Source organism: Leuciscus leuciscus (genome assembly GCF_965113295.1).
Source record: "Leuciscus leuciscus genome assembly, chromosome: 10".
In the NCBI taxonomy this organism is placed as follows: Eukaryota; Metazoa; Chordata; class Actinopteri; order Cypriniformes; family Leuciscidae; genus Leuciscus; species Leuciscus leuciscus.
In genome coordinates this window covers 33,622,802-33,766,980 of record NC_138734.1, presented here as the reverse complement: position 1 = coordinate 33,766,980, position 144,179 = coordinate 33,622,802, and the positions used below count along the sequence as shown (strand labels likewise).

General features: G+C 38.3%; 2 protein-coding genes and 1 long non-coding RNA gene across 5 annotated transcripts in view; 2 read left to right on the top strand and 1 right to left on the bottom strand.

Annotated features, from left to right (window-relative positions):
* Positions 1–24,922: 24,922 nt before the first annotated feature.
* On the top strand, positions 24,923–130,903 carry mgat4c (mgat4 family member C). Of its 3 annotated transcripts, XM_082181964.1 has the most exons (6): positions 24,923–25,256; positions 35,671–35,775; positions 71,988–72,077; positions 125,346–125,497; positions 127,087–127,234; positions 127,496–130,903. In XM_082181964.1, exons 4-6 carry the CDS (start codon positions 125,369–125,371, stop codon positions 128,650–128,652), a joined length of 1,434 nt encoding a protein of 477 aa, XP_082038090.1. In that variant the 5' UTR covers positions 24,923–25,256; positions 35,671–35,775; positions 71,988–72,077; positions 125,346–125,368; the 3' UTR covers positions 128,653–130,903. The 3 variants fall into 3 exon arrangements, with proteins under 3 accessions (XP_082038090.1, XP_082038091.1, XP_082038092.1); XM_082181965.1 differs by lacking the exon at positions 35,671–35,775; XM_082181966.1 differs by lacking the exons at positions 24,923–25,256; positions 35,671–35,775; positions 71,988–72,077 and adding an exon at positions 86,388–86,418.
* On the bottom strand, positions 100,889–108,396 carry eps8b (epidermal growth factor receptor pathway substrate 8b). Its single transcript, XM_082182816.1, has 7 exons — positions 108,318–108,396; positions 106,924–107,017; positions 104,246–104,380; positions 103,266–103,353; positions 102,852–103,029; positions 102,092–102,224; positions 100,889–101,990 (listed from the first exon to the last, which is right to left on the bottom strand). Exons 1-7 carry the CDS (start codon positions 108,326–108,328, stop codon positions 101,913–101,915), a joined length of 717 nt encoding a protein of 238 aa, XP_082038942.1. The 5' UTR covers positions 108,329–108,396; the 3' UTR covers positions 100,889–101,912.
* A 7,113-nt stretch (positions 130,904–138,016) lies between the features above and the next one.
* LOC309507683 overlaps positions 138,017–144,179 on the top strand; it is a 203,015-nt gene continuing 196,852 nt past the window's right edge. The window contains exon 1 of the long non-coding RNA XR_014209207.1: positions 138,017–138,827. This is a non-coding gene — a long non-coding RNA (uncharacterized lncRNA). The remainder of the gene's footprint in view (positions 138,828–144,179) is intronic.

Here is a 144,179-nt window from a genome sequence, read left to right as displayed (position 1 = left end):
ATGCAAAATCATTAAAAAACATCTATTTTTCCAAACTTTTGACTGATAGTGTATGAGATTTTAGTCATACAGCCCACCCTAACCACACATCAACTGCATCATGATATGCAGTTAAAAGTCTCTTACTGCTGTTTTAGCAAGGGGTACTCCCACTAATTGTGAAGTATTAGTTTCATGGCTGGGTGCCTGTGCCCCTTGGTGAGGCTGATCACTCCCACTCATAATGATGAGATGTTGAACACCCAGCAGTTGACCTGGAGCAATGCGTAATCTGGCGTGCTGTTGTTGTTCTCTTTGCTCTGAGCTTGAGGCAGTGGCACTGCGTCAGAAAACCAGCTTTCTCAGAATTTCAACACATCAACTTTCGTTGACATTGCTTTTGGCAACATAAAACACCCAGAACAAAAGCAATTTTTCCATTTGCTACCTTGCCATTCTTATTAGAATCTAATTTGCATTTTTCTTTTCTTTTTTGTGGAGTTGCACACATGCACTTTACTCAGTCACCTCTGAAGTATGCTATGCATGAGTGTAACATTCTGTAGCAGATTATTTTGATGGACAAGTCCCAATTTCCACAGTTCAGTTAGCAATGTCCACACCATCCATTCAAAAGTATCAATGACTCTGATCTGTTCATTTAGCAGTAATTTCTAGAGCTAATGGTCTTATACTACAGAACTTTATTTACACCTTTGGATGTTCAAAACTTTTTAAAATAAACTTCTATTTGTCTGTTATTAAAAGACAAAACAATGTTGTGCTTCATCTAATTAAGTGATAAAAAGCAGTTGCAAAGGTTTTACAAAATACACAAATTCATCTCTGCACAAATAAAATGAGCAACACTTTATGTTTTACCAAATTATATGCAATTTATCATTAATTTACTTAGTGTAATGTTTTTCTCAGTCTCGCGATTTTGGGGCATGTGAGTTAATGAACATAATGTATGATGGGATACACATCCTCAAATATGTGGTATTAGATAGTGTGGAAAAATTGGAAAATGTAATTTCATCTAGTGAGTTAAACTTGAGAACAAGAACAGTCTGATTCATGAATGAATCATTAGAGATGGTTTTGTGAACTAAATCAACAGATTCATTGAAAAGATAAAGCAAAAATTCATGGAGTCAGATGAATCAGACATTACATGAACATGAACATTAATGCACCAAGGAGAGCTAGTGTGGTTTTCAAAGAAAAAACATCTTAAATGTCATTGTGTTTCTCACTAAGCTATCTATCATATGGCTTCAGAACATATTGCACAAGAGTTGTATGGACCGCTTTGATGGTACTTTCATGGTGCTTTTATGTCCTCTTACAAGCCTGAAGGCTTCAGGCCCTGTTCATTGTGATTGTAAAACAAAAAGTATTTTTACAGTCAATGTGTTTTCTTTTGCATTCTGTAGTGGAAAGAAAGAAATACAGGTTTAGAAGTGCTACACACTTGAATCTTGAAAATTGTGATTCATAACATCAAAATATGACCGAATCAACCTAACTTCATTAGATGACACCAACAAAAGTCATTTGTATGTGCCACATCACGTGGAAAGAGCCCTCTGGGTAACAACAGCATGTTTTCACTTCATACAGAGCATGAAACCGGTTTGGTATAGATGCCTTATACTTTGATCACATTTTTATATATATATAAAAAAAACTTGTTTTGAATTAAGTCATTACTGGTAAGGTAAGTACATTATCAAGTACGGTTTTATCATTTAAGTATAGACACAATACAAGTTTCAGTATGTTCTGCACTGTAAAAAATTTCTAACCCTCCCAAATCAAAAATTTCAATTGACCGATAACATCTACATTTTTCAATTGGCCCAAGTGAAATTCTTGTTGCAATAGTCTGTTAACATTGGCTCAATGAGAAATAATACGTCAGACAAATTGAAAAATGTATAGATGTTAATTTTTTTTTACAGTGTGGCTGACTTTACTTTGTGTAGCTAATGTTAGCTCATTTACCACTAAGATACCAACAGGCATAAATTGGTAATGCAGGTTGCATTAGCTACCCTATGCCTGCAAATAATATTTTATTGAGACATGTCAAATTACATTTGCACTAATTACAGTAACTGTTCATTAATATGTGCAGGGAAACAGAAAGGCTACAACCTGACAGACTGCCAAGGTTTCTTTTAGCGAATGTTCATCTGATCTATCTATCATCTCATAATGTAATGCCAGCCAATAGTGCACCGTATTGAGTAGAGAATCATGTAGTGATTTGCATTCAACCATTTAACTACACACCAACATTCATCCTCCTTTAAATTGCTTTTCCTCATTATCACAGGAAGGAGAGAGATAATGTAAACACCTTGGCTCCTTTAATTAAATGCCAGTTTAATTAAGATGCTGATTCGCAGATAATACTTTTTGAGTCCAAATCAGAGTACAGGGCAAAGCAAATGAACCATCAGGAGGTCTAGACCTCGACACACTTCAAGTTAGGAAACATGGGCAGCATAACAATGATGAAACCTGTTCATTCTTATGTTTAACATGAGTAAAAGTAAGAATGCTTAGCTGTAGTAAATAATTATACAAAAAGTCTAATAGAGAACCATCACCTGTACAATGTTTTATTATAGGGCTCTCTGAAATACTTTATTCTGATATTTTTGTATAAGTGATGGATAAATTGTTTATTTAACCACTGTCCTCGGCAACCAATCTCTTTGAGTCTAATCTTGTGTTTGTGTATGTATTTGATCAAAATACAGTCAAAAACAGTCATATTGTGAAATATTATTACAATTTGATATAACCGTTTCCTATTTTAATATATTTGATGTAATGTAATTTATTCCTGAATTTTCAGCAACCATTACTCCAGTCTTCAATGTCACATTAAAATCCCTCTTTTTGTATAAGGTCTATAATGAATTGGAAATCATGTTCTGTTCCATTGAAGTCCTGACAAAATATTGCCTGTTTTATCTAATTGTGCTTGCATGGGTTGTTTATTATTTTTAAAGGCATGTGACCATGCCAAAGGAATAGTCTCCAGAAGAATTAAACAGCAGCCCAGATGATAAGTGCCCTTCTGGAAGTTATAACTCACCTACGACCCTTACCAAAGTTGATTTCGTATAGGACATAAAATGTCAAAGATAATGTTTTGGTTTAACCTCATTCCCCTACACATGCATGATACTTCATAAATCATTCTAATATGCTGATTTGGTGCAAGAAACATTTCTTATTATCATAGTTGGAAATGGTTGTGCTGCTTCACATTTTTATGGAAACCTTGACACAATGGGCCCTATCTTGCACCCAGCGCAATTGACTTTGTACACCGACGCATGTATCATTCATATTTTGCACCCGCGCAAAGCGGACTTTTCCCTCCACAGAAGCACGTCGGTTAACTAAGAAATACACTTGCGCTCCCGGGGGCGGTTCAGCGCAAAGAGGCGTGTTCCGGCGCAAACGTTCCTTCATGCTATTTTACAGGTTTAGAAAACAATTGCGCCACTAACCAGGAAAAAATAGTTTAAAGTCAGTGGCGCGTTGCGCATGTTATTCATATGCTATTTTAAGGGCGCATGCTTGGCCATAATCAATGTAGCGTGTGCACAACGCGCACTTTGATTCTCTCATCTACACAGAAGCAGCAGTTTTCATTTTTGCAAATCATACATTATTACGATAGATAGATAGATAGATAGATAGATAGATAGACAGACAGACAATTTATTATAAAAGCATACATCTAACTTACACATTTACCCAAATTATCATACGCCTGTTTAACCGAAGTTAATTTGGGTGGGTTTCTCCATCCCCAATGTCCCTGACGAGAACGTCGGTCTCCTCGGCTGTAAACCGCTCCTGGCGCGTGCCTGGCAAATCCGCCGTTATAATAGGAATCCGCTTTAGAACAAGCGCGCCTGCTCTTAAAGGGAATGTGAGATGTCGCTCTGATTGGTTTATTTCACGTTACGCCCAAACCACACCTATGAATAATGAAGCTACTTCAGACCAACCCCTTTTAGATTTGCGCCGGGCGCAAGAGTCATTTATCCCGCCGGGAAAATAGCAACAGCGCCGAGACCCGCCCACAAAGTTACTTGCGCTTTGCGCTTGACACTTGCGTTTCAGATCGTTAAAATAGGGCCCAATGTCTTTTTTCAGGATTATTTTTTTTTTTAAGATTTATTTTTGGTGATATTTGACTTTTTATTGTAATAGGACAGTATAGAGTGGACAGGACACGAGATCAGGAAAGGTCCACGAGCCGGGATTCGAGCTCGGGTCACCCGAAGCGCATAAGCGATATATGTTGGCGCGCTGCCCACGAGGCTATCGGCGCTGACTTTTTTCAGGATTCTTTGAGGAACAAAAAGTACATTTATTTGAAACAGAATTAATTTGTAAAGTATGTCTTTAAAGGGTTAGTCATCATTTATTCAACCTCCTGGCATTCCATAAGACTTTCGTTCATCTTTGAAACACAAATGAAGATATTTTAAATTAAATCTGGGAGATTTCTGTCCCTCCATTGACAGTCCATGCAACTACCGCTGTCGCTTTAAAATCTTTTTTTTATGGTCATGTTTAGGTATAAGTTTATAGCTTTATGCTCATCTTCTCATGCTATACTACTTCAACCACTTAGTATAAGGGGTGATTATTTATCTTACTCTTTTTGCACTGCACGTTCTCACTAATCACTGGTGTTTATAAAGCTGTTAGCAAGAGTTTCATTGCCTCTTTATGCGATATGTAGGGCCTTGGGTACAACACTTTTTGCACAGTAGTTAAACAAAGAACATTTTCCCTCTCTCTACAATGATTGCTGGTAATCGTAGTAATTGTAACTTCAATATGGAGTCAGATTATTAGTTAAAAATTAGTGAACTGCTTTTCATTCTTAAGTAACAGTTTGAAAGTGCAAGAAGTCATTAAAAGCCTGCCATTACAATTAGACAAGGTATGGTCTGATTCAAGAGAGCCATTACACTACTGGGCTTCCATGGCAACTTATCTCCTTTTCTCTATTATTGGCACACATATGGCTTCCACCTTCTTTGATTAGGCCTGGTGGTAGGGCGCAGTGCTGCTGATTCAGAGAAAAATCCACTAAATGATAGATGATGGGTGCAATGGTGCCAGTGCCGGAAGTCAGCACGTACAGAGACATGATTGGCCATGTCAGGGTTGGAACAGCTCCCCGCTGAGAGACGTGTTAACTGATGTGTCAGGTATTTGCGTCCTGTCTACGAGCTCACATTAGTTCAGCCCCGTCACCCCCAAGAGCCATCCTAAGTCCAAAAAGACAACCCCCTCTGCAGTGCTTTTATGACATTAGCGATTGTGCCAGCATGCTGTTGGGTCTTTGTGGGCTGCTGCTAGCATTTTGTGAGGAGACTTTAATAAAAATAAAGATGAAAACTGTGACAGAATGCCGCCAGGAGCAAACAAATAATAAGAGAGAATTTTTTTTTTTTTTTTGGGTGGTGGTGAAGTGTATGTTTACTGGAAGATTAGACTGTCCGCTGTGATCTTGTATATCTCCGTATCTCGCATCAGTGCTGGAATGCACTCTGAATTCAAACAGTTGTAGCATGCTAAAAAACACTGAGCTTTAAATACTATTATTATTACCAGAACATCTCTTTATGAATGAATGAGGCATTTATATAGCGCTTTCATATGTACTACTGTACACCCAAAGCGCTTTACAATCCTATCAGGGGATCTCTCCTCAACCACCACCAGTGGTTTTTTGGGACAGAAAGGGACAGAAATCTTTCAGATTTTATTAAAAATATCTTCAATTGAGTTCTAAAGACGAACTAAAGTCTTATAGGTTTGGAACGACATGAGGGCGAGTAATTGATGACATAATAAATTTTTTGGGGGGAACTAGCCCTTTAAATTTTGCATAACATTTTATTGAGAAAATATGTTAAGATGTTTCTGGGTATTGCCCATTGAATTTATTGGAAATGCCTTTGTTCTTTCAGTCAATTTACTTCTCAAGTGCAGTTTTCCATTGATGGAGACATACTGTTAAATGAATCTGGAGGAAATTGCCCTAAACCTTATCGCAATGCGAGGAGAGAGAAGTAATTACTGAGTGAAGCCAGAATAAAATTGCTATCTTACACCAAGCACTACCACAAACTCACATTCTTATTCACAAACAGACACAGTTTCTTGTCAATGTTCGTACTGCAGCTGCTGTGAAAGACTTACTTCCTGTGATTTTATGAAGACAACACTAAATGCTGCCATATGAGCAATTCTGCAGCTCTAGGCTCCCACTGGCTGGAATGTCCAGACTTGAGTAGGTCTGGGTATTAATATTCATTTTTCATTTAATTTCTATCTTCATTTGATCGATCCCCATAACGTTTCATAAAGTACAAGGCTGATCTTTTACTCTATGCTTTTTTTATTAGCTTCGTGAGAACATCTGTACAGCGATTTACTGCACTGCATATGTCACTGCGTTCTGTTGAATTAACTTAAGCAAATGCATAGTTTAGGTAATTTTTTTTTCATAATATACCATGTTGAAAGGTTCCCTATATTCCCTGACATAATTCAGAGCCATGATGAAAGAATACATATTTGTGAACGCAAGTTTGCAGTTTGCATTGAGTGTGATGGAATAAAACCCCCTCAAAACTATTTTACACCAAAAGCCAATAAACATGGCACTGAAAGTCAGCTTAAAACTTCAATTCAAAAGGTCACAGGGTTTGATTAAACACTCCACATCTTTGTTTGTTGACATTTAGGAAAGCCTCCTTAAAGGAAAAGCTTATGATCTGATCTGATTTGAGTTGATGCACTATGGTGACTGAAGATCTAACTAATTCATGGATTGCTTTTAGAAAGTTTTTTGGGGGTTTGAAGTTGAGCTGAAAACAGATATCTGCCTATAAAAGCCTATAATCTGATGTGAGTTGATGCACTATGGTGACTGAAGATCTAACTAATTCATGCATTGCTTTTAGAATTTGAACTGAAAACAGATATCTGTTACCACCACATCACGACCACACTGTTCAGTAGCAAATACGTTTTTTTGTTGTTGTTGTTGTTGTTGTTTATGGTGTTTTTTTCATCATATCACACAAGGTCAGTTGATCTGAGAGACTTGAACAGCAATGACATTAAAATTAACTCCAATGGCAAAGTAATATGCAAATCAGGCCTCAAAGATCAGAGGAAATTACAGTAGCCAATGACACAAATAGAACAGAAGCATACCAATGCCATTGTTTTGGACTGAAATCTATGCAAGTAGTGAACTAAGTAAAAAAATAAATAAGGTTTTATTCTTCAGGCAAAACCCCATGGCAAGAATTATTTAAAGCAGAGCTCATTAGAAAGCCAGCAAAGACGACAAGACAGCTGCAAGGACATCTACTAACACTGAATATTACTAACACTATTGCTGCTAACGCAGATTTTTCAACTACAGATGTCTTTTTTCCTCTCAGACAAACTCGAATCTGTTCACAGCACCTCCCTGTTCAGCAAATGTGTCTGCAGCAAACAAGCTAACTTGAGGTTTGGAGAAGATAAGTCTACCATCCTCAAGTAAAACGGCTCCCTTTACTTTGTAACCTCATCACAGCAGCGACAGAAAAAATTGCACACTGGGTGGGTAAGTGATCATCATGATTGCTCCTATAGAGTGTTTCACATGGCTGCCTACCATAGCTAATGCTTACTTGACCACCACAGGCGTAGCACAGTGCAATACCGCATTCATCATGTTGACATTTCATGCCAAGTTATGATATAAAATGCTAGACATGCTTAACCGCCATTGTTAAATTAAACAAATGGATTAATGTTGGAGCAGTGGTTCATTGTGTAGTGCATGTGCTCATGGGAACGCAGGTTTGAATCTGGACTGAATCAGGTCCTGTCCTCTCCTTATCTATGTCATGAAGGTAAAAATTCAGTGAATTAAACTGGATTGATTGCATATTTGGTAAGATGGTTGCGCACATTAATTTTTACATCTGAACATTAACACGTTAACATTTGTAAGATTTATTCCATCTGAACATTTTTTTGAGGTTAAAAAATGTACCTTTGTTATTGTATAGTGGTGATCTGTGAATTTTCTTGTTGGATATAAGTTTTATGTCTATTTGTTAATTTGTAGACTAATTCGTAATTCATAAAGATTTGTACAGGGTTATTTATTTGTTTGTTAGTTTGCTTATTTATTATGATATTGCTGGTGTTTTTATTATTTAATTGAATAATATTATAATTCGTGGAGTTATTATTTAAAGGTGCTGTATGTAATTTTTTCCACTGTACTAAAGCATTCAAATATTATAAGTTTGCAGATAGGCTATTTAGGAAACATGTTAAGTTTGCATACTTGTTTCTCCGAAAAAACAATGCTACAGCCAGTTATTCTACTCTGAAATCTGCATTCCGTGTCGGAATGTGTGTTTTTGTCTGGTCTGTGCGATATCGCACGTTGACAATTTACCCAATTTCAACACCCCAGGTTGCCAGTTGGCGGAAAACACAACGTATTACAGCCATGGAATCGAGCAACCAAACTGCGTTAGAGATCGCAGATTCTACCCGGCCTAAAAAGCCTCGGCATCCATCTAAAAATCTCTATGAACGGGAACATATTAAAACGCGATAAATAAACTCATAACCTTACATTGTGCAACTCTCCTCGCCTTCAATTGTCAATTGCGCTTGATCCTGTTTGCGTGTCCTCAACATGGCAACCTGCATGAGCGTTGAGTCTGAGGAGGAGGGGGCAGAGAACAAGTCTCTCCAATATTTTGAATTTGGACTGCAGTACCTATTTCAACCACTAGCTATCAATATTAAAGGACAAGTTTGGTATTTTACACTTAAAGCCCTGTTTTCAGATAGTTTCTGATGAAATAGAATGGTAAAGATTGAAATTTGGACACATGCTGCTGGCCCGAGAATTTTCGGTTTCTGTGGTAGCACCCCCCCCACCTCCACAATGGTTGCATAGGTGCACTGGAACAATCCTTCCTAAAACGCATTAAACTTTCGTTTACAAAGACGTGAAACTCACCGAGTGGTCAGGGGTGTTCACTGATATGCTCACACAAAAATCGCTGCAAAAGATGCTTTCCAACAGGTTTTATCGTAGTTTTTGTCCAACTCCATTGACTTGTATTGGATGTGCTGTGAGGTACGGTATTACTCCGCCGCCGGAAACGGAAATGGGGTTGTTTGTGGGCTGGAGTGTCTATTATTCAAGCTCTCAACGGAAGAATGTACGGGTGTGAGGCGTTTGGCATGTGTCCAAATTTCAATCTTAACCGTTCTATTTCATCAGAAACGATCTGAAAACATGGCTTTAAGTGTAAAATACCGAACTTGTCCTTTAAATACTGCACCTTTAATATTTCCATGATCTTGAAGTACATTTTAAACATTTATTTATCATTACTTATAAGCCAACTGAGTTGAATCATTCATTCTGAATTGCTATTGTTTCAATTACTTTCATGAAAAATATATGCTTAAATGTATTTCACAGAGTAGTGTAATTCATATGTGTTTCTTTGACTTGGATTCTGTCATTGGAATCAAATTAATTCAAACTAAATACTATATATTCTTTAAAGATTATATAACAGTTGGGAGAATGGATTTTTATTAACTTTTAAATAATATGTTGGATAGCCCTAAATCATTTTTAAATATGCAGTTTAGCAGTAAATGCGCACTCGAGGGGGGCACACTATACTCTTTAAAATGGGACCAATTTTATAGTCAATTGCAGTAATAATGTCAAATTATACCCCCTAATTTCTGTGAAAGAGAGAATATTATGTCAGTTTTCATGAAAAATAAAAACATTTGACACAAATATTCAATCAAGTTTTGAACATTATACACAGTCTTTGTGTGTGTCATGTCTCACAAAGCTCTTAAAGCTGTTCATAGCTGATAGAGGGATTTTAATTGCCTTCCGTGTGTTTAATTAGGTCTGTTTGTTTGGATTCAGCTTTGAGAAGACGAAACAAAAGATAGTGCTGGAATTCAGCAAAGAAATGGCATTTTTTCATATTGGGGGGTGGGGGTGGGGTGGTAGTGGATTTGGAATAACATGAAGGAAATTTCTATTAGACTTTCTGTCTATCGCTATCAACCTTTCAAGGGCAAAACTCCCATCGTCAGAGAGCATGGGGGCCGCCAGAGCTGCTGTGTTGTCTTGCTTCCTAACTCTGCATGGAAGAAAACAATAGAGTTCAAAGTCAGCTATCATCCTGGGTGAGTCCCATCCATCATGCAACAGCACACGTGACGTTCACTTTTCTCCATTTCCTCTTGACTGAGCCCTGTCTGTCTACTCTTTATATTAGATCAAGATCATGCTACAGATGTAGTTCTCAACTGGTTTTGCTTTAGGTCCTAGATTTTACATCAAGTGGCGATCCAACATAGTACCAACATTTATTTAGCATACAAAAGAACACAAAGTCTTATTTAAATCAAACACTGAATTTTATTTCCATGAACACATATAGGCCCAGTAAAATGCTAAATTACTACCGTTTTGGCTATTATTAATGCATAAACAACAGCAGTACTAGTGTGATTTTTATCAGTCTAGCACATAGAACAAACTCTGTATTAGCCATATTACCAAGTTACAAAATTAATTTGACATCAACAGTAAAAGATCTTGATATTTTCACTATGGACATTTATATGGTTACTTGCATTTTATTGTTTGCATTTAGCATTGTTTTCCCAACCCCTAGCAGTTGAGAATCAAAGTGCTATATAGCAGTCCAACACCTTCACAGGATTTATTTCCATTTAATGTCAGTTATACAGACTGAAATAGATGCATAAAGGATATACCCCCCAACACACACACACATATATATATATCTCAAAGGAGATTGTTTAAAAACATCCTATAACAAAGCACAACATAATCTTGAAAGAGACCTGAAAAATCAGCTTAATCATTTCCCATTCTGTTGGATACGACAGAAGGACATAAATGTGAATAACAGGAAAATCTACACAGTTTCCCATGTCTGTTTGTCTCCTCACTCTCCCTTTAGCAGGCCACATACACAGCAGGCAGAGGCAACACTGTCTCTTCTTTTTAACTTCAAAACACCTTACTTCAAAAAGAGAAAGCGGAAAAAAAAGAAGGCATTTCAGGTTATTTCTTTAAAGATGCTGATACGCATCTCTTTTCTGAGTCTCAGTGAGTCTGTCATGTGAAAAATAGAGAGAAGCAGGGGAAGTTTTGCTTTGATATCTGTAATATTCTTTGAAATTTGAGGAAGATAGCAAAAGAGCTTGAGATAGTGCATAATGTTATGTAAATAATGGCCAATCCTCAGAACAACCACACTATTGTGTACATTTAACTTCACCACAAGTGAGAAAAAACAAGAATGTGCTAAAAATTATTAAGGAATCAAAACAGCATGATTGTGAGTATGACATGGCTTATAGCAGACATTAATGTTGATTATACATTTTTTATACAATATTGCAGTCTGTGTTTGCTTCACCAAAGCAAAAAGTTCTTAACAAAAAAGCAGCAGATCCTTCATGCTTCATTGAGCAACACAGAATACTGTTTCATTCCTGAAAGAAATCAGTGTTTTTAAATGAATCAGTTGAATGAGTGAGGCAATGACTCATTCACTCATTTTGTGCTGTTTTTGACTGAAACAGTTGAATGACTCGTTTTATTCCTGAATTAAAGGGGTGGTTCGGGATTTTTGACATCGGACCTCATTTTTAAGTCAGCCTGGTTGTTATTCATCAGTGGAGACATTTTTTTTTCAAAATTATCCAGTCCTTATATTTGGATAGTTAGCCGATGATAGGCTAGCGTGAGTCAATGGTATATGTTAGCCAGCCATTAAAAACCGTTTTACCCACTCCACAGTGCACCAAACGCAAATCAATTATAACACTAGACTATCGATGCAAATGTCCGTTGAGAGAATAATGTTAGAAATCAAACTTACCTTTCATCTCAATGATCCCAAAGGAACTAGATTCTCAGCAGCTGCGGAATTTTACTTTGCTCCGGTTAGTAATGCGGCAAAAAGTAAACACAGAACAGAAGCGCACTACAGTCGTTACATCCAGCTAACGTTAGCTAGCATTCCTCGGCGATTTCAAAGTCGCGGCAGGTAAATACTCTTGCGTCATGTGTGTACCGGCTCACTCGGTTGCCTAGGTAATCAATATCACTCCGCTGCTGCTGTAGACAAGGCTTATGATTACAGGGAACAAATTATAACTAATGCAATGTGATGAAAAGGTAAGTTTGATTTCTAACATTTTTCTCTCAACGGACATATACATCGATAGTCTAGTGTTATAATTGATTTGCGTTTGGTGCACTGTGGAGGGTAAAACGGTTTTTAATGGCTGGCTAACATAGGCTATACCATTGACTCGCGCTAGCCTAGCATCGGCTAACTATCCAAATATAAGGACTGGATAATAAAAATAAAAAAATGTCTCCACTGATGAATAACAACCAGGCTGACTTAAAAATGAGGTCCGATGTCAAAAATCCCGAACCACCCCTTTAAGGAATCAGCGTTTTTGGATGAATCGGTTGAATGAGTGTTTCATTGACTCACTTGTTTTTGGATGAATCAATTCTTTTTAAATGAATCTGCCAAACAAATTACTCCCTCATAAAGTCATTTATGTAACTTGCAGAAAGAGAAAAATGTAACTGTAAAACTGTAGAAGTTCTCACCAAACACCGAATTATATAATATATTATATAGTATACTGACATCCTGTGTAAATTTAGAATGAGAAAAAATTAACCATAGAAAATAGTGGCGTGTGAGGAAAATTCAGCTGAATTCAGCACACCAATCAATTAGGCAGATAAAATTGCAAAGGGTTTATCCAAGAGAGTAGAAACTTAATGACAACAGAGATTTCTGGCAATTAAGACAATTAGTTCATTTGATTTACATTACTGCAGAGTGTGGATTACTGCAGAGCACAGATGGGCATGCTGAATTGGCTTGGGCAACATGGAGTTGAGTCAAGGAACTTTGACAAACAAATATCTGGCATGAAATCGTCCCTGTTGGCGGCAGAGATAAAGTGAGACAAAATAATTTTGATAGTTAGCTTGTTGTTCTAAGTGAGAATGTTATGTGAGTTCACTTCAAAATGAAAAAAAGCAGCAGTCTATCCCATTAGAGACAAATGTGCAAGCAGCAAGATAAGCGTTTGGCTTATTTGTTAGGCACTGTTGTCATTAAACCCTATTTACAGATGTTTCACCTTCATCGTTCTCACTATATATAATCTCCTAGAGCCTGAACTTCTCATTGCATACATCTCTGCAGATTTCCCCATATTGCATCCCTGTTTAATTAATGCTAGAGAATAAAACTCTAAGCACGCATACTTGGCACTTAGCACGCGTTTGAACTCGGGGTTGGGACTGATCTATATAATGACAAGCAAATGATGGTTCCAGGTCTCTCCACCACGATTCAATGCAAATGCATTCAGAGAGCATATCAACCTCAAAGGACAAGCGTAAACACTTTAAGAGCGTATCGATCTCCCTGTATCACTGGATTTAATAGGCTTTGTGTTTCTGACCAAATCCTGAAAATGTCTACCTTCATCTTCAAGCCCGCAGAGAACAGGGTTAGATAAACCCGAATCGATGTGACCTAGTACACTCAGATTTTTTTTAGACCTAAATAAGGATGATGATTCTGCAGAGTCTGTGGTGTACTACAGCAGAAGTGATCAGCAGTAAAAACTATAACCTCTTTAAAGCAGTTAAGTGCCTATAAATGTACTGCGGTTGTTCACAAGCTAAAACATCCAATAATGTTGTGTTACAACTCCCCCCAATAAAATCCAGCATGAGATCTGTGACATTTTTAGAGAAAACACACTGACAGACAATAACATCAGTGAGGTGTCTTGATTGCTGTATAACCGTGATTAGAAAACAAGATTTTCCTTGTAAAGTTAGTGAAAACACTATTTCTCACTCCCTAAAAAATGTTTTCACTGCATGACTAATTTAAAGCCTCACAGCTCCCCTTGACTGGGTGAAAATGAAGATCTGCATCACTTATAATAAACAACCCTACTTGTCAGAAAATTATGTGTAATTTCGCTTGTCTGTGTGTCACAATTTTCATGTTTTTAAAGTAATTATAGTGTACATTGTAACATGATACTTCCTCTATCCAGCTGTACCTCTGTGCAAAGCGATGGCTGTGAAGAATCAATACGAGCTGCATATCTCAAATAAAATTGCCCTCTAGTGGGATACGCTCACCACTGTAGGTTTTACGTTCTTAGAGATTTATAATGTATTCATTAGCTTTCTAAATATGCTGGGAAATCCTGCCCAGACAGGCGTATATACAAACACATACCCTTGGGAACATGAGCTCATTGGGTTTGTTGTCATGGAATGTTGCGGACTACAGAGCATCAATGACAATCTCCAAGATGAACTACATAGAGTGCTAAAACCTCTTGGATTCTACTATTATAGCACATATTCACACTTCTTTCAATGGTTTTCCTCTGGGATCAATTCTTTCTGGTTCCTTTACTCTGTCAAGGTTGTGGGTGATGTGTTGAAAGAGCTTTTCAACCTCTGCGTCTTGTTAATTTTAGTAACAGTTGTTATTTTCCTTTTGAGCTGCAGACATATCTGTACCTGAACTTTATAGCTGCACTGTCTCGTAGAACATTCTAGAGTATAAACTGAATCTTGTTCCATTTAACAACACATAAACTGTTAGCTGATCACAAATTAAAGTAGTGTCATCTTTCAGAGAGTGTACATGTTTTTAAGCTATATTAGAGGACAAAGGGACTAAACTGAATTAATTTCACAATGACATTGTATAGAGTGATTTGCCATAGAGAGATGCGCTTTTGAAGCCATGCATTATGTACAGATAATGTAAACATTTAACATGTTAACATGAGTTGTCATAATTATGATGTACATTTATGAATTATGAAGTTTTGTTTAGTTAATCTGTGACCAAGTGAACAATTAGGAGACACAAACACACTTATGTATGTATGTATATATATATATATATATACTGTAGTGTATATATAAATTACTGAAACTTTTTTTTTAAAGATATTAACTCTTCTATTCAGCAAGGATGCATTAAATTGATCAACAGTCAGGACTGTTGTTCCCTTTCAAGGGAACTCCCGTTGCGTCGAGAAATGACGCTATGGGAACGCTTTGCGTGATGACGTCTTGAAGCACATGTAAAATCAGTCCAATGGTGTGGCGGAACGTCAGAGGCGGGTGACGTCACGTACCAGGAAACTATAAAAGCCGGCCCAAAACAGAAAACGAAAGCTTTCTGAGTCTTCAGTTGCGCTCTGTGTTGAAATCTGTCCTTGTTATTTGGTGTTGTCTGTCTTTATATATATATATATTGATTCAGTTATGGCGAGCAAGCAGCAGTATCGAGTGTGTGTCCATCCCTGCCCGCGTTATTTAACGGGAGGTGACACACACACTCTTTGTGTTGTTTGTTTGGGAGAGGAGCATGCCCAGTCAGCACTCGAGGGTGGTGACTGTGAGCATTGCTGTGCGCTTCCATTGCGTACGCTCCGATCCCGTTTGGCTCGGTTCAGTCCCGACCACGTTCCCCAGGGCTCGGGTCCCGCCGCGGCTGAGGCTCGGCGGCGATCTCAGACCTGGGGTTCGCAAATGGATCTGTCAGTGGATGTTGAGACGGGCTCTGCCTTATCTCAGCATCAATCTGACAGATCCAGTGCCTCTCATCAGGGTGCGGAAGCACGCGCTGCGGTTTCTTCCCCCCTGATAGAGGCACCAATACTGCAATTGTCCAGCTCTGAGGAGTTGGATGTTGTGAGTGTTGAAGCTGAGTCTGAGGATTCGCCACCTCAGTCTCACGCGTTTGAGGAACTGCTCGATGTTATCACTAGAGCAGTTGACAGACTTTCCATTGAGTGGCCAGAGGATAGGCAGGACGTTCGCTCAAAAAGCAAGCTTGACGAACGCTTCCTGCCATCTCGTGCGCAGCCCCAGCGCAGGAGTCTTCCGTTTTTCCCCGATCTCCACACCGAGGTGTCGAGATCGTGGGAAAAACCAGTGTCATACAGAGTATTTTCACCACACACATCCCACTACTCTTCCATTTATAAATATAAAGAGCATGGTTATGGGGAGATGCCGAAGGTGGAAGAGACGCTTGCGAGCTATCTCTCTCCAGCAACGGCATCTTCCCTGAAGACTCCTACACTTCCATCTAAACCAGTTAAAACAACATCTTCCCTGGTTCATAAATCGTATGCAGCCGCTGGTCAAGCAGCAGCGTGTCTGCATACGATGTCTATTATGCAAGCCTATCAGGCTGAACTGCTGGGTGATTTAGAGGAGGGCGGGGGTATTGGTCCCGACACTGTGGCTGAACTACGCAGAGCCACAGATCTGTCTCTCAGGGCCACCAAGGAGACCGCCAGATCAATTGGGCGGTCTATGGCAGCCCTGGTGGCCACTGAGAGGCATCTGTGGCTCAATCTGAGCGACATTAAAGATAAAGAAAAAAATGTTCTCTTAGATGCTCCGGTCTCCACGGTTGGTTTATTTGGCGATGCAGTTAATAGTGCAGTAGCAAAATCACAAGAAGCTGCCAAACAAGCAGCTGCTCTCCAAAGACTTCTCCCCCGCCGTTCTTTCTATGAGGCTGCTGAGCGGGAGCAGCCTCACTCCTCTAAAAAGAGCGCTGAGCACCGTGCCACTCAGAAACAGAGCGTTTCCTCCCGTGCTCCCCCACAAAAACCTCGGGGACACGGAGGGCGCGCTCAAACCCAGCAGTCTTCGAGGGGTAGAACGGATCTGCGGACCGTTCTTACCGCCAAGAAGGCTGCTGGGAAAAAGTCCTGACGTCCGAGGACCCAGGACAAATGAGGGTAGTCCCCCCCGAAGCAGAGCGGTTAACACCTTATTTTACGGTGCCCGTCTCTCTTCGGTGCCCTCAGGGGACCGTTCTGCCAACCCTGCCACCTCTGGTGTTACAGGGCGCAGCGGTCTCCGGCGAGCACATATCTCAAGGTCCACCCGGAAACGTAGTGGCCTCGGGATGCCCGCCCCCTCCGAGGAGGGTGCTAGAGCAGTCTGTTCGGTCGTTCCCTGCCGGTTCGCCGTTACAGGGCGTCGAACCGACTACTCAACAGCAACAAAATGTCTCGAGAGGCTGGTACCTCTAGTAGAATCTTTGACAGCGTGGAAGCTACTGTCAAATGTTTCTCGTTGGGTCCTGCAGACCGTGGAAAAAGGGTATCAGATACAATTCAAGAAACGCCCACCTCGGTTTATGGGGGTCCTGCCCACAGTGGTGGGCCCCGAGCAGGTTCTGGTTATGGAACAGGAAGTGAACACTCTGTTAGAGAAAGGGGCCATAGAATATGTACCTCCCTCCAGCAGGGAAACCGGGTTTTACAGCCGGTACTTCATAGTTCCAAAAAAGGACGGGGGATTGCGTCCCATTTTAGATCTTCGAGTTCTGAACGAGTCAGTCATGCAGCTCAAGTTCAAAATGTTAACATTGAGGCAGATCGTTCCACAGATCAGGTCCGAGGACTGGTTTGTCACGATAGACCTCAAGGACGCATATTTCCATATATCCATCCGTCCGTGTCATTGGAAGTTCCTGAGGTTTGCTTTCGGGGGCAAAGCATACCAATATCGAGTTCTTCCATTCGGCCTAGCTTTATCACCCCGCACTTTCACCAAATGCATGGATGCAGCTCTGGCGCCACTGCGCCTCCAGGGTATTCGCATTATGAACTACATCGACGATTGGTTGATTTTAGCTCATTCGCATCAGATGGCGGTTCAACATCGAGATGTTGTTCTCGCCCACATGAAAGAGTTGGGGTTACGGCTGAACGCCAAGAAGAGTGTGCTTTCTCCACTACAGAGGACCACTTTTCTAGGCGTGGTTTGGGATTCTGTGTCGATGCAGGCGCGCCTGTCACCGCCACGGATAGATTCCATCCTTGCAGCTGTGAAAAGTGTAAAGCTAGGCCAGCTACTCACTGTCAAACAGTTCCAGAGACTGTTGGGTCTCATGGCAGCAGCTTCCAACGTGATACCTTTTGGACTGCTACACATGAGGCCCCTGCAGTGGTGGCTCAGGACCAGGGGGTTTTCCCCGAGGGGCAACCCATTTCGCACAATCAAGGTCACGCGGCGATGCCTACGTGCCTTGGTTATGTGGAAGAAGCCTTGGTTCCTGTCCCAGGGCCCAGTGTTGGGAGCTCCTTGTCGTCGCAAATTGCTAACGACGGATGCTTCCCTCACGGGCTGGGGAGCGATCCTGGAGGGTCGCTCGTCTCAAGGTCTGTGGGAAGACCATCATCGTTCCTGGCATATCAATCGCCTAGAGATGTTAGCTGTCTTCCGGGCTCTGAGGAGCTTTATCACAGATCTCAGGGGGCACCATGTGCTAGTACATACGGACAACACATCGGTAGTCGCCTATATCAACCACCAAGGGGGTTTGCGCTCGCGCCCGTTATCCAACTTGGCACGCCATATCCTCTTGTGGTCCCAGGGGAAGTTACTGTCACTCAGGGCAGCTTACATCCCCGGGGTCCAGAATATAGGAGCAGACACTCTGTCGAGGCAGGGGCCGAGGCCCGGGGAATGGAGGCTCCACCCCGAGGTGGTGGAGCTGATATGGAGGGAGTTTGGCCAAGCACAAGTGGATCTGTTTGCGTCTCGAGAGACGTCTCACTGTCCACTTTGGTTCTCCCTCACGCATCCAGCTCCTCTGGGACTGGATGCTATGGTACAGACGTGGCCGAGGCTACGTCTGTACGCCTTTCCCCCAGTTGCTCTGCTCCCGGGAGTTCTGGAAAGAGTTCGCAGGGACCGGGTCCATCTACTTCTTATAGCCCCGCGCTGGCCGGGCAGAGTATGGTTTCCCGATCTTGTGTCCCTCCTCGACGGGCATCCTCTGGAGTTACCCGTCAGGAGGGACCTTCTGTCCCAGGCAGAGGGCTCGATATTTCACCCTCGGCCAGAACTGTGGAACCTGTGGGCTTGGCCTCTGAGGGGGCCCAGCTCATAGAGTCAGGTCTCTCAACTGAGGTTGTTGAGACCATTCTACAGTCCAGAGCTCCCTCCACGAGGAAACTTTATGCCCTGAAGTGGAGAGTATTCACTTCTTGGTGTAGTGACCGTCGGTTGGACCCAGTCCACTGCCCAATTGGTACAGTGCTGGAGTTCCTGCAGGAACGGTTCACTGCAGGTCTGACCCCGTCCACTTTAAAGGTCTATGTGGCGGCCATAGGTGCTTACCACATTCCTTTGGGTGGAATGTCTGTGGGGAAAGACCCCTTGGTATCTCGTTTCCTTCGTGGCACTTGGAGGCTGAGGCCTGCAGTTCGCTCTAGGGTGCCACCTTGGGATTTGTCCTTTGTGCTACAAGGCTTATCCCAGGCCCCCTTTGAGCCCATTGAGGAGGTTCCTGAGAAGTTTCTTACTCTGAAAGCTCTTTTCCTTCTGGCTATTTCTTCTCTCAAGAGAATAGGGGATCTTCAAGCATTGTCGGTTGCTCCGTCATGCTTAGAGTTTGCTCCGGGTATGGTTAAAGCGTTCCTTCATCCGAGACCGGGTTATATCCCCAAGGTCCCCACTAATGTGGTCAGACCTGTTGTTCTGCAGGCCTTCTGTCCTCCTCCCTTTCAAAATGCTGACCAGGAGGCTAATAATTTGCTTTGCCCTGTGCGGGCGTTAGACGCATATGTCCACAGAGCTGCCCTGTGGCGTAAAAGTGATCAATTATTTGTGTGCTTTGGGTCCCCTAACAAAGGGGGCCCGGTGTCTAAGCAAAGGATGAGCAAGTGGGTGGTCGAGGCTATCTCACTTGCTTATGAGGCGGCTGGGCAGCCTTCTCCTTTGGCTGTCCGGTCGCACTCGACGAGGAGTATGGCGGCCTCTAAGGCCCTTATTTCAGGAGTTTCATTACAGGACGTCTGTGATGCGGCAGGCTGGTCCTCACCGCACACTTTCGTCAGGTTTTACTCTCTGGATCTAGACTCTGCTCCAGGGTCTCATGTTTTGTCTTCCTAGTGCTGCTCTACGGATTTCACACAGGACAGACATTTGTAGCTATGGAGGCGTTGGTATAGACGTTCCCATAGCGTCATTTCTCGACGCAACGGGAGTTCCCTTGAAAGGGAACGCCTCGGTTACGACTGTAACCTCGGTTCCCTGAAGAGGGAACGAGCGTTGCGTCGCCCTGCCATATCTCCTTCATGCCTGTCAGCTCGACTTCAGACTTTTACGAAGCTTTCGTTTTCTGTTTTGGGCCGGCTTTTATAGTTTCCTGGTACGTGACGTCACCCGCCTCTGACGTTCCGCCACACCATTGGACTGATTTTACATGTGCTTCAAGACGTCATCACGCAAAGCGTTCCCATAGCGTCATTTCTCGACGCAACGCTCGTTCCCTCTTCAGGGAACCGAGGTTACAGTCGTAACCGAGGCGTTTTGCACATTGTTTAAAAAAAATTGTCAGTTTCTACAATAATATTAATCAGTACAACAGTGTCTTGAGCATGGATCATGTGACACTAAAGATGCTGAAAATTCAGCTTTGCCATTTTAAAATATATTTAAATATTAAAGTTCATTTAAATTGTAATAATATTTCACAATATTAGTATTTTTTACTGTATTTTTGATCAAATAAATGCAGCCTTGATGAAACAGACTTACCAACCCCAACCGCTTGAATGGAAGTTTTCAATAGTTCCAGTCTTCAGTGTTTCTGTCGGTACGTGTACTTCAATCCAAAAACGAGATGTGTGATGCAGATAAACGTCAGATACTTAAAAGAAAAGAAAAGAATTACAAAACACACTATACAGTAACATTGATGACACTGAACCATGAACAGAAAGAACTGAGAGCTTAAATATACAGACAGAATGATCAACGGAACAAAAAACAGGAGCGTACCTCAATTAGAAACCATGGTAAGCAACTAATATATGAACAAGAACTGGGAAAATGATTCAAACTAAACTAAACTGAACATGACAATGAAACTATTAACAAAACAAGATATGAATGTGACAGTTACACTATATGGCATATAAACAGCGCTAGCTTTTTTTCATTATAGTATAAATTTCTCTGTTTTCTGTAAAGCAAGTTGGTCTTAAGGAACATTTCTAAAGCAGTTTTGCACGAGTCTGGTTGTTTGTTTTGACAGCAGCATGGTTATCAAAAGCCAAAGGGTTTGTCCTTTGCCTTCCATTCTCTCTGTAATTTGTAGGCATTGCACAAATAGGCCAATTATCTTCATACCCATGATTTCAGCACAACCTTTGACCCCAACCTTCCCAACACCCATTCCCCGCTGTGGGTGACACGCACAAGGGTACGAGGTGACAAGGGAGCAGTTCGACCTGCTAGCACTGCGGTTACAGTCATTAAAAATGTTGTCTTCATCAACATAGACTCATTTGGAGTGCATGGGGTTATTGAAGGATAAGAAATGCACAAGCAGATGATGGATGTGCTTTTCCAAATTAAATTTCAGACTTTCAAAAGTTTGAGTCCTTGGTTTACATAATTGGAAAGCAAATTGCAAATTCAGTAGAAAGGCAATGGAAAAGACAATATCCTGGCAATGGTTACAGATCATTAAATACTTAGATTAAAATCGCAAAACTGAACAAAACACACCTGTGTAAAAACAAAGAGGCCGTGATCAAAACATCCCTATAATAATAGCACATTGTTCTCAAGTAGATAAAGAAAATGTTCCAAAAATAAAACATGCAACAAACTTCTTTTCTTTTTAAAACCCCATTGGGATTAATATGAATTGGGTTTAAAGACTCATGGGACAAAGATACTTTGAACATGGTCTCGTGGGAGAATACATGCCATTTTTACTTCCCTGACTGTTCGTAAGCAAGTAGAGGTTCAAACATATTCTTTCCATAGCTTTCTGGGCGAATATAAACCAAATCAAGACAACATCAAATAAACAAACAGCAAAGTTTTGCTGAAAAACTCGTGGAAAGGGAACGGGGTATTGGAAAGTGGCTTTGAAGCTGATAAAAGATTGTCATATAAAGAATGTTTATTTTTATCAACTGATAATTTGTTGACTCAAATTATTTCCAACAAAGCATACTTGCATTCTTAAAATGACCAAAGTTGCCCTACATTCAGATTATTGAATTTGAACTTTCACTGTTATAGTACATTCTTTAGGTGTAGTATTTACTCTGGTGTTGTTAAATAAGCAACAATTTAGCAACAAGGTACAACTTGTATGTTTCCTAAAGTGCTTAGACTAACAGTTCTCTGGCATTGTTTTTTATTTTTATTATAAAATCTGACAGCTTCTCTACACCTGTGGCCTTATGGGGGAATGGGGATCAATGGGGGAATGGGAATCAAACCTCAACATATGCAAACAATTTTGAGTTTTTAGTCTCTTCATATTATGTCTATGATTTCAGAGCATGACAATGTTTATTATCCAGAAGATTATCAATCACTGAGAACGTACTATAATACATTATCACAATGAGGTCATTATGCAAATATATTGTCAATGTGCTGCAATATTTTAAAATGAGCTATCAGTTGACAAAACCCCAATCTGAAGCTTATTCTTGCCAAAAACTGCACACTTTGACAAGGAACGCATGTATGTTAGCCTACTATCATCTAAAAACAGCAAGAATTAGGTGCTTTGCATTTAAACAAGACTGAGAAAAATTCACGCAATCATAACCAGCAGGGTTGACTACTGCAACGGACTCCTTAGCGGCTTTCCCAAAAAGACAATTAGACGTCTGCAGTTCACAACATGCTCTGGTGACATTTTGCTCTGATCTCTGAAATCAACCACAAGTAGTGCAGTTCATCAACAGACATGTGACTGAGGACATTCATGTTCCATACAGGGCACACAAAATCCAAAACTTTAAAAAAAATGTTTTCAGACAAACATTTCAACACTTTCCAAAACATTAATCCGTTTTGGTTGCGCACTTGAAAATACTGCTTCATTTCACTATAATTAATAATAAAGGTCTACAGTTTTACTATAAAATCTTAAATTATTATGATACAAATTTGTGATGGTAATTCATAAATGTTTGTCAGGAAATTGTGTGCATTCACTGAGAGAAAAAAACTTTCTGTACTTCTCTACACTGGAGAAAAACTTGTGGATTTGCATATGTTTCCTTAAAATTTATTTAGAGAGAAGTATTATTTTTCTTATTTTTACCCAAAATAGAGTGTTGTTAGCAGCATTATTGTGTACACACATGTAGTATAATGTCTGTTTCATTTATAGGCTACTCGTAGCCAGAGGGCGCCCTCGCGCAGAAAGTCCACAAGTGAGATGCAAAGAATTCATAAAACGTATGACTTTCAGGAAATCCGCAACATATAAGAATAAAGTATATTGAATGCAATGCTAACATAGCCTTTATCACTGTATAGAATACTATAAATATACAATTTATGCCTCATTCTGTGAAATAAAGCCACGTCACAAAATGAAGTTATTATTTTAAACACTCGACTGATGTTGGAGTGAAAACGTCATTAAATGTTCTCTTTTGTTTCTCATGTAAGTTTGGAAAGATGTTGCGTGTTGCTTTTTCAAATGCACCACGATCTAAGAGACTCAAACTCAGTGCTTGTAGAGATGAAGCAGCATTTATTGCGAACTGATCACAGTTCTGCGCTTCACCATGAATCACCCAGCGCATTTCTACTTATTTCATTAAAACGTTAGCCTGGAAATCCAGACCTAAATCTAAAAGATTAATGGTCTGGCGTCGACTAATGAAAATCGGCAAGCTCGAAGGGCGGCACCAAGCATACATTTGAAAATCTCATTGCACGCAATTGGATAACACTACGACCAATCGCAACAAGTTATTGCTTAGCTACCAGCGGAGCTAACTGGTAGATTAGACTCTTACCGTATCCGGTCGGTAAAAAAGCAAAAACGCCCTTCTTGCAAAGGAAGAATTCGAGCGCATCTTCTGTTCCTCTTTTAGATAAAAAGTCTAAATCTTTCATTGTAGCGGCCAAAGCCGTTTCAAACAAATGGTGTTCATCCATAGCCATCTTGCAATGTTTACTAATGACTTTGACGCGCTGTCGTCATCTCGCTTCTGGCCCGCCTTTGATCAGATAACCCGATGTGATTGGTGCAGCTCAGATAGAGGGGCATATTTAATGAGCACCATTACTCGACACCAGAGTAACTGAGCAAATTCAACTTGTGCTCTCGCGAGAACTCTGGATTACCAGGGTATTAAAACATTGGAATTGCGCAATTTCTGTTAATCGTGCAGCCCTAGATTAACCTCACACGCTACTAATGTAGGCTAAATGTATTCATCGCACAGACCAATTTTTTTCGTACCAGCTAGCGAAATTGACACACACACACACACACACACACACACACACACACACACACACACACACACGCGCAGACTCACACACACACACACACACACACACACACACACACACACACACACACACACACACACACACACACATATATATTTCCTTAGTTTTCCTGTATTTATTCTTTTAAATGATTAAAACAAAAATCTTTTAACTTACATGTCTATTTGTTTTTAAATTCTACTCCTTATGTGTAAATCATTTTGAATTAACGCTGTAAATGTGCTCGCCTTTGCCTCACCTTTGAGTATGTAAGTATGCTGTCACTGGGTGAAACGACCTAACAGCCTGTTGTTTTCAGTATTTCGCTCACTTTATAGTAGGCTCATCACATTGAGTGACTGCTCAGGCTGCCTCGGGTCGCACCACGATCGAGCATCTCGGCGGCTGGGCTCACATCCTCAGTCGGCATGAGAGGAAGGACACGGCGGCTGCGGAGAACCCACTGCGCCGCGACAATTACAATTCGCACCAGATATCTACCGACGTAGTCAACAGCACCGTTTTTTTTTTTTTTTGACGTCAGACTATCTAGTGAGCTGCCTACCTAGACAGATTTTTTTGGGGCATCATACCGCTTTCGTGCGCGCTCCGGGCAGCATTCATTCACAGTCGCTGTCCACACACACATGTACAGTAGGCTATGTGTGAACGTGCCGAGAAGTTGAAGATGCCACTCTGAATCATCTGTGCACTTGGATCGACGGTAAGAATACGTATTTATTATGGGAGAATTCAAATACTGTTACCAACTTGATTTTGTTAAGGATAATATACGGACTCGCACCTACATGTAACCTCTTCCTATCAAAACAATTTACCACATTCTCCGTCGTTTTCACGAGTCTATTGTTGTGTTTCATGCCCAAAGCCTCAAAGTTGTCAGACGTCTTTTCCTCAGCACGCTGTTGACTTCTGGGATATTTTAAGAGAAATAAAAGGTGACTCAACTGGCATAAAGTAAGGACAGATATAACCTACATGTGTCATATTGCCCCTAAGGCATTGGAAGCTTGGTATGGCTAATATGTGAGATTTATTTAGAGAATGGGAACTTAATGGGACGTCGTGGCTCTGTATACCGTTTATTTGTATCTAATTGCACGTTTTAAATGCTGGAAAGTGTATTTTCTCTTTGTGGAAACTGAAGGTAGTGTCAGAGAAGTGCTTGCTATGTTTTAGAAGATTTCAGACAAACATCTGGCTGGGAATGATGTGAATGTGGTTTAACAGGGGCTTAACTTCCATGTTAGTTTAAGATTTTACTGAATATGATCAGAAGTTAAAATTACTGTAGTTTGGGTAGTTCGTTTGTCACACTGCAGGACCATTTAAAATAAACTATAGTGAAAGCAAAATATTGATGTTGAATAAAAATAAATTCATGGATATGTTTTACGTGAGCTAGGCTATCCAATAACAGTCTTAAACTTATAATAAACCCGGCTTTCACGGTAGCCTATCTGTAGGTAATGCCCTAACCTCAGATCAGTGTCTGTAATACTTTGAGCCTTTTGGACCAGTAGTTCCTCCCCTAGTGGGGTAAATATTTCATTGCAACAGATACAATCATACCGTGAAGGCTTACTAAATTTGATCAATTTCAAGATATCTCATGTGTCAGGTATTCTTTTTTAAAAGTACAGTCAATACTTTAAAATTCAATTATGCTACAAGATGTAAGGTAAGCATTTTGCATTTTGACCTTTATATCTAATCATAAAAGCTGAAATGATTATTAAGATATTATGATTTGTTTGTAAACATCAGCAGTGTGATAAATGATATCATTAAAGGAAAGGATGGGATTCGCAAGACATGTCTTCTGTGGACTCTCAATTCTGTCCTCAGTACTTTTGACCTGTGGGCAGTATTACCAATTCAGACATAAAGAAACACTCCATGCACTTTAGATTGGGAACCAGTGCCCATGTTTAATGCATATCTACCCTAGACTGTTGAATGTGGAGAAGTGGCTCAGAGAGAACATTTCTAATGAGAATAGTAGATGCAGTAAAGCCCTTTTGTGAGAGGAAAAGTCTCAGAGAGACTGAGATTAAATAAAAGAAGGGTTTATATAGGGAGTAAATCCCTCCCTGTATTTTATTTTAGACAGAAATATAGCTCACTTTTGTCAAAAAGGTCTATCAAAGCTTCAAAGCCTTTATTAATAGTATACAGTGATGTTGTGTACCAAATTTTATCTTTGTTTTTTTGTTTTTTTTTGATGATTTTGGCTGTGTAACTATAAGTTTTAATGTCCAATATGTGGCATGGAAGTGTGTGGCTGGAACTTGTAGGTTATTAATGCCACTGTTACATCCAAAGCCTTTTGAGGAAAAATACTCCATGTATATTTCAGATGCACTTCTGTGTTAAACTCGGGGCCTGTGCTGTACTTTTTGGATTTAAACCTTTAATCATAGCGAATCAGAACATTGAGCTACACACCGGTGCTCTAGCTCTTATATATGACGGATTTTCTTTTGCTAAGAGGGAAAGTTGTTTTCAGGAAAGTCTAAAAAACATACGTATATGATTACCTTATAGCAAAGTTCAACATTAATTGTACCGTTGGGACTCCTGAGGGAGTTTAATAAACTACTTTTCACGCAGTAAGTGGGACCCGCACCAGCACTTGGCATTAGTGTTTCTCGAAAGGCTTAAGCTGCAGCATCCCGCTTATCAACTCATGAGTGTCTTTTCATGAGTGAGTGAGCCAAGTCAGATATAAGGAGCGTGGGTCGGCATTATTCAACAGACAATTACACGCATTAAGAAAGCTAGAATCCCAACATCCAGCCATGATCCTGCTGAGGTAAATGGTAATTAGCTGTCCTATTTTAATCCACTTTAGATGTGCTCTGACATGAGGATGCCAGGCTTTGACTGTGGCAGAGGATTAAGGTGCCCGTGAATAAGTGTAGCAGGTGGAAAAGGTGTGTCAACGTTATCTCACCCTGCTCTCGCGAGTATCCACATTTTTAATCGCTGTTCTAGCGCTGACCTCTGATTGGCCGCTTCAGTGTTAAGAACGCTCACCTGGAGCAGCTGTTGTCCTGCGACTAAAGGTGCGGTCACACTGGGCTTCGAGCATGCAAATTTGGACCTGAATATCGCCAACATGAGATGTCACACTATAGGGCTTCTGTTTGAAATAAAAAATATATCACAAATAATTATATAATTATTAATGCTACTACTACTAATTATTATTCATAATTATAATTAATTATAATTATCAGCAACAGACTATTATGTCATGCTCTAGGGCTTCTGTTTGAAATAAATAATACATCAAATACTACTACTACTACTAATAATAATTATTATTATTCTAATATTATTATCCATTTATGACTACCACTGCTAACAATAATTCATATTATAAATTATTGGTAATTAAAAATGGAAAAATATAGCATCTGCTCCACTTTCCTGCAATAATTATCAGCAGGATATGAGGTCATGCTGTAGGACTTAAATAAATAATAAATCACAAAATATTATATAACTATCTCTCATAATTGTTATTATTATTATTATTATTAATTCTATCAGATTTGAGATTAATAATAAATTAATAATAATAGTAATCAAAATAAAAATACTAGTAATATTTTTATTATTAGTTTAATATTATTATTATTTATATGACTACTACTACTCCTACTACTAACAGTAATTCATTATTAACAATGGGAAAATACTGAATCTGCTCTACTTTGTCGCAACATTGCAAGCCATGAAGCTTTTTTTAAAAGTTATTTTTAGCCTTTTATTTCTTTATTAGATAGTATAGTGTATATGAGACAGGAAGCAATAGGGAGGAGAGAAAGGAGAACACGACAGGCAAAGGAACTCAAGCCGGGACTCAAACTCGGGTCAGCGCTGCCCACAAGGCTATTGCTCATCAAGTTATGAAGAATATATATAAACAAAAATCTTTGCATTGAGCCAGGAGGTCAGCTTGTGATGTTTGCATCCTGTCATGTAAAATCTTTTTTTTATTTTTATATAAAAATTCACATATCAGAATTCACCAAACACAGACGAGACTTACTTCCTCGCATGAGCTTTCGATTCCGTTCTCCAGCATTTGTGTGTAAATGAAAGTGAATGGAGCAAAAAGTCCAGTTTAACCGCAACTTTACTTTTACAGATCACAAATGCTGGTTATTACTCAACGAGGCCTTAATTAAACCTTGAACTGTTTTTCTGTTTAAGAGTGTGATTTAACAAGGTTAAAGGTGTTGCTTGGGTGCAACATGTTCAGTTGAACTGAAAGACTACTGATGTGATGCATGTGCAGGCGCTAATTGTGTCTGTCTTCCACTCTGTGAAAGGTGAAATTACTCTCAGGACAGGTGAATTTAATTTTCCTCGCATGGGGAGGACGAAGTAGGGTTTCGGCTCGGTGGTTTTGATGAATGCAGGCTGAGAGAGGGTGAGGAAGAGGCAGAGTCACTGTATAGTCATAAGAGGAGGAAAGTGGGAGGAATCTGGGCCATCTGTTAGACTTAGCAAGTGATATTTTGTGGGCAATGATGACGTTGCTGAACCACACAAACAGGCTTTGTTGTGAAACTTGAAGCCAAAGCCTGATTTGTTAGTGACAGAGGTGCTTTGACTTCACAATCTGTCTCTGCTTTTTAAGACAAAATCAGATTTAATCCAAGTAACCTGCTTTCTCTGTTTGATTTGCAAGCATAGTGATGATATTGCAATTCTGGCTAATAGGATTAATTATTTTTTTGTTTTAGCTGATAACTGACAGTTACAGCTTAGCCTTGTTGTGGTTGCACCATTAAACTTAGTTGAATTCCAATTGGTGATTAATCGTATTTGATCGTAGTTATTCTGTCTAATCACAATTATTTGAGATAATCCCAATTTAAAATGTAAGTTCTTAAAGAAATGGCATCAATTAGAGAGAAAATCATAATCGGCCAGGGAGTAAAGAATAAATAATATATATAAAAAAAATAAAAAAAAAACACTGTTAAAAACTATCATAGGTCTTTCTTCATAAGAAATTAAGAATGATGTGTTTAGTCAGACTGTGTTATATATTATATATTATATTATATTATATTATATTATATTATATTATATTATATTATATTATATTATATTATATTATATTATATTATAAATGTTATTAATTTTCATAGTATTGTTTATCATATGGGCCTATTTTATTATTATTATATTATAGGCCTATATAATTCCAAGTAAAAAAAAAATGTATTATAAGTGACATGAACAAAACAGAATTAAACCATGAATCACAATGATTTGTATGACAATTAATCGTTAGCACAAAATTCTTGGTCATGACAGTCCTACATACAGTATTTTATAATGTTATTTACTCTGGTTAACATTTAATGAGATAAAACTATGAATGAAGAACTGACTTCTGTGATGATGATACCAATCTAAACAGTGCACCTTTTTCATCTAAATTAAAAGTAAAAAATATGTCTGTTTTTCCAGTTTGTTTAATATTTATTTATTTATTGCCCCTGATTAATTTTAGATACAGCTCCTGAATATTTATTATTTACATATTTAACTGCATCAATATTTAAACAGACTTTGCAACAGTATTTTTGTTTGCGGATTTGAAGGCTGCTTATTGGATAACTAAATGTAAACATCATCTGCGACTATGTTACTATTCTTAGAGCTTATGACCTACAAACTAGGTCTTGCTGTAGGAACAAATGTTGCTGGCAAATTAGGTATAAGGTTAACTGCAAATTAGCTTGCTGCAACTGAGCCACTAATGTGAACTTTGTCGCAATTTAAGCAAGACTTTGACTAGCTGGTTCAACTCTTCCCTGGTTAGTTATGCTGTCCTTGAAAACAGGTAACTCTGGTTAGAGAGTTAACACCAGTGGATTTTAATGACAAGTTGGGTATTATACAAAATAATATTTGTAGCCTACTGTTGAGATAAGCACAGCAAATAAGTTTAAAGCATGTTAGCTGAAAGGCAACAGAGAGGATAGGTTAAATCATCCACAAATATCTGATTTCAGGCGATGAATTATGCAGCACTGTAGTTATGTTGTCTTAACCAGTGCAGTTCTTGAATTGGTTTGGTGTAGCCTGAAAAAAAGCTGTGCTTTGTGATGTTTTACAATGTTATTGTTTCTTGAGCATGGGTAATAATTAAGACCTTGATTATTTTGTTAATCATGATTATCTTGTTTTCAGAGTTGAATGCCAACACGAGGGGCAATTATTAAGTGATGATAATGTTTATTTTATTAGTGTAAGGGAATTAATCGTTTTGCACATTAAGGGATCTTGATTAGATCAAATTAGATCTGAGTTAGATTAGAAGTCAGATACTATTGGCTGTCCTAAAGTTAGACAATGGAGAATTGAGGTGGGTGGTAGAATTTTAACCTGATTTCACTGACACAAATCACGGTAATAAATTATAATATTTTATGGAAGGCTCAGTGCTACAGAATTGTGTTTTATTAAAAGTACACTATGTGACTTCTGCAGGTAATACCTGTAAATAAAACTGCATGCTTCTTGCGAAAGAACATTGTAGCCGGAGCTACTTCTCTCTGTTTTATTTTATTATGTTATTATATTATGTACGAGTCATGCAGGTACACGGGCTACTCCGCCCCGGTCTAAAATAGTCTGAATATAAACACTTATTATAGGCGTACCGTAGTGTTACAAAAACACTGTTTGGAAGATAGATTCATGATGTACTCGCTAATTTAGTCAATTTTGAACAAAAAAGTCACATGGTGTACCTTTAAACAATGGAACCAGTTTATTTTAGCACTTTATTTTACAGTCCTGTTCCCCATATACTTAACTGTAATAACTAGGTACTAACTCTGAACTAACCCCTAAACCTAACCTTAACCCATGTAGTTACCTTATATAACCCAGTACTTTAAGTACACTTTAAAGGAACACTCCACCGTTTTTTGAAATAGGGCTTATTCACCTTCTTTCCTACATTTAGATAGGTGGGCAAATGCATTTTTGTCTCAGTGCATGCATTGTTTTAGTTTGACAGGGTCGGCGCTAGCTTAGCTTAGCATAATGAATGGAATCCTTTGTTGCCAGCTAGCATGTCCTGAGTAAAAGTGATATAAAAAAAATAAAAAACCCACCTAATTACTTCTTGTGGCCTGCGTATTCACAACAAGTACAAATAGCGATGCAGATTAACACTAGATGATTTCCTATGCAGATATTGACTTGGGACTATATTAGGGGGAAGCACAGGTGAAGCACTGCTACTTGGGCGCAGAGATATCACGCCCAAGTAGCAGTGCTTCGCCTGTGCTTCCCCCTAATATAGTCCTTAATATATAAGTCAATATCTGCCTAGGAAATCGCCTAGTGTTAATCTGCATCACTATTTGTACTTGTTGTGAATACGCAGGCCACAAGAAGTAATTAGGTGGGTTTTTAAAATTTTTTTTAACCCTAACCCACTTTTACTCAGGACATGCTAGCTGGCAACAAAGGATTCCATTCATTGTGCTAAGCTAAGCTAGCGCCGACCCTGTCAAACTAAAACAATGCATGCACTGAGACAAAAATGCATTTGCCCACCTATCTAAATGTAGGAAAGAAAGTGAATAAGCCCTATTTCAAAAAACGGTGGAGTGTTCCTTTTAAGTACACATACGTAAAATAATGTAAAATAAAGGGCAACTGAGTTTATTTTTCAGTGGCTCTTTCATATGTGGTTTATAGTAAGTGCTTTAGAAGGAAAAAGACAGCCAGATGTTTTGGTCAAACGCTGTAGTGTCCTGCTTTAGGTGACTCATTGTATCTGACTCATCATGACTTATTTTCTGCTGCTCATGTGAGTGACAAGACATGACGTCCCTCTGTTATTGGCTCATTCGCTATAAGCATCATATCAAATCAACAGTCACTGGTTGGCTGGGTTTATACCTATATGCATGCAATTATTTGGTAGCATGGATATACTGTTGGCAATTTTTTTATTTAATAACTAGCGTATGGGTCAGGGGATAAATATGCAATTTTGGCAACACTTTACAATATGGTTACATTTGTTAACATTAGTTAACTAAATTGATTAACTAACAATGAGCAATGCATCTATAGCATTTATTATTCTTAGCTAATATACATTTCTTGATTTACCAATACATTTTTAAAATCAAAAGTTGTATTTGGCATTAGTTAATGCACTGTGTGAACTAACATGAACAAACAATAAACCATCGTTACATTACTAACATTAACTCAATTGTTTAATGACAAAAGCATTGTTTATATGGTCACATAATATGGCACAAAAGTGTCAATGAACTTGTAACTCTTAAAAATGTAAGTCTTAAAGATTTCTTCCGAGGTTCGGTATTATAGACCTCTTGTTTTCATCTCAAACATGTACAAAACGTACAATAATCCTCTCATTTTGTGTTAATCAGTATGTACAGTATGTTTATGTAGTTCCAGTTTCTAAATGATTTTGCTTTCATTACTGCCTGCATCATGTGAAAATCTTTTTATTTGAATGATCAGGAAAAATGCATTCTGACTACAAAAGGTAGCCCATTACAGAGCACATTAATTCCATGCATTACTCTCTCCAGCCTTCAGGGGTTTGGGGTATTGGCACTTGCATGAAAGGAAAAGGTGAGCATGCCCAGAGAGCTCTCTCATTTCCAACCCTCCTGCATCCCAGCATGTGTGCCTGTAGGTAACAGTCAGCAGAAGAGACACAACATATCCCCAAGATGTGCTTGCTTTTTCACTAAAAACTCCTCATCTTGTCAGTACTAAATCAGTAGCCAAATTATTTAAGCTAATGTAATGAAAAACGCTAGTATATCATTTGTCGCACAGAGACATTTCATTACTATTTTATTGCTACTTCATTACCTTCACAAAAACAAGTTAATGCATGTGGATCTGGAGCAGAGAGATGTTCCGAGCGATGGGGACAGTGGAGATTGTAATGTCTGGTAATAGGCAGCCTGTCAGCTTGGAGCCGTCTTCTCAACTGAAAGGAAGCACGCGGAAGTTCTCCATGAAATATGCATCAATCGAAGTGAAAGAAAGAACAAGGGCAAAACTGTGTCTTTGTTGTGGGGGGTGGGATATTGGAAACGGTTATTTAATGAAGAGCCAACTCTCTTGCAACAGCTGTTTAGATTCCAGCACCGTAGACAAGGCTTCGGAAATAAACGCATCATCATGGACAGATGAGAGGCAGGATATAAGTTACCTGAAATGGCGGAGATCCATGTGTCTCCATCAAGACAGATTTTTCTTTTTTTTTCTTTTTTTTTTCTAAAAGAATTTACATTTACAGAAAATAGAGCGTATACACACTACCATTCAAAAGTATGGGGTCAGTAAGATTTTAATAAATTTTTTTAAAGAAATGAATATACTTTTATTCAGGAGTGATGTGGTCAATTGATCAAAAGTGACAGTAAATACATTTAAAATGTTACAAAAGATTTCAGTTTCAAGTAAATGCAGTTCTTTTGAACTCCCTTTTCATCAAAAAATCCTGAAAAAAATTATCAAAAATATTAAGCAGTACAACATTGATACACAGAAGACTGCAGTAATATTGGATCTCTCTCTTTTCACTGATTATTTTTCACTTATTTTAGCATTTTATTTTACAGTCGAGTTCCCCATGTACTTATTATAGTAATTGCAATAACTATGTAATAACTAGTTACCAACCGTAACCCATGTAGTTACCTTATATTTTAGTTTATAATTTTAAATTAATATATATTGTATATCAACTAAATTTTAAGATACTACTATAAACTAAATGTTACTATTTGAACCATTTCTTTTGGATTTAGGACAGTGACAATATGAAAAGACTGTTCTTTAATTTTGGAAAAAACATGTTGTTTTTTATCATCACTTAATATGTTTCTCACTCAGTATTAATGGCTCTTTTATACATTGAATTATGAAGCTGCTTTCTTAATATCAACCGCAAAGCAACTTTTACTGTATCTGTTCCACCAAAAGAGATTTATTGATTAATTGATCGTTGTTTGCATGCCCAACTATCCTCTTCTTTTTATTTAGTTATGATTTGCATGGAAACAAAACATTCAGTGGATAAGTTACTTTGCACAAGTAAAACGGCTATCTACTTGATGTGGTTTAATGGTTCAAAGCTGTAATATTTCTTGTTCAAATTGGCCCTTCATCTCAAAAAGATTGCTGACCCCTATTCTAGACACTCATTTGTCAGTGCTTAAATGAATCCTGTGAATTATTGATACCAATTAGGCACATAGTGTTCAGAGTCTCATCGGGGTTAATTCTAAAATCCGCAGGGGCCAGATGAGCACTGTTTCTTTAAGACCACATGAAGTGCTATAGGAGGAAAGCCAATGAAGAGCAGGGCTTACACACATGTCAGAGAGACAGAAAGAGTGCATATTAGAGAGAAAGACGGGGGAGAGAGACCGAGAGAAGAGTGTCTGCTCGCTTCAGCAGGCCATTGCCATTATGATGAATGTTTGCTGCACATTTTTGTGAGCCAATTATCTGCTCCTGTGTGAGTCATGGAGATCATTTAGGCAGGTGGGGAGCTCCACACACACACACACACACACACACACACACACACACACACACACACACACACACACACACACACACACACACACACACACACACACACACACACACACACACACACACACACACACACACACACACACACACATGCACACTCACTCATACAGGAGAGAATATAGACTATAAGCATTCATGTTCCTGTATTCTGACCATTTCATATATTACCCCCACTCGTTTACTCCATCACTCTGTTTGATACACAAACCACAGTTCTTGGAAACACTTCTCTCTCTCTCTTGTTCTCTGTGATGGAATAAATGTTATGGGTTTCCTGTGTGTTCACAGTTCAGGCTGTGATGCTGTTAAGCTCTGAATGGGAAATCTTCCCCTCTCACTTTCACCCCTTTCACAGCCTCTCTTCTGCGTTCTTTTTCTGTTCTATTTTGCTTAAAGGAACAGTTCAACCAAAAATGTTTCAATTGTTATAAAATTGTTTAAATTTACTCTCCCTGATGTCATTTCAGATATTTCCCCCCCTGTTGGACACAAAAGGAGAAATTTGAAGAATCAACATGTAGTTCTTTTCCATATTACAACATTGTGACCATGACTGTCAAGCTCCAATAAAGGTACCACAAAACGTAGTCTATATGACTTCTGCACTATATTCTGAATCTTTAGAAGATTTCATGTACATTTTAACTATACGTTTAGATGTATGCGGTGTAACAGCCAGTTGTTGCCAAGTGTGAGCTTTACTCACTGTTAGGTAGCCTACTCTTTAGCTTTAGGTTAGCTGTTTTTAGGCGTGTTGTGGTCCGATGTTGGATCAGGGTGTAGCTGATGGCTGTTATCGGAAATCTGAAGAGATTGATGACACCCGGGGCAAAGCGCTGTCTGCGGGGCAGGCCACCACCATAAATCAGTGAGAAGTGGGTTACGCCAGGTCAGCTTTTCTCCACCTGCCACAATTTTCCACACATCTCTATTTTCCACATAATCCGTGAACATACTGTATGCAGTGAACGCTTAAGAGTGGGGCTGTGCGATAAAACTAAAACACACACTCTCAGAAAAAAAGGTACAAAGCTGTCACAGGGCAGTACCCTAAGGTACAAAAGCTGAAAGTTACTAATATGTGCTCTTAAGGTACTATTATGTACCATTTATGGGTATGGGTAAACTATTCATTAAATATGCCATTTGAACTAATTCATGAAAATATATTTGGTTTAAGCCAAACCAAAAATACAATAAAATGATCTCAATATTAGAAATGTTTAATATCACTTGTAAAACTATCATTGCGAAAATATTGTGAGTATTTAAAATATTGCCACCCTTATCATTTTTGGAATTTTCACTTTTGAAATGGGTTTTATACTTCATTCTTTTGGCCATAGGTATTTAAGACTGAAATATTCTTGAACATCTCTATACATTAACTATAAGTTGCCGTTCTTCCAAGTATAAAGACATACATTTTGCAGAAGGGAGTGGAAGGGAGTCTTGTTTTCGCTTAATTGGACAGCTGGCAGAATGTCTTTGTCTATGTGAGGAATAGTGTTGATCCCTGGGGTTTGTGAGGTCTAGTGCAGCCTATAGTTTGCTTTCTCTAGTGCTGCTAGTTAAGCAATACTGGACTTCACATTCATTATATATTAAGGCACAGGAAGCCTCTTTTGGTCTGTTTTGCTGACATGTTCTTAAGTAGTTGTCCTTATGGTTGTCCTGGGAATCTTAAATTTGTTACAAAATCTCATCCCTTAAAATATGCAGTAGGCCACGGATGTTCTGTGCTAATGTGGATTATAATTACAGTAACTTATTTGTTATTGAACTTTATAGATTCTTTGTTCTAACTGTATCGTCAGCTTTCAGGGAAATGACAGCTATAATTTCATGCACCATTGACCATCCATCACGCCTTTCTATACGCTCCTGTGCAAATGGCTTTTCTGAGTTGAGTGCTAACTAATGTGTATTTCTCAGGCTGTATACATCTGATGTTAAATGCAGCTGTTGTGTGGGTGGGTGCGGGGTATAGAGGTCTAAGACATCTCATAGACAGGTTGATATTTGTCTTTCTGTATAACGGAAAACAGCACAGTGAGTGAAAAGAGCAATGACCTTTCAGAGTGAAATGCTAATTTATCTGCGGTATAAAAAGCTTGTACGGTTGCTGAATGCTGAACATGTAAATGTTAGTGGTTCCCACTGACTGAGGCTGTTTACATGTGGATTAGGTACAGTTCAGTGGCCACTAAGCGCATATTTGCTTCAGCCTCTGGTGTTATTTTTCATTTATTGGTGGGTACAGAATATAAATTACACATAAACTCCTTGGGTCAGGATATATACTTTCTGGAAATCTTTTTATCCACCAATTTTCCATATAACCTTTATATGCACTATGGTGGTCTGTTTTTGCTTGCATCTTGCTTTATATCCGTTTCACGCTGTAATTGTGTTTCCATCCATCCATCCATCCATCCATCCATCCATCTGTCTGTAATGACAAATGTTACTTTTCTAGATATAAAATAGTTATACATTAATAGTTACTAATAGTTATTAAAATTCATAGAATTTATATGCTATGAGTTATGAAAATTCATAGAATTTTAATTCTACTTCCTCACATTCAAATTTGAATTGCTATTCTGCATCATGTTTGTTACCTTAATTAAAATTTAGGAATTGAACTGTAATTTAAAAGGCTTTCACAACCCTGGACGTTGAGTAGATGATGACAGTATTTTCATTTTTGTGAACTGTATCTTTGCAACCATATTTTGGCTTCTATTTACTTTAATGAAACAATGTGTGATAAAAATGTATATTTGCTGCATGAATAAATTCTAGATCGTCATGGTGTGCTGATTAAAATCAAAACGGAACATTAATATATTGAAACTCATCATTGCATGAATTTAATCATTGTATCATCAGCCATTCTATAGCTTTATTTTAATGTGTGAATAAGGCTCAGTTTCTCTGAAACTTGTATTTGTCAGGTGGTTATTTTGGGGCAAGTACATATTAGCAGTGTAACTCCCTGCTGGATAACCTCAGTGAATTGGTTCACCCTGACACAAGTTATCACAGTGGTATTGTATGTGTATGCGTGTGTAAATGCTTCGTAAGTGTATATTGAATTGCACTTGTGAGTGAAAAGTGGTAGGAAATGAAAAATGGTGTGTTTTAAGCTTTTACATTCACAGAACTTGCAGATCAATAGACCTGGATTTTTTTATCAGGTTGTACAATGCATTTGCTGATGTGTAATATATCAGCTGAAACAACCAGCCAATTTCATTCTCAGCAAACACAGTCTTTATGAGAGGAATGTTACACCGGTGAGGTATTGATCCCTCTTTCTTAGCCATTTGCAAAAACTTTTTATCTATAGATCTGTTTGGTGGCTGGTAAAAGTTCAAGATTCGCACCTAGTGTCCACTCTGGGAATTTAGAGCTGTGAAAAATCTTTGCTTAAAAGATTTTTACAACATGATTTTTCCCTTCAGATATTTTTATTGTGTATTCTTAAAGGGATAGTTCACCCAAAAATGAAAATTCTGTCATATTATTTACTCACCCTCATGTCGTTCCAAACCTGTATGAGTTTTTTTTTCCGTGGAACACAAAAGCAGATATTTTGAAGAATGTTGGGAACCAAAGAGTTTCAGTTCCCATTGACTTCCATTATATGGACAAAAAATTCAATGAAAGTCGATGGAAACCGAAACGGTTTGGTTCCCAACATTCTTCAAAATATCTGCTTTTGTGTTCCATGGAAAAAAGTCATAACAGTTTTGGAACAACATGAGGGTGAGGAAATGATGACAATTTAAATTTTGGGGTGGACTATTCCTTTAATTTGACCTTTTGGAGTGTTTTTGTGAGGCTGCAGTGTCACAAACCACACAATTCCACTAAACTTTGGCTACAAACTTGTCTAGAGAAAGTGTAGCTCTGTTCCATCTACTTTCTGGTGCACAAGGCTACAGAATTAATGGGCGGGGAATGGGAGGGCCTAGGTGGACCAGAGAGATTAGCTGTAAAATTGACACTGACAAATCTCATACATTATAGCTTCATGGGAGGCAGCCATCGCCACAGGAAGTGTTGGAGGAATAGAGGAAAAAAGCGAATCACAATATAAAAGGCCTAAAGTGTCCCATCCAGTTTTGAGGTGGAATTTACCGAGCCTCACCACTCCAAATATAATGTACCACAATCTCATAAGGTCACTTTTTCTCTTTACTTTCAACTCACTTTCAACTTACTGATTCACATTCTTGGCATATAATGTTACAGGTAACATGCATACACATATTTATGTAAACAAGGCAGAATAATTCATATGAGTCACGGCTGCTTAATAAAATGGGCAGAAGTGTTTTGTTTCCCCTTGAATTTGGCTTCTGTTTTCCCCCTGTTTGTGCTTATTATTTTAAACCAGCCTGTTAGGGATTTCAAATCTTCTTATTGCGTTCTCTAAATTGGTCTTTGGTGTTTGATGTTTACAGAGGGTGATTTAAAACCCAAATTAATTAATTATTGAAATTAATGGAGAAAATAGGGTAGATTACTAAACTGCAAAGCAATAGCCTTATGTGATTGCACTCATTTCAGCATTCAGGATTTTGTTTAAACTTGATTGCTTTCAAGCCCATGAAATTTGGGATTGGTGATATTGCTAAGAAAATACATTTCAATATTTTTATTAATATTCAGTATACAATACAATAAATGTAATATATATATATATATATATATATATATATGCACAAACTTTTAATCTTAATGATTAAAAGCTCTTTCCCCCCCCCCCGGTCATACCCAGATGTAATGATATTTTTAATGTACATAGCGTCATATACAGTTTGTTTAATTATATATGTTTTGAATAATTTTATTTCACAGACAATTTGAAATGATTCACAAAAATGAATCACTTTTTTTTTGCTACTGAAGTTTAGACGAGAGACCTTATTAAACACTTTCACACTTGTGATGCAAAGAAGGGTGATGAAACCTTGTCTTCTGACATGCTCTTTAGAATACTGGTTGAGGTAAACAAGGTATTGACCATGTTTTTTTATCGCAAGAAAATCATTGCGACTATATCATGAATATTCTATATATCACCCAGCCTAGTAGTCAGCCCTATATTGACCTGCATAGTATTTTGCTGCCTTATGCTGGTGTTCTAGTTAGAATCTTTCCATAATGAATGGAGATATATTGCATTTCTTTCATTTCTGAAGTCCTAGCTACAGGGTATTACCTCGCAGGCTTAAAAAAAATGCTTATAATCATCCGCTTATTGATCCGAACCCTGTTGCTGAAGCTTTGATAGATACAGCACATAGACTATATGAAACTTAATTGATGCGGCACATAATTATTGCCATTTCATGAGCAGGAGATGGATTAGATATAGAAGGATCTTTGAATTTACCCAATGAAATAAACTCGGTTAATGGTTGCCGCTCTCATCTCCGTGTGTGTTTTTCATGCCTAGGGCTCCTTATGCTCAGCTGATGAGAAAAAGATGTATGATTGTCCCATCTGATGAGAATTTTACATAATTGCAGTTCAAATGTGTTCCTGCCCAGCCCCCATATTCATCTACATTGCTAATTTGATTGAAAGCTTGTGTTTTCTTATGATGCACCCAATTACGGAGTGTGGGTTCACCATTACTCGTGTGCTTGTGTATCTTCCTGTTTTGTGTGGTCTAGTAAATGATGGTACATTCCTGTTCTGAAGTCTTTGTGAAAATGATCGATAATTCTCTTTTCCATGGACCATTAATAGGATAAAGCTCTTGGTGGTTCATCAACAACATGTGCTGTTGAATATTCTTGACAAATGTAATGCTCTTAAAATATAACTCATTATCACTCTTGGCATCTCCAGAGTTTCTCAGTGCCATTTGACACCCTTCAGAGGTTCGTGAAGTAAGATCTTTGCCATGTTAACTATTTAGTGTCACATTGCACTTTGGTAGAGATGGGAATTTATTCAGAAGTACATTTAGCCTTTTTAACAGGGGAATTTATGCTGTTTTTGGTATACTGTATTCCTTCGAATAATTGTAAGTTCTTTAAAATGTCAAATGTAAAATTAACATGGTTTATATTTTCTCAAAAAGAAAAACATCATTGCCACAAATTTGTTTGGAGTGGTTGCCAGTTCTGTGCAGTCTGTAGGGAGTTGTTTACTGGCCCAAATCCAAATATCATATCTTATGTAATAATTTTTTATTCCATTTTTGACTTTTGAATTTATGTCCGTAGAGTTATACACCTAAGCTCCACTATAATTCATATCTTCATTTTACCCTCACATCAGATTCAACTACATCTACAGGTATTATATTTCTGTGTATGACATCTGAAATCTGAGGAGCTTATTAACAAGACACACCTGGACAGAACTAACAATCAATTAGAAACCACTCTAAAAAAATGCTGGTGTGGTTAGAACCCAAATTTTGGTCAAATATAGACAAACCCAGCTGTTGGGTTACATTTTTTAATTAAAATTTTAACCCAACAGTTGGTTACATATTTGACCCAAATTTGGGTTAAAACAACCCTGCATTTTTTTTAGAGTGTAGTGACAAACAGTGAGAGAACGGAGGACAACTGAACCAATTAACAGACTGACAAGACACTAGAACAGAAATGCAAACATGAATCAAACACTGAACACGTGACAAACAGACTCAAATGGTGACAAAAACAATGAATGACTGCAAATGGTGTAAGTATTTCCTATAAAACTCCTCTATCTGAAGAAGCGGACAGAGTGAAGCTGTCATTAAGTATTGATGACACAGATGATGTAAAATAAAAGATATATTGAAGTAATTGTTAATGGGATTAGGGTCAACAAATCACTGGAATTCCCACATGCTTTTGCCACTGCGGTGTGTGTGTGTGTGTGTGTGTGTGTGTGTGTGGTCCTAACCCTAGGGCCAATGTTGTGGGGACCAAATCTCCCCACAAAGATAGTAATACCAGTCATTTTTAACATTGTGGGGGCGTTGTTTTGGTCCCCATGAGGAAAACAGTTTATAAATCATACAGAATGATGCTTTTTGAAAATGTAAAAATGCAGAAAAATTTGTTTGATGGGTAGGTTTAAGGGTAGGGTTAAGGTTACGGCATAGGTACACCTTAGTTTAAAAAAATGAACTATTTATGGAAAGTCCCCATAAAACATGAAAAACCAGTGTGTGTGTTGTGTGTGTGTGTGTGAGAGAGAGAGAGAGAGAGAGAGAGAGAGAGAGAGAGAGAGAGAGAGAGAGAGAGAGAGACACTCTGTGAGAGGCCGGTGTGAATGTGAAGCCTGTCTGTATGAGGCTGAATGAGTTCTGATATGAGGAGACCGCAGCCTGGAATCTTGCTAATAGTCTGGCACTGGATGAAATAACCACCGAGAGAGCGAGTTAATTTGGAAGTTTCCTTTGCTGTAACATCAAATGTAAAAACTATACTGTTTATTACTTCCTCTTTTACAGTAAAAGTCCAGAAATCTGTAGCCATAAGTGAAATGCTTAAATTGATCAGTTTTCTAATTCAATACAATTTTTTATAATATAATAAGCATAGTAATTTGAGTGAACAGTTGAACTGAAAATGTCATGGATTTCAGAATGACAGGAGCACTTAAGCTGAGCTCAAGTTAAACCTAATGATCCATGTTATCCATCATTTTTTGAGAATGTTACAAAGAGCATCTTTTGCCTCAGTGGAATAAGGAAATTGCATTCGCACTCCTTTTGTACATGGTCATTGTGACAAATTTACCCATTTGATTAGGTTTTTTTTTTCCACATTTCTTTTAAACTTTCATCTTTTGCAGGTTTAAATAGGATTTTAATCCCAGCATTTCAATATGGTCTCCACTGCATGTGTGCGTGTAGGCCTAGAAGTTTTTTTTTTTTTTGAAAGAGAGCAATTCATACTTTTATTCAGCAAGGGCACATTAAATAGTTCAAAAGTGACATTAAAGACAGGAGAATTTCAGCTTTGTCATAACAGGAATAAATTACATTTAAAAAATAGTAAAATAGACAGTTATTTTAATTTGTACAAATATTACACATTTATTTTTTTTAATGTATTTGCATTCAAGTAAATGCAGCCTTGGTGCGCACAAGAGACTTATTTCAAAAACATTTTAAAAAATCAGTGTGTGGTCAAAAGATTCAATTTTTTTTTGGTGCACTGTATTTTTAAATCTATTGTGCTTTTAGTCATTACAAGAACGTCCTCTACATGCCTGTCTGTTTGTCTCCAGCCTGTTATAATTTGCACTTCTCAGATTGACATGCAGAGTATTAGGAGCTTTTAAATAAATGACTTTTAGAGAAAAATTAGGTGGGATTAATGTTGGGAAAAGTAGCGAGTCCCTAGAGGAATGGCTGTTAAATGATGGCCTCTTTTTAGACAAACGGCAGCTCAGTCATCCAGGACAGTGGGCCCTCAGGGGAATAAAGAAATGTGATGCATATTATAGTCGCATGGGAATGCAGCGTCCACACTGGCACTGCCTGGTTTAACACTTCGCCCAGCACTAGAGACCTCTGCTGATGGATATACCCTCAGCCCGGAGAATACGCACACGCTCTGAAGCACCAGGAGGGCTTCCATGGCTCTCGGTCTCTGCGTGCACGAGACAGTCTGCTCAATCGCAATGACACCAGCAGTTCCTGGCTGGTGACATGAAAACATTGTCCCCAGGCAATGCCTGAGACAGAATACATTAACAAGGTCTGTTATTTCCACGGTAATATGGCAGATATCACAAACCTTCTGTAGCTTGCGCTGCATAAATTATTGTCGCGATACTTTGTGTTGTCAGTCAGTTTTTCTTGACACAACAACCTCTTTTTCTTTTGTCTTTCTGACAGTGTGGCGCTTCTCTGTGCAGTTGGTATAATTTATCAACCCACCAGGGCTTCCTGTAAATCATTTTTGGTTTTTATCAGCTTATTATTTTAATCAGGCTTATTGCGTACTCAACTCAACAGTGTGATTGTTAATTACACACAGGGGTGCGTTCAAATTCACAAGAAGGTCAGGAATTGTTGGGCAATGTAAATTCTTTCTTAACATCAATAGCAATTAATTGGTATTGTTTTTTTGTTATTTATTTTAATATTAAAATATTTAATTTACTTTCTTTCTTTGCACATTAAATCAGTGGTGTGATGGGATGATGTCGGAAAATCTTTTTCACAAATCATTACTACTACAGTACTAAATAGGTTGTGCAATATTACCTTTTAAATGGCAATTCAATACCTTAAAGGTACACTATGTAATTTTATTTTTGTTCAAAATTTAAATATTGGGTCTCTTCACTAAGCATGCGAATGCACAAATTTGTTTGTGAAATCTGCATACGGATGTCTTCACAAACAAATCATGATTCATCAATAACTTTTGCTCAAATTTATTCTAAATTTATGAAAAATTGTTGGAACAACTGAAACCACTTTTGGTGGCCTTATAAATGTTAAGATGAAATTTTAAACGGATATAGATCTTAAACTTATTTCATCACACACACACACACACACACACACACACACACACACACACACACACACACACACACACACACACACACACACACACACACACACATATATACACATATACATACTGTCAGTAAAATATTAAGAAAATATGCGTTATAGCTCAAGCTGCTAGGGAGCTCTGCATAAAGACGCAGATACACTTATGTATGTCTGTGTTCTCTATATTAAAGGTGTTTATTGCATTTGGACTTGTTTTGAGGATGGCACTCTTCACATCGCTCAAGGATCTTGCTACGAGTGCTCTCAGGCGAGAACGCGTCTGTAGAGAGCGTCATGTTTGCTGAGAATACGAAAGAAAAGGTTTGCGGAATGCCCTTATGTGGACATGGTTTGGGTGTGTTTTATGTACATTACTTACGGTCGCTGATTTAGAATATGCTGAATTCATCAACATTAGAACGAGGTTAAGAACAAATTCATGCGCGTGTGTACGTGTTGTGAATTAGCCGGAAAGTTTTCGTGAGAAGTTTAAATGTGCGTATAAATATGAATAGTGTATGCAGTTATTAGTGAATGAGACCCAGTGAGTCAATGCATCATCACTCCATCTAAAACGTGTTTTTGTTTTACACTGATTTACTGTGGTAAGCCTATTATAAGTGTTTATATTTTAGACCTAGTGGGATGGTTTTTGCAGGAAATTGCATACTGTACGTCACTCAACTTGAGATCCTTTCCATCTAAACTGGTTATTTCTCTTAAGCCTAGTGAATGTTTTATGAGCAGTATAGGATAACCATATTTATCAATACAGCCACACAGAGCCAAAGCACAACCAACACAATGTTCTTCCGCAAAATGCATGCAGTTTTGTTTATAAACCGCTAGAGGGCCAACAGTTAAATAAGTCATAGTGCACTTTAAATTGAATACAATTTTAATTGAAGTAGCAAACTGGATGCATAATTGCAATTTGAACAGAAACTTAAGGAAGTATTACAATTTTAATAATTGCAATTCCATTATTTTAACTGTAATTATTTTTAACCAAAAGAAAAGTTTGTTCAGAAAAAAAGAATGTTGACTCGACAAAGTCTTGAAAGTTTTGAGAAGTTTAAAGTCTTGAAGTTTGAACATTTTAAGGCCTTATTGACAAAGGAAAATGATAAATAACCCCTTGGTTTTTCATTTCACATGCAAAGTGGGTGTTTACACTGAAGACTTAAAGGCTCAATAGGGAAGTCAGAGAGGGGGTGGATATTAATCATATAAAACTTATAATAAATTATTAAAGTATGATTGTTGATGTTTTTGGCACAGAATTACTTTTCTGACATTATAAATGGTCCTCAGCTGGAAAAGTTAAATAACAAACAAAAAGGATGATAATTTTATCCTTCTGTCTCACCTCCCCCTCCACCCCCTAGAAACCAGCGGTATCCAAACAGTGGGCAGTCAGTCAATCAGTGCTGTATAACCTCATCCACAAACTGTTATTGGCACATAACTGAGTTTCCATACAGCTCTCCCACACAAAACCCGAGTCATTTTTCAGTTTAGTCATCACATTGCTCTCTCTCAGCACTTCACACATAAGTTATTTAAGATGTTTATGTGTATATTAACACTCTATGATGTACTTTAGAAATTTCTCATTTTAAATTGCGTGCTTGCTTTTCTATCAGCCAGTTACTGTTATGGTAATGTCATTTTTCTGCAGAGTCAGGGATTGCATGGCATTTGTGGCTCAGGTTAGGACTGGGCGATAAATGATATCAAATCGAAATCACGATAAAACTGGCATCGATAACGTTGATAAGCTCTGCACATTTTTAAATGAAATGGATTCATCTAACAAACTATCACACAGCAGAAATAAACGTGACACCAGCCAGTCAGTGCATGTCGCTGTTGTGCAGCATCTTATCTGACAAAAAAAATTAATGTTTTATTGTAAATTAATTGTTATATTTTCACTTAATTACATTTTAAAAGCTTGATTAAATTGTTAAAGTTTGTAAAATTTAAATTGTAAAAATTTAATGGATTTCATGGTGCCTTAAATTAAAATGTAACTACTCTGTGGAGAACATATTTACATTCATTCATTCATTCTCAAGGTCTAAAAAAATGTGGAAATGAATATCGTGATAAATATAGATATCATGTGATATAAAAAAAAACAATATTGTGATAATTTCTTGGCCATATCGCCCAGCACTCAGGTGATTTTTTTTATTTTTTTTTATTTTTTTTTTACATTTGATTGTAAATATGATTATTTGGTCATTCATTCAATTATTTATTAATAATAATAATGGTTATTTTAATTTATACATAAAAAAAAATAATATATATATATACTGTATATATTTGTCTTAGTCATTTGTTTGCTTACATTTAATCTTTTCTATTGTAAATAATAATGATTATACATTTTTGTCATTCATTTAATTATTTATTATTAATAATAATATTTGTTCATGATTTATGTATTTGTATTTGAAAATATAAATCAATGCATTTGTATTTATTTAAATTATTTTATTTAAAGTAATAAAAATGATTAATCAATAAATCATTCATTTAAAATATGTATTTATATTATTGTAAATAATAATAATAATACAAATGTAAATTATTTATTTATTTATATTTATTTGGTAAGTAAAAATATGTCTTTGTTTGTTTGTTTCTAGCCTATATTAATGTAAACCATTTTTTTCGTAAAGCCAGTTTTATCCCACTTTTGTCTCCCAAGTTCTCATAAAAAAGTATCAGGGATCAGTATCTCTCCGTCCCGGTCCCAGTGGGCCTGTTGGTGTCACTGCATGGCTCATTGGCCACTCCATGCACAGACGCGCACGTAACACAGCCTCCCCTGCACCTTCTTATATCTGACTGTGGTGTGATTGAAACAGAACCGGGGCCGTGTCAAGGCCCCAGTCACCATGTAATTGAATTCTTCCATGTGTCTGGGAGCTGACCAAAGTGGTAGAAAGAAGGTAAATAGACAAAGCTTTGGTCTTCCGTACACACAACAAATCTAGACTTGCAGCTGTTTTCGGAAAGCTAAGCTAATCTTTTTGCAAAGATTTGTGGGAAAGCACTTGTCTGGACTCTGGACATACATTTTTTGTCGGTGCAGGTTGTGGAGATTACAGCATTTTGTTTTTCCCTTTTCAACATGTGTGCGTGTGTGTACACAAATGTGATTCCGAACTAAAGGGTTTGCAATCACATAAGGAGAAGCGCAGGCAAACAGAAGTCAGGGCTCCCGTTGAGCAGAACTCTGACTGTCTGCTTGCATTCCGACTTCCTCCCACCCACCACGTCTCTACATGTTCAATTTGGCGACCGTTGCTTAGTGACAGTGTGCCGCTGGCCCCCTGCTATGTGGTTTTTGTGTCTTCACCGAAGTGAGTCTATAGATCTCCAGACTCAAGATAGGGTGCTGAAAAAAGTAGCGTCTGTAATTTATCTAAGGTTATTTTGTGATTCAGATATACTGCTCTGGAAGCAGTCGAGCGTTAAATTGCTTTCCTCAGGGAGCAGGTCGCATTGAGGGGTCGACAAAGCAGAGAGATTTCTCTCTCTATCACTTATCTATTGCCCTTTCTCTAGTCCTCTTCCTCTTTGTCTCTCTGTCTTTCTGTCTCGCTCTCTCCTGCCATGTTTAGGAGTGAGAGAACATTTTTTGAGAACTCATCGCAATGGCAGATATACTGTAATTAGGAAAGATAATTGCAGGTGCAGTATAGCAGGTCGCAGGGGACACAGTGAGCCCTCAAAGGTCACAATAAGGGGGTGGGGGTGGGGGTCATTACGGGCCGGGGAGATGAGAACCACTCTCGCTTCACAAAATGAGACTCGTGGAGGAGTAATGGTGTGTGAGCCCAATGAGGGAAAATGACATGAATATAGCTACCTACATTCAAAAAACACGCTCACACGCTGCCTATCTAGTAAGAGGTAATAGGAACGTAAAAGGGAAAGAGCAGAAGCTAGAGTGAATAAGTGAGAGAATTTCCACTGCCTGCATGATCAGAGAACAGCCCGTCAGTAAAATATATAGTGTCCGTGCTAATTTGGTGGTATGAGCTGAATGAATCAAGAAAACGAACCTTTCGTTTCATAACAGTTACTTTGAAATTGCTTGTCAAAGTATTAAAGCTTTAAATAATAATGGAATGTGAAAGTCAAGCAACATTAGTAACCTACAAGCTAAAAAAAAAAGTAACAATTATAATCCAATTACAGTAGTCTATATAATGTATAATTCAATCTACCATATTTGTATGGATTGTTTTTGATTGAAAGATGTATGAATTTTTGTATAAAAATCAAATATATACACTACAGTTCAAATGTTTGGGTTCAGTTTTATACTCACTATTTGAACAAAAATACAGTAAAAATTGTAATATTGTGAAAAATTATAATAATTTAAAATAACAATTTTCTATTTTAATATATTTGAAAATGTAATTTATTCCTGTGATGTTAAAGCTGAATATTCAGCATCATTTCTACAGTCTTCAGTGTCACATGATCCTTCAGAAATCATTCTAATATGCTGATTTCCTGCTCAAGAAACATTTGTTATTATTATCAATGTATGATGACAATTTTGTGGAAATCATGTTTTTTTGGAAACTGTAATAACTGATAATGTAATGTTAATGGCATCGCTATGTTTAGGTATTTTCTCCTCTAAACTGCTTTAAAAAAATTTAATTCATCCATTTATTTTTATGTTGATTGCTTTGGGAGCCCCATATTAATATGCAGGGATCAAGAATACACATGCATCAGGTTAATTGAATAGGATAATCGAATACAAGATTAGAAAATATACTGATATTACAGCAATGAACAACAATAGAAATGTCTCTGCATCAAATTCAAATCTCATTGTTAAGTCTTAAACATTCAACATTTGTGCAGAGACTATTGAAGCCACCAGTATTGACAAGGGAGAGGAAGGAGAGAAAAGAAAGGGCTAGAGAAGACAAAATAGTTGGCTATCTTAGGCATGTAGTAGGCCGACTGTAGTTGATTCCTCTGGGATTTTTAGGCTAAGCTGCTCCCCCTTTCCTCTACATAGCCTGTAGTGTTTTCATAGTGCTGCAGTGTAGCATGTGTTCTTCCCCTAAGAGCTCTCGAAACTCTCCAAGAAAAACAGAGCTGAGTGCGAAGAACTGTAAATATCAAGCTTACTAGGGCGATCCTACTGATTCCCCATCAGAATCCATGCGGCTGGAATAACAGTAAAATAGTGTCAGAAAAGAAAACGATGTCTCTGGCGGTGCGCTGCTGTACTCAAGCTAGGTATCTGAAAAATCATCCAGTGATATGAAAGGCAATAGAAAAAAGACTGCTTCGTGTAATTTAAGACGTAAATTAGGCTGTGAGGGTGATTGACTATATTTTCAGGCTGTGAGTGTAATGGAAAGTTTAATTGTCTTGGCATTAGGGTTAAAGCCAAGCCATTAGAGTGTATCATATGTCTCGTAAAGGAGCCAGTATTCATTCTGGAGTGACCTTCAGCTGGGCCGAACGATGGCAGGCAGATAAAAGATTGATTTACACTAGTGATGGGAACAACATCACGTATCTGTGTAAACACCAATTCAGTTCTACGACAGCGCAAAATGTAGTTAAACAGCAAATTCATCCAGGACTGAAGTGGTTAGGAGGATGAGATGCATATGGAAATTAGAAAGTATAGGAACAATGCTTTTAAATAAATGTTTTCGTTTAGAACTATAGAAATGAATCAATACATGAGACAAACCACACGGCTTAATCTTTATTTCCCAGTGGGAATGTTTGTTATATCCAGAACATTTCTTTTTGTATTGGGTAACATTAGGGCTAAAGGTGAAATGTCCATGTATTGAATTTGTGGTAAATTAAGATGAATCCATAAGAGAGAAAGTACCTTTTCTCTGGGTAAGAGAAACATTGCATTTCTTAATGGTTTCCAAATCCCAATGATATGCAAACAACATGGTTTTTTCAACTGCCCTGGTGAATAGTGAGAATTTTTCTTCTCCAAGGCTCAAATACCTAACCGTATGTATCCATTAGTACAGAGATGATCAGGCTTTTTCTATTCATTCAGTTTATAAAGAGAGCTAAGCGGTAGAGGATTGTGGGAGTAAAGCAGACAATGAAAGCATCAAAGCATCAAAAAGTGCACAAAAATCTTTGTTTCAAAATTTGCCATTTGTGATTTTGTGATTTACACTGTTTTAACAGTGAAATATATTTATTACATACTATACTTTAAAGGCTGGGTTGACAAGATTTTTTAAATGCTCACCAAGGCCACATCTATTCATTCCGAGTGCGCTTCAAAGATATTTCTTTTGTGCTTTTTATTGGGTAGCCGTAATGACACTACATTCTATTTTGCCCTCTGCTCATCACAATAGATCAGGTTTTCACGCTGTGAATGGACACTTAATGGATTGTTGACTGGAATAAAGCCAGTCTGGGATCCCTGGGCTTTTCCCTTTCCCAGCATGACCAGTCTGAAGCTGGTTCATTTGAGAAAACACAAGACATTTTTATGTATCTCCATTTTAATGAGGTGCCCCTTAAGAAACAGATGGTGCATTAGTTGAGACAAACTCTCGCTGACATTGGTGGAATTCGAACAAACAATACAACATGGCTGGAACAGTGCAGGGTTCTCTCTGCAGATTATATATAGTCCACATTGTTTCATGAGCAACACTGGAATTTCCCCCTTTTTTTATTAAATGGACACATCGTTTTGTGGCCCCCAAGGAGGAGTGGAATATGAATCCAAAAAAGAGAATTTACAGCTGGCTCTGACTGGTTGGTTTGTTGTGCCAGCAGTAAAGATGCTGACTTGTTTGCTTTGAGCCCCACTTTACGTAAACCCTCAAAGGTGCATCCAAAATGTGCACATGCATGGTTTCTTTCACACAAACTTTCTGCATTTGCAAAAGTGCACATTTTTATGTCAACAATATTTATATGCCTACTCACCATTTTGACATTTATCAGAATTAGACGAGTCTTATACGTTTTGTTTGGACTCCACTTTTAATTTGGCTTATAGTGACTTGTAATTCATAATTAAGTCATAAGCAATTTTTTTCATGAAAATATTCACTGACCCTTAGAATTCAACATGCCATTTTTTGAGTCCACCACCCAACCCAAATGCCCTACAAACTGTTAACTTAAACCTGAAATGATAAGGGACCTTGTTTAAAACAAAAAGCTGCTCATTTCTGATGTTGGGATCCTTCAGGATGACATGCAGAGCCGCTACGTACACACATCTAGGAACAGCGCTAGGTTGGTTTGGGAATAATTATATTTTTGATGTTTAGGAATAATACCTTCTATTACTTCACTGTGACTGGGTGGACCAATTTTGTAAGCACCTCACAGACATTGCCGACATGTAGTACAAGTTGCGAAAGTTTGTAATGAGCCAATTTCATAGCTTAGTTTCTAAGATCTAAAAGAGACTGTATTTATAGTACAGCGAACTCTTTTATTTCAATAGATCAAAGAACATTTTTATGACCGTTTAAAGTTGTTCAATTTCTTATGGTAGTATGATATTCAATCTTTTGTTATACAATGCATAATACTATTTCAGCTTAAACCTGCATTGTTTCCTTCCCTTCGCACCTGAATGGAGGTTGACAGCTGTGTGCCTTTAGTCAGGCAAGAGCGCAGCCCGAGTTGGTGCGTAATGACAGTAATTAGCAAGATGAGCAGTGACATGTTTAGCGGATGCTCTGCGGTAGGTGTGCGAACACTTGAATGTGAAGTACAGTGAGCTGCCCCCAACTGCAGCCGGGGAGCTCAATCAGCGAAATCGCTCTTGGCCCTATTGTACTATTTCATCCATTTCCAATGAGTCAGCCACAATTACTAATGCCATCCTATATATAAATCCCCCACCTGCTTGCACAATGCACTCCGATTATGACCTCATGATGTTAATCTAACCCCTTCAAGAGGACGTTTCCCACAAGACATTGAATTAGTATTTATGTTTTTAAAAGCTACTAACTGTCACGATGGTGTAGCCGTTAAGGACGAGGATCAGAAATATTGATGTAGCTGAGTCTGGTTGTACATATGTGCTCACTTGATAAATGGGTCAAAAGAATTGTGCTGAACTGTGACAAACTGAACCGTAATTGTTATTCCGCGCAGCATCTGTTATGCGCTCTGCTGATCGTAGCAATATGTGATGGAGTAACTGGACGCTTTGGTCGTAAAGCACCCCTCACAGGTGCACGTCCCGCATCAGGAGCCATGTGAAATAGATCAACCGCAGACCAACACAGCTGCAGCAACCTCTAGTTTCCTTAAAGCATCCACAGCTGGTTTAGTCAAGAACAACTTTCTCTGAGCAGTGTGAGTGAAAACTTGTTCTGAAGAGCATGGATCTGAATGTTTTATAGGAAGAGATGCTTGGGGCCTGAATACAAAGTTTAAGTGCATTAGGTCACTGGAATAGCCACATAAAACAATGAACAAATAAATTTAAGGTTATGATGATGCTGCTTTTTCATGCTCTGCTGAGACCCTATTGATTTTCAAAGAGATTTTTTATGGGTCTCCAGCAGTCTTGCAGGCAGGCGGCAAGACTAAAACCTGTGCATCTGAAAACACAGAAACATTATGCAGAAGACTGATTCTACTGATTCATTTTAAATGTAGCACTTAGTTCTCAACTGCTTTGTTCCAATAAGGTTGCAAATGGTAGGGAAATAAACAATGCTAAATACAAATTATAACATGCATGGTTGCGAAGCATGGACAGGAGTGCTGAAGAGAAACAACCACTTGTATTTGAGATGGCAGAACTTAGAAAACTACTTGGCGTCCATCTCATAGACAAGATGAGAAACGATGACATCAGAAAGGCCCTCAATCAGATTGAAACGATCGTGCAAAAAGTACATGAAAGACAACACCAGTGGCTTAGTAATTTACTTCGTATGGATAAAAACAGGATTGCCAACATCGCATTGGACGGAAGAGTAGAAGATACCACAAAAAGAGGATGTCCAAGAGCAACGTGGATGTCATCAGTGCTGGCGAGATACGGCATTGGACAACAAGCTCTAACGAGAATGGCACAAGATAGAGACAGATGGCCTCATTGGAGAGCCTACGTTGAAGTGTAATAAACTGCATGGAGATATGGTGAAGAAGAAGATGCAGCTAGCCATAAAATCTTGCATTGTTTGAATAGCAAAATACAGATATTTATGAAATTAGCGTGAAATTATCTGTAGCGTTTTGATGTGATCAAGATGCTCGATTGTGCTTTTGGTTTCGTAAAATTATCCCCCTTTCCATTTTTTTCACACTAAATCACCAGCCCGACTCTAAAAAGTCTAAAGAAAACGGTCGCTAGAAGATTGTTATTGTCACGGGTGGCTGCTAACAGGAAGTGCACGACGAGGGAGAGTTCAGGAATAAATCCACTTTAATAAATCCACACAGGAGAAACGTAGGAACAGGCAAAAAGCATCCACATAAAAATGACGACACCTGACAAAGAACACAGGAAACACTGGGTTTAAATAACAAGGAGAACTAATAAGATAAGTAACTAAACAGGTGAACGTAATCAATAATATAACACACTGGAAACTGGGTCACATGAAAAAAACCGAAACAATGAAACATAGGAACTCTGACAGTATGACCCCCTCTGGAAAGGCGCGTCCTTGCGCCAGACAAGCTCTGGAGGGAGACGAGGAACACGAGAAAAAGAAGAACCGTCCAGGGCAAGAAATTCAAACCATGGGAGAGTGGAAGGTGGGATGAGCCAGTGGGAAGTCAAGAGCAGGGGAGCCGGAAGGTGGTCCGGAGACCCCAGGGTGGAGTCGAAGGCGGGAGGAACCATGGTGGAGACTTGAGAGGCCCCTGGGGGTGGCCGATGGAGACGCCACCGGAGATGGAGACCCAGACACGGCAAAAGCCCACACGACACTGCAGGCACTGGAGACCAAGATGGAGCTGCAGAGACGGGCATCCGAGGTGGAACACGTGGACCTGAAGACTGCGGCGGAGCCGATGGGACTGAGGACGAAGGCAAAGCCAGCAGGAAGGAGGAGCCAGATGGAACCGAAGGTACAGACAGGACGACGCCCGACAAAGGTGGAGCCTGTGGGACGAGGTAGCCCGGTGCAGTTGTAAGGATGATGGCTTCCGGTGGAGCTGAGGGAGGGAGGAGCCAAGGCAGAGACGATGCGTCGATAGGCCTCGTGGAGTGTTGGGTTCAGAGGCTGGAGGCGCAGCCAGGGAATAAGCCAGGAATAAATACACTTTAATAAATCCACACAGGAGAAACGTAGAAAAAAGCATCCACATAAAAATGAATGTAATCAATAATCAGACATACTGGGAAACTGGGTCACAAGGAAAAAACATAATGAAACATAGGAACTCTGACAGTTATCACCTTATCTGTCCTTGTGTATGCTGACCTGGAAATGCTCCATTCTCTCAAACTTCATATGCATTCCAGAGAGACAACTGCCCCATCACCAGCCATGCGGTCCAGAAACTATACAAACTGCAATACTCATAGAAAAGGACATTGGCTCCATTTTACCCACAATCAAACTGCCCCAACTGTATATAGTTTTTTTCCTGTGTTGTATGCATATCCCTATATGTAGTAGTAACTTAGTGTCACTCTGTAAGTCAGGTTAATGAATATTCAAATGCTGATATCCAGGTTTAAGAATGCATCACTATAATGTTTTCAGATCCCATCTGTTTGATATTGAAATAATCCACTTCTTGTGTTTTACTGTATATAGTATGTTACTATAAAATGCATCATATCATTTTTTTTACCATACTTTGGTGTAAAACTGCACAAATTCTCCAGACCACCATAAACATGCAAATGAGGTGTAAAGGGAGAACAAAGAGACGTTTTTCCCACTCAAACTCGCACCTCTAATTGGCCACTTCACCAAAGATGGGTGTGACTGATAAGGCCTTAAGAGTTCCATACTAAGAAACATCTTTGCTCATTACATTGTGAGATGAACCCTTGCTGACTTTCTGGCAATTTTTTTCAAGTTAACTTCATTCAAATTTCCCACGGACCGAACAGATCTCCTGAAGAATTCAATGAAGTTTGAACACACGCCTTCAGCTTTCAGCAATTGGTTATAACCAGTTATAATTTTTATATATACTGTATATATATATATATAAATATAATTCCCATTTGAGCAAATTTGCTACACATCCAAAGGTCCTTTTCCAATACTCAAGGACCCATTGGCATGAAGTAGCTAAATTTGAATCATGTCTATTCCTATCTGTATACACAGCCACACACTTTGTGTTTCAGATCAAGGTAAAGTTCCGTTCTGATATGAGAGGGACTCCGACGCTGGATGATTATTAAGGTACAGAGATAGGCTCATTCGGACTCTGCCTGAGTGCATGAGGGATGTGAGGACGAGTTGGCTAGTACTGGATTAAAGATCGTATCGCCATCAGAGGCAAAGCATAAGAAATGATTGGCCAGATAGCCACTGAAGCCTTTCCCGCCATAGATAGGGAGTCTGCGACAATTTATAATAGAGTACAGGAACATGTGTGAGCACAGGATCAAGGTGGGTAACTGATATGTCCCTGCAATCAGAAACGGCATTTGTGCCCCCACATATTTTTGAGGTGAATAGATTTTCGGAGCGCTACTAGTGTGATATTTTTTCAAAGCATGTCAGTTTGATTGATTGATTGATTGATTGATTGACTGACAGACAGGACTGTTGCTGGTACCTGGTATAAAACAAACATGACACCTGTGCCTGCAGTTTCATGTTTTAATGTGTTTTCAGAGGGAAGTTTTGTCTTTAAATTCTTTAATTTTCTCTTAATCTTTGAAAATATTTTAACCTTAAAGGTATAGTGGAGGATTTTCCCGAATTTTAGAAAAGAACCGCCCTCTCCACTTTTTGAAAAAATGCACATGCGCAACACTCTACCTGCCCCCGAGAGGGAACGCCTATTAAACGTGTGCATGAGAGACGGGTAGCATCGCTAATCAAAGCTTACATTAACTTTTACTAGCAGTGATTTTAAATGGATATCTCCAAATAGCATGCCAAACTTTACCTGTCGAGTAGAAACTTCGCGACTGAGGCATTAGAACGGCGAGCTTCAATGAATGGCTGAAACCGTAGCTCACCACACATATACACCTGAAAGTGCGCATGCGCAGAAAGCGAAAACTACCTAGGGACGAGCACGTACGACGGCCTTACGTAAACATATCACCAGAATGATTGACAATTAGGAGGACCAATAGTCTTGATGATCCACCCGGAAAAAGAAAATCCTCAACAATACCTTTAAATTATTCACGGTAATTCAAATGAGACAGTTTATTACCATTTTATAACCATTGGAAAGTGCTAATTGATTGTGCCTTTCGATGTTTGACACAGTGAGATGTCAAGAACTGGACATTATCATATGCACTCACTCTTAGAAAGATGAGATGTGAGAGGGAAATAAGGGTTGAAACGGCATGTCTTCACGGAGAAGGCCTGCCAGAATCTTTTAGCCTGGCACTCGTCCCTCTCACACTACGCTAATATAGTTGTCGCCGGAGGTTGTTAGTTGACACACGCGTGTGTGTGTGTATTCTCTCAGAGCAGTTTTGAGCGAGTGGCTGTACAAGTTGATCGGCTTCATTGAAGTGCTGTTCACAGTAGTTCCCATGCTGATCCACTGTTGTTGTCAATTAGGCATTGATCTGTCTTTTCACTCCTCAAAAATCAAAGCCATTTCAGGAAGAGGCTCATCTGCTCTAATAGTAAGCTTTATGATTAGCAATTTTATCACCCAGCAATTTTCTGTCTTGTTCTATGTGCTTGCCGAGTGGAAACTGGCCATTAAATAGAGCCCCAGTCAGGGTGGCTTAGATATATTAAGAATAACAGTGCAAATTAATCCACAAGTCATTGCAGTCATATAATCCACCCACTATGTTAATTACTTGCTGTTTTCAATGGAAGGGGGGTTTATGGGAAGGGTCATTAAATGGCTCAGAGCGATTGACCAGTTTTAGGTTGGTGTGTTTGTGGGCCTCAACTCAGTTCATACTGTTCAAAGCAATCTTAATAGATATATGTGAGTGTTTGTGTACCCATTTGATTTTCTTATTATGCGTAGTAGTTGTAGCACACAAGTGTTTAACCTTTTGATTCTTGTTTTGAACCTCAATAAATTTGTTTAGATTTAGGCTTAAAAAAAAAAGAAAAAAAAAAGATGTTTATTAGTTCTATTTTTCAAATTTTAGCACTGTTAGTGATAAAGTGTAAAATCCAAGATGACTGCCGTATGGGAGAGTGCAAAATAATCAAAGAATTACAGATATCAACTTAATTTTTTTAATTATTCTTGTTATTTATATCATCGCAAAATGTAAACCATATTAAAACACAGCTCTATGTAAAAAATGTGGATATATATCAAGCATAGCGTTAGTTTTGGCAGGTCAAGTCAGTCAAGCTCTCATTAGCCGACTCTCAGCTGGTCCACGTCTACTCATAGGAATACGACGCTTATCACAGCATCCATATAAAAGGTCAATCTGTATTATCAGCAGCTTATCACGTCGCTCAGGATATAATCACCCTCCTCCATCCCAAGCTCCTCCTCTCGTCCGGTCAGGACTTGGCCTTCTGATTACCCTTCGAATCAGACAAATTTTTGAATTATATTGTATTGTACATTAATTATTGAACATTAATGATATCGCTCCCTGCTCTTATCCATACTAGGCTGCATGGATGGGCTGGGAGTTCTTGGTCAAAACAGAACCAATCCCCCAATCCAAACTGTATGCTAATTGTCAATCATCTTTGATGATAGTGGTCCTGACAGAAATTCAGCTTTACATACAATATACTCACATGAAGCGAAATATACTATATGGTACAGTAACTATATCATCACCCAGGTCTAATCTGCTAAATGCAACTATAAGGCATGAAGATATTAAAGAGGCCATATGACCTTTTACAAAATTTCAATTTTGTTTTTGGGGTTTACTAGAATAAGGCTTTCATGTTTGAATGTTCAAAAAACATAATTGTTCGCATATTTTACATTGTTGCAGCACCTCTTTTTCCAGTCTGTCAGTAATGCTATGTGTGTTGCAACAATGCATCTCACTGATTAACCACCACAGTATGATGCATTGTCGGAGAAACTAACCTAACTAACCACCACTGTTTTCTCCAAACCATAGTAACATGGTCGCACCTCTGTTGTTTGAACCACATTGATTCAACAATATATATTATCTATTAAAGTCAACATGTTATTATTAGGACATTGTACAAAAAGCCCGTTCAGCGTCTGCCCCAGGACCAAGCGGTATACCTTATAAAGTATACAAGAGATGCCCGATGCTCCTCCGCAGGTTATGGAAACTGTTGCGAAGGATATGGACAAAAGGTATCATTCCAGCATCCTGGAAAAGAGCAGAGGGGTGTTTTGTACCTAAAGAAATGGACTCCTCCAACATCAGTCAGTTCCGAACCATTTCTCTCCTAAGTGTCGAATGCAAGGTATTCTTTTCTGTCCTGGCAAAAAGGATGACCACCTATATGGTGAAGAACAAATATGTCGATACATCAGTCCAGAAGGGCGGAATTCCAGGTTTTTCCGGGTGCTTGGAACATACGGGCATCCTCAACCAGCTGATCCGGGAGGCCAAGGAAAGCAAAGGAAACCTAACAGTTGTCTGGCTCGACTTGGCTAACGCATACGGTTCAATCCCGCATGGCCTCATCAACATGGCTATGGAACACTACCATGTCCCCCATCACACCAGGGGTATAATTACCAGCTACTTCGGAGGATTCCAACTACGGTTCAAAACTGCCCACTTCACAACCCAGTGGCAGGACCTTGAAAAGGGAATTGTGACAGGCTGTACCATCTCCCCCATCCTGTTTGTCATGGGAATGAACCTGCTCATAACAGCTGCAGGAAAGGAATCCAGAGGGCCATCAATGGAGTCTGGCATCCGCCAACCTCCTATAAGAGGCTTTATGGATGACCTTACCATAACAACTTCAACCCATGTGCAGGCAAGATGGATCCTGAAGGCTCTTGATGACGTGGCAACATGGGCTCGGATGAAGTTCAAATCAAGGAAATCAAGAAGTATGGTGATCAGAAGTGGGAAAGTGACCAGCAAGTTCCAGTTGCGAGTACAGGGGGAGACGATACCATCAATTGAGGAAAACCCAATTAAGTGCCTAGGGAAATGGTACGACGCATCCCTGACCGACAGATGCAACGTTTCCAGGACAGAGAAACAGGCAGATGCATGGCTAAGTAAGATCGAGGGGTCAGGGCTGCCAGGAAAGTTCAAGGCCTGGCTCTTCCAGCACGGCCTGCTACCACGACTCATGTGGCTACTGACAATTTATGAAGTATCTATGACAGCAGTGGAAGGAGTCGAGAGGCGAGTAAACAAACACCTTCGCAAGTGGCTCGGAATCCCACCAAGCTTCACGTCAGTAGGGCTATATACCAGGTCTGGCCAGGTACAACTACCCCTATCGTCAGTGGTGGAAGAGTTCAAGGTGGCAAAGTGCCGGGTTGTGATGATGTACCAAGACTCCACTGATGAAAAAGTCAGAAGAGCAGGCGTCACTACGAGATCAGGACGCAAATGGGCGGCTGACACATCAGTGGCGCAAGCTGAAAGCGCATTGAAGTTGAAGGACATCATCGGGAACCCATGCGTAGGGAGGCAAGGACTCGGATCCACCCACTTCCAGCAGTGGGGAAAAGCAGACCCAAGGCAGAGGAGGGACATGATTCAAGCCGAGGTCCGACACCTGGAGGAAGAAAGGCGCAGGTCTAGGGCCGTCGAACTTGGAGTACAAGGTGCCTGGACAAAGTGGGATCTGCCAAAGCGGAAGATCACGTGGCCTGAGATCTGGAGACTGGAGCCCTTTCGCATCTCTTTCCTGCTCCGTTCAGTGTACGACACCCTTCCATCACCAACAAACCTCCACAGATGGGGAATGAGGGAGGACCCGTTGTGTAGGCTATGCGGAGGGAGGGGAACAATGGCGCACATACTGGCAGGATGCAAAACAGCTCTTAGCCAAGGAAGATACAGGTGGCGCCATGACAAGGTTCTCAGTGCACTGGCTGACATCTTGGAGCGGGAGAGGCAGAAAAAGCGCCAGACCAGTAGAAGGCCGGCGATATCCATCCAGTTCATCAGAGAAGGGGAGAAACCACCAGCCCCCAAGAAGACGAAAAAGAGCCTCTTGCAAGCAGCACAATCCTGGGAGATGAGGGTGGACCTGGGAAGGAAACTAGTCTTCCCCCAGGTTGTGCAAACACCGCTGAGGCCGGACATGGTCTTGTGGTCTGAGGAGTCAAGGAAGATAATCTTGATTGAACTGACGGTCCCGTGGGAGGACGGGTGCGAGGAGGCCTATGAGCGGAAAGCCACCAAGTATCAGGACCTTGTTGAGCAGTGCAGGGCCAAAGGGTGGCAGGCCTGGCTATTCCCGGTTGAGGTCGGGTGTAGGGGTTTCCCGGCGCAGTCTGTGTGGAAGACACTCACAGCTCTGGGTATGGCAGGAAGGGAGAGGAAGGCAGCTGTCCGTAGGTTGGGTGAGGCAGCAGAAAGAGCGTCTTGTTGGCTCTGGAGTAGGAGGGAGGAGTTGAGCTGGGGGCCAGGAGGAGGTGGGCAGTGACTGGCCACCACTGCCGACCCGCCAACTGGAGGGTGTTGTGGTTCAGGGTCGAAACACCCCGTGAAAGTTGGACCCACCTGACGACATCTTCTCCTGGCTGAAAGCTACAGTCGCACTACAGTCAGTGACTGAGTTAGTTAGCATCAGTAGATGTATCCAATAATAACAAGAATGACTCTTAATGCACCCCTGTGTAATTCCAGTCTCTATGAAGCCCCTCCTTCCGAAAAGTGCTCTGATATGGTCAGCTGGACTTTTTTTTGTGTGTGTGTGCGTGCGCCTTGGGTATTGTGACGTGCATTCCTGGAAGAAAACTCAAGACTACAATACAAAATGTTACTCTATTTTTGATTAAATAAATGCAGCCTTGGTTAGCATAAGATTCATCTCAACATCTTTAATTATTCCAAACTTTTGACCAGTAGTGTGTAGTTTTATAGCAAGCAATATAAAATTATCATTTTGTAATCTTTTCAGAGAGCCTTTCTCTCCAAATATGTGTCTGTATGTGCTGCTATTGTATTTCGAGGCCAAGCGCTGTGTAATATTACAGTCTGAGGTCGCTCCTTACTTTATAGTAACAGTTACAGTGGATTCCCTGAGCTTTCCTGGGGAGCAAAGACGTGATAGATGTGAATACCTCTGTTCTCTACACTAAAAACAGTTCTTTCAAAACAAGTAGTTGGGCTACAAATACACACTCACACACAGGCACTTAAACAGCAAGTCTCACGATTGGGGCATTTCATACCTGTAATAGATGTTTGCTACACACAGAGGGAATCGAGAAGGCAGACGACTCACATTTGTACATGCAGGCATGAGGCCCGGCAGTAAATGGAGCTCATAATGGCCAGAACATGTTTGGAAGGGCATCTAATGAGAAAGCCCATTAGGTATTAATAGTATTTTAAAGGCCCGGGGAGAGGGATCAGGAGGGATAGGAAAGCTTTGCCTATTGGATACCAGACAGAAACTGAGGCACATTTTTGGGGTTTATTTAAAATTATGAAATGGTATGAAGTGTAATTACAGTAAAAGTAAATATTAGATGTAGCTTTTGTCCATTCCGGATTAAATATTTTTTGATTTGACCAGATTTATCTTAATACCACAAAAAAAACACTAAATGAAATTGCTCCTCCATTATCATTCTGAGATAAAACACCTTTTAAGGTTGATTCATCTAAATCCAGATTAATCAGACAGCAGAAGCTGTGATTCTCTCAGATAGTCTTCACCGCCAGTGGTCCTCTTTAGTCTTCCATACTGCCTACATCCTTTGAAGCTGCATTAGCTTTCACCCAAGATACTGAAGGTTTTTTTAGCAGTTGGAACGGTGGGTCGAGGTCATAGGTTCGGCTCTTTCTTTCTCTGTAGAAGGGGAAAGAGAGGTTTCTGGATACATCCCCCCTCTTTTACTTCCCACCAGACTCAAAGGATGCTGGGAAATGATTAAAGACAAGATTCAGATGAAAGTGATCACTGAAGGTAATAGACTGTAAACTCTCTGCACCGTGGGATGTCCTTTAGAACCGTTTTTGGTTTTGCTTGCTTTTAATGGAATGTATTAAGGTTGAATGTATAGCAGGGTTGTAGCATACAGGATGCAGAAATGCTATTTGAATTTGAATGCAAGGAAGTAAAATGCATTGAAATCCAAAGAAAACTGTTTTTTTTAATATAAAAGCAAAGTTTTTCTAGACAAACTTTCATGCTGGCTTGATAAGGTTTGTAGGTAAAGTCCTTGTTTGAAAGTGCACAAGAAACATTTCTTATTGCTATCAATTTTAAAAACAGTGTTGATGCTTAATTTTTTTGTGTGTAAAAAAATGTCAGGATTCTTTGATGAATAGAAAGTTCAAAAGAACAACATTAATTTGAAATACAAATCTTTTGTAACATTATGTATTTACTGTCACTTTTGACCAGTTGCATCATTGGTGAATAAAAGTGGGGAAAAAAACGATCTTACTGATCCCAAACTGAGCCTATATATGGTAGTCCCTTATTTGTCCATTTGCATACAAACATGATCCTGGATTCAGGTTTTCAGACCTGATGTAATTTATTTAAAATTGAATTTTCAAACCCTCAGTTGCTTTCATGACCCAATCACAATTAAATATTTCTTTCACATTTACATTCTCTTGTGCCCCTTTCTCTTAATCTGGGCATTCCTCATTTTTCAGAAGTGTGGCAAGGGTCTGAATTTATCATGGCGACCAGCTTTGAAACTAACAAAATCACAAACAAATGAAAGGAGGGATCGATCGCAAATGTCTCCCAGAATGATGAACTGGCACTTCTGTGAAAAATCAATGGCTTCTCTCTCCACAGGTCTGACGTTGTGCCTGTGACTGAGTGCAAGCTCTTGTTGGCCTTAATTCTCCCACCATCTTTTCTCAAATTATGAATTTTAACCATAATGTTTGTCTTTTTTATTCAATTTCTCTTTCAGTCTTAAATGCATGCCAATTTGATTTGTGCAGAAAGCCCCCAACACTGATGGCACATAGGATAAGCCATATAAGTGAGTGCAGCTGGATGTATTTACAGTCGTATTGACTTTCGCCTGCCTTTATCTGTCTTGCTTTGTGTGGCACTTGCTCATTGGCTGCATGTCTTAGAACTCTATTGATCTGCTATATTTGTTGCATCTCTGTGGGCAAGCCTTTATTAACAGAATCCATAAAACAGACACATGGCATTCCCACAGTGTGCTCAGATCTCCAGAATCTTTTTTCATATCATTCATAATTCATGTGTAACCCTTTAACCTCAACCTCAGCGTAACATGAATACATTATTGACTTTGCTTCTTCATCATACTGTAGATTAACATGTTTGCTGCTTCTGGGTACAAATATAATTGCACATGAAATGAAAGACATGTTATGGGGTTTTTTTTTATGTTTTTTTTTTTTAGCTTGTCTGGTAAACCATCTTGATAGTTAAAACATCTTGACAGTTAAAACATGCATTGAGTTTATCGGTGGAATATTTTTGTGAGACACAAAAGAAAGGGTCAGTGTGGGTTGAAGCTGACAAATAAATGGTTCTGGAGAAGATAACATTATGCACCTTTTTCTTTTGTATGGCACTTTAGTAAAGTTCAGTGTTCAGTAATAGCATTTTTCTTTCCTTCCTTCTAAAGGAAATCAGCCTATAGTCCCAATTTGACAGCAGACCTATCTCTGATTTTTGTATTTGTGTGTGCGCACACACGAGAGAATTGAAAGAGAGAGAGAGTGAGAGTCTGTAATGACGGTTAGCCTGTCAGTTATGTGAGATAGAGGGAAATCTTTGACAGCTTGAGAAAGTTCCTTCAGTTTCATCAGTGGTGGGAAAGCATGCTGTCACAGGGAAATCTACAGGCTGAAACAGGTATCCATCACAGAGAGAAAATGCTGAGCGACACATGTGAAAATGCTATTTCCATCTAAAACAATAGCAGAGGACACCAGAAATGTTTCTCTATTCATCTGTAATATTCCATCTTCCAAACATAATTCATGATGTTAGAGTTTGTAAAAAAGGAAACAGATATAATTATTAGAAATACCTGGCTTAGTCTGAAGCAGTATTGAGGAGTACCAACGCATTAGCGCTACTAGCTTAACTACATTTTTCAGTAGGGTGACAGCATCTCAGTTATTTTCTAAAAAGCTTTTCTAGTAACAAGCTACCTTATACATTAAGTAGCAGTGAAGAGCAAACAAATGCTAAATTATTTTTTTGTTTTGTTTTTGTTCTTACTCTGACTTACTGTCACATTGTACTGTTAACTACAGTATATAGCTGTTCAGTGTGTAGACCTGAAACACAGAAGGGAATTTGGTAAAACTTTATAATACATATACAGTAATAAAGTACTTACAAGTCATTAACAAACTATTAGTTTATAATTTATTCATTGTTTATATATTGTAGTTTCTACATTATTATTAAAAGGTTATATATAATAGTGAGTTCTTAATTCATTGTCACTGTTATTAACACAATTATTATTAATTAGCTCGTAGTAAAGGAACTGTTAATTGGTTATTAGGAGTAAATAGTTCTCATTCTAGATTAGGTCACGGAAAATGGGAAAATGTCATTAATTAAGTGCAATTGGACATTAACTGCATTCATATTCATTGTTAAATAAAATGTTTACAAATATATTACACACACACACACACACACACACACACACACACACACACACACACACACACACACACACACACACACACACACACACACACTCTCTCTGTGGTTTAAGGGAACTCCATAGTCATAACTCACTATTTGTATTTAGCCTATTGATATAATAACGATGTAGATAGCCTACTATATAACTTATAATAGATTATAAGTACTTAATTACTGTATACTGTTTATCTCTGGTAAGATTTACAAATTATATTGCTCCATTAAAGGGATAGTTCATCTAAAATTAAAACTGTCAATTTATTCACCCTCATCTCGTTCCAAACCTGTATGACATTCATTCTTATGTGGAACACAAAAGAAAACATTTGGAAGACGTTTATTTTTTATTTTTTATTTCTGTCCACCCAATGAATCACCCCATTGACTTTCATTTTATGGGGAAAACAAAACAAAACAAATGAAAAAAAAAAGAAAAAAAAAAGATTTATTTTATATTCCGCAGAGGAAATAAAGTCTTGTGAGGGTGAGTACTGTATAAGATGACCGGATTTCATTTTTTGGTTGACCTGTTCCTTTAGACAGCTTAATGTTGGTTGCTATTTTTGTTAGTTGCTTGTTGTGTTGCCAACTTCATTTTGTAGTTGACTGTTGTTACACTTTTAGCTTGGTTGTTGTTTGCCACTGGTCTGTAGATGCAGACATCTCTCACATTGAATTACACTGGGCAAAATATCCACATGGATTTACAAATTCCCTGAAGCAAGGTCCAAAGCTAATTAAAGTCATGCAGTGTGAAAACAAATCAGGGGAAGATGGGTGTGTAAACAGAGGTCAGTGCTTCTTTATCAAACAAAGGCAGTTAATTGGGTCAGAACTGTTCTGCTAACAAGTCACAAAAGTTTTTTCTCATCTTGAACTCAGTGTGAGACTATACAGTGTAAGGAGAAGCATTTCTTTTATTACTGCAGAATGATCCAAAAATAGACTACACTGTACTTGAACCTGCTGTGGAAATATCCTGAAGCCAGTGACTATCAAGAACACCTTCTCTTTTTAGGCATTTTAAGGCATCATGCAGTAGGTGGAACATAGACTGTTCCAAAAAGTAAGCAACTTTATGTTACTTCCTAAGGAATATTGTTGTAGCCAATTTTTATAATAACCATCCTTCATGGAGAAGATAATCAGAATGCATTATAACATGTTCAGTGAAACAAATAATCGTAAAAAAAAAAATGGATGAGTCAACAGAAAGGACGTTACAAAAACATGCACTACCGTTCAAAAGTTTGGGGACGGTAAGATATTTGAATGTTTTTCTCTTAAGTCTCTTAAGCGTATATAGGCTGCATTTATTTATTTAACTATATACTAAAAATAAACATATTGTGAAATATTATTACAATTAAATAATAATTTTTCTATTTTATTATATTTTAAAATGTAATTTATTCCTGTGATGGCAAAGCAGAATTTTCAGCATCATTACTCCAGTCTTCAGTGTCACATGATCCTTTATAAATTATTCTAATATGCTGATTTGATCTTCAAGAAACATTTCTTATTATAATCAATGTTAAAAACTGCATAATATTTTTGTGGAAACCATTATACTTTTTTCAGGATTCTTCGATGAATAAAAGTTTAAAAGAACAGCATTTATTTGAAATAATATTATTTTACAATATTAAAAATGTCTTATTTTAAATGCATCCTTGCTGAATAAAAGTATTAATTTCTTTAAAGAAAAAGAAAAAAAACTCTTTACTGGCTATTGAATGGTAGTGTATTTCATTCTGAAAAGCTTCAATAAAACATAGTTCAGTGCAAATTAAAATGTGTTATTCCACGCAATATTTGTGTGTGCTCTATTTTCAAGTTGCTTAGAGTATTACACCATTAATGTAGCAACATGCTAACATCAAACATTATTAAAATCACAAAGTTGAGTCTTCTGTGCAGAACCATTCCCAATTGCTCTCTTATGAGGTCTCATGATGGTTGTGTGATTAGACAGCTGCTCACTGTTTTGAAACAGAGCTCTTGTCTTCAAATCACAATATTCATTTCAGTGGTTAAAATGAATGGCACTTCTATCCACTAGCATTCAAATCAGATCATATTTCATTCATTTCTATAGTATTTCTGTGTCTTTTAATAACCGCTTAAAAGGCAATAGACTGTTTCAGAACATAGTAAATGAGACATAAATTGTAGCTTAATAATCAGCACCATGGACAGCTCATCCTCACAGACTCTCTTATATTTATTGTCTTACATTATAGTAGGTTTTACTTATATAATAAATACTTACATAAGCTCACACACAATATTAAAAGTGCATTTAATATAAACATCCATAGAATCCACCAATTCTCTTATGAAAAAACATCGTTCAACATCTCTCTTTACATCATTACCACATTCTCAAGTTAAGCCATTTATCCTAGCTAGTGGGAGGTTGTTGTAAGTTTACCTGAGTTCTCATTGTTTAAAATCACCACTCACTCCTCGCGCTCTTATTCACAGTTCGGCTCGTCTGCAGAGCCAACAGTAGCACTTAAACGAGGAACTCTGACCGTGCAGCTCAGGGTTATCTGTGCCTTTCAGCAATCAGCTCCGCGACCTTATTTCCCAGTGCTGGCACACATTTACTCTCGCCGTCACTATTGTATATGCTTCCTCAGTCTCTAGTATAGGCTGACATATGATGTTATTCTACTAACATGTACGCATATTCCTTTTTCAGATCAAACCCTGTTGTGTAAGGAATGTTTCTGTTCTGATTGGCATGAAGGAATACGGGGTTTGATGTTTATATACTTCATATAGAGATCTGTTTTATAGAAATGCATATAGACAGACATCAAAAGGCCATGAATGGATTGTTTTTCCCCCACAAAAACATGAGCTCAAGGAAAACATGATGCTGTCAAAACAGCATCGTAAATGACACTTGTGATGGATTTTAATAGATAAGATAAACCTTACTTTCCCTTTTAGGTCTAACAATTCTAACACAATGTACTAAGACGTCCTGTTCTTTGGCTACATGTATGTTTCCCCTTTGAAAAAACTCTTGACTTTGGTTGTGTGAGTGGAAAAATAACAAATATGGGAAATGAAACTAGACAGATGTCTAAACTTGAAACCTTGTGATTATGAAGTAATCAAGAAAACAGAGTTTGTTTCTACCTAGTAACAAGAGGGTTTGCTTATGAAGAACCAATCAAATTGTGGGGAAATTATGTAATGTTTCATGTCATTTTTGCCATACCCCTTTTCTATAAAAACTGTTGTATTCGTGTTCGCTGGTGGGATTCTCTCTGAAATTTGTCTGAGATCCTCCGGCCGTGATTAATTCTTCTTCTTGGGAGAGATTCCCGGCCGTGATTAAAGCATTTAGAGGACATTTGCTGCACTCAGTCTGTGTATTATTGCTGCGCAGCAAGTTAGTTAGGAGAAGTTAGAGTATAGGATTAGACCAATCATGTGTAGACGCGCTAGGGTATAGTGTGAGACTCGGCCGACGTCGACTGTAGACGCGCTAGAGTATAAATATTATAGGAAACTAAGGTCGACTATAGACGTTCGGGGACGTCGATTGTAGACGAGACTCAGATACGTAGTTAGGTTTAGGGAAAAATCTACCACACACTGAACCTCATAAGTGACTGATTAGGGACCGCATTAATATCATTTCTCATGAGAGACTTGACTAGTAGTTCATTTCATTGGAGTTTGACCATATATTTATTAGCAACATATATGTTGTTAAAAAAATGTCTCAGTGACACAGCTTCTCGAACAAGAAAAAAAGCTTGAATTAGCTCCATAGGCAGCTCGCCAGTTCTGCGTCTGGTATTTTTTGTATCCATTTGATGCACTGCCTTTTGCATAATATATAATAGTTTAGTACTAAGTATATTCAGATGAAATAGTAGGTTTTAAAATACAGCACTCGTCAAAAACATAATTCAGGATTTAAAGAATGTCAGATAGCAGATGCTCTGAGAATGCCTAACAAATAACTACTAACAAGTTGCTATAACTCTGGACTCTGTTATGGATGTCCTGACTTGATCCATGACTGTCATCCTGATTACTGTGATTGTGTAACCTCATATATTTTCCCTCTGAGACAGTGTTTTTCTATCTCTCCATATGATCCATAATCCTTTATAAATCCATAATCCATTATAAAAATGTAATCCAACAATGTATTTGTCAATATAGATGCATAATCCACTGGAATCTTTGCATCACATTCCCGTCACTAGTGTAGTAATAAATGTGCATAATGATGGCCGGTCCACTTTCATCTTAGCACACGAAGCCCAACAGTGAAGTCACAGCTGCTCATCTTATTAGCTCAATGAATTAGACCAATCATGAGCCAAATGGAGGAAAGACCGGACAACCACGCAACGCTTATAAATCAGTCTTACACTCTAATGGAACACTGATGTTTCAGCTCTTATTATTCAGCTGATCCGGCCACAGCAAAAGGTTTTCACAGAATTTTTGGCTAGAACGGAAGGAAACTGGAGATGGTCTCAGAAGGCAGGAAGCTCATTTAGTTCCAATTGAGGAATGCAGTCCCTACAAAAAGGGGCCAGCTTTCTTTAAGGTGTTTTATCGGAAATGCCAGCTTTCCTTCCGGGGCGGTCGATGACCAACAGAGCAAGCGGTCATCGGAAAGGGTCGTAGTGTTTATCCTGACTCGCTACATTCCTGGTGCTGGCTAAAGCCCCCCTCCCCCCTCCCCCTCCCCCTTTGTCTCACCACTGACTGAGAACACACCATTAACAGAGCCACAGCTTGACAAGAAAAATGAAGAGAGCTATTTTCTGTGGCCTCGAGTGCCAGGCTGAATAATGAGCAGACATTCTTTCTCTCTTCCCCCTCCATGGATTCACTCCTCCTTGTGAAGACCCAGTCAGAGAAGAGTGTTTCTGTCTCTTCCCTTTTTTTCCCCCCGTCTCGCTCTCTCTTCCTGTGCCCTCCCTGATCTGTGGCTTCTTTTCCTAGGAAACCAGGGCAGGAACAGACTGTTTGCGCACATTCAAGATCTCTTAGTGGTGAATGAGATAAATGTCTCGTGTTGTCTGGTTTATGGATTTGAAGATCAGATATTTTGCATCCAGAATGGCACAAACATTCGTAATGAAATCAAAGTAGGTGTCTTACGAAATAAGAATCTTGTTTAGTGCGTTTTGATCAGGTTAGGGATGTGTGGGCCTGCCCATAGGAAAGAAACATCACAAATGGGATATCTTAAATATCTATGTAATTATTTCTCATAGACAGCAATGACATTAAATTTAGAACAGCTGGAGTTAGGTTCAGAGTAATCCTACTCTACAAATTCATCTCAAATTGTGTTCAAATTAGCCATTACACTGAATCAAATTATTCCAAAACTAAATTATCATCACGGGTAGTTTTGGGTCTTTGTCAAGTATTGTTACCTGTAACCACTGTTTGGTGAGTTTCCTGCTTATGTTGAAGTCTAGAGTGCCATGCCATTCCTAAGGAATATGAGGAGAAACATCTGAGACAAAGTTGATCATTTAAATTAAATGAAAGATTTTCTTCAAGTGAATGAGCAATATTTTTTCATTCCGGTTGTATTGATGGAGTCTAGTGAGTATATAAGCACCACAAAGGTTACAACACACACATAACCGCATACAAACACGAAGAAGAGGGCATTAGTCAGATCCTATATCCTCGAAGTGGCTGTGTTCTCTTCAGACACCTTCCCCAACCCTTGAGTGCTAATAAAATGACGAGAGGACCCGTCTGCTGTGCAGGCAGCGTGAATTCACAGCCAGACAGCAACCGATGAATCGCCATGGGTGTTTTTTTCATATCAGACCGCATGTACAGATGTCTGAGTGTGTTCAAATGTGAATTTGCTTTAGCGTCTGTGAATCGTGAATTCAGCGGTTCATCTCTTTCTCCTGTGTAAACATGTTGTTTGTGTTAATATTTGTCTCCGAATGAGTTGGGATACGAGCGTGCTCGCATGAGGAAAAGGCAACTGCAGCAGTAATAGTTCAGCTGACTGTTAGCTTGGGCATTGGGTTTGTGATATATGGTTATGGCCATTCATTGAGAGCCAATTAGGCCTCTTCTGTTTGTGAGAACTATGGAATCCCATAATGCACTACTCTCCAGAGCACCCACGGCGGCTGCCTCCTCCAAAGAAAAAATTTACAGGAAATAGAATTCTCAAACAGAAGATTCATGTTTACTCACTCATCACACTCACACAAGCTGCAGAAAATGAGCAATGTTCTTCTCTTCTGTCTGTTTCACATAGATAACAAGCCATTTTCTATGGATCCATTGATCGTCGTCTTCTCAAACCACACAGCTCGTTCCTACAAGCACATCTGAGTCCTGCAAGCAGGTAAAATGTTTCATTTTTATTTTAGTTTTCATTCTTTTGGAGTCCAAAACTTGTTGAAACCACTTTTAGTTGCACCACAACCTTCCTGCTTTAATCTGCCATTGTGATTTACAAAAGCAGGGGTGAGAAGAGACCAGAGGATCTGCTGTAATGCAAAACCTAGCACAGGCTTTTATCCTTTCAAATGCAGGCAACAATTGTAATACCGTCTGACCTATTTTCTAATGCTGATTAGTGTGGTATTTGAGCTGACATTAAACATGGTGCTGTAATTATGCTAAAAGGTAACAGAGAGGTAAATGCAGGGAAAAGAGTCTCTTTGTTCTGATAGACTTTATAAACTCTACCTTTGGGTTAGCTTTCCTATAGCTCAAACAGTAGAGCGTTGGCGCTAGCAATGCCAAGGTCATGGGTTCGATTCAGAGGGAAAGCAAGAACTGCTAAGAATGTAAATGTGTACCTTGAAATGTAAATGTAAGTTGCTTTGGATAAAAGCATCTGCCAAATGCATAAATGTAAATGTAAGTGGTGGAGTCTACAGATAAGATTGGAGGTAAAGTAAGAAAGCTCTATCTATAGAAGCCATTAACTTTTCCATAAAAGCAGTTTTGTAAGATCTTGTCTAACAGCATTATTACAAAACTTTGCATCAAGTTCAACAGTGCAGCAAATGGCTCAATACCTGGAGCAATTCATTAGCAGTAATGTGCCGTTATAGCCTGCGTTTTTAAAAGAAGTTGCTGAAGTAATCTTGTGTAATCTGTGCACCCAAATAAGAAATATTAAGTTTATATTACAATTATATATTTTAAAATATTACATAATTCCACTGTACTTTTAGCGAACAAATGCAGATTTCAAAACATTAATTTATGCATATAGAAGGCTGCAAATGAGAGAATGCTGTGGTGGGCTAATGAATGATCGGCACTTGAAACTGTGAAGAACGATGGTACAGATGTACAGCTGGCAGAGGCAAACACCGATGTGAGTGAACATTAAAGATTCATTCAAACAGCTGTTCCTTATCCAGGACAGCACGATCCACTACCATGTGCTCTGATTCTGAAGCTGAAGAGTATGTGAAGCAAGGGTGAAAATTTTTTACTAAAGCTCAGGGTATTACACAAGCAGCGGATCTGTCTGTGCACTGTCTCCAGTGATTGAAGGGTTTACCTCATACTGAAAACATGAAATCCATGGACTAAAAGTTGAAAACTATGACAGCAGCTTTTCGATATTTTGTGCTTGAATTTGACACACAGAAAAAGTTCAGGCTCAAAAAATAAAGTTGGAGTGTACTGAGAATGAACAGACAGACCATATTAATGTCTATTTGTATCGCTACAGTTTTTTTTACTCTCTCCTCTTTAGAGTTTGATTATTTAGCCAGATATCTGCTGTGAAGTTCAATAAAACACAGCTCCTTAATTATAATTTTTTAAATGCTGACAACTTCAAAATGACTCTTATGACTAACACTCTGATGTCTCTTGTTGTAAATGCTCAAGTTTTTCAAAAGGTGCTGTTTTTCAGTCGTTTAACTGAACAGTATCACTTGCCTTTGGTAAGTGGTCTTGGCCTTATTTAGGTGAGTAAAGGATGTTTGGTCCCACTTGATATTAGGTGGATTTAAAATCAATAGTTTTAAACAAAGCACTTATGTACATGCATGTTTTTTTTTACATTGTACATATATTATTATAATTACCTGCATGTAATTACATTTGTAATTAATTTCTGTAATTACATCTATAATTACACTGTGACTTCCCTTATCTTTTTACTCAAACTTAAACCTAACTGTTACTGTACCACTAAACCTGTCCCTAACCTTTCCCATATCCCAACTCAATAGCACCATAAGTGTTTTGCAAAACAACATAAACACAATAAGTACATTGTACTTATTTTTTGATGTAAGTACATAAAGACATCTAATATAAAGTGTTATCAGACATTTTACTTGCTTGTGACCACAAGTTCATTGTCAGTGGGAGAAAGGCAGCAGAACAGAGGCGGCATTGAAAGCTTGCCAAACTAGCAAGCATAGAGATAGAAAGATAGAAAAATTATATTCAGATGTGATTTTATAACAAATAAAACGCAATTTAGCTTTTATGTGGTCAAAAATGTGTTTTTTTTTTTTTTTGTCATTCGTTTTGAACCACTTAAATGGACAAAAACAGTTCCTCTAAATATTTTCTTTTGTGTTCCACCGAAGAAAGAAAGTCATACAGGTTTGTAATGACATGAAGGTGAGTAAATTATGACAGAATTTCCCTTTAATAGCATGAATGGAAATATGTAATCTGTTGTGAAAACAAATTTTTGACGTAAAACATTCTAGCTGGAAATGTTCACAAAAATATTGACAGAAATGCTTCTATATGAGCTTTTTTCAACCATGCATTATCAGGTATACTATGTTCTTTTTCTTTAGAGTGGTGAAAATACAAACTAATTTTAAAGCATTAGTTAACAGTCGACAGTGAAGTTTGCTCTTCTCTATGATTTTATTCATAAATAAAATCAAACAGCATTTAGCTGTTATGTGGTTACTTCCTTTCAGAGTAGTCTGTCGCTCTCTATTCCCTTTATAGTTCAAGGCATTTGCTATGATGAACTAATGAGTAATTTCAGACAAATGTATTAATTTGGTTAGTTTTATTAGCTATCACTCACATCCAACACAGAACACATTATTTACAGTAATGGTCTCATTCAGATCAGCATGTTTTCACTTGTTAGCAGTTATCAAAATCAATTAGTATAAGGAAAATGCTTGCGCACAAGAGAGGTGAAAAGATCGCTAGCAGAGATTACCATGTCGTGAATCTTCTCAGAATCATGTCATTTGAAACGTGTTTTTTCTTTACACTTAGTACAGTGGACTGGTTTGCATAGAATGGAAGCTCCAAATTCTCAAACTAAATGTTATTCATAGAGTGTTGTTATTCACAAAAAAATCTTGCCTTCTGCCCTTGACAACATGAGGGTGAGTAAATGATGACATATACATTTTTTGGGTGATCTATTCCTTTAATAGGCTTGCAGAGTTCACCGTCACAAAATTACAAAATGACAAATTGAGCATCATCTAAAACAATATGCCCCTTTTTGTCGACATAAAACTCACTGATGGCTTTTCTCAGACTTTACCGGATATAATAATATCCGGGATGAAATATTTTGCCCTTTGTCCCTAGACCTTGGTGAAAGGAAAAGGCTGTTATCTGTCAGTAACACAAAACACGTACCTCCCTTGCAGAATCTCAGCCACGCAAAATAATCAGCCAAACAGGAGAGCTACTCCCGCTGGAAATCACGGTAATAAGCCCACCATCCCCTTTCGAAATAACAGCTGGTTATGTTTTTCTAATGGAGAAGCACCATCACAAGCCGTCGCTTCTCGTTCATCAGCAGCTGTTAGCTGTGACTGGAGGTGCGAAGAGAAATCGGCATAATAATATTTGTGTGCTGTGTGCAGAACCAGATCTTCCAGTGATGAGAGCTGTATAGAGTTAAGGCCATGACCCTGCAGAAATGGTGCTCCTGTCTCGTCACCCTCACACCTGGATTTCGAGACGGGGGCAAGGGGTCCAGGTCGGCTTAATAGTGACAACTCTCACGCTGATGATTCTGGGGTGATACATGTGATACGCACCATCTGCCGAGGGGTCAGTCTGCCCTGACAGGGCCTGTTTGAAACATGAACGTGTGTCTGCATGTGTCAGACCGAGCACTTGCATCCCTCAGGCTAATTTGGAAATGATGGAAGAGAATCAGACACATTTTCTGCTGCCATTTCTGCTCTATGCAGCTCGGGCAATAAAATATGTTGTTGTTTTTGTCTTCAGGAGAGACAATTTTCCTACACTACATGAAAGAATTTTCCTTTTTGGGTAAAATATCTACATTTCCCTCATGTAGTACCAAACATGTATGAGTTTCTTTCTTCTGTGGATCACAAAAGATGATATTTGAAGAATGTCTTTGTTTTTGTCCTTTCAGTGTTGTTTTGGACCCCATTGACTTTCATTGTATTGACAAAAACATTCTTCAAAATATCTTCTTTTGTGTTCCTCAGAAGAAAGAAAGTCATAGAGGTTTGGAATGACATGAAGGTGAATCAATTATTAAAGAATTTTCCTTTTAAATCACGAATGTCAGTATTTAATGCTACTTTTTTCCCCCTCAAAATTATTGACAGAATTGCTTCTTTACGAGCTTTTTTACAATCCCATATTCTTCAGTGTTTTGAAAGAATAAGCCAACTTGAAAGTACTAGCGAAAAGCCGACAATGAAGTTTGCTTTCCTCTTTGGGTAATTTGGTAAGCTGCAGGGTGTCTGTCTTCACAATTAAAACTTGGACAAAAGTTAATAAGCAGATTTGTTTTATTTTTTAATCGATGAGGTCAGGTGTTCATGCTGAAGTCAAGCCTGAGCATCCCCACTCTCATAAATGATTAAATTGTTTAGCACTTCGCAAGGTTTAATGGATTGAAACACGAGGATCCAAACGATGATCTTTCAGCTCGCATGCAACCGCGCAGGTCAGCGCTAAAACAACCTCCATCCCACTGGAGGCCAGTTTTAGCGCAAACACTCTACATTTTAACAAGAGCTTTGTCTGACCTCGTCCCCCCGTTGTTTTGCAGCGAGTTTGACTCAGCTCTGCTGATGTCATGGAGTTTTCCTCTAACAAACGAGGCACGGAGAAGACAGAAGGAGACAGCGGAGAAAATAAGAAACAAAGAAATCCCACGTGGCATCATTTCACTTTTCAAACCAATGAGCCTTGCTCGCTGCCCTCTGCTTGGAAAGAGTCACAGAAAGTGCAAGATTAATGCAGATCATGTGTCATCACCTGGCAGCTGATCAAAAGATCTCATTGGCAGACAGCATTCGAAAATCCACTGGAGCTTCTTTTTTCTCACTTGGAGCTGTAGAGGCAGTTTCTCAGACACTCGTGCTCTGGGTATTGGCTTTAGGCATGTAGGGAGAAAGGCGTGAAATGGCACTAGCATTCCTTGGAAAATTAAAAGCTAAAAGAGAGTGATGTTGAGACACACTTGTGTTTTTAGACATCAGGGAATACGGTTTGTGGCATGCCGGATGTAGATCCCAGAGCAGGGGATTTGGGCAGAATGTGAGTGGGGTACAAGGGGAGAAGAAGGGGATTCTTTTGAAATTGTATTCTTCAGAAGAGCGAGATAGACTCTTGTTCTTTGTTGCGAGAGTTGTACCCCAAGGCTTTTTGGTGTGCTGATGGGGAGGAAGCAGGTCCCTGTGTTGTTGTTGTGCTGCTGTGCTTTCACTCCTTTTTTTTTTTTTTTTTTTTTTTTTGTCTTATGCATTTATTTTCAATTTTCTTCTCTTTTTCTTCACCTTGTGATGAAAATTGCCTAAGCATTTTCCAGGTCACAATTAAAAGTGCATTTCACAGTTCAGTGAATCTTTTCAAAGCCAGGTATTTAACATAATTGCCAATTCAGAGATCAGCGCTGGCATTCATCAACGTTTGATTTTAAGAATGAATGCTATGGCGCATTCTCAAATACTAGCATTATGTGTACAACTGTTACAGTAAACTGTTTCTATTTGCATAAGGCAAGAAATTCCCTGCACGTACATATTTTTGAATAGAATATGAGATGAAATCCTATAGGAATAGTTCCCCCAGAAATGATAATTCTGTCATCATGTTATTCCAAACCAGAATGGAACACAAAAAAAAAAGAGGGGGAAAAAAAGAGACATGAATAAAAACACCACAAAAGTTGTCCATACAACTCTATGATAGTTTTGTGTGAGGCAATGTATGAAATTTAAGTAATTATTCACTGAAAATCACCTTTGCTGTGATTCAGAATTCAAATTTGGCATAGGTTTAAAAACGTGACATTTACTAATGAAAACCCCCAAAATTGAATTGACGTCCAACCTGGTCCACAGGCAACATATTTGATTTGAGACTTTTGGTTTGAGGTGATTTTACTAGTGACCAATGACTTAAATTTTAGTTTGTTCCTCACAAAACTATCAAAACTGACTTTTTTTTGTATTCTACATAAAGAAATAATGGCAAAAAGAAATAAAGAAATATTTTTAGATAAATAAGGAAATAAAGAGTTGTTTTAAATGACATGAGGGTCAGTAAATAATGACAGAATTCATGGCATTTTTGGGGTGAACTGTTTCTTTATCTCATTTTGAGAGGGTTCAAATATATACCCTTTCGTTTCTTTTGCGCGTATTTGCCTAATGCGTTTCTTTCTCAAATTGAGCCATCTCAGAGGAAACACTGTTTGAAGTCATTTGGCCTAACCTTACACTGACATTCAAATCTGTATGCTGGAAAATGCAGACACCTGACCATTGAGAGTGCCTCGTAAGATTCGACTGCTGCACCCTGTCTCACCTCTATCTGCAAAAGTAATTATGGCAAACCACTGAGCGACTGCACACTGGATTGGAGTGAAGGCAGCCAATAAAGGTCATGAAAATAAACAAATCTCTCTTGCAATGCAGGAGAGGGTACAGTTTCCAGTGGAGTGCTGATGCTCAAGGCCAGGGATTCTCCTTTACCTTGCCGGTCCTCCAGCAGATGCTGTTCCTCTGCGCAAAACCCTAAAATTCCCCTGAGATGTGACATGACACAAAGAGAGAGACCGAGCTTCAGCAAGTGTCACGGGTTGTGAGGAAGGTTGCAGAGACATTGTGGAAAGAGCATGGAAGCAAGTGGGAGGTGAGAAAGGGATGGGGTGAAAGTGTGAGAGAGACTGTGTGTATTTTTATGTGTGTTAGAGTTGAGAAAAGAGACTAACTGTCAGGTTTGGTGGAACAAAAGCTGAATGGGTATGTACAGCGATGACAGGAGAAGCCCTGAAAATTCTAATAATGATTGTTTATTCAGAATAGTGATTTAATTTAGATGAGCTATTATGGAGATTCCTACATTCATTGTATTACTTGATTAAAATAGTGTTTCTTAAAGGGATACTCCACTTTGTTTGGAAATAGGCTCATTTTACAACTCCCCCAGAGTTAAATAGTTTTACCGTTTTCTAATCCATTCAGCCGAACTCCGGGTCTGGCGCACTTTTAGCATCCCTTTAACTGTCGAGGATCCATGGACACCTAGGGGATGTTTACACCTGGCCACTTCATGCGTTTTCTCAGATCGGATAGCTATCCGATCGTGAAAAAAACAGGTGTAAATGCCCTCCGAAGCGCATTCGAGACGGATTTGAATCCGATCGCTCAAACCACTTCAGGAGGTGGTCTGGGCCGCATTCCAGACGAAACTGGAAAAGTGTAAATGCATCTGGTTGTTGAAACCACATAGGCCTATTTAAATTGTACTCCTCTCAAAAATGCAAAAAAATAAAATAAACGTGTGAGAGCGTGTTATAGGCTATATGTAATGTTATAGCCAGATATGACGACGCTACTGGAACACACATTATTCATTAAGCCAACGTGCAAACTATCGCAAATCAAAGTGAAAGTAAGTCGCAGACGCTTAACACACAATCATCATCATTAAAAGTAAAGAAACGAAATGATCTTACCAGGGCTGTTGCCGCTCTCTCATATTGCGGTGTTTGATTTAGAAATTTTAGCTTACGATCAATAAAATGCAGCTCATATCTGTTGCTTTCGGTGACGTGCACTCCATTAAATCTGCATATAGCGCGGGAATTGAAGATCGGATTTAAATCCGTTTCGCAAAAACACATTTATGTGAGCAGGTGTAAATGGAATCGTTTTGATAAATCAGATAGCTATCCGATCTGAGAAAACTCAAGTGGCCAGGTGTAAACAGCCCTCTAGTGTGGCGTAATTGCAATGGATCTGTAGATATATTTTTTTAAATGTGTAAAAAATCGGATACCATAAATTCCAAGAAAATATTAGAACACTGGTTCTCAACCTGGGCCCTCAGCAAACACCCAAAGGAACCAAAAGATGACTTACAATTATTTAAAAATAAATTATTGTAAATATTAACTTTAAATAATTTTAAAAAAAGTTCTACACCGTAAAATTTTACCTCATATTTGTTATTTTAATTTGTCCCCTCAATTACTTTTTTTTTTAATTGAAGAACAGTTTTTTCAGTTTTTGAAACTTCCGGAATCATGAAATGAATCACAGTTAAGTGATCCTAGTGGTCTGTGGTGTAATTGCAAGAGGTCATTTTATTTTATTTTATCAAATAATAGATAAAATGCATGTGGCCAAATGTGCTGAGCAATTCATTGGATGTTTAACACAGGTTGCATGTTTTCTTGTATAACTGGATTTGATTTGATTCAAATTGGTTTAATGACATCAATACGCATATTCTTTTTTGCAGTGGCTTGATGATGGTTTGACATGACGGGAGTACTTAAGAGAGAGATTCATGATTAAAGAACTCTTATATAACCTGAATAAATTTGTCTGTAGTATGAAAGGGCACAAATGGCTTTGAATAATAATGAACATAATACAATTATTTATTAGGCTGTCAAAAACTTTTCTTCATTGTGTTGATCATTTTAGAAGCAGATTCTGGTCTTGCTAGGCACATAGTCACAGCGAGTCTGTCTCTACTCTGACCTCTGGAATCTACTTGATGTTGACCTCCAGAGTATGGGGATTGACCGGGCTGGCTGCCCAAAACCATCCGGCTGCTGGCTGGCCCTTACCCAAGGAGACTCGATCCAACGGATTATCCACCCAAGCTCCAGCGCCGGCCAGCCCTTCAGATGCACTGACAGGGAAAAAAAAGAGCCATTTCTTGCTTGTGGGCCAGTCTTAGGGGATTGATTGTTTAAATGAAGTGCTCCCGAGGGTGAGCCTTTGAAAAGTAGGGCTCATGGACTGATGGAAGACACAAATTTAGCCAGCTGCTTAAGAACGGTTATTAACAACTGAAGGTTCTGGAATACGTCAATCAAACTAAGTTTTACACCCACTAATAGAGGGTGTGCATTGACGTCACTTTCCCGCCGGAACACACACCCCTCTGCCAGACTGAGTGGCAAAAGAGCCTGCTGCGTGACTGGATTTAACAGGGGAAACTGCGAAAACACGAGTAAAACAACCAATTATCAGTTTAAACTAAAGGTTGGACTTGATATAAGTGTTCTTTACAACTTACCAATGATCCAATGATCCATGGATATTGACATGCAGCCATGAATCGGGTTTCCTGACATTTATATGTGCCTGATTTCCAAGCCGGGAAATATAAAGCAAATTTGTCTGTGAACGTTGTATATAAATACAATATAGGTCTAAATCCGGGTGATCACTTATATCAGTGATTTATATATATATATATATATATATATATATATATATATATATATATATATATATATATATATATATATATATATATATATATATATATTGTCCAGCCCTAAAACTTGTATAATTTGTGTCAGTGTTCATTTAAAAACATCCAGTTATGCAGAATATAAGATGCTAAATATTTAATTGATGAATTGTCAATACAATATATAACAATACAATATAGAGGGCATGATTTTACCCCAAAATTCAACATATTGACACAAAATGATAACTGCAAATCCACCTTTCACTGCCTGGAGTCCAGTTGTTTCTGTGAATTGCAGCAATCCATTTGCTTCTCTTTTCTGTAACTTTGGCAGTCTGTAATAATATACCTCAGATTTCTTGTCAAATCTATTTGTACTGTCAATCTCATAGCTCTTTCCCATTTTAGATGTGTTTTTAGTGGCATTCACTCAGAGCCAATGCAGCCACTCAGTCTTTTTGCCACTCAGTGGGCGTAACCACTGTCACTCCGGCTGACGGTGACGTCATACCCGCTATAAAGGTATAGTTCACCCAAAAATGGAAATTCTGTCATAGTTTACTCGCCTTCACGTTGTTTCAAACCTGTATGACTTTATGCTGTGGAACACAAAAGAAGATAGTTTTATATGTCAGTGTTGTTTTAAACCCCTAAAGTTTAAATATCCATCAAAATATGTCTTTTATGTCCCCCAGAAGACATAAAATCAAACAGGTTTGGAACAAAATGAGACTGAGTAAATGATGACAAAATAAAAAAAAAATTAAATAAACTATCTCTTTAAAGATACTCTCAATTTTTTGGGGGGAATAAATAAATCCCAGTCCTAGATAGGTTTGCTGGTCAAGATGACTTTATTCAGATGTAAATGGATTTTAATGGATTTTGAACAAAATATTAATATTTAATTTAGATTAAATGTACTTAGGTTTGCAGTCAGGTAAAAAAAAGGGGCCCTCCAGAAAGTATTAGCTTGAGACTCATTAGGGATTATTAATGAGCTACCAAGAAGACCACACTAAAACACTAAAGCCTATCAATCTATAAATTATATCAATTAAAGCCTCAAAATTTGCATTTTAAAATCTGTTTTCAATAGCACATTTAGAAACTTCCTTAGATGTGCAAAGCAGCTGATGCTAATAGATTCTGAAGTATATCTAATTAAGATAATGAGAGCTTTGATGTCTCATGTCAGAAAGTACAACTCCGCAGCTGAGCAACTATATACATAAAAAAATTGGACGATCCATTTCCCCATGAAAACAAGTCCTTGTGCAGCTCTTACCCCCTACCTTCAAGTGAGTTTCTTCAGGGAGAAGGAGAAAGGTTTGTTTCATGACTACAGCTCCTCTCCATATTCATTTGACCTCTCTTTCTTTATAGCCGACTGGGAGAGCCCTGTTACTGTACAATGAATATGCAACAGCCCTCTCTCACATTCTGCACTGTCCTTCATGGATGATAAACAGACTGCAGAAATTCATTTACATTTGTATTGACAAGAGATTTCTCCAATTTAATCACCTTATTTTCTCATTTGTAGCTTTCCTCAAAGTCAGCCTTCTCTCCACTGTTTTTTCTTTTTCCAGGCTGCCCCATTTCCATTTAAATTGAGTAGGACACACGTCTTGATGTAGCAGATTTTTTTTTTTAATGGCTGTGATGGCTTGAACAAATCTCAGCATCATTGGGAGCTCAGAGGAAATGCTTGCGCCACACTTTATCTATTTGCTTTGTAATCCGGGTGGGTTAATGTGTTTTCAATGAGCTGAATTGGAATTTCCTGTCTATGGAATTACATATTTGCCTGAAAGTGTCAAGCACTCAAGTGTGGCTGTTTTGACTGTCATGTGTATCATTACCTTTAAAGCTGAGGTTTGTCATTTCTGCATCACTAGCATTGCCAAGTGATTGTTTTCAAACAGGTTTTCCCTGAACTTATCCCGATTACCATTGGTAAGGCCAAACAGATAGCCCCGCCCCAAACTCACTGCATTGATTGAGCCACTGGCTGCATCTGAAAGCTGAAAAATACTGCTTTTTGGAGGATAGCACAAGGCAAGGCACCCAAATCCAATGTTAGCTTTTCTTCCTGTCTCCTGAGATGGCAGCATAGATGTATCCTTCTCTGCCATTGATATCCCACAACCCTGTGGGTCCCATTCTGTGAATTGGTTGAGCTAAAAAAATAAATATGGCATCTGAAAGTTGCGGTTGGTGGTCAGACCTACTTTTTCCACTTTTGATGTTATTTCTGTATTGTAGTAATTAAATAGTGTAGTTATCACCAAAGCTCTCTCAATTTGTAGATCATTAAACCGCGAAACTGCCTCAGAAGCCTGTCTGAAATCAGTTTCGAGAGGTACCTTCATGCGCAAATGTTGCCTGCGAAGTCATTGTCTGATAAGGCAGCAAGGCAACAATACACACTTTAGCTTTAACTTTGTGAAATTACAGTATTTATAAACCATTTAGACAATTGCTGCAAAATTGCATACGAGAGTTTTTCACAGTACTCACAGTAGAAAACCTGGAATGCCTTAGACATCTTGATGTTTAATGTAACTTTCAAGTTTGGTCATTAATATTTGAATATAGGCTGACATATGCATGTTAGTTTCATCAGCCAAGCCATTAGTCACGTAACTCATTTATTTACAATTCAAATGTCTGGGGTGTCTAAGATTTTATACATTTTTTGAAAGAAGTCTCTTATTACAATATACATTTTTTCTATTTTTCTATATTTAAAATGTTATTTATTACTGTGATGGCAAAGCTTAATTTTCAGCAATGTAAAACAATGTAAAAGTATTTACGTTTGATCAAAATGTGTTCTTGGCCAAACTTTTGAACGGTATATATATGCAGGATGCAGGAGAAACTTTTGAACGATATATATACCGTTCAAAAGTTTGGGCAAGGACACATTTTGATCAAAAGTGTATATATATTTCATGACAACTCTCGGAGTGGATACATTTCAACAAGCACTTATTGGCATGGGGCAAGGAATATACATTGATTTTGGTATCTGCTACACTGCTGCTGCTGAGCAAATACAAGTATTTGTTCAGCTTAGTCAAAAATAACAAACAAAGGAAAGGCTGCTACAAGAAATGGTAGAACCCCCGTACAGATCTCTACAGGTGGCACTGGGGAGGAGGAGGTGTAACAGAAGTTTTCACATTGCGCAGCGTGCCAATGGTTATGGTGGTTATGTGGATTTGGAAGTACTTCTGATTGGTTGGTGCCGCGGCGTTGAAGGAACCAATCAGCGTTCGGTTAGAGTTTCATGTCTGAACTAATGTGTGTGTGTGTCAACATTTAAAGTGGATCAAAACCTTTCATCAAAGTTATACGTTTGAACAATACCCGTTCTTGTCTTAGGACAAATGTGATGAACTTTTTTGATCCACTTCAAATGGTGACTACTATATATACATATATATACAGTCAAACCAAAATTGATTCAGACACCTTCAACATTTCTCACATTATCACAGTTTATTCGCTATAGTTAAGAAAATGGTAATAAAATATGACAGAAACTCAGAGTTATCAAATCAGTTGATATTTCACTGGTTTTGGCCATCCTTCTGTTTGACTGTCTCACAAATGAATTATGTTGAATAGCTGTCAGCTGTTAAATTAATGTACACAATTAGATAATACCAATTTAGGTCAACCAATTACCAAGCAATGCTTAATTTTGTTCAGTATGTGGTGTAAAAAGGTCGCATTAGCAATTAAAGAAAAAAACACTGAAGAAAAACATGGTCAGGTCAAAGTGTCTGAATAATTTTTGGTCCCAAATATTTATACATTTTACTGGTAGCACCGTATTAAGAATTTTTGAGTATAATATGTCACAGTTTACTTTATTTTGCTATCCTCACTTACATAAGTGGACTATAGTGTCCTGCAACCTCTAGTAAAAAAAAAGTCTGAATATTTTTGGTTTGACTGTATATATACAGACAGACAGACACCCTGTTTTAGATGTTCCAGTTGTAGATACGCAAATAGACAGCATTCACTAGAGTGGACCTCCAAGAACCGCATGTGTTTTTGAGGGTGACAGAGCTTTTTATCGTTCCTAAATGTGCCAAAATTAGTCGGAGGGGGAAAAAGGAAGCTGCCTAGCTTTTGAAGAATTAATAAGGCTGTCTCATTTAAATGTGCACAGCGTCTGAGACAGCCTCTGAAAGTCCCAGTTTTACATTTTCTTGACAGTGTCTTTGATGAGCGCTGATAACGTATAGCAGCTCCCAGGGAGCCCACATCTTATAATAAAGAGTGTGGCGGCAGAGACGAACTCCACTGATCCAAGCTATGCATTATTATGTGTCTTCCTAGCAGAAAAGCAGCTCCCATTTATGCCTCCCACTATTTTTACATTGTTATTATGGCTTAACACTATCCGATTGTTCATATGCCAGCCTATACGCACATACTGCTTTTGTTCTGCTGGAATGGTTTATGTGAGCGATAGTATTTAATGCCTGTTTGTTATCTGGCTTATTATACGTTTAAGATTCACCATATTAGCACCATCTCCTGTTGCAAGATTTTAGAGAAACATCCTAAGCACCTTGCCTTAATGTGAGTGTTTTTTTAACACGAAAAATTGCCTCTTTTTAAGAGCGGAAGGTCAATAAAGATGAAGTTTTCTGCCTTTTGTAATGGGCTTATCCTGCATTCTCTCCACTCAAACTGCAAACCAGCTCATGTATCAGATGGCTGCACACGGACTAGATAGGCAGAGATACCCTGTGACCCATTTTTAAAACACAGCTTTAGGCTACCCTATGTATGATAACATGTATGTTCTCACCTAGGTTACTACAAGCTTGACTGTGAGGAGAGAGTGTGAACAAGGAGTACAATCCCACAGGCTAGTCAGTCACAACCAGGGGTCAGGAATTGTTTTGTTTGCGCCTCTGCTGGTAGATGTCATAACTACACCTAATGACTTGCCAATTGAAGGCCGTTCAAAGGTTAGCATGTATTTTGACCAGTTTTTCATGTATTTCATTGTATTGTCGTAGATGTTTTACCTGTGACTGATTGTTTTAAGGGCTCTCAGAGAAATAGTTCTACCAAGGCAAATAGGTGGCCAGTCAAATAAATGTTCACCTGCTTCTCCTGGTGTTTCTACAGACTGATGTAAAAGGTGCATTTCGGTGACATACTGGAATGTGAAGCACTGGGCTCTCTGGGCTGCCACAATTTTATTGCAAAAATTGCTTATTAATTTTGTTTTGCTGGAACTGCATGTACTTTTTTTGCTGATACACTTGGGTGCTTTATTAACCCTCTAGTATTCCTCACTTAGGGGTCACATTTGTGATCCTTGGCGGTCCAAAAGGACCAAAAAGATTTTCTTCTTTAATGAAATGAATGTACTATATTTTTCTTTCAATATTTATTCTTTATAGGGCTGTGTATTCCCTAGTTGATTATAAGAGTATTTTCAGACATAATTACTTGTGTTTATTAGGTTTTGTATATGGATATATATATTTAGACATTATCAAAGATTAATTCATTGTGGCTGATTTGTCGATTGTACCCCAGAATTGCTGTGTATTTTCGTATTTTTCCGTATATATCATATATTCATTTTCTGTGGCAGTCATTAATCAACTCAAATATCACAATGGGACAATTTTTTAAGACCATTTAGCCTTTTCTAATTATGTTCACATTTTGTGTGTGTGTGCTCATATACAGTAGCAAGGTGCCACAAACTTCACCAAGTTTCTGCACATATTTTTGACCTCCTTGGTCACAGCGTCTTTTAAGGAGGCTGCAGTGGAAGCAAAAGGGCAAGAAACCGCCCATTGCTCAGTCAGCAGAACGCAATCAAGTGTATAACAGAAAGCACCACGTTAAATGTGAGAGCTGCCTATAGTGATCTATGTTAAATTACCCTGGACATAAAGAAAAGCCTCCCTTTTTACAGAACCTCAACTATCATGCTGAATTATTAGGCTGTTTGGGTTACTAGGATAGGATATTTGTCCTCAACACTGGCTGGGGTAAGTGGAGCTAAATGATAAACGTAATGATACCAATGTTATACAGGGGTAAACATATTCAGAGGAATACGTTTTACCACTATTGGGGGTTGAAATGAATTTTCTTTCAACGTTCTTCTTATGCTTCCCAGGCAAATAGCTAAAAATAAATCTGAGACTTTGTGGAGAGGGGGAGTTGGAAATGATTTTTTTCAAATGTAGCAGTAGTGGGAAAGACGTGTGTGTGTGTGTGTGTGTGTGTGTCTGTCTCACATTTCTCTTTCAGACTGTGCTCCATCCATTGGATCCAGTGTTCTGCTACAGACAGCTAGCTAGCATTTCATAGAGTCTGCAGTTTCTGTCTTGCTAAGGTTGTGTCTTTTATTTTGCAACCCCTCCATTTTTTTTTATCTACAGCATTCTGATTTTTTTTTTTTTTTTTCGCTTGGTGTCGAGTTATATTACACTGATGTTGTTTTCCTGAAGTCCTTGACAAACATTGGTTTATTTCCCAACAGATGCTGTAGTTCATACCCCTTCCTCTTGCCAAAGTATCATCATTGCTTCTACCCTCTCTCCCAGGGTTTTTGAATGATCAAAATTGGCATTTTAAGCGAAACATTTCTTGGACTGCAGATATTGTAACGTACAGATGGCCATTACTCCAATTAGCATTCTAAATGTTTGCATGAACAGACAACTTCTCTCCACACTTAGAGTGCCCAGTGTGGCATTTAATCTCCCCATGCAATCATCACAACTGCTCTTTGATGTAGCTGAAGGGATCAACAGTGTGACGCAAGGCTTCTTTTTGAACCAGCACTTCCCTGGAGTGCTAATGAAACAGCAGGTCTGCTCCACCCCGCCGAACCCTCCGTGGGAGCTCTTTTTGTTCGGTTCTAGGGCTGTGGTAGAATCTAAACCGAAGTGACACTTATAGGCACGGCCAAATGGAGAGATGGAAGAACTGGCTCTCACAGGGAGAGGTAAACCTTTGAATAGGTAGATTGACAGGTAGTGAGCTCTGCAGAAATGGAAAGCGTGTGTACTTCTTTTGTGGCACCGAGGGTCAGGAGTAGAGCGTTGCAGCGTCGGCAGAATGGCCGTGGTTAGATGTGACACACTGTCAAGCGTTTCGTTGCACCCAACGACAGCAAACACAGCTGGTTCCTCGCTCAGGATGCTAATTCCTGGAAGCACAGGGCTTTTGTTCCCAATGTTTGTTTTTATTTGGATGGCATGTTTGACTTAAACAGTAAATGGCAGGGTGGAATTGCTACCACGTTTGTTACTGCATTAACAAGCAGACATTGTAGAAAACACATTCTACATTCATTTCATACAGTGGATCATTCCTGTTACGCAGTACCTTTTGAGCTCTGAAACTCCACGAGTTCACGCTTGCAGATAATCAGATAGAGTAAAGAGAATGCGTGTTTGGTGTGCTGTCCGAGGGGAGGGCTCCGAGCCTGGAATTTGGCCCGAACCCAGAGGCCTGGGATAGGAACCAGCTGAGAGTGATGAGTTGGTGTGGCGGAGGGATGCAGAAAAACTGTCGAGGAACATAGGTGAGTCGGCTATTTATAAATAAGCCTCCTCTCCTGCTGATTGAATGTGTTGCCAGTGGCGTAGCGGACGGGCCCGCAGGGCACGCACTGCGGGGGGGCCCCGCGTTGTGGGGGGCCCCCAAAAAATGGACTCGAATAAATAATTAAAGCGTTTTTATAACGTGAACGTATAGGACTTTTATTTTGGTAGTAATTGCAGCCTACCGTGTTTGCCGATTATGACCATATCCGTTGTCCTTGTTATCCAATCACGATTAAGAATTTCCGCAACTGTTTAGAGAGTGAAGCTTATGAGCGCAAAATGAGTAAAAGAAAATATGTCAGCGGAGCTCAAAAACGGACTAACCAACACCGAAAAGAGCAATTCAATGCAAAACTACCGAAAATTTCATCCATATTTCTTCCAAATCAGCGGGAAGGAGCTGCGAGAGCGAGCACGGGTAACGTTACTCAGGAGTTTGCTAGCAGTGTCATCACGGACATTACTGCTTCTAACGTGGGCGCGGGCGCGGCTGTGGTGAATGATACGCGGCACGCCAGACATGGACTCAGATGCTAAAAGCGGATCTCACGGTCCAGACGATGACTGTCACAGCACTGAAAATATTATTACCTTTATTGAATGTTAAACGTCATGAATCTTTGTTGTATACTGCAGATAGAAAAAATATTTTGACGTCATGTGCTCCCTTGCATTTTAACAAGTTAATGTAATTGCTGTTTTATTGTTGGTGTTTCTTTTATTCTTTTTTTTTTGTGAAAAGTTCTTAATAAATAAATACGAAATAATTACATACTATTAAATTCCACAGTACTAATTCACGATTTTGAATGAAAAGGTGAATCCCCCATCTAATTATGCGGTGAGGGGCCCCGCCTCCACTCTTGCGGGTGGGCCAACGCAGTTTGCGCTACGCCACTGTGTGTTGCTCCCGAACTTTGTTAATAAAACATCATAAGATGAAAATGTTTGTGTTGCTAAAGGACATTTTAATATAAAAAAGTATATCAGACTTTTTCTGGTAAAGTTTGGACACTTAAACTATTTATAACTTGATTTTTACATTAGATAGAAACTGAATAAGATGAGTAACAGGATAGAACCTAATGGGATGAGCTAAATTTAGCCTCCATGAAGATATCAGCTGGAAGATCGTATTTTACCATTTTATATATATATATACATTTTTTTTTTTTTTTTGCTGTATCTGGAAAGGGATGCACCATATATCTGTACCATATCGGTTATGGTTATTGGTTATTTAATTGTCCATTATCATTTCCCCCCCCTTTTTTCCCCCCATTTAGATTACCTTTGCTGCCATCAAAAGTTTACTTACAGGTAATACAAGTTACAAGTAATACAAGTAACAATTAATTAATTAATTAATTAATAATTAATTAAATGCAATTTTAACAAATATCAAAATTAATATAATTGTTACATAATGTGCATTATAATGTGCAGTATGAAATTTAATATATGTATGTAAATAAATTCAGTTGTTTTTGCATTTCAGTGATTTCGCTTTTTTACTTTAATTTATTCTGACGAAACAGTATAGAATATTTTATCTGCCATTTATCGCTTTTTGGCCATAACACAAAAATAGTCTTCAGCTTATCAGTATGGAATAAGAGAAAACTAATATGATTTTCATCTTTAAGAATTGTGTATATTAATATACTGTATATATCAAGAGATATATGCTATATGATGAGGACATAAAAAAAAAAAAAAAAACTTCATATTAGGAATCCAGTTTTTGCCTGAAGGAATTTGTAACTTGCATGTAATAAACACATCATGCAGTTATTCATTTATCTAGAAAGCTTTATTTGTCCGGGACCCCAGCCAAAGCCATTAGGAATCATGAAAGCGTTGTGTTTTTTTTTTCTCAATTTTTTTTTCCTCTGGGTTTTTTTTTTGCATTTCCACTCATTTAACATTTGGTTATTGATGCCCACAGAGCGGTGTAATACAAACCCATCGCTTTATGCCACGTAATCAGTTCTCCTCTGAGATTAATTACTGTGGATGTCCTGATTAATTAAGCATGGAAGAGAAGAATGGTTGTTTGGAAGCAACAATTCAAGGTCAATTATTTGAAATAATTGTGCTGAGGATGACCCAGTGATCGTTAAAGAAGATGCTGGTAATAAAAAAGGAGAGAGATATTGTTGCCACAACAATGCTTCTTGCAGGTTTGTGTTCCTGTAGCTCAATGGGGTAAAGCATGGAGGTGGCAACGGCCCAGTCACAGGTTCGGTTGAGTTCTCAGCAATGTGCACACTGAAATAGGTTTGGAAATTGTAAGGCTAAACGCACAAAAATGCACATATGTTGCAAAGGACAAGTGAAAGGATAATACTTCTGAATAGTAAAGCTCTTTTTTATTTTTTTTTATTTTTTTTTTTATCAGTCACTTTTTTTCATGCCAGAATTGTGCAACGCCTTTAACATTTTTTATTTTTTTATTCCTGATATTGAACTGAGGGAGCAAATAGGATTCAGAATTGTAAATCAGATTCAAATGTAAGGATGTAGGTTAAAATTCTAAATAATTTAAATTCAAATATATTCAATTTATTTATTTTTTTATATTTATGCCGAGACACAATTTCAATGTTGACGAAGTTAACTTTTGTGGACCAGGGTGGAGAAACACTTAGTTTCCCCAAATTCCTTATGTTGAATTTCTTTAAATTGCAATTCAGTAAATTCCTCTTCCTCTTCCTGTTCCAATTCAACTTGCTGTCAAGCATGGCCACTTTAATTCAAATTCACACTCATGAACTGAAAGGGAGCCAGTTCAATTCTGAATTTTGCCCAACCGTGGCTCATGCAATTTCCTCATCCTATTTTGATGTGTTACACCCTAATGGCAGACGCAGATGCATTCATAAAATCCGCCACAAGAAGACAATTCTGCCACAGTGAAGAATGAGTCATTTATATTTACAAAGCATAGCTAAATACCATCTCTGTTTGCAGCGAGCATGTGTACTCATGCGCTTCTGTGTTTTGTCGAGAGGGCATGGACCTGTCAATGCTCAACACTGTTATCAGTCCAGCTGCCACCAAATAATATTTTCATTCAAATGACAAAATCCATTACCCGAACCTGGGGCTCTTGCGAGTGCATTTAATGGCACAATTAAACTCTAACAGCCTAGTATCTATTGAGCAATTAACCTTTGATAAACCAATTAATGTCTAGCATTTGATGACAGAAGTTGGGCCTGGAGGAGTCATATTTGAGTTTAATGGAATGACTCCCAGCCCTAGATTAGCTTAGCGCAGCTATAAAATTGACAGAATTCCTTGTTTTCTGCCGTATTGATTCTTTTGTGCTGAGCCATCGCTCACTTTTGCAGATGAGAAAATAGAAATTACCGAAAAGCATGCGGGAGAACAGAGGAGCTGTCAGTTATTATAAAGCCAAGTTCGAAGAATTATTGATAGCAGTGTGAACATGTCTCCAGACACTGCTTGATTATTTCCTACATGATGTGCAAATGCTAGTTTCCTTTGATGTGTGATGCTTCATTGTCTCTGGCAACTTCCTCTAAAAATGCTGCCTCTCAGGTCACTATGGAGACCGTCATCACACAGATATAGGCAGACTTGCTGAAATACTGGCTCTCCAGCTGCCATCCTTTAATGTGGTTGTTGTGGCTATAAAATAAGTATAAACACGTCAAGAGGATTTACCACCTGTCTGGAGGGCTGGTTAATGTGCGTTTCCTGAGATCCCAGGGGATCTCGACAGAGGAAACGGTTTGATATCTGTTCTTGCTATCATGCTACCGTTGAATGTTGTCACGTTGTCAACAGAGGCGCACCGCGGGTCATCGTCGGCCTGTCATTCATCATCAGTAACGTGACTCAGACAAACCGGACAGTGCCTGATCCCATTCGCCATTAGCAAAAGCTCCACTCTTGAATTTATCTTCTCTAAGTCTCCAACAATATCATTTTCCCCAGCTTGACAGCCCTCAAGCCTCCCGAATGCAATAATAAAGAATTGATTATATTCTTTATGGAGCGCAGAGGGCCCAAATGTGTTTTGTGTTCCTTCTCCTATCAGCTGTAATGAAAAAGGGAAAAAAAGGACGTATGTGAGTTGATGAATGTGTGGAAGTGATTGCGAATAGTTTGCGAAAGGTTTACATTACCACCGAATACCATCAGTCTTCTTGCTGAAATATCCTCACTGACACACACCAAAACACTAGGTGGATTTTGTCACTCGTTCATCGATAAAAACGGAATAGAAAAACATTCGGCCGTACATGTTTTGCACTGTGGCATATAATGAATTGAAAGTCTGGCTGAAAATGTGTTATTGTGGAAGGCCTCTCACGTATTGATGTAGGTTTTAATTTCCTGCTCTCCCCACGTTTGCCATTAGCATCTGATACAAGCGTTTAATGAAAAACACCCCCCTCCCTCCTCCAGACTAAACTGTCACGGCGAAATAATGAAGCACACAAAGCACCAGGAAACTAATAAACCTCATATTTCTTTTGACATCAACATGAAATCATATGAAAATAATACTTGCGAGAACAGACTCTCGCCGTAATGCCTCCTCCGTATTGTATTTCTGAGCGAGATGGCGAAAAAGAATGGTGAGACAGTAAAGGACCTGTATTATCCTTGAAATGAGCTTAATTTTACCTGAGTGTGGGACATTTTATCAGACCTAATGAACAATAGCTGTCATGTGTGTCCGCTACCTCAGTGGTTTAAGATGACATATCATCACTTATATCATTAGGGATGAGATTTGAGGAGGTGGGGTGAATTATGATATTTTGTCAGTTCGTCATAATCATCACACGCTAGAACATTTGTCATCAAAACCCATCCCATGAAAATCCATGAGCCATTTTTATAATTTATGCCAGTTCATTTTTAATAATCCGTCAGTCCTTGAGAACAAATTGAGAAACCTGATTTGGATTTAGTGAGGTGCGATAAATTCAAACGGACTGGAGTGTGATATATGCTCTGAGATCTTGTTAATTTGACGGTAGTCCTTCATGCAGCGCAGACGTTGTGCAGAATCAATAATCGGTGTATGTCAAGTTGTTGAGTGATGTGCATTTGAAGTGAATTCGATTATGGAATGATTTCAGAGAGACAACAATAAAAGAGTTGTAGGTTGTCTTAGCAACTAAAATTAACGAGCATTCAATGGGCGTCATCACGATCATGTTCTGTCAAATGATTACCTCACATTTACATACAGTAATACCACTTACAGTGCCAAATGCAAATTCAGTGTGAGAAAGCTGTATAAAAACATGAGGGGAAATTAAATCAGCTACTATAAAAAAATTATAACAACACAAGTATAAGATGGATGTTGCTGTCAGCGATATCTGATATTTACACAATTAGATCATGTTTTTGTGACAAAATTTTGTGGCAAATTCCTGGTGTGCCAACATGCAATGGCTAAAAGCTCCCACTCAACATCTTTGAAATCTGGCAGGCTGTCCTGCTTAGGGAACGCTTTTCTGAGCTGTTTAAATCTACCATGTCCTGTTTGGCCAGAAACTCATTATGGGCCACCATCTGCAAGTGATAAACAAAATCCAGATTCTCATCTCCTGGCACCTTCCAATGGTCCTCTGGGACAGGGAAAGAGTTTAGGCAGACCAAGCTGTGTCTTTTCAATGTGGATTCAGATCTTTTTTACCAAAGATATGGCATGTTTGCATTATGCATTCTGAAACTGGTAGCGGCTGACACCATAAATTACAAATACTGCTCATGTAAGGTTGTTTAAGGAGCTCTCGTGGAACAAGCTGGAAGTCGAGACTTAGATGGGCTTGTAATGCATGCATCATCATCTGTTTCGTACAGTAACATACAGAAGAGTCAAATCCGAAGATAATTTCCCAAACATGTATTTTCATTGGTCGCTTTTAGCAACTGTGTGATAAAATTCTCGGCTTTTTTGTCCCCTTGGTTGGTTGCGCTTAGCTGGTGGAACTCGTGGGATTGGACCGTAGAGAGGGACTGGAGGGGAGGACACCCCTCAGCAGATAAGCAGGATTTGTGTCTGGGAAACTGGAGATTGCGGGCCTGTCTCTCTGAGAATTACAACAGCCACTCAATGCAGACCTTACTCAAACCTTTGTACGGATCTGAGGGACTTGAGGCAGTGACGCATTCCAGTACTGTTATCACAGACATTGGCTTGGGTCAACCACATTTTTCATGTTATTGCTTTTCTTCTAGAAAGGACACAAGAATCTGAATGAGAAATTCAGAACATAAAAGATTTATGAACATGAACAAAGTAGAAAGTGTAAATACGGTTCTTGTTGTGGAAAGTTAAGCTACTGAACTGAATCTGACGGTACTGATGCATTGGCTACTTACAGTGAAGACTTCATGCTTTGAAGACTGTTAATATTTTTACATATTTTAGGCTGACATGTTATTTGTTTTCTGTGTTAGCATCATTGTTGCATCACAGTAACTTTTAATATTCAATAATTGCATCGAATTCGGTCATAATTTACATATCACCATGTTGTTCCAAACCTGTATGAATTTATTTCTTCTTCTGAAAAACAAAAGAAGATATTTTGAAGAATATGGGTAACCAAGCATTTGATGGGCCCCATTGATTTCCATAGTATGGGAAAACAATACTATGGAAGTCAATGGAGCCCATCAACTGTTTTGGTTACAGACATTATGACAGAATTAAAATTTTTGGGTGAACTATCCCTTTTAGTGTTGCACGGTGTACCGATACTTCAAAAGTATTGCGATACTCGGAAATTAAAAACGTCACGATACCTACATTTTTCAGTATCGATACTTAAAAAAAAAAAAAGACACATGCGTCTGGGTGCAGCTCGAGACGCGCGGAAAACGCATGCATGCTAGAAATAGAACAGATGCCTATTTTTCACGCGACACGCAAGCGTGTTGGAAGCGTTTCCAGGCAAAATAGAATAGGAAAAGATGTTTCTATGTCATTTTGACACGAATACATATTAATAAATGACATTTTGATGTTTGAAAGTTTTGACATAAATACAATAAATGTAATAAAAAAAAATATTATCGATTTTCAAATATTGCACCTCTCAATACAGAACGAATTATTCTGTAGCCTATTTTGCCGTCAACACTGCCGACGTTGTCTTTGCTGCTATATATTTATGTTTAACATGAAGTATAGGCCTTCCACAACTCTCTCCCCACATGTCAAATATATCACCAATGAGGCTTATCATATGTTACCAATATTAAACATTGTTTAATATAATCGCTGTTCATATTTTTATTCAAAGTTCAGAATCAAGATAAAGCTCTTATGTTTCTTATGATAAATGAGATAATGCTGCTAAATTTATAATTTTTTTTACCTTGAATGTCATTGCTCTAATTTATTTTTTATATTTTTATATTTCATATTTTGTTCAAATGTTTAATATATCTGCTGTTCATATGTTCATTTATTAGTGTGTTATATGATTAGAATGTTGTCCCGGTTTTAAAATAAAGCACAGCAATGATATTTGAGAGTGTTTCTCCCTTTTCAGGAAATGTATCGAAAAAGTATCGAAATCGCAATACTTGACTTGGTATCGGTATCGAAACAATAATTTTGGTATCGTGACAACACTAATCCCTTTAAGCTCATATATGTATTGTTAATGTTTTCATTGTTTTAATTTTTCCATCAGCATGGAATGTGGATATATACACATAAATCCTAGTATGTATATATATTCATTTCTATCAGCATCAATTTAACGATTTAATTATCATTATCATCATGCTTTTGTTGCATGTTGCCCTTGTTGTTGACGAAAAAAGCAAACCAAACAAAAAATAACCTTTGCTATCAAACATTTTCATGATTTTAGTAAAGATGAGATTGCAACTGTTTGGAAGCACATGAACTGGCCACTGAGCAATAGAGGGCCGGCAGTCTCTTGATATAATACAACCAGCAGAATGGAGTTTGCTGAGGGCCTTTTTTACATTGAGCAGGGTTGTCTTGAGGCAGAGAGGATGTGACAGGGTGCATTAACTTGATCTGTCTCTGTTCTGAAGGATTAAATGGCTATCCTTATACATTAGCCTTGAGCTAAATGGCCATCAACCCGCTCACATATTGTTCAGTCCTCACTGTCAGTGTTACACACGCACATGGACTCCACGCCCGGTAACCGTTCATGGTTTGTTTCTCGACGAATTAAAAAAGAAACAGCTTTCCACACTGTAAATCGATCGTGCCGTGCGGCGGCAAGACCCTCTCAGATGCTAAGGGGGGCGACCGGATCGATCCCTCTCCCTCCGCTCAGCGAAAACAGGGAGACACAAATCTAAATTGAAGTCCAGGGTGATTTACAAAAGGGGAAAAGAAAATGAATCACTGCAGATGTCAGGGCGAACACAGAGATATAATTAAATTACCTAAGTGTGGAATGACATTTGATTTAATCTGAACTATTAATGCCAGTGAGGTCAAGCCAAAAGAAAGGGCACTTGTCTAGTTAGTCGCAATTAGAGTGTAAATCTCAAATGTCTGTAAGGCGGGGGAAAATGTCATTTGCAGAATAACTGGCTAATAACGTGGTTCCCCTCACCTTTGAGTAACCAGGCGGCGCGGAGTGAATCTAAATCATGCAAGACTAACAGTAGAGTCATTCGAGAAATTTGTCCGCCTTTTGTCATGGTTGGATAAGAATTAGTGGGAGCACTCGTTGAGTCGGTACAGAGCGCCGAGCACCCACTAATCCTTGTGAACAAACACTGGGAATTAGGAATCTTGGCAAGGGCTTAGGGAGATGCTATATGCACATTGTCATGTTGTTCCCTTTTCGCCTAATCATCCGTGTCACTTCAGGCGTCTTAAAGTGGCAGATCGCTTATAACATCTCAGGTTATATTAAGATTTTGTTGTGGATGATGCGCTGCAGCTAAATTGCATCACCATATCAACCTATAATTCCCAGAGGATGTTTGGATAAGTATGCATTATATATGCAGTTCGATTGGTAATTGATTTTGCAGCCGTTTGCTCCGCAAAACAAAACACGCATTAGACGGCTTTTATCTGCATGCATCAGACACCATCAGGCACGCTTGTACTGCCACCTCAAACGGGCCCCATGCATGTTATTGTCTTCTATTTTAAGTGACTGCCCACTGGGTGGTGCAGAGAATGAAATGAGGAGAAGTCTGAAGTCGTCGGTCTCCTACAGTGCTGACAGCGCGGGTGTGACTGATATTGTGAATTTAGTTGTCTCTCCAGAAAAAAACTCTTCTCCCCCTGCACACACAGCATACCCCAAAATGTCAGATCTGTCACATGTTATGGCAGTTCTCTCCACCAGGGTGAAATACCCTGCAAATTGTGACAGCTTCTTTCACGTTAGTTAGTTAGTTATAATTGGCTGTAAACTAACAGATCTGGACTGTGTTTGCTTCTTTTTTTTTTGTGCATTTCATAAATTATGCATGATTAGATTCATGGCATCCCGAGTTAGTCATCTAGTCTTGTTATTGCTATTTTCTCTACTGGTTGGTGTTGTAAATGACTTCAAGTAGTCAGAAATTAGAATTCACTTCAGCCAGTGATGTGCTGGACATTTTTGGTCCCCATGAGGAAAATAGCTTATAAATCATACTAAGTGATGTTTTTTGAACATGTTAAAATGCAGATTGTTTTCTGTGATGGGTAGGTTTAGGGGTAGGGGTAGTATAAAAATCATTATGTCTGTGTAAAGTCAACATAAAACATCTACACACAACAAGTGTCCTGTTTACACAGCAACTTACAGTAGCGTCTCGAATACTGTCTGTATGAACGTGCCACAAGAATCAAGCCTGGATTCTCTTAACAGTAACCATAGTGACAGTGACCAAAGTAATACCAAAGATGGCGACGTCCATAAAACTAAAGTCTTATCACATTTGACAAGACAAGAGTCCAATTTAGCCCAGAGTTCATCTGTTAAGACAGAAATTTCAATGTAACTAGCCGGACACCTTTAACCGCTACATTTGTGTCTCACGTCCTGTGTAGCATCTTGATCATGACACGACATTAGAGTCGCGCCAGTCTTTGCGCTGGTCGCACATAAAACACAAAACTGACGGGAGCCACTCCGGTGGTAAATCGTAACCTTCAAATCATATCTCCGTCGCTGTGAGTTACTGGAAGCAAAACCACACACAAAACCCATTGGCATGAGCCGGCGTTCTGTAAAACCCGGAAGCGCTGCCCTGTGTTTACTACTAACTAACCCTTTAAGGCATCGGTTCCCAACAGGGGGGTCGCGGCCCACAAGGGGGCCTCAGCGAGCTCTGTGGGGGGTCGCGTCATATATTGAAAAGTTTTGAGCAATTTGCATTAAATAAAAGTCCTTAACTTTTTTCTGTTCAAAAGTTATATAATGAGCGAGTTAATCATGAATCCATTTTCCAAACCGTGTTTTTGTCTTATCCTGAATCACTATGGTACACCTATAATAAGTGATTACATTGGGACTATTTTACCCTGGTTCGGATCGCTGCCGCTGCGGAGTAGCCCAGTACCTGCGTGACTCGTCATAAGCGCACACAGAGAGAGAAGTAGTTCCGGCTACAATATTCTTCAGAAAGACGCATTATTCTGTTAATAAACGCAAGTTTATTATCGCTCGCGATAGCGCCAAAAGCCTAAAAAATAAAGCCTCACATTGATAAAGCCTCACAAATAACATGCAAGTATTGAGGCCCCAGACAGAAGTCATTTAGTAATAGCCTATATTCATTATTTTTTTACCACACAAGTGTGAATACTGATATTTTTGTTATTGCATTTAAAATAGGGCAAATTTATAGGCTACTCCTAGGCTTACATTTTTAAATTACAAAGGGCCTACTAATGTTTTTGTTATTGTATTTTAAATATTGTAGGCTATTATTTGTGCATAAACATATCTGTTTATTGTAAACATACCGTTTGTTTGAAAACAACATATTCTGTCATCCTTGCTGCAAGCTTATCATTAAATGTGAAGGGGTGCCCTAAAATATTTTCTTGGGAAAAAGGGGGTCTCAGACAAAAAAAGGTTGGGAACCACTGCTTTAAGGAATCAAATACAGGACTGACAACTGTATTCTTCTGCTTTGTGGATGTGGCCTACCTGTGGTTCATTCCTTTTTTAACCGAACACTGAAGTTTCGGTGTGAAATGTAATATCACTACTCTTTTATTGTATGTCATTTTCTTTGTAACGTATTTGAGACGCTTTTATTTTTCATATCTCCTCAGCCTGATATCGTACTTGGATATTACTTCAAAGAATACATGACCACAATCCCTAATATATAGAAGATATAAATTCTCTCAAAAATGGTAGATTCCCTCAACGTGAATAACAATGGTTCCACTGCACTGCAAATCTCTAGTATCTTTTCTTTGATGTTCCCATCATTAGGCATTGATTCATGCCATGAATCATAGTGACAATACGCAGCCACTTCCACCCTCTCTTAAGACTGGGAGGCGTTTTGACAGTGCATACAAAGGGAGAGATGGAGGTCATTCTCACTCATCCTGAACACAGCACAATACTCGCTGATGCGTTCACAATCTATTCCAGAAATAAAGCAACAAGACAAACTGAAAGCCACTGTTATGTGCCCCCTGTGAGGGCAAGTAGCAAAGCTGTCAGTCAGTGAGGCGGTTAGAGATTCAGCCTTATGGTTTTCACAGGGCTGAAAGGGGGCTTTATAGACAACACTGGGCAAGAAGAGCACCAGGAATTTGCTCTGTGAAAAGCGATAGTACAATGACGCCTGACACTTATGAAATCAATGCACATGCAGTACACAATTTATGTAAATATGATTTAAATCAATTACAGTAGCACAGACCCCATAGCTTTCACACATACTGATTTACCCATGGGCTTGCATAGTTTGTTTATTTAATTGTTGCTGTTTAATGACAAAAGATATATTCAGACTCATAATTCAAAGGTACAGATAGTGTACATGGAATGTTTCACAATACATCTATGAGCTCTTATGTGTCTTATTATGAAGTATGATAGTCTCTAATCGTAAACATGATCTTCTTTGCGTTAATGAAGTGTGAAGCATGAGTGTACTAATGATTTGAAAAACTAAATAACAACACATTGTTTAAAATGACAATTCAAGTAGTCATTTAGCTGAATACAGTAGGAGATAATAGATTACAATCCTTCACTGCATTATTAATGCCATTTTATTTTTTATTCACCATCAATTATTTATGCAGAAACAGATGGGACTTGTTTAAAATGTTAAATAAAATAAATAGTTTATCCTAAAATGATTATAAATAAACCATTATTTACCCTCAGAAGCAATCACATTTGATGAGATGCATTGAAAAGTGTCAGAGTTGATTTAAAAGCTAGAGAGGAGAGCAGTGAATAATGACTTAAACTTGATAGATTTGACCACTATTTGCTTTTCATGGGGAAAAAAAGCTGTGAAGGTTCCACATAAAATGCAAATAGGTTTTGAAATGACATGATGTTTAAAAAACAGTAATGCCAACATTTTATTTTTTCTTGGGTGAACTATCCCTTTAATAGCACCAATCATAAGTCAATGCCTGCTATCAAAATCATTTTCATCTGTATGGTTAAAGACTTCACTCTCAATGCATTCATGTTCATCAGTTTAAGCACTAGTGTTAAGCACTACATTGTATGGGTCATAAAGGAAATGGGCAGGACTGGGCTTCAGTAATCATTGGAGTTGTTTAGTCCATCTGTTCTGAATTCCTCAGGGTGGCTGTTGATTGTAGGGTGAACAAGAGAACTGAAGAAAATGTGATGAAATAAGGCCATGAGTGACGGCTTGATTGACTATAATCAGTCCCAGGTTGAGCCTTCCACCTCCTGTTGTCTTCGCCTCATGATCTCCTGTAGCTCTGTATCCCCACGACCCCTCTGAGAGAAAGAAAGGCTTTCAAGCTCCATTTTGCACTGCATTTGAACGTTTAATCTGCACAAATTCAGATTAACATAAGTGATATTGCTCTGTGACAGACCTCTAATTGAGCTTTCTGCACACTGAGCTGACTGAAGACACGGGAACCCTCGTCCCCGCACACGGCTTTCAGCTCATCCTTACTGAGAGAAAATAGTTGAGCCCCGTTCAGAATACCCAGACATTCCACCACCCTGGAATGCGGAGAGAAGATTACATCATATTCATCATGTTTTTTAAAGGAGTCATATCATAAGGAATCCAATTTTATTTGATCTTTTGAGATAAATTGCTACATATAGGCTACTATGAAAATATGGGGCAAATTACTAAACAGTTGCACAACCTATTTGTTACTGTTTCCAGGCACTAAGTGAGCTGAAATAGTGGTTTGAATATTGAAATTAAGTCACTGTGTTTCTTATAAGCACAAACTGTGTTTCTTATCAGCACAAACTCCTTCTGTAAATTAGGCTCATTTAAGACTGCACTTTATTCAATGAACTATTTGCCGGTCATAGTTTACGTTAACCACGTGGTAGAAGTATATTTTTATTTAAAATAGATGCTTGACAGATTTTAGTATGACCCCCCCTATAACATTCTCAATAAGGTTTACATATTATTATGTGTATTTACAGTATATCTTTATCATAGTCCCCATGGAGCAACCTGAGGGTAAGTACCTTGCTCAAGGTTACATGGTTCATCACTTGCGGGGTTTGAACTTGCAACCTCAGTTAACAGCCCATTATGTTTAACCACTAGGTTACAAAACCAATAAATCATCTGAAGTGTCACATGTCGCACGTGTCACTCACGGTCTGGAGAATCCCTTTGCGTTGAGCCAAGCATTGACCTCAAAGGGCTGGGATTCATACGTGATGGGCACGGATGAACTTGAGCGATCCACCCGAAAGTTTCGAGCTGGCGGCTGGGCCTTGTTGTCAGTTATCCTCTTCAGCAGTTCATCATTTACCTCCTTCTGTTGGTTGCGGTCTAGAGAGATAGGCAGAAGAAGCGAGAGATAGAGAAACAAGCACTGGGACAGAGACCCAGTGAATAAGATTGCCCAAGACAGGAGCAATGAGCTCTGGTGGGAATCTGCAATCTATGTACATAAGAGCACTCTCACACCAAATTCATTTCCCACTTCTCTGCATTTGCTTTTTTTGGCAGACTCTCCCCACTCTCCATCTCACAGCAAATACAGCAAGCAGATAAGAGGTACGTACTATCTTTATCCCGGGAGGATTTATTCATCTCCAAAACCTCTGTGTGATTTACAGGGCCAGCAGAGGTACCTTTGTAAGGATTCACAGGCTGTAGATGGGGAAAACAGAGGGGCAGAAAAAGAAAGAGTCAATGCCTGCCATGTAAAGTAGGAGAATATATGTGTGCACTTTCCACGTATAAGGTACAAAAAAATGGATTTTTCTATTTTTCCACAAGTGATCGGTAAAAGGAAGTGCTTAACCTTCAGGAAATGGTCTGATATATTATATTAGCCTATTTCTATTTATTTTCTATGACGTGTGCAATTTTTTCAACCCTGTTAACACATTTTATGACTTGTCTAAATACAGTTTAAAGCTTCAATGTAAAATTCTCACAGTAAATATACAAAAATGTAATAAATTTCTTATGCAATAGAAAAAATAATTAAAATGGGACAAGCCAAAATTACCTGACATCAGTTCATCTAATTTATCTAATAGTTTTCACAGTAACACTTTACAATACAGTTTCTTTTGTTAGCATTAGTTAACTACATTCAATTAAATTAAATTATTAAATTATCTTAGTTAATGTTAATTTAAGCATTTAATTACACATTTTTTAAATCAAAATATCTGTTTAACATTAGTTAATGCACTATGAACTTGACAATGCAACATGAACAAACAATGAACAATAGTATTTTTTATTAAATAACAACATTAAATTAAAAAAAATTGTAAAACACATATTGCTCACTGATAGTTTGTGTTAGCGAATGTATTAACTAACGTTAACAAATGAGACCTTATAGTAAAGCGTGACCGTTTTCACTACAAAAAACATGACATATGGGACTCTAATGCTTAAACAAAAAGTAATAAGACACTAAAGAATATGTAACATATTCATGAAATGTGCCTTGTAGAATTCAAATTATGAACCAAAATGGTGGGTGAACATTTTGACAGTGAAGTAGCTTAGGCTGCAAGCTAACCTGGCTGTTGAAGAGAGCAGCACGGTTGTACTGTTGCTCTCCTGGTTTGACCTCTTCTAGCACATTACACGGCACGTAGCCTGACTGACCGCTGCGGTTCCTCAGCAGCCACCACTGTTTATTATTTTCCAAGGCCTAGAAGAACATGAGAGTCTAGTATTATTAATTGCATGACTGTGCATGGATCAATATTTTTTTCTGTGACAAATCTATTTTTGAGTCTGTTCCTCATTCATTCAACATGTTGTCTAATTTTAGCTAAAAGGTTTTGGTTGTGTCATACTGTGTCCCATTGATGCATCCTACCATTGGGATCCTAGATTTAAATCCCAGTGATACCAGGCTCAGGCCGGGCATGTCTAGAAACACGATTATCCGTGTTTCCAGATGGATTAGCCAATCGGGGGTAATCCCTCTTGATCACTTCAGTAGTTCTCATGTAAATAGAGTTCCTCAGGGTTGGAGGCTGTTCTGAGGGAAACTGCAGACATCTGAAAGTGACAGGTTGAAAGGACGCCTTCCTACATGCTGGATTGTTGTATTGTGCATTTGCAAGGGTTTACTTGTGTTCCAATAATGTGCAGTTGCATAAGATCTCATTTTATGCATTATAAAGTAGGCAAAACTAGATTCATGTGTCTTTGGGCCCTATCATACACCTGGCACAATGCAATTGTTTTTCGCTAGTTTCAGCCTGACGCAGTTATCATTTTCACGTCCTGCGCCAAGTTGTTTAAATAGCAAATGCAAATGCTGGTCTGAAAACGAGCTGTGTTCAGGCGCATTGTTGGCGTGTTGCTATTTTGAGGCAACTGAAATAGACTGCACCATTGACCAAATGAAACCTGATCTTATGTCAATGGTGCAGTATTTATTTATTTTTTTGTTATATAAAGAGCGCGTTAGTAATGCGCGCCTATAGGCGGGTGCACAACGCAAGTGCACTCTGCTTATTACACACAGAGGGTGTGCAGCAGCACATAAACATGTCAAATATTAAAATTAAAAAGGATTACAATGTAAAATATTAATGTAGTGTACATAAAGGTATGGTGGAATCCGGCTTGTCCTGTAGATGGTCTGCTCGTGCACTTTAACCTCGTGCACGAGCAGATCCGTTTGCTCTCTAGAGACGAGTTCAGTCTTTCCGCTTGCAAATTCCGGCATGTAAATAGCAAATCTGCCATGGTGCGAGCACAACTGGAATAGGAAATTACACTCTGATCGTTTTTTTGCACGTTACGCCCAAAACAACCCTTTAGACCATGCACTGGGTGCGCCGACCATTTTTCCCTGTCGTTTAACTAGCAAAAGTGGATTCGGACACGCCCTAACTGCACTTGTGCCGTGCGCTTTAGACCATGCGCTTAGATCGTTAAAATAGGGCCTTATATGTTATAGGTATGCAGGGCCGGCCCGAGGCATAAGCGAACTAAGCGGCTGCTTGGGGCCCCCTCGCCACCAGGGGGCCCCCAATCGAGTTTTTTTTTTTTTTTTTTTTTTTTTTTTTACATAATTAATTAACTTAAACAAGTGACATAAATGAATGAAAGGATTAATAATTCAAGACAAGAAAATTCTGATTTCATGATCAATATACCTGCCTACAACTGCTGCTGTGTCTGCCAGTGTTTGAGTCATGCGCATAACCTCGCGTGCATAGACAATTTGTGCGCAAAGTCACGGTAATGTTAAGCCATGTCACAAACATTTTATTTGATCAATGATTTATCCTTTAAATGTAATGATATTCAGAACAGAACAAGAATAAAAAAATAACTATAAACAAGCCAAAACGAAATAATTTAAAGCGAAAGTGAAAGTAAGCGGCGTTGGGCTCACTTATCTCTCTCAGTCAGAATCAAAATGTTTCAACATTCGCGATGGATTTGGATGGTAAACTATTCTTTATCATAGGCTTTGTACTTCACTCACGTTCCAATATCGACGGAAAAAAACATCCTCTTCACACGCGCAAAAATGGTCTTGGAAACATCACAGTGGAAGATTACAAAGCTGGAATATGTTGTGTGTGTGCGTGTTTGTGTGTGTGTGTGTGTGTGTGTGTGAGTCGCGGGCGCGATCGAACAGTGGAAACATAAAAACATACTCCGTCATGTTCATACAAGACATCATTCAAACTGCAAAGTGTTGCAAAACGTTGGAGGATATTTTGCAAATAATTTTTTTAATATGTTTTGTGACAGTTTGTTTTCAGAAGTTTCCAAGAGTTAGTAAAAGAGTAAAAAAAAAGTTAAAACTTTAAGTATCTATTTTTTATTAAGTATTTATTTTGTATTAATACAAACCTCATTGTATTAATTTATAATGTAACATTATAGCGTGACATTGTGTCAATAATCGTCAAGCACAGGTGACTCTGCGTGGTGGGAGAGAGCCCCAAATCAAATTCTGCTTAGGGCCCCCAAAAGGCTCGGGCCGGCACTGTAGGTATGTTATGTTCAATCTAGTTTTCCTCAGGTTTCCCACAAACTTTTTATGTTTTTGTTTTTTATCATTTATGTTCAAACATCGGCCTACAGAGTCTTCTAGACGTTGATCTCTGCATGAGCTGTAGTCGTGTTTTCTCTTCTTCTATCCTCCCACACGGTGTACCTCAGACCTATTCTGCCCTGTTCCCCATCCTCCTCCACCTCCTCACAGAGGGTCATCCGTACCTCCAACACCTCGCCCTGCTGCACAGAGAGCTCGTTGGCATTGCGCGCCACGAAGTGATAACGGATCCTGACATGTTGGAGATCGCTGTTAGACCTGTGCGGTAGAAATAGCAACACAGCACAATACTTGGAAGTTCATTCATAGGTGAGGCTACAGCTGACTGCAGTTACGTAGGTAACACTTGACAGTAATTTTAGAAGGTAGATTTAGTGTTTTTAGCCTTAGATTTGTTAATGTAGTCTCTGCACCTCCTCATTTTGCTTTTGTAGTTGTTGTAGATACTTAAAAGTCAATATGAAGCCCTGTTTTTTACCCCATTCTACTTCTGTAATATGGAGTGTTCAAAGTGAAACTGGGTATTTAATGTGAAAAAAAAAGTATGAATTTTATCCATTTGCAATTGATTGGATAAAAAGTAGGTATTTTACACCAGAATGTAGCCAGGTTTGTGCTAGTTTGATAAAGCATAGTTGTTTGGCTGTTGATTAATATTATTGGTTACACTTTCATTTGTTGGTCCCTTTTTTCTATTGAGTATAAGTAATGTTGTACCTACAGTACATGTCAACTAACTCTCAATATTGGAGTATTGGTGGTAGGGTAGAACAAGTTGGCATGTATTTGTTACTTATAGTTACTTATAGTCAGTAGACTATAAGTTACTTATAGTCAGTAGAATGTCTAAAGGGGACCATCACAATAAAGTCTTAGCAGATATTAAGCAGACTGCATAGAAATACTCTACTAATACTCTAATGAGAGTAAGTGGACATGTAGGTGTAATGTTACTTATAGTCAACCTAATGTCTAAAGGGAACTATCAAAATAAAGTGTTACTACATTATCTAATTGCCCGCACAACCTGTCAGTAATAATGTAGTAGTTTAAAGGTAAGAGTTATTTCATTTTAAACTTATTTGGAAAACCTTGCAGCAATGAATTGTTCAAAATAAGACAATGCAAAAAGAAAGCAAGTAAACACGGTCGATTTGGGTTTCATGTTGACTTTCAAGGAAATCCAGCAGACCAAACAACTTTGTCTAGAGGCCAGTCCATGAACAAACAACTCATTATAACTAACAAGCCAGCATAACAAGCTACTTTGAAAATCCTTGTTATTTCCCCCTTTAAATCAGTTAGAAATAAAGCAAACTTTTTTGTTTTAATGATATGTTGACAAATTCTGTCACTTTTATTAAAGTAGCAAAATCTTCACAAAGCATCTATATGGATAGAACATATATTATCTCAACAGGGTGCATTTTACTATGAAAAGTATTGTTTCTTACCTTATAAATCTATTTTATGACAAAAACAAGCTATAAAACACTCAAGAACTCTACACGATGAACACATACATGCAGAAACCGGACTATTATAATGGACAACTTACGACTCAAGCATCCTTTTTCAGAAGAGCCTGCGGTTGCTTTGCTGCAAGCGTGCCGTGAGCCGCTGCGACCTCCGTCAAGGTGGAAAGTAACTTGACGTGCTGCAGCCTGCACATGTGGTGTAGCTCATGCATATTTCAGTGGGCCTGCACAGAGCATGGAGAACTTTAAACTGAACGTACTGGTCCCCATGCATCATTAATGTGCTGGCCTACCTCTCTCCTCATCGTCCAGTGATAGAGCGTTGAGGACAACCGCAGTGGCCCAGTGTCCAGCCTGTGCCAAGACCTTCTTTCTTGAAGCCCATAAATAAATAATCATGCTGAACGCTGGAAACTGGCACTCCACTACACAACAGGCAGATTTGTTTTCGCCTGCAATCGCAATTTGTTTTACACGCTCCAGATAACTGACCATATATTTTAACTGTCTCATAATTGTAGCCATTCAGCATGTCACTCTTAATAAATTGCCTCAGTAAAAGTGTAATTATCAACTTTATATATTTATATACTTCTAAAACAACAGTATAATAAATTATCTTTATACAAATTATTAAAGGTTGAAAACCATAATCCATGGCGGTTTAGATGCATACTTTACAGCCTGCATACTTAAAATTGGCATTTAAAGTTTTGACCATTCTAGTGAACACCATCAGAAGGTAAGTATGGCAAAGAAATATGCATAGAAATATTCAGGTTTAGGTTCACGTTGTCAGGTGACAGTGTGACAGTATTTGTGACGTACTGTTGATTACCACAAAAATAAATAAATAAACTTTCATATTGTTTGAGCTGTAAAGCTGTTTAAATTACTGTTTTTACACTTAAAATATGTTAACCCTATACTGTTTTTCCATTTCCATTTCAATTCACTCATATTTTTGCTGCAAGGCACGTTTATTTATATAGCACATTTCATACACTATAGTAATTCAAAGTGCTTTACACAGAAATGAATTAAAATAATCACAAAATAAAAGTAAGGAAAATTAAAACAGTTATGTTATAAGATGATAGAGTTCTAAAAGGAATTAAAAGAGTAAAAAGATGATACATAGATAAACTTTCATCTGGCAAAACACCAGTGTATCATATTTTCCACAGCTGCTTGTTTTACTGTCAGATTTTCCCATGTTGATTGTACTGTGTCTGTGGTGTTTTTCTGTAATCAAGTTATCTGTAATCAACATTATGCCACCAATGCTGTCAATTGGGCTTAATTTGTACTGAATCTGTAATATTCCTTTACATTCTACTACCTACAGTACCTTTTGAGATGGCATGTTGATTGACAGTCTACCAGAAAGGCACTATCAGTACATCAAGCATTTTCTGTAGCACAGAACAGTACACATCTTAGCCTGAAGAATCAGTAACCTTTTCTGAAATCCTTAGTTGTCGACCCAGTCTGTGACCTGTAATAGTATAATAACGTTGGAAGATGTTATCAGCCCAGAGCCGGTCGTGGGAGGACCCTGTTTTCACCTACAATTGGATATCACAAACATGATGACACCATGCTTCTACAACATGGACTGGTGTTTCTATTGGTGATGTGTTTGGTTAATTCTGCAGGCTCAGTGTAATCCTTTGCCAAAAGCGTCTACTCCCACAAATCCATGTTCATCTTGCTGTACAGCATAGCCTGAATGCCAAACATGTGAATCCATTTTCTTGTTTGAAATGCATTTTCTGAATGCATATCTGTTTGATAGTGTTAGTCAAGTATTGTTGCTAGCAATTTGTCTCATTTTGTGTAGATTTTAGCATGTGCAGTACTTTTCTAGAGGGTTTATTTCAGACAAAGGGATTGGTTATATTCCAGTAAACAACATTCTATTTACTTTTGCTTTTATGTCATCAAACAAATGAACAATGGTGTTTACCACCTTTGCTAAACTGTCTTTCTTGTACAACATACGCAGTTATTAAAATGGCATCTAATTAGAGGCATTGAGCAGGCGTTTTACATAAGATTAATTGCATTTTTGAGAGCACTTTTTCTTCATTATTATTCTGCCGTGCAAATGGATTCACTGCAACTGTAATGCATATTCATTTTCAGGAAGCTTGGAAATTGTGGGAAATTAGCCAAAGGTGGATCTGGGCTGCTGTGAGGGTACAAGCAGAATGTGTAATACAGGAGCTCTGCTTCTGCTCCCTGAAGTCTGGGCCTCCTTAACTTCCATCCTGAACTATGGTGGGCTTTGCCTCAAGACAGAGCCAGTGCAGGTTGTTATTCTGGGATATTTAAAGGGGACATATCTTGAAAAATAATATTTCCTTGCTCTTATGAAGAGTTACGACCTATAATAGCATGCGTTCACGGGTTCTCTCTTTTTTCATCAAGCAGTGAACAACCTTCCAACATTTCAAGACTCTTTAAGCATATTTCATTTAATATTTTTTAAATATTCTGAAGCACAGTATAAAAATCTTGTGAGACATTTGAAAAAGAACAATTAAAATTGGATACACCTGCTGAACAATAAAGCATAAACCAGCATGAATTCCATTAAATATTGTAGTCAATAGTGATAGCATGCACTTTTTTCAACAATTACTGAAAGAGAAACAATTCAACCAAATTCAAGAGCCAAGTGCCTAACTAAAAGTCACATAATAAAACATTAAGTCACCATTATGGAAGGAGACTGGAAGGAGAGTGGACCAAGATCACAACAGAGAAATGTGAGAATCATCTAGATTACGTATGTAACCTTACGAGGGAACTCCACGCTGCGTTGAATGATGCTATGGGGACACGAGCAGGCTGCCTGCTTTGTGGGACGGAGGGCTAGATCTGTGGCCATACGCAGCTCTGCCACCGCTTCGGGGATAATCCCTTGCCCTGATCCAGGTCTTTCAATAGGTCTGCTGGTAGGCTTGCAATACAGCCATCATAATGTAAAGTACCATCAGCATGTCCTGCCGCTGCATATGCTCTGCCTACCAGCGTTGATGTCGTTTGACATGGCTTCAATAGAATAACGGCAGCCTTTAATGATGAGGATATCCCTGAGGAGAGATAGGTCGCTGAGATCCCTTCAACCCAAGGTATCTTCCCATTCCCCTGCTCGCAGGGCCCTCTACATTTGAATGACTCGAAGCTGTATTCGTCACCCAAGCAGAATATTGGTGTCTCCAAGAGCCTGCCACCTTAGTGTGCATATCCGAGAGAAAAGGAAGGCTCACTGGATCTGGACACTTATGACCACATAGGTATCGCTCATCCAAACGGCCACTTGCGATCTCGTGGTTCCAGTTGCGCAAGTCATAAGGTCCAAAAGCTCATCATACGCAGAGCTTTGCTGTGTGGAGAATTTTTGAAACATCTGTCTCAACTGACTCCACATCTAGTTCATCTGGACTGGTGGTGAGCAGCATGTCCTCGTCCATATTGGGAGAACCCGCTGGGCAGGCTCGCCCGAATCAGACACTAGAACCACAGAGCCAGAAGGAGAAGCAAGGTGGTCACCGTCAAAACCCATCGAACCCATGAGAACCCCAGGATCTCAGCCTGCAGCCTTGGCAGACATGGAGCCAGAGCCGCAGGGTTCAGATGCTTGGCTCCCTTCACTCGCAAAGAGAGCCAGTCGGGAGCTTCTTCAATGAGAATTTATCACAGTGCGCACATCCAACTCCCTCGAGGGCTGAACGTGGGTGCTTCGCTCCTAGGCAAATCACACAGAGCGTGTGTCCGTCATTCGGGACAGTCACGAAATCTAAGCTGTTGTCCCGATTCCAGGACCCGGCCCTAATTGTCCCGAAAATTAAAGCAAAATCTTGAGTAGTTATTGTCTGATAAAACATTAAAAACTCTATGTGGAGGTTGAGTCGTCCTGCAGCCAGCCCCCGCCAGCTGCTCATTGGCAGCAGCATCTTTTTTTGAAGTTCTACAAAGATACCATAGGCGCGAATTTATATGCATTGATAAGCGAGCGCAAGTTACAGCAGCCGCGAGGACAGTGAATGTGCAGGCAGCCAGTCGTAAAGGAGTGATTGATTGGTGCAAAAAAATACTTCGGCCTAATGGCTGATGTCGGGTTACACAAAGCAAATCATCGACACAATTATTTAGTTTTCTTATTTAATGACCGACAATTTAGTTGTAATAATAATTTTGCCATAAGGCTTATTAGCGTTTACACACTGTATTTTTTTCACAGTGACATTTGAGTTCATGATTTTAATGTTGTTTTTTGTGGCAGACTAAAGACTAATGACAGACTGTTGATCTTTGAATTAAAATATGTTTGGTTCAGGTTTGAAGTTCATTATATTTTATTATAGGCTATGTAGTCTAATATCATAGTAGCCTACCCCTAAAATAAAAATGCTACAAGAGTCAAGACAATGGCAACTTGAAGGATATGAACATGTACAATATAAAAGAACAGTGAAATGAGAGCTAGAGAGGAAGAATCATAAAGAAAGGAGTGAATGTGTATTGTGTGCATGAGAGTGTCTAAACACAACAAGCGGTTATCTCCTCCTTCCAATTCTTTTCTGTTATCATCAATAATGAAAGAACCTTAGCTTTTACAGCTATCTGATTCAATATTCTGTTGTACTCACAATAGAACAGGCCATTGTTCTTCTATTCCACCATGTGGAAGAGCAGTTCTGAAAGGCTGGAAGACTATGCACCAAATTGATTCTTAGAGCAACCGGGGAACATGTGCTGCGTGTGCTAAACATCAGAAAGATGCCAAGTGTGAGCTCTTCCTCTGGTTTGAAACTGCTGAAAGTTTACCTTTGTTAAGTAAGAAAAAAAGTTTGCCGTTTTATTTTACCTCAGGCTTGCTGGGAAACTTCAAAGCCGACAGAGAGACTGCAAGCCAAAAGAAGAGGCAGCAGCAGGTTTATTCTGAAATGTTTGTTTATTCTTTTCTCTCTTTTTTTCAAGAAACTTGCAGTGTTACAATTCACCACAGTGTCGTTGACAATACATCCATTTCAACCTCTCTGCAATATATGCATATCAAACATTGATTGATTGTTTTTAATCATTATATGAGCCAATTTAAAGGCAACGCTTCAAAAATTTAAGTTGTAAGGTTAAAATTGTGTTTTACTTACCTTTCTGGTTAGATTAGTTCCCTGCAAATGCACAAGCTATTCTGGAGTTTTGTTACATTTATTTTAGCCTTCCCCTGCAGAAATAAGTAAAAAATGAGCTGCCGCATTGTTTTGGACCATTTATACTGCAGTCGAAAAGTTGTCTTAAGACCAGACTAGCGATTAATGATGGTCTTGCCTTGTAATGACTGTGACTTTTTGTGTAAGGTTGTGATGTGACTGTTCATTTTAAAAGTGTGATTGGGGAATTTAACTGTAAATGGCTGAACTATTGTGTGGAGGTCAGAAAGTTATTCCGCACAGCTACAAGCATAAATGTCAGTGAACAGAGTTGTGCTCGTTAATTAAGGACTGATTGCGTTACAAATGGCTTAGAGCCTCATTTGACTCCATATGAACATCTCCCTAAGCTGAAGGAGATCAAATTTATATTTCTACAGGAGTGGAAAATTGTATGTTGCAGTATGTGCAATATAATATCCTAATTAGAATCCTTTATTCTAATTTCCTTTTATTTCCATCACTCACACAATTAAACTGAAATTAAATAAAAACCATCAACGTTCTTTTAAATAAGTTATTGAGAAAAATGTTATGTAAATAATGAAAAGTAATGGATTAGTATGAATAAATTATGTTGCATAAAGCTAGGTCATAATTCAGGTATGTGGAGAATGAATACTAAATGAATTCCCACTGTGATGTGAAGATGTTTTTCTAACCAGTTCATTTGGTTCAGCTGCTGAAAAAGCTTCCTGAGCTAATAAGAACTTTACCTATTCATTTGTGTCCAGATTTATGCTAATTTCAATTTAATTAGTCACTTTATGCTAATGACTTCAGCCATCATAGATTTTACCTGCAAGCAACATAACACATAATTGTAGTTATGTAAAAACACAGCTCTTTTATACAGTTGAACTATCGAGCGTTCACACAGCAGCAGAATGTGATTGTGTGTCCTTTATTGATTATTCATGAGAGTTCTGCATTCTAAAACTCTTGCGATTTTGATTGGTCAAATGCAGGACCCAGCAGTCTGATATTTCCAAATACTCACCGTTGAATCAAACTGAAAGCACTTTCGTATTTATGGTAGCATACATATGCAAATAACTGCATCTCAGTCATTGATTATATTGAAATCCCCTCAGAGAACATCAGTATTGATATTACTGTAATATTGATGTATTTATCTTTTGCTAGGCTGATTGTTTTGTACGTTGTATTGGACTATTTTTTTTACTGGAAGATTTTTTTCACATACAGGTACTGCAGCCATTGATCCATAAATGAAATCAATATTTTTCTTGTTCACATATATATTTATATAGCAACCCCACTCTGTGTCTGAGGTCAATACTCACCTGCTTGTGTTTATCCTGTTGTAAACGTACCATTGTAACAGTACCCCTGTTCCTCTCGTTTCTGTGCTATTTCCTGAAAGTGTCAGGTTTATTTTACAATAACTGTATATTAACTGTACATTATTCATGTTACAGTTCCATTTAATGTTTACACATTTTCCAGGTTAATGGTCATATTTTTTACTCTGATGTGTATTACATCTATAAATGTCATGAGAATGTTGGCTGCTTACACATGGCACATATTTGCTTTTGACTTTTTTTTTAAGCTTGTAAATTAAAATTTTCAAGAGGGTCTATTTAGACCTTCCTTTTTGCAAATGAATCGTGCCAAAGAGGAAACAGCATTGTTGAGCCCCTTTAGAGCATTTCTTTTGATTTTGATTCACAGTATCTATTGTAATAAATAAACAATGAACTGTCCATCATTTCAGAGAGAGAGACAGAGAGCAAGAAACAGTTTTGGTTTCGAATGCATTGGATTTTCTTCTTCGCAAAAAATGTGCTGAGAGGAGATAGTGCTTTCTCATGTTATCTGCTACTGGACGCACACCCCACAGCCATTTTCCCATTTCTCACTTGTGACCCAGCGGTCACCTTGGCTCTTTACAGAGCTTTTAGGAAAGAGTGCTGTCCCACCATTCCTCTCTCATAAATGGAGAGGGAGGGGAGTTTTGCACAATGGTTTGGCTTTCACAGTCATTCTCCCCTCGGAGCCAACGGATCAAGCACCTTGTGATGTCAAGATGTAGCCTATCTGCCTGGAAAAAAAAGCAGAAAAGAAAGCATGTAATCCCCTTAGGTTTGAATGATAATTTACGTTAGTTTTTATTTTTATTGGGATGCTAAAGTGTGGCATGTAATATGGGTACATTCATGTGAGAAATCAGCCGGAATGGATGAAAAAATTTGAAATGGATAAATGTCACCACTTTTGTTCATATATGAATTGAAATGCACTTGAAATGATGATATACAAAGTTCTACCAGAAAGACTCGGAAGATAAAGTGATGTAACAAAGCATATATTTATTGGCAGCCCGGCAAGCATTGTAAAGTTCTTTGGCGTAGGCCCCGTCCATAGCTCGTAATCCGAGGGTAGCGGATCTGCATCTCCTGCCTGGAGACGAAGGCAGGGGCGCAGCCGACCCCCCTAGAAGGTATGGACAGGACCATCCTGGTGGTGGTGGGGAGGATGGAGGTTGATGTCGCGTCGGCATCTGCGAACTCAAACATGAGTAAGTACCATCTTTTATACAGAAAGTATGAAGACGTGATTGGATAGAGATGAAGGTAATAAGTGACGTAGTGATTGAGTCTTCCTGGCAGAACTTAGCTAAAGCTTCCATTTCTGTCATGAAACAGATGGCACAAGCTGATAGTTCCGTAACTCAATCTGCTTGCAATCACATCATTCTCTGTAGGGCACAGCTGATTGGTTCCAACTATATCAGTAGCCAATGAGCTCACTGCTCAACCTTGAAATACTTGGTAAGGATTTGCTGTAGCGGTTGCAGTGTGCTTTCATAAACCCTCCACCTTCCCCAGCTCCACCTGTATAGATCTGCTACTGGTAATTCATGTATACTATATAGCAGCAGCATGTCTTAGCTGCTCACAGAAGCGTTGTGTGAGTATTGGCAGTAGCAAGTCCCACACTTGCTCTGCAGCAGCAACGGCAGTGTGGCAGATCTATTTTGCCAAGACCAACCATATCAACATTGTCATATCCATTACCATGCCAAACACTTAGAGAGTTGGTATGACAGAACTATAATTGAGCTGGCCTTTTCCGAGCAGTCAGCTAAATGAAAGGTTCATCTTCGTATCTGCAGCCTTCATGACACCTGTGGTGTTTACTGTGGATTTGTCTAATGGTCCAAAAAGAAGGTGAGCTTTAATAAAAATAGCCATGCAAACATACACTGGAATTGGAACATGAATTTATGCTGGACTAAAAACTCCGATTCTCATTTCAGAGGTCCACATGGCACTAACCACACACATACTGTTTTTAGTGGCCAGGATCTTTTATGTTTAAGGGAAAGGAGAAACGGTGCAGTTTTGTTTGAGTGTGCTTGAGGAAAATGGAAGCGAAGCGAGGAAGACAAGGATGAAAGTGGAAGCGGGTAAAAGTAAATTATAATATTGAACAAAAGAATAAGAAAGATTGTACTGTGTATTTGTGCTTATTATACTGGTCACAGGAAAGTTATATCGCTGAGGTCCATCTCCAGAGCTCCCCTTTGAGGTTTGGGTTGGTGCTATAATCTGGGTCAAAGTGCTAACTGCTAAGAGGCGCCTGTGAGAGGCTCGCTCGCACATGAATCATTTCTCATGCCTCTCTTCCTCATTACACTCTCTGCTGATAGAATTTCAAAGGCCTCTGTGTCTTCGACTGACCTTAAAGGTAAAATTCTGCCTTACGGCAATGACAGAGCCTTGTTCAACAGGCTAACCTTGTAAGATGCACCACATAACTAAAGGCACAGGGAGCTAGAGATTCGAGTAAGCATTAGTCACTCGTATTAAGCAAGAAGCCATACTGTGATTTTAAAAACGTGTGAATGTCAGACAACGTAGACCAGAATAGTTTGCACATATTGCGAGGTCAGTGGCTTCGTTCCAAAATTTACATTTAAAGGCATCACTGATATGCTCACAACGCAAAAGCTGCTCCACAAGCATAATTACGCTGCCTCTTTAACCTTGTTGTTCAACACGGATGTAAGTTGTTTCCTGTGAATGTGGGAGACTTCTGATTCATTAGCCACCCATAGGTAAATGTGTTTATGATTGTGAAAGTACAATAAATGTATCTTCCGCAGATAAGACAATCGCAGAATGCATTGTGCCGAGCTTAGTGAAATAAAATCCATTCAAGATGATGGACAAGATTAGAGAAATGTGCCCAATTATTTATTTTTTATATCATACTTTTTTACTGACACTAAGTATTAAGTATATTTATTATAAATACATTGATTTACATATATATTTAATACTTAAAGTATCACTTAAAATGTTTGAAATATGAATAAAAAATTATGCACAATAATATAATCATATTTGTGGTTTATGAATTTTTATACTTGAATTGTTTTTGGAGTCATTAAAGGAATAGTTTACATAAAAATGAAAATTCTGTCATCATTTACAAACCTGTATGAATTTCTTTCTTCTGCTGAACACAGAAGAAAATATTTGGAAGAATGTCGGTAACCAGACAGATGATAGTCCCCATTAACTTCCATAGTAGGAAAAAAAAAATACTATGGAAATCTATGGGGACCATCAACTGTTTGGGGACCGACATTTTTCAAAATATCTTCTTTTGTGTTCATCAGAAGAAAGAAATTCATTACAGGTTTGAAACAACTTGAGGGTGAGTAAATGATGACAATATACATTTTTAAGTGAACTATTCCTTTAAAAGAACTTTAACGTGAACTAGAAAGTGATTGATTTATGGATTGATTGATTTACATTTACATAACATTTATTTCTTGAAGAATCTGTTTCTATTCTTTCAGAAGCAAAAAGCATGTAATGCAACGGAAAGGGAATAAGGAAACATGCAATCTCTCCCTTTTGCTCAGTAATGCAATTCTATTCTATTCTAGCATATTTGGCTCCCTTATTGTTACAATCACGGAAACTGGCATGTGTAAGCCATTATAGAATATGCTTTGTATTCAGCATCAATCCAGCTCTTCACACAGCTTCCAACTTGAAGCTAAGCCACCTGTACAGCTGGTGCCTGCTGCAGCCTGATGGACTGCGCCCAAATCCAAGCGGGGTGCTGGATTTATTCATACATCAAAACATAGAGACATTCGGCAGATCCTCACAGTAAAGCACCACCATGGCTTCTGTGCAGGAGAGGCGCTAAAAATAGGCTGCCACCAAGACTTGGGACGAGGATATAAACAAATATCATCTTTTATCTCGCAGGAACTTGATAAAATGAAACTTCATGCAAAACTGAAAAATGTCACGTACTTTAGATGAAGGTTTGAGGCCCAGATGTGGGGAGAGAGATCCTTCTTTGTGTTGTCATCAGGTTCTAGACAATAAGTGTCCGCACTGTTTACGAATTGTCATTTGCACATTGTTCTAGCAGAAACAGATATCCCACCTCAGCTTTCCCAGCCTTCTGTGAAGGAACAAAAGAATAATTTTAACTAAGCAGGGTTTAGTGACTTGATACTTCTTGTCTACTAGATAGAAAAGGGGGAATTGTGCATGTGTGTGGCTCTCTGAGTGTGTTTTGTGTCTGAAAGTGTCAGCAGTTGAACAATGTTTTTCATGTGTTTTAGTGAAGATTCTGCAGTTACAACCTCCTGTGAACTATCTTATTATGCCTTTAAAATGTGTTGAGCTAAAACCGATGTCAGGAGTTGCCATTTCAGCAGCATGTACAAACACTGGAATACGCACAGGCACAACCCTAAGAGATTTACCAGCAGTCAGACTGAGATACTGAGATACGAAGATGCGCTGTGTTAGACAGTGCTATAATAGAAGAATGCTGACATACTGCTAAAGATGTGGATTTCTTTTGTATTTCAGCAATTTTTGTTTAGTTAATTAACAGAAATTAATTTTTTAACAAATTAGTTTTTATTTAACAGATGTTTAACCGAACTCTGAATATCTTTTTCTTTCTTTTTTTTCTTCTTTTTTTTACAAAGTAAATTGATTTGGCCAAAGTTCACTACATTAGTGGATATTCAGATATTCAGACTTTGTAGAAAGTAGTTACTGTAGCTTGTATAGCTGGCTTGCTATTAATTAGTCAAAATCAAATATAATCTAGTGAACATTTGTAAAAATCAATTTGCTTTGTAATGAAAAATAATAATCAGATATTCATTGTTTGGCGTTGGTTTAATCTAGTAGCAAATATAAACAGGACAGAGCAGAACTGTACAATTGTAAGTACTTTTGTTTTCTTTTTTTCTATAAAACTGTTGGCATTATTAAACTTTTTTTTGATCATTGTGGTAATATGTTTATAAACAATATATTTGTACAAAATCAATTTTGGATAAACCTGTTCTAAACAGCACAGTAGAAGAAAACAAGCTATCACTTGGTCACTTTATGTTGGTCAGATGGTCTGAATACACAATTCATATATAAACTTTATTAAGCAACCTACAGTACTTTTGCCTTTTTACTTTGATTAACCATATGTGAGATTAATCTGACCTGCAACTTTTAAGATAGCATTCGAGATTTTTAACCATTAGCCTGGTAATTTACCATGTTGTGAACGTGTATGTCGTGAATAGCCAGTCAATAAAATATAATTTATTCAGTTCTTCTAACATCTTCACACTGTAATAATTTACAGAATAAATTTAGATCAGTTTGCACATTTTAATTTTCATTATCAAAATAGAATTTTGGGCTTGTACTACTATATGCTCTTGATTCATTTGTATTTTTAGTTATCATTATTTTAATTCGGTAATTTGTGCTCATAAGGGGTTAACAGTGAACTGTAGAGAATCATAATTATAGCTTTAATTGCACTTCCATTTGTTTATTTAGATGATTTAATAAAATGATTAATAAGTGTTTTCATATAAGCAGTCAAATACATTAGTCATAAATCATAACCATTATTAGCACAAACATGATGAACCAGGTGTAATTTGTTTTGTGGATTGCACATTTTTTAGAGATCTATTATCCTTTACATAATTGTTTATTTATATATATATATATATACACATTTTTTTTTTTTTTTTTTTTTTTTTTTTTTATGCCTAATGGCAAATTTCAATAAACAAGACTGCAGTGCACAAATTGATTAACACAAAGAAATTCATTTAATTAACAAAAGTTCACTCACAGAGCTGAGGCCCACAGCACAGTGTTCATCTATAGGCAGTGTTTCTTATCGTCTTCAGCCGGTACTCTTTTTCTGCTTTTCAGCCCTTTTGTTGAGGAGAAAAATCTATTTAAGTGGCTGAAGCTCTGACACAAAGCAAGAGCAGAAAGCTGTAGAATCTGCTGGCTTAATTGATTATTTGCGCAGAGCTGTATATCAGCGAGGTGCAGCATACCCTTGGGAAATAATGTAAAACAGATAACAAGATCAAATGTGGAAGAATTGCTTTCTACTGCCAGCTTTATTAATCTGTTTCTCTCTTAGTCAAAATGGCTTTTTTTCCTCTCCTCAATGCAGGTTTTCGCATTAAGGCAAGGTACGCCTCTGCGTCCCAAGTAGCATATAAAAGCTACAACTGACGGAGGCTTTATGAAGCGGTTTTGATTTCAAAGAATATGGGCGGCTCACGATTTCAACATTAGCTTAGCATTCGAGTTTCAAGCGTCTGTGTGGCAGGGAAATTTAAAGGGTTTAGCTTCTTTTTGGCTTGCTTTTTAAGAATTAGAATTGGAATTATTCAGCGACAAGATGCTTTAGAGACTTAATTTACTTTAAAACGGAGCTGTAAGGAAATTTGCTGACTTACACGTGTTTGTATTTTGGCCTTAAAGAATCAGGCTTTTTAGAAGATACACAAGACTTGCTGGCTTGCTTGTTCAGTAAATCTTTGATTGCAGATTTACACCAATGAAACACAATATGAATGGCCTTGTAGATTCACTCTTTAGTCGAATTGCTGTTGAATGCTGGGAGTGTTTGTATAAAATCCAAATCAAACCAAGAGTTCTCTAATTCCACATTCTCTCATAGTGCATTTACATAATAAAAATTGCATAGCAGTCTCCCAATCTACTAGACATCCTTCCTCAAACATCTCTCTAAGCCATTTCCAACTCTGTAAACTGATTTGTTTTTCTTATTCATGGGGTCTTGCGGCACATCAGACATGACTGTAATTGCCTTCTTCTCACCAGGGAGCTTCTTGTTTCTCATTCTGAAGTTTATTCTCTATTTCATGTCACTAAGGCAGAGAGAGAGATGGCACCCTGGGAGAAATGACACTCCCTCCGTCACCAAGAGGAGAGTGAAAAGATAAGAACGTTAGATAAATATCTGCAAATGCGCAGCTCAAAATGATGCTAGCACAATATCCTCACTTTGAAATGAATGGGTGTTTATAAGTATACTTCCTATGAGTGTGGCAGTCTGCATTAATATACGCAAAGTAATGCACAAACAAGCTGATGTTAGACAGAGGGACCATCTGGATTTTCTGTGTTTTTATGAAATCAACTCTTTGGATTACTTCTCTCGTTCTCTAATTGAGCAGTTTCGTTTAGCACGGCGGTAACACTCTAAATGCCCAGTTTATATTGACTGCTAAAAAGGCTGCTCTCCCCGGGAGGTGATGATCTACAGAGCGACAGGAAGTGGGAATGAACCTCAGGTTATTTACGTCAGCACTCCCTCAAATGAGACCTCTGCAAAAGCGAGATCCCTGGCAGCTGTACGCGGCTCTGCCGTCTGCCTGTAATTTCAGCTCTTCCAGAATCAGACCCTGTCAGGTGTAATTACCCAACATATGAAGGTACCAGGCTGGTGGTTTTCCCTTTTTACAAACTAAATCTGCGGCTTTAGTCTGGGAAGAAATGCAGTCATTATTAAATCTTTGTTTTTCAACCATTTTTGAGGAGTTTTGGGTTTCAAAGCTCAGAATTGATTTTGTGTGTGTCAACAAGCGCCGCTCTCTGAATTCATGAAAGGAGGAGGGATAATGTCAGCTCAGCTTAATACATTTTCTAATGGATGTTTTATTTTCAGCCTGAGGGTGCGTCTGAAGTGTTTGGACACTTGGAGATTTAAGGGGGTGGAAGAATACCTGGCAAATGTAGGCAATTTTCTGCAAGATATTTGAAACATTTATAATGCTATTTTAACTTTCTCTCTGCTTCATTCTTTCTTTTTATATGAGCTCATAAATGGTACTTGTAAGGTATGCTACTGAAAATCAAAGGAAAAATTCCACCTTAAAATTCAACGATTCTGTTGTCATTTACTCTCGTCATTACACAATCTGCATGACTTTCTTTGTTATGTGGAACACAAAAGAACATGTTTTAAAAAATGTCTGTTTTTTGTCCGTAAAATGAAAGTCAATGGGGTCTACAGTTGTTTAGTCCCCAACATTCTTCAAAATATCTTCATTTGTGTTCTGTAGAAGAAAGAAAGTCATAAGGATGACAGTTTTCATTTTGGGGTCAACAACCCTTTTAATGAATCTTTAAGAGGGCATTACAGTATTGGCTCAGCCTCACTGTGTTTCAGAATTGTCATTCATAACATTTTTATTTTAAGCCTTTTAGCTAAATTCAGATATGATCACATCCAGTCAGTTTGCAAGTTTTAGAATTAGGTACCGTGTGATGTAAACCAAAACCATCAGTGGTCTCCGCACTTCACCGCCAGTGAAGGATGAAGCAGGTTTTGTAGGCTGAATCAATCCAGCATTGCTATTATTCTGCATTAACATTACATGAGTCCACCTGCATGTATCAAAATGCAAAATGGTTTGAACTGGAAAATGTAAAAGCCAGCCACTTGTGTAATTAAATGCCCAAGAAAATTGAATGTGCAGTATGGATATCGGTTTGGCAATATGATTTTTCTGCTGTCTACATTCTGTTGTCTTATGATAGTTTAAAAAAGGTTGAAGTTTTTTCTGAATGATAAGTACATATTATATATGTAGGAACTGACATTTTCTGCAATCGATGGTATAGTTGCGGTATTTGTACAAGCACTAAGAATTCAATGTGTCATTGTGAATGTAAGACACTATCCAATGAAATATATTAAAAGTGTCTATTAAAAAATTACCTCTGATGTACAATGCCATTAAAACTGGGGTCTGTACATTTTTTTTTATTAATGTTTGTGAAAGAAGTCTCTTATGCTCACCAAGGCTGCGTGGTCTCACTGTTTCCACTACTTTTTAAGTACAAGCAAGAGCTCATAGAATATCGACCTGACAATCCCCATTTGAAACAGGTTGTCAGTGGGCAGAATCGATACACATCTGGTCAAGGGATCCTCTGTAAAGGTATTTTGTATTCCATTAGTGGTCTAAGGTGCTTACAGGGAGCCATCAAAAAGGCTGTAACACGTAAGCTTTCCAAAACACTTGCGTCCTTCGTTATATTCTTAGATGACTGTGTAATTTAAGGTAAAAAATAAAAGAACGCCTGGGGCCTATTTCATGCACATAGCTGAACTCTTTTTTTTTTCTATTTCGAAGACAGTCACTCCAGCTATGCATCATCAGATGAAGATAGCTGAAATTGAAATGCCCTTTTGCAGTATAGCTTTTAAGAACCATACTTTGTACTTGACGCACAGACCTAAAAATGGGCAAAACAAAAGGACTTAAAGGCACAGAGTTGTACGTACTTTGCTAATGCCTGGTGAGTAAGGTGGGGATATTAACCTCACAGCGTGTTCTTCAGCTGAAGTCTGCATTATACCTACATCGTTGTCGAGTTAATTACTGGGCTTAGAAGCACACAAAGCTTCCACTTCTTTTAAGTGTGACCTTAGAAGTGAATGTCCTGTCTTTTATACAAAAAGAAGTGCTTCTCTGATGGCTGCACAGCAAGAAATTGGTGGCAGCTTCTCCTGAATAATAAAGACATCATAATTTTAGTGAGCTCTTTCTCTGCAATTTCTGTGAATTTCTGTGCACTCTTAAATGTTCTTGGGGTCTATCCATCTATCCATCTATCTATCTATCTATCTATCTATCTATCTATCTATCTATCTATCTATCTATCTATCTATCTATCCTTCAAGGCTTTTCAAAACTTTCACAATTTATCAAGCCAACACTTGGATTTTGCTGCTAAAAATTTGCTAAAAATTAGTTATGTGAATTTCAGTTCATTTTAAATCTACAAAATCCTCCTTACATTGCAATTTACATCCTCAGTTTAATTCAAATTCAGTAGTTTAAATTCCCCCGTAGTCAAACATTTTATCCCTTAAAACTCATCTTTGATCAACAAAATGACATAATTAAATGTTTTTTTCTTTAAAAAAAATTCTTCATGCCTTTAAATAGCTTGAATGTAACTCTACACCCTTGCCTCATTTGCATTGAATATGCAAATTAGCCCCGCCTCCACTCATTCACACCAGCTCAGAGATCCACTCGTTGACAATCACACGTTGACTTGATTGGTTACAAGGTATTTTGTGACGCCAGAAACACCAGCGATTTCAAACCGCGTTTTTTAGACTGTCTTTGGTTCACTGCAGTTTTAAAGAGAAAATACTTAATGGTGTTGACTTATGAATTTGCACATGGTTTGTCTTAAAGCATATTAAAAACTGCACATAGACATATAAGCAACATTACAAGCTTGATTTTCACCACGTGGGGACTTTTCGATTCAGTTTTGAATGGTGCAACCCTGACTTCACTGCTTTTAACCCAGTGGTTTTATTTTTTGGTACATGTTTTATTTAGGCTTTGTATAAGACGATTATTACTATTAAGCTCCAAAAAACGCAATAAATTAACAATACGTATTCCATGCTCCACCTCTTTCCCTTTATTTATCAAATTTAGTGTATCAATGATACATCCTGATGCAGTATTTTCTCTTTGTTTTCTATCAGATCACACCAGTAATATTTCCATCATGAGACTGGTGTTAAAGTACCTGGACAAGATGAGGTGTTTCCGGAAACGTTCCACCATTCCTTTTCTGGTGGCCCTCATTACTTTCCTGCTCTTCATAAACCTCTACATGGAGGATGGCTACGTGCTGGTGAGTTTGTTTACCTGTTGAAATCCAGCAGGTAAATTACAGAGGTCAATTTATTTACAACATCAGTGGAGCAGATAACAAGACAATAGTGGGCTTCACAACGACTTGACTACTGTTGTTGCATGTGATTTAGCATTAATTATCTCCTTGCTGAAAAGTTATTTTGTTTATATGCTTTAATTACCAAATGTTGCGTGTAAGGCTGCCGGTGCTGTGTTATGCATGTATAATTATCAGAGCTCACGATGCAGCCTATTTAAAATTTCATGATGTAGAGGCAGTCCAAATGCAAGAGACACATTTATTATTCATGAGGCCAACTTCATGATCAAAACTTTGTGATCATAACATGTCGTGTGTGTTTGTCTGTTGAATTATTCAAAAGTTGTACCCATTTTGAATAAATGACTTTTCTAAATAATCCCCATTTAATTGAAAAACAAACACCATCATGGGCAGCAAAGATTTAGTAAAGTGTGAACAATTCATGTGTGGTAAAAAGACATTGAAGCAAAGCAACAATGCTATAATTTTAATACTAGATTATATAAATTTGAGCGAGTAAAATTGTGTGTGCAATTAATTTTTCAAAGGCCTTCATTTACAACTTAATTAAATTATACAAGAGTGTGCAAGCATATTACCAAATCAAAAAATAATGACCTGCATTGCTAACATTTAAAGAAAACACATCTAATGGTGCGTTCAAGTCCTCCTGGGAAGTCGTGTTTACAGGGTCAGGTGCGTTCAAGTCACCTTCTTGATGAAGATGGCAGTGTACCTTCTTTTAATTAACTATGCAAGGTTTTTAAACGGTACTTCTAGAAAATGAAGAACAAAGAATGTGCATCAGATGTGTTTTGCTTTTAAACTTTTTTTTATTAATTTATGAAGCCACTGTAAACTTTATTGTATAGTGTTGTATTACAATGCTATTATATTTTGTGCAGGGAATTAGCTTATTTTGTTGTAAATAAAAAAGCCTGACAATTACTAGCCTTAAAGGGATAGTTCACTTTGAAATAATTTTTTGGTATGTTTTAGCTTACCTCAAGGGCATCCAAGATGTAGGTGTCTTTTTTTCCGCAGTAGTTTCAATTTTGATATTTTTAGGTCAAACCGTTCTTGTCTGTCAGTCATATAATGCAGGTCTATGGTCATTATCTCAAAGAGCATGCACAGAGTCCAAATTAAAACAATTCCCCGTCGTCCAAATTAAACAATTCCCCATCGTAAGTACACATTGATAGCCTAAGACACGAAACGAGCGGTTTGTGTGAGAAAACGAACAGTATTTATATAGTTTTTACATCTTATACACAGCCATGTCGAAGTGCTCTGATCTGACGTGTGCGCAGACTGGTGCATACACTAGATGTCTCCTTAAAGACATTTGTTCCAATGAACTGCCGTAGACAAGGCGACTTCTAGTGTGTATATATCTATGCACCAGTCTGCGGCATCTTGAGGTAAGCTAAAACATACCAAAAATGTATTTCAAAGTGAACTATCCCTTTAAAGGCGCATAGCGAATGCTGTGGCAAACTTGGTCTTATAGACTTGGCTGTCTTGGATGTTATGTGTTTCAGGAGGAAGACAAACGTCAGTTGCGAGAAACCTCAATGCATCCGCTGAACTCGGAGCGATATGTTCATACCTTTAAAGATATCACCAATTTTTCTGGAACAATCAATGTGACTTATCGGTACCTTGCTGGAACACCTTTACCTCGAAAGAGTAAGACTGCTTTCCTTTGTACACTTAGTATTAGCAGTATACACCGGTGTAAAAGATTTCTAAACAAATAAGTAAATAATGTAACTACACAACTCTATCTCAAACTCTATTCAAGTTGTGCATTCAATATACATTGTTTATGGATTTATGGATATCATTTCACATATTTTAACAGAATATAAGATAGTATTCACATTATAAACAATGCAGTTCAAATCAGACATTTTGATTCACTTCATGATTTTCCATGTTATTTTGTAGAGTATCTCACTATTGGATTGTCATCTGTGAAAAGAAAACGAGGAAACTACCTATTGGAGACCATCAAGTCCATTTTTGACCAATCAAGCTACGAGGAACTCAAGGAGATTGTTGTGGTTGTCCACCTGGCAGACTTCGACCTGACATGGTGCGAGAGCCTAGTTCAGGAAATCTCAAGGAAATTCGGCCACCATATCATTGCAGGACGGCTGCTAGTTATCCATGCACCTGAGGAGTACTACCCGTCCCTGGATGGGTTGAAGAGAAATTATAATGATCCAGAGGATAGAGTACGCTTCCGCTCCAAACAGAATGTAGATTATGCGTTTCTGCTCAACTTCTGCACCAACCTGTCAGACTTCTACATGATGTTGGAGGATGATGTGCGCTGCTCCCGAAACTTCCTCACTGCCTTGAAGAAAGTAGTGTCATCTAGGGAGGGATCATATTGGGTGATGCTGGAATTCTCCAAACTGGGATACATAGGGAAGCTGTACCACTCACGAGACCTTCCCAGACTTGCACATTTCCTGCTCATGTTCTATCAGGAGATGCCTTGCGATTGGCTTCTTATCCATTTCCGAGGCTTACTGGCCCAGAAGGACGCGATTCGCTTCAAGCCATCCCTTTTCCAACACATGGGCTACTATTCCTCTTATAAGGGTGCAGAAAACAAACTTAAGGATGATGACTTTGAGGAAGACTCCCTTGATATCCCAGACAATCCACCTGCCAGTTTGTACACAAACATAAATGTGTTTGAGAGCTATGATGCTGCCAAAGCTTACAGTAGCGTGGACGAGTACTTTTGGGGCAAGGCCCCGTCCACTGGGGACTTTTATGTTATAGTGTTCAACAAGGCAACAAAAATCAGCAAAATCAAGATCATCACAGGAACAGATGATCGCCAGAATGACATTTTGCATCATGGAGCTCTGGAAGTGGGAGAGAAATTAATAGGAACCAAAAAAGGAAGGCAGTGCTCCTCCTATATAACTTTAGGGGAGTTTAAAAATGGAAACATTGAGGTTTATGATGTGGACCACAAGATAGCGTTTGATATTGAGTGTGTTCGCATTGTGGTGACGGCAAGTCAGAAAGAATGGCTTATCATTAGAAGCATAAGCCTCTGGACTACACAAGCTGCCAGTCAATGAGAACTTTTTTGAACCATAGCTTAAGGCACAAGTATCTTATTTATCTATTTATTTATTTATTTATTTATTTATTTATGCAATTATTTATTCACTCTCACATGATAAATCTTTATTTATTCATAAAGGAAAATGTAAAGGCAGTATAAGATTTCACACATCAGAGTTGAGGTGTAGGCTACTGCCTTTTAACATTATTACTCCGAAATGTGTGCTCCTCATCAAAAAGCTTTGTCTCAGTTGTTTTTGCCTTATTTTCCAGTGAAGATTCCTAGACATCTTTAAAATCAGATTAGTTTATTTGAGAAACAAAATGTATATATTTTTTAATTACAACTTTTTCTTACTTGAATCATAAATCTATTAATGTGTGGTGGGTTTATACTTAAAATAAGAAAAAAAATATTGCCAGTGCAAGAAAATAAACTTATTTGAGATGTTCTTTAAAAACAACTCTTAGTACCTTGCATCAATGTTTCTTTACTAAATGTGTCATGTTTTTAAGAATGTTTATATATTTTAACTGGAAAACAAGACAAATACAGTTTAAGTGATTTTTTGCAGCATAGCTATATCCCAATTTTTTTTCAGACACATTAGTGTAGTCGTTTAAAAAGTTGCTTGAAGCTGAATTGTAAGCATTTCATTTCGGTAAAGTTTTTCTTTTTAATTATTTTATTTGATACATCTAAAAAATTGCTTACCCTTCTCTCCTTTCCGCCAACACAGGGTCAATATTGCCTTGAGTATACAATGTATTGTGGCATGAATCTACTCAGCAACATTTCATACTATCTCCCCGCTGAATGATAACAGAAATGTTATTCAATCAACCTTGGGACAAAAAGATGGTGTAGTATTGGTTTGTTTGTGCATTTCTTCAAAGGCATGAACTGGAACAGTGTGGGTATTCGCCCATCTTCTGAAGTGTTGTGATTGGACAGTATAGTGAAAAATGAGGTAAACCTCCTTCCCCTTTTCAGTATTTTTCTCCTATCTTTTGCTCAGCGCAATTTTACCAGGGTAAATTGGATTTTGTTTGGCTCATTCCCCCATAAAATTACACCAGCAACAACCACCCTAGTGAAGACCGTTCTCATAGCAAACCCCTGGCTGGAATTGTTAGACGCTCCATCTAAATGAAGTTTAATGTCATTGTGTAGGTCTACGCACAATAGACTATATCTATCAGTATGAGAATTTGTTTACTCTTTGTTTTGAGAGACATTAAAACGTTTCACAACCATCTAATTACGCCGCTACACTGAACATGTCACATAAACAATGCAATAATAAGACAACTGTTTACATGACTCTGTAATGTTGTAGAATGTGTTCATCTCCTGTTTTTATTTATTCATTTTAAGACATACCATCTCTTTCACGTTATTATCATAATTCAGTTCATGTGTAGTAGTTCATACAAACCTAAAATCATAAAAATACTCTGTACTTTGCATGATTTTTGCAGTCGTCTTTGCCAACACCCTAGATACAAAAATGACGTTAATTAAGTGCTTTGCACCAACATACAGTATTATGTCAAAATTTGAATTTGCCATGATTATCAAGAAGCCATTAGCACTATTTCTCAGGCTAGAAATGTGTTAAATTGCTGTATACATTTATTTTTATCCCAGGTCAGAACTGCATTGTTTCCTTGTCAGTTTTTTATTTAGTTTATTAGAAGTGAATACCTCTTGCCCAATTGTATTTGTGAATGGTCTTTTGGATGCATTTCTGACTTCTATGGCTATTTAATGTCACAGTATGTTTTCAATAGTTTTGTAATGCTTTCTTGTGAGCAAAGCACAGGTCCTTTTTTTAAACAGCCAGCTACATTTTAGGGCTGGCTGTGTAATAAAATGTTACAAACGAAAATATTGGAAGGTTTTGTCTTCCTAATAAAACAATTAAATACATAATTGTTCATGCATGAGCTAAGAAAGAATGCCGTCGTGTTAGTACGCCTGTCGGTTTTAGGCTTTGACTTGTTTCCAAGTGTCTACTCTGAACTTGACTGGCATTGTACTGTACTTGATTTGTAATTTAACTGTACTAATACTACATTGCAACAATGGACATCTCACATATTGTGCTGCATAGGTGAAGAGAATGTGTTATGATGTAGAGTTATGTTGTATTTCTCCCACACTGTTTGTCACATGGTACTGTATCTATATTGTAAAATGACATATATTTTTTTACATTTATCATTAGAACTGTTTGCCTTGTATATTGTACCTAAATATACTTTGACTCAAGTGCTGAGTTGACAAAAATGAATGCCATTTCATCATTGGAAATCCAGAGATTGTAAAGTAAAACACATTTGGGGAAAAAAATCTTTATATACTTTTTAAAAATATTATTCTAAAAACACAAACACACACACTGGCTGGACACACATTAGCCAGCATGGATCCACCTGAGTATTCTCTGCCTTATATGTTCATAGGCCTGCATTTGTATATAGTACAGGTTCAAACAATCCACTAGATATTCTTCACTGGTTTGGAAATAAACATTAGCTTGCGTGCTAAAGCAGTTTTGAAATGATCACATATGTCATTGGATTCTATATAACCATGGCCCAAAGCAGTGGCTGCTTCATGCAGTATTTGTTTATTCATAAGCTTTGTTTCATGTTAATACATTCATAATGAATTTACAGTGTAGGCTATTTGTGTGGGTTTTCCATTTCTAGCTTACTATATTTTGTGGAAAAAAACACAGTATATTATTTTCTCTTGAAATGATTCTGGTTGTTGCACAAGTTAAAAAAGAATGGCAAAAATAATCAAATATATAAATTATACACACATTTCAACAAATATTTCCTTGAGGCTGTGCAATTGCTGTTTTCCCTCTGAGTAAGTCTTGAAGTGATGCTATAAGGATGCACTGATGATAAGTGTCAAGGATTTTGCAACAAAATTGCTGATAAATTTAAGATTTCTGATGGCTGTGATTGTGCAGTTCTTATGTTGCAGAAATTGGGTTGCTGGTCTGTTTGAAGGTCAGTGAAAAAAAACTACAATAAATTCAAATAATATAATGCAACTAACCGTATAATTCTGCACAGGAAACTTAGGATAACAAAATAAATGGCACATGATTTAAAAAGGAGAAAATACTTTTCATATATAGGCTATTTGTTTTTGATATCAAAGGTTTGACATAAAAGAAAAAACATGTATAAGTTGCATGATATTTTCAAAAACCATGAAAAAAAACTAATCGATGGAGTCACAACCTTCATAAAAATATATACTTCCTTCTTATATTTAAAAAAAATATGTTAGCCTCACTTCCTGTCTCCTGAGATACCTTCATCTGAGCGATTTTTAAAGCCAGCAGTGTGTGTGTGTGTGTGTGTGTGTGTGTGTGTGTGTGTGTGTGTGTGTGTGTGTGTGTGTGTGTGTGTGTGTGTGTATATATATATATATATATGTGTGGCTTGATAAAATATATCAGTGTATATCTCCTATAGTTACCTCCTGTTCAGCCTTTATTGTTACATCTGTCCAGTTCAGTGATAATACAGCTCAATTTTTATTTTTGTGCGTTTTAAAATGATTGATTGTATGACAGACCATTTTGTGAAATCTGGGTCTTGATACAAAACCAGTTAACATTTATTTTGTGCACTTCATAGATAATGGTGGCATATTCTGCAATTCTTTTTTCCCCTTCTTTTTCATTCCCCCATTCCCAATTTTTTTTGAATATCTCTGAAAAAGCATAAGCTTGGTAAAATACCAGTCGGTCTAATAAACGCTACTCTGAATCACCCCACCAGCGAAGCAGGCTTTCAATAAGTAATGCACATTTTATAGAGATTTCACCAACGTTATTACTTTTTACTATCTCATTTTGATCAAGTGCTACAATACAGACATTGGTTTTTGAAAGACAAAGGAAAAAAGGAAGCTAAACTGAAAACAGTTTTGACAGCTCTTAGCAAATTCTTTCTTGTATAATAAAATTAATTTTACCATGATAAATGTTGGATACAGTAGGATAGACTGCAGGCACTTGTAATAACTTCTTCAATCACAAATAAACCATGATGAAACTTATTCAGCACATAAACTGTACAATTCTCTTTCTCAAAAACTTTCAAATGTGTTTTGTTCATATTTTTTTTCAGTGTCCAATAATTTTGGATGCTGTTGAATTTACTCTTATTTATTGTATTACATTACATTACGTTATGATCAAATAATTCTCTTTTTATGGCTTGTGGGCCTGTTTTTATTTATTTATTATTATTTTATTTTATTTTTTTACTGTTAAAATTACCTTTGGAACATATAAATGTTTCTTATAGCAAAATATGACAGGTAAATTTGCAATAATCTGTGCTTTATAAAGGACAGCACTACAGTTATCTTCCTTTATAATTCATACAGCAGAGCAAAGGTCATGCTAAACCTTGCCATATTTCATACTTGCATCGTCATTACAGTTAACGCATACTCAGGTTATTAACATTAATTGAAATGACAGATCATTACATTCATTAGATAAACACACATATACAGAGACAGGACATTTTTATTGCAGACCCAGCGATTTCCACATTTTCAGTGCAGGTAGAGAAAAGCTGAGGCCACAGCAACACTGCCCTTCAAAGTGGAGTGGAACTAATGCTGAGGTGAGTCCATATGGCAGGCGAGATATGTGGGAAAGCGTAGCTAATGTGCATTTTAAAAGGTGTCAGAATGGTCCAGAAAAACCAATATACCGTAATAACTCCTGGCCCCGCACGGAGCATCACCCAATCGATTCGAGTTTCCATGGCAGCCAGTCTGCGTAAATAAGGGAGCAAACCATACAATCAGATGATGTGAATCTGAGGCTGAGAGGCTTCTCTTATCCTATTCCCAAATGATCCGCCGCGCTCAGGATATCTCACACCATCTGATTCCCAAGAAAAATCATTATGGATGTTAATACCTTCAGAGAGGCAGGCAGAAGATAATAGGCAGGGAGTGGGAACCAATCGATTGTTTTTTACTCAAAAAGTTCTCCCAAGTTTCATATGAAAGTAATTCCGCTTCGATCTGTCTCAAACTGCAAACTGATTAAGCCTGAGAGCAATACAGTGAAACTATAGATGTATCTGTACCTCAATATTACACCGTTAATGTGACAGCATGGGGGTTGAATTTGCAACGAAAGCAACAGAACTTTAGCCTGAAATATAAATATGTCACTTAGATAGAAATAAGACTGCATTTGCCTCAGGAACATCACAGTGGAGGAGCTAATAAAAGCTTTAAATAGTTGACCCCTTTAGGGATTATAAAAGCATGTAAGGCACAGCACGTAAACATTTGTGATTGAGCTATAAGGAGGACAGTCACTCTGCATGGTTGATGGAAATTCCTGTAAACTGAATGCATGAAATCATTAAACACATTCTTAGTGAGTTACTGCAATTGCCTTAATGCACATTTTAGATGGATTTTATGTAATATGCTGCAATATAAAACTGTGCATGACAACAAAAAGAGAATTAAACAGTTTGACTGCTTTAATAGCATTTCCAAGTAAAACACCTGCAGTGTCTGAGGTTTACTATTGCTTGCCAGACAGTAATTTTCTCAAATACTGTGGAGGAAAAAAATTGATTGAAACATGTGTGAATTGTGTGTTTTTATTGAATTTTTTGAACCCAACACCTCGCATCTCTCAAGTGGCTTGGATTACCACCAATCTGTGAATATTTTCAGTTATTTATTACAATGGCAGCCACAGTAAATCAGAGTTTAAATATTAACAAATGAAGTAACACTTACTATATCCTTAAAAAAATAATTATATATATATATATATATATATATATATATATATGAAATCTGGTGGCCCTTAACTTTAATATAGCAAGTCTGTAAAATATATTTTTACAGTCCTGATTTTGAAGTCCAAAAAAAATGCATCTATCCATCATAAAAGTAATCCATACGGCTCCAGGGGGTTAATAAAGGTTTTCTGAAGCAAAGCGATGGGTTTTTGTTATAACGAAAATATATTTATTTTAAATCGGGTGGCCTCGAAATTAACATAGCAAGTCTGTAAAATCTAGTCTCCGCTTAATAGCTGTCCTGCCTCTAGAAGAGCAATCAAGGCATGATTGTACTTGTATTTGATCCGTTTTGTGGTGGAACATCCAAAACCAACAAAGGAACTTACTGGCATGTATATGGGTTTTTGAATGGTTTAAGGACCTAGTGATATGGATGTCAGGGAAAGGCGTGATGAAGAGGATGGAAAAGAAAAGCATGAACAGATTGATGGGTAAACAAAGGGCCGTAAAAAGCTGTTCCCCAAGGAGCAGAGGAGCTCAAAACAGAGATGTGGGTGATGAATGGCTTGTAATAAGCCGGCGACTGTCTGACGGCCACTGATCTAAGGTCCCTTTGCGATTAGACGCTCTCACGCTCACGGGGAGGCTGCGATGACAAGGATGTGATCTGTGTGTTGATGTGTTTGTGGGCGGGTGTGTCAATGTGAAATAAACAGTCACTGAGACAGAAGGGCCACGTTTCGTCAAACCACCTCTGCAAACTGTTTTTAAGAACAAACATGTGCTTCATAAACTTGATGGAACGATAAAGACATCTGGGCCTTTCAGAAACATGTTGATGTCGGCATGAAATGAAAATTCACCCCATCTATTTTCTAAAAGCATGTTATGGAACTTGTCTGTGTCGGTGAAAATGACTAACTTTTCTCTGGTGATGTACGTATGCAGGGTACCTGTAATCATTTAATCCGCTTAAACTTTATCACCACATCTCAAAATCCAATCAACAACTTATGCATTGAACCAAGTCCAAGAATACATTTTCTCTTTTTCAATAAGCCATTACACTCGGATAAACGTCACAATATGGAAGAAAAGATCTGTCGCTATTTCAGTTATTTTAAGTCTGGTGTAGGAACACCAAGTCAGTGCTTTGTGTTAAAAGAAATGTTAAAGGGTTCAATCAAAATTGACCATTCTTTTTTTTTTTCTATGGAATATTGCAATATTTATTATAAATTATTTATCTGTGCACATAATGTTTTTACAAATTCATGTGCCCTCTTTAGTCAAAATAACTTCCCCTCCCTCTTGCTGCAACATCTCTGATGATTTTTATTCGCATATGGGCAGGACAACCGGTCACTCAAATGAGATCATAGCAATAGTAAACCACAACAAACCCACGATGCATTCAATTCCTGATTGACAAATTTTTTTCTTGTTTGAGAAGCTGTTATACTCACATATCACAATAGGGAAGAAAAGACTATGGCAACTTCCATTTCATGCTGACTTTTATTTTTTGATGGCCTATGCTGATAGGGAGCAAGGTGAGAGAGCTTAGTTTTATATCAAGGATAAAAAATTTGTCGAAATTAAATTATTAGATATTTAAATCATATAATTGCATATTTGCTGAATGCTGACGGTAGATAAAGTATTAGGTAGCATTTGGCTTTCTATTGGCCTATTAATAATAGAAAAGCAAATGCTATAATACCTTTTTATACTGTTTATTTTCTTTGTTTAACCGTAATAATTTATTAGACAGAACTGTTAAACAGCTAATAAGGATAGAGAATGAGAGCTCAGATGCTGGTGTTCTTAACGCTGTCAAAATAAAAGCCCCATGCACTGTCAGAACACAAAACCCCTGTTTCATAGACAAGGCTTAAAGTGATAGTTCACCCAAAAATTACCCCATGATTTACTCACCCTCAAGCCATCTTAGGTTTATATGACTGTCTTTTCAGACGAACACAATCGGAGTTATATAAAAAAAAAATTCATTGCTCTTCCAAGCTTTATAACGGTAGTGAATGATTTTGAAGTCCAAAAAATGCATCCATCCATCATAAAAGTAATCCATTCACGCCTATTGCACGTCTAACTAAGATTGGTGTATGGAAAAAAAGTAAGACTGTTAAGTTAGCAATTTTAAACATCCGCTCACTTAAAAATAAATCACTTCTAGTCAATGACTTAATAACCACAAACAACCTGGATTTTATGCTTCTAAATGAAACCTGGCTAGAAGACAGCTGCAGTGCAACAATCCTAAATGAAACATCCCCTCCTAACTTTACTTTTATGAGTGTCTGCAGAGCTGTTAAGAGAGGTGGGGGTCTAGCTGCTCTTTTTAAAGATATCTATCAATGTAAGCAAATATCATTTGGGAACTACACGTCTTTTGAATATCTGGGTATTGTGTTAAAAGGTGCTCCACGCATTTTACTCATTTTTTACAGGCCTCCAAAATACTCTCCAGCCTTTGCTGAGGACTTTACAGAACTGTTATCAACAATTTCCTCAGAGTTTGACTGTTTTGCCATTGCTGGAGATTTTAACATTCACATAGATAATGCAGAAACCAATATGGCAAAAGAAATCAAAACTGTTTTAAAAACTTTTGATCTGACTCAGCATGTACATGGACCCACACACAATCGCGGACACACTCTAGATTTACTTATTAGTAAGGGTCTAAACATCTCATCGATTGTTATTAAGGATGTAGCACTGTCTGATCATTTCTGTATTTTCTTTGATATATTGATCTCTCCTGCCATTGAAGCTAGATCTGTGTCTGTCAAGAAGAGATGCTTAAATGAGAACACTAGTGTACTATTTATGAAGGCTATATCCTTAACACCAAGCATATCTGCTGACTCTGTTGATTTTCTCCTTGATTCTTCTAACTCAAAAGTTAAAAGTGCAATTGATGATATTGCTCCTGTGAAAGTCAGGAAGAAGAGTGGCAGACAAAAAGCACCTTGGAGAAACTCAACAGCAGTGCAAAATATGAAAAGACAATGCAGAAAAGCAGAGCGCATGTGGTGGAAGACAAAACTTGTAGTCCATTATAACATCTACAAAGACAGCCTTCATGCTTTCAATATGGAACTAGGCAAAGCTAGACAGACTTTCTTCTCAAATATTATAAACTGCAATTTAAACAACACACGCACTCTTTTTGCGACTGTAGAGAGACTGACAAACACCCCCCCCCAAGCCAGATTCCCAGTGAAATGCTCTCAAACAGCAAGTGCAGTGAGTTTGCTTCTTTCTTCTCTGACAAAATCAATAATATCAGAAAGGTGATCAGCACATCCTTGAGTTGCGCTGGGGTCAGACAGATCAGACCACCTGAGAAAGTAGTAACTTTGTCTGATTTCAAAAAAATGTATGGAAAAATTTTGGTAGAAACCGTACAGCACCTTAAAACATCAACATGCGCTCTTGACACACTTCCCACATCTTTTTTCAAAAGTGTGTTAAACAGTTTAGAAGCAGATCTTCTAGAAGTGGTAAATGAAGTTTCCAAACTCCCTGAAAACTGCAGTTGTCAAGCCCCTCCTGAAAAAGAGCAATCTGGATAAGACCATATTAAGCAACTATAGACCGATCTCAAACCTTCCTTTCATAGGCAAGATCATTGAAAAAGTTATCTTCAATCAGCTGAACAAATTCTTAAGCTCGAATGGATACTTTGACAATTTTCAATCTGGTTTCCGACCGCATCACAGCACAGAGACAGCGCTCATAAAGATAATAAACGATATTCGCTTAAATACTGATTCAGGAAAATTATCAGTGCTGGTACTACTCGACCTCAGTGCTGCATTTGACACTGTCGACCACAACATACTTCTTGACAGGCTGGAAAACTGGGTGGGGCTTTCTGGGATAGTCCTAAAATGGTTCAGGTCATACTTAGATGGGAGAGGTTATTATGCGAGTATAGGAGACCATAAGTCTGAGTGGACATCCATGACATGCGGAGTCCCTCAAGGCTCAATTCTTGCGCCACTCCTGTTCAACCTGTATATGCTCCCAATGAGCCAAATAATGAGAAAGAACCAAATTGCTTATCACAGCTATGCAGACGACACACAGCTGTACTTAGCCCTATCACCTAACGATTACAGCCCCATTGACTCCCTGTGCCGATGCATTGATGAAGTCAACAGTTGGATGTGCCAAAACTTTCTTCAGTTAAACAAAGATAAAACTGAAGTCATTGCGTTTGGAAACAAAGATGAAGTTCTCAAGGTGAACGCATACCTTCACTCCAGGGGTCAAACAACTAAAAATCAAGTCAGGAATCTTGGTGTGACACTAGAATCAGACCTCAGTTTCAGTAGCCATGTCAAAGCAATAACTAAATCAGCATACTATCATCTAAAAAATATTGCAAGAATTAGATGCTTTGTTTCCAGACAAGACTTAGAGAAACTTAGACTCCTCACTGGCCTTCCCAAAAAGACCATAAGACAGTTGCAGCTCATACAGAACGCTGCCGCCAGGATTCTGAGCAGAACCAGAAAATATGAACATATCACACCAGTCCTCAGGTCTTTACACTGGCTCCCAGTTAGATTTAGGATTGATTTTAAAGTATTATTACTGGTATATAAATCATTCAATGGCCTAGGACCTCAATACATTGCAGATATGCTCACTGAATATAAACCCAACAGATCACTCAGATCATTAGGATCATATCAGCTAGAAATACTAAGGGTTCACTCTAAACATGGCGAGTCCGCTTTTAGCTATTATGCCAGCCGCAGCTGGAACCAGCTTCCAGAAGAGATCAGATGTGCTCCTACAGTGGTCACATTCAAATCCAGACTCAAAACACTTCTGTTTAGCTGTGCATTTACTGAATTAGCACTGTGCCACTGTTCGTCCGACTGTACTGTACTGTACTGTATTTCATTTTATTTTTCTAAACTGTTTTAATTATTCTTATTTCTTTTTATTATTTTAATTTCTTCTATGTAAAGCACTTTGAATTGCCATTGTGTATGAAATGTGCTATATAAAAAAACATTCAACTCCAGGGGGTTAATAAAGGTCTTCTGAAGCAAAGCGATGGGTTTTTGTAAGAAAATATCCATATTTAACTTTATAAACTAAAATAACTAGCTTGCAACAGGCGGCCTTACGCATTGATTTACGCGAAAGATTAAAGGCTGATTTATACTTCTGCGTTGGACCTACGCCGCTGTAAGCTACGGTTTTCATTTATACTTCTGCGTCGTTATCCACGTTGACGTGCAATTACACATGCAGAGGGAGCATGTGAAACCCGAGGGAGGGGTTCTAGCAGACTAATCACAGCGCTTGTAGTTTGCATAGAATTGACGTTTTGTTAAATTTTTTGAGAAGTGCAAGTCAGGGTATGCCAGCTACCCTACAACGTAGTTACGGCGTGAGTTTGACGCAGAAGTATAAATTGGGCTTAACTCCTTACCTGATGAATGACGTATTGACGAACGCGGAAGCACAGAGGATAGAGCAAAACAAAACACCAGTCACAAATTTGAAGTCCAAAACGATCATTTTTAAAGAGAAATGTCATATAATTTCTATATAAAAGAAGAGGAGCTTGAGTTTGTTGCCCAGCCCTATTTGTTTGAACCGATGTCAAAGCTTACGCTTCTCCTACATCCTATCATACGTCGTAGGCTACATCGTGTCAGTCATATACACCTAGGATGTCTTGAGGGTGACTAAATCATGGGATAATTTTCATTTTTGGGTAAACTGACCCTTTATGGCGAGCAGGACGAGGCCGAGGCCCGTGAGAGAACGGCGCAAGGCCAGTGGCGTGATTAATGATGAGCGACACCTGCGCGACGCACTGGTCTCACATCTCTCTCACTGAGGAGCGGAGCAATAAAAGGAGGAGCGACGACAGAAAAGGACGAGGGAGGCCAGGCCTGGATTTATGTTGTGTTTTGTTTATGTTTTATTATGTCTTTACTTTCATTTTGTATTTGTTTGTTTATTTATTTATGGATTAAAGTTGTTGAATGTTCGCCGGTTCCCGCCTACTTCTTCCCATAACATCTAACTTCATTACACCCTTAAAATCTAGTCCTTCTAGGCTAAAATGCACGTTTGAGCTGTTTTAACAGAAAACAACTTGCACTGACATATCTTAAAATATGTCAGTGTCATTGTTTTGTCTCAAGATGCACACCTGTAATGTTTTTTTCTGGCACATTTATAAAAGCTTCCTTACTGTAAATGCCCTAATTGAACTAAGGCCTAATCCTGGCTTAATGTAAGCCCTGTTTGTGAATCCGGGCCATAATGTATCAGGCCGATGCCAATAATTAAATATATATTGGTCTACCACTATATTTTACCCACCTTAATGTCATTATAAACCTGTACTTATTTTCTACTGAGAAACATAGATATTCTTCCACAAAAAAGTTCGGAGCGACATGAGGGTGAGTTAATGATGACATGATGTTCATTTTTTAGTGTACTATCCCTTTAGAATGTACCTGCAGAATTACATATTCATGTTTCACTGACAAAGCACTGCAACAGAGCTGTGCCATTTTTTTTTACTAAGACAGTCCTGAGTCAATTACAGCATGGATGCAAGTGGTTTAGATGAATCCATAGGGGAGGAGGACAAACCTGGAATAAAATAAGACCTGTAGTCCCTGTCCGATAAGAACATAAGCAGGTGTTTATCTGTGGACCCAGAGACACAATGCCACAGGTGTTGGAATGGACCATTTCTGGCTATGCTTACTGTCCCCTGGGCCATCGTGGTTTAATATCCCATCACTGCAATGCACCAAGGTGGAGACACACATCTGGCTTTTCTCAGCTGCTGTCACATATCATGCTAGGGGCGCTGGAACCGGATCTACCCTCATACAATAATTAGTCTCATTTATCCTGCTGTTCCCCTCGGAGTGTTGCTCTGGGCTCCTGCCTGCTCCTCTACGCAGCTTTCATCAGTAAACCATTAAAGTTTCATAAGTATTAACTACTGTCTGATGACACTCTCCCTCATTGGACCAGCTTTATGAAACTGATGGTGCCCATCACTCTGCAGCAGTTGATAGATCCTTCTCCTGCCGGTGCCAGAGAGAGACCATTTGACATGAGAAAGAGTGGTAAGATATGTGATAGTTGAAATTGCATATGGACACTTCAAAATTAAGGTTTTGTTGTTTGATTTGTTAGGAGAAACTTTATTCCCCAAAAAAACAAAAAACAAAAAAAAACATATATATATCTGTTTTGAAAGTTGATTGAACTGTAGCCTACAGTGTAGAAGAAGTTGTCAAGTTTAGGGGTTAATGACTGTCACGCATGCTCAGCAGTTTCACCAATGATGTTCAGAACTGTGGATGCAATTTGAGGTGTTGCTATATTGACCTAATTTATTATAATGTATTTTTTTGTACAAAGACCTAGGCTGTCCTTTTTTTTTTATTTTGTGAGGAAACTTCTTTGTGAACGTCTATGAAGTGAAAACTTTTGTTGCATCCGGTACTGCGAGTCCATTGGAGGAGCATTGTGGCTGAGGGAATACCCACAATCCTTTGCACTTAAATAGTGTTATAATGTGTTTTGGTCAATACTAGAATATAAGAATAATTTTAGCTCTATTTAGTGTTTTTAATGCCATTTTGTTTTAAAAGTTATGGTGTTAGAGTGAGTTGTGTTCCTTTTAGTGATGTTTCTTCATTTTGGTTAGTTAGTCCAATACTCTAGAATGGTTGTTGCATTTTGTTTGTAGAAATCAAGGTGTAATAAGCTTAAAAAATCTTGATCTTGATCCAAACACTTGATTTACATTATATTTACAATATATTGCAATCCAAAAATGCAACAATATGTATCGTGGATAGTGACAAATTATGTTTTTATTAACAAAGTTCGGGAGGAGCACGTTCAGATAATTAACACGAGAGGAGAGCACTCAGCAATCAACGATAAGAGGTGTATATATATATTCAGCAGTCTCACCTCAATTCGTTGACAGTTTAGCAGCATCCCTCCACCACCCCTTCTCCACACTTCTAGTCTTAACCACTTACATACGGGGGTGAGTACTCTGGGTTCAGGCCGAACTCCGAGCTCGGAGCCCTCCCCCCGGACAGCACGCCAAATACGCATTAAACTTCACTCCCCCTAATTGTATATAAGTGTGAACTCGTGAATCTGTATTGTGTACAGTTCACCCGGTGTCCGCGCTGGTGTGTCCATGCTGGTGTCCGTGTGTCCGTGTTCGTTTCGGCGTGTCCGTGTCCATGCCGGTGTGTCCGTGACGGTGTATCCATGTCCGTGCCGGTGTGTCCGTGCCGGTGTACGTGTCGGTGTACGTGTCGGTGTGTTCGTGTCTGTGCCGGTGTACGTGTCGGTGTGTCCGTGTCGGTGTGTCCGTGCCGGTGTGTTTGTGTCCATGCTGGTGTGTTCGTGTCTGTGTCTGTGTCTGTGTCCATGTCCATGCCGGTGTGTCCCTATTTGTGTCCGTGCTGGTGTGTCCATGTGTCTGTGTCCGTGCTGATGTGTCCGTGTCTGTGTCTGTGCTATTGTGTCCGTTTGTCTGTGTAAGTGCCGGTGTGTCCGTGTCAGCGTGTCCGTGTGTCCGTGCTGGTGTGTCCGTGTCCGTGTGTCCGTGCCGGTGTCCGCGCCGGTGTGCGTGCGCTTTTCCATCACAGAAATAAATTACATTTTTACATTATATAAATATATATTAAAATAGAAAAAAGTTATTTTAATTTGTAATAATATTGTCACATTTAGTTTTGGGTTCCCTTTCAGTCGAGAACGTCAGACGTAGTTGACGTCGACTGAATGGGATCACGCTAGGGAGCCAATTTTCTTCGAGCATGTGAGCACGAGCAAATGAAATTTGGTATGCGTGATTTGCATCACACACTCCGCCCCGCGGAGCGGGTATAAATACTGAAGGGGATGCACGCACTAGTTGCTTTTTGCTTTGGAGCCGTTCAATGGTGTCTGAAGAGTGTGTTGAGTGTTTCAACGAGCGAGTGTGTCGGTGTTCTTCTGGAAAAGACTCTCCCAGTGCTGGTGGTTTCTACAGCGCGGTGCAGCGGTTGTCGCGAGCTTTGAGCTCTCAACTGCTGTTCTAACAGCAACAAAGTTATTGTTTTTTTGTGTGTTGTCGGTTGGTTAAGGGCGAAAAAGTGAGGGCTTCACTGTTTCAGCTCACTGAAAATGTAAGCTTAGCGTTAAGTTCTGCCAGGAAGACTCAATCAGCGCGTCATGAATTAACTCACTTCTAACCAATCATGTGTTAACACTCTCAGTATAAAAGAATGGTACTTACATCCGTCTGAGTTCGCAGATACTGACGGCGCCAATTACGCGCCCCATTCGGTTCGCAGAAACCGACACCGGAGTTCGCGCTCTCGCGTTTTTGATTCCAACCCTAACAACACAAGTCATATCGTTGATTAGATCTAAGCAACTTTCGCGGTGTGCGAGTGCGACACACTCGTGTAGGAAACAAGCGCGTGGCAGCTTGAAATCCCATGAGAAACGATTTCCACACAGGGTTTTTTCAAGTTCAAGTTCCACTTTCAAAGTTTTACGTTGAGCTTCAGCGGCCACTGTTTACATGTCCCCATTATTTACTATGATTAAACTTCATTCAGGTAAGTATAACTTGCTACTCTACTGTTCCCTTCATCAGCGGTCAAGT

Coding starts and splice junctions, on each gene's coding strand:
- mgat4c (XM_082181965.1), top strand. CDS start 125,369: ATGAGACTGGTGTTAAAGTACCTGGACAAGATGAGGTGTTTCCGGAAA. Junction 125,498..127,086: donor TGGAGGATGGCTACGTGCTG/GTGAGTTTGTTT, acceptor TATGTGTTTCAG/GAGGAAGACAAACGTCAGTT. Junction 127,235..127,495: donor AACACCTTTACCTCGAAAGA/GTAAGACTGCTT, acceptor GTTATTTTGTAG/AGTATCTCACTATTGGATTG.
- eps8b (XM_082182816.1), bottom strand. Junction 103,030..103,265: donor ATCCTCCCGGGATAAAGATA/GTACGTACCTCT, acceptor CTATCTCTCTAG/ACCGCAACCAACAGAAGGAG. Junction 101,991..102,091: donor TGCAGAAAGCTCAATTAGAG/GTCTGTCACAGA, acceptor TCTTTCTCTCAG/AGGGGTCGTGGGGATACAGA.